The 142,088-nt window shown below is 46.1% G+C and overlaps 8 protein-coding genes across 14 annotated transcripts in view; 5 read left to right on the top strand and 3 right to left on the bottom strand.

Annotated features, from left to right (window-relative positions):
* Positions 1-7,506, bottom strand: part of LOC129859098 (basic helix-loop-helix domain-containing protein USF3-like) — a 16,028-nt gene extending 8,522 nt beyond the window's left edge. Inside the window, exons 1-7 of one of the 3 annotated variants that reach the window (XM_055928471.1) lie at positions 7,024-7,505; positions 6,470-6,525; positions 5,973-6,097; positions 5,860-5,891; positions 5,677-5,759; positions 4,967-5,063; positions 1-4,719 (exon numbers count right to left, since the gene is read on the bottom strand). The exon at positions 1-4,719 is cut by the window's left edge and continues 530 nt beyond it. In XM_055928471.1, coding sequence (XP_055784446.1) covers positions 1-4,719; positions 4,967-5,063; positions 5,677-5,759; positions 5,860-5,891; positions 5,973-6,016 — 4,975 coding nt within the window. In that variant the 5' untranslated portion in view covers positions 6,017-6,097; positions 6,470-6,525; positions 7,024-7,505. Of the gene's footprint in view, positions 4,720-4,966; positions 5,064-5,676; positions 5,760-5,859; positions 5,892-5,972; positions 6,098-6,469; positions 6,526-7,023 lie in introns of all 3 variants that reach the window. The other 2 variants (XR_008760126.1, XM_055928470.1) reach the window with 2 other exon arrangements.
* LOC129859100 (uncharacterized) lies at positions 6,465-9,280 on the top strand. The gene is made up of 2 exons (XM_055928473.1): positions 6,465-6,627; positions 8,476-9,280. Exon 2 carries the CDS (start codon positions 8,521-8,523, stop codon positions 9,268-9,270), a length of 750 nt encoding a protein of 249 aa, XP_055784448.1. The 5' UTR covers positions 6,465-6,627; positions 8,476-8,520; the 3' UTR covers positions 9,271-9,280.
* Positions 9,281-9,649: 369 nt separating this feature from the next.
* On the bottom strand, positions 9,650-22,609 carry LOC129859097 (N-alpha-acetyltransferase 50-like). Of its 2 annotated transcripts, none has more exons than XM_055928469.1 (5): positions 22,418-22,609; positions 12,878-13,011; positions 12,624-12,743; positions 12,274-12,340; positions 9,650-11,322 (listed from the first exon to the last, which is right to left on the bottom strand). In XM_055928469.1, exons 1-5 carry the CDS (start codon positions 22,423-22,425, stop codon positions 11,145-11,147), a joined length of 507 nt encoding a protein of 168 aa, XP_055784444.1. In that variant the 5' UTR covers positions 22,426-22,609; the 3' UTR covers positions 9,650-11,144. The 2 variants fall into 2 exon arrangements, with proteins under 2 accessions (XP_055784444.1, XP_055784443.1); XM_055928468.1 differs by having other exon boundaries at positions 12,878-13,014; positions 22,418-22,608.
* Positions 22,610-23,301: 692 nt separating this feature from the next.
* On the top strand, positions 23,302-38,604 carry LOC129859096 (V-type proton ATPase catalytic subunit A). The gene is made up of 15 exons (XM_055928466.1): positions 23,302-23,411; positions 28,914-29,010; positions 29,295-29,423; positions 30,577-30,791; positions 31,052-31,189; positions 31,274-31,425; positions 31,698-31,860; positions 33,190-33,298; positions 33,425-33,547; positions 33,673-33,787; positions 33,963-34,026; positions 36,807-37,010; positions 37,145-37,239; positions 37,361-37,532; positions 37,825-38,604. The coding sequence occupies exons 2-15, from the start codon at positions 28,929-28,931 to the stop codon at positions 37,915-37,917; spliced, it is 1,854 nt and encodes a 617-aa protein (XP_055784441.1). The 5' UTR covers positions 23,302-23,411; positions 28,914-28,928; the 3' UTR covers positions 37,918-38,604.
* Positions 38,605-40,095: 1,491 nt separating this feature from the next.
* LOC129859095 (protein Aster-C-like) lies at positions 40,096-58,248 on the top strand. The gene is made up of 18 exons (XM_055928465.1): positions 40,096-40,319; positions 41,353-41,465; positions 44,168-44,306; positions 44,480-44,580; positions 44,777-44,872; positions 45,333-45,413; positions 49,167-49,291; positions 49,406-49,565; positions 49,765-49,921; positions 50,062-50,202; positions 50,958-51,076; positions 51,186-51,328; positions 52,203-52,306; positions 55,393-55,569; positions 55,755-55,818; positions 56,003-56,122; positions 56,473-56,578; positions 56,681-58,248. Exons 2-18 carry the CDS (start codon positions 41,373-41,375, stop codon positions 56,744-56,746), a joined length of 1,992 nt encoding a protein of 663 aa, XP_055784440.1. The 5' UTR covers positions 40,096-40,319; positions 41,353-41,372; the 3' UTR covers positions 56,747-58,248.
* A 319-nt stretch (positions 58,249-58,567) lies between these two features.
* Positions 58,568-68,443, top strand: LOC129859092 (palmitoyltransferase ZDHHC23-B-like). Of its 2 annotated transcripts, none has more exons than XM_055928462.1 (5): positions 58,568-58,710; positions 60,053-60,226; positions 60,339-61,031; positions 65,131-65,298; positions 66,772-68,443. In XM_055928462.1, exons 2-5 carry the CDS (start codon positions 60,090-60,092, stop codon positions 67,043-67,045), a joined length of 1,272 nt encoding a protein of 423 aa, XP_055784437.1. In that variant the 5' UTR covers positions 58,568-58,710; positions 60,053-60,089; the 3' UTR covers positions 67,046-68,443. The 2 variants fall into 2 exon arrangements, with proteins under 2 accessions (XP_055784437.1, XP_055784438.1); XM_055928463.1 differs by lacking the exon at positions 58,568-58,710 and adding an exon at positions 58,721-59,116.
* Positions 68,444-69,474: 1,031 nt separating this feature from the next.
* Positions 69,475-114,601, bottom strand: LOC129859094 (coiled-coil domain-containing protein 191-like). Its single transcript, XM_055928464.1, has 18 exons — positions 114,342-114,601; positions 111,504-111,545; positions 111,230-111,365; positions 110,944-111,096; positions 110,616-110,797; positions 110,168-110,391; positions 109,826-109,979; positions 109,536-109,726; positions 108,945-109,197; positions 107,457-107,589; positions 102,514-102,814; positions 100,336-100,427; positions 96,745-96,827; positions 96,423-96,524; positions 91,054-91,197; positions 86,187-86,339; positions 70,666-70,820; positions 69,475-70,387 (listed from the first exon to the last, which is right to left on the bottom strand). The coding sequence occupies exons 1-18, from the start codon at positions 114,414-114,416 to the stop codon at positions 70,219-70,221; spliced, it is 2,742 nt and encodes a 913-aa protein (XP_055784439.1). The 5' UTR covers positions 114,417-114,601; the 3' UTR covers positions 69,475-70,218.
* Positions 114,602-115,175: 574 nt separating this feature from the next.
* LOC129859091 (queuine tRNA-ribosyltransferase accessory subunit 2-like) lies at positions 115,176-134,122 on the top strand. Of its 3 annotated transcripts, none has more exons than XM_055928461.1 (9): positions 115,176-115,251; positions 115,760-115,964; positions 116,039-116,121; positions 117,359-117,435; positions 119,313-119,522; positions 122,569-122,768; positions 126,109-126,260; positions 133,501-133,612; positions 133,769-134,122. In XM_055928461.1, the coding sequence occupies exons 2-9, from the start codon at positions 115,765-115,767 to the stop codon at positions 134,037-134,039; spliced, it is 1,305 nt and encodes a 434-aa protein (XP_055784436.1). In that variant the 5' UTR covers positions 115,176-115,251; positions 115,760-115,764; the 3' UTR covers positions 134,040-134,122. The 3 variants fall into 3 exon arrangements, with proteins under 3 accessions (XP_055784436.1, XP_055784435.1, XP_055784434.1); XM_055928460.1 differs by having other exon boundaries at positions 126,109-126,287; XM_055928459.1 differs by having other exon boundaries at positions 115,181-115,251; positions 115,764-115,964; positions 116,066-116,121; positions 126,109-126,287; positions 133,769-134,120.
* The last annotated feature ends 7,966 nt before the right edge of the window (positions 134,123-142,088 follow it).

Here is a 142,088-nt window from a genome sequence, read left to right as displayed (position 1 = left end):
GGTTCCCCCCGAGGTGTTGGCCTGGCTGGGGTGCACCATGCTGGGGGTGGCCATGGGGCAGGTGGAGCACACCTGGTTGGTTGTGTTCCTGTGTGTGCAGCTGGGGGGTGCAGTGGCTCTCGGTGGGTCGGAGCATTGTATTCATGAAGGTGTTGCCCGAGAACAGGGTACCCACTCCGTCTGGGTTGATCCTGGTCATGATGGATGAGGTGGTAGGGGGTAGCTGGGGTACCATCATCTGGCTGTGGTCCAGGGGTTTGACCTCTATGCGGCCCACGTTAGAGGCCGACGAGCAGGTCTTCTGTCGCTTGTTACTGCTGGACAGTATCACATCATCCTGGGCTGGCCGCTTGGACAAGTCCTTGATGTATCGCGGCTCACCCACCCCCACCTGGGGCCTCATCAGGGGGGAGTACTCGTTCAGCTGGACTGAGCCTGAGAAGGGAGGAAGGACAGGGGTGGAGTTTTGGGAAACATGGGCTGAGTTCCCTGCAGGGGATGGGACTGAGCCCAGCTGCCCAGCCAGACTGAGGGTGCCTGGGTAGGCCTGCTGCTGGCTGGAGCTGGGCCGGATCAGGTTGTTGACGCTGAGGGTGCCGGAAGTACCAGACTGGGCCTGGCTCTGGGGGCGAGAGTGGGACTGGGAGAAGGAGATGTTCTGTGGATGTCTGACTGCGGATGTCTGATCTCCAGCCTGGCCCCTAACAGACACCTGTTTAGCCACTGGAGTCTCCATCTGTTTGGTGAGCTTTGTCTGTTGTCCAGCACCCCTCTCTTTGCTGTTGGAGGCTTGCTGGGACTTGGAGTTGGGTTCCCATGCAGGTGTTGGGGTGTTTGTTGAGGTGGAGTTGTCCACGGTGCAGCCCCCCACCCTCCTCCCGGGACTGTCCTGCTCCAACATAGCCAGGATATCAGCCTGCTCGCTGGCAAAAGTGAACGGTCCAAAATGACCTGGCGAGGAACTGACACTGTGGCCTGTGGGAAGCATAGACGCCACAGAGAAGCTCCTTCCACCACCTGCGCCACCAGACATGAGCGAGTCAGTCTGTCTGTTAGGAGCCGGAGGCTGAGCCATGGGTTCGTGGTCTAGCGCGTACACCTGCTGTGGGAGAGTGTAGTCCATTCTAGAGGGAGCAGCATCACTCCTCACGCTCGCTTTCTCCATCGCTGCGCTGGGGTGGCCCTCTCCCTGAGGTTCCTTCTCCCTGCCTGACACCGCTGTCACTTTCAGCTCAGCAGGATGGGATGGTGTGGAAGTGGGCATGGTCATTTGCTGGGTCGAGGGTCTGTTATAGGGGACCCATTTCCTGTATTCTGATGGCATGGTCATGGGGACTGTTACAGAGGGTGAGGCAAAAGACAGGGCACCGGAGCAGGGGGTTGGAGTGGAGGGGCCCGAAGGAGAAGCCATGGGCTGGGACTGTGTCTGGGTTGTAGGCTGAGACTCCTGGCTGTTGGCTGGCATGGTCTGACCCTGTGATGACGAAGTGAGCTGAGCAGACTGGAGAGACACCACTGGTCTACTTCCTATTGAGTTTACAGTGCTGACTGAGGGTTGACATGCTACTGAAGACATCACACCCGTAGACCTGGTCACCGTGGAACAGGCACCGGTCACCATAGATCTGCTCTGTCTAGAACTGCCATTAGTGCTAGCTGATCTAGTTTGCACAGTGCTGATAGTAGTAGTGACCGGCTGTCTGTTCTGTGTGACTGTAGGTCTGAGGTGAGTGGACATGTCACTAACGGCGACCGCAGGTTGTTGACTCTGAGAAGAAACAGTTGAAGTGACTGTAGGTCTGAGGTGAGTGGAGATGTCACTAACGGCGACCACAGGTTGTTGACTCTGAGAAGAAACAGTTGAACTGGCTGTAGGTCTGAGGTGAGTGGACATGTCACTAACGGCGACCGCAGGTTGTTGACTCTGAGAAGAAACAGTTGAACTGGCTGTAGGTCTGAGGTGAGTGGACATGTCACTAACGGCGACCGCAGGTTGTTGACTCTGAGAAGAAACAGTTGAACTGGCTGTAGGTCTGAGGTGAGTGGACATGTCACTAACGGCGACCGCAGGTTGTTGACTCTGAGAAGAAACAGTTGAACTGGCTGTAGGTCTGAGGTGAGTGGACATGTCACTAACGGCGACCACAGGTTGTTGACTCTGAGAAGAAACAGTTGAAGTGACTGTAGGTTTATCTGCTGCAGAAGTGACAGTAGCTAGACTCACAACACTAGTGATAATGAGTTCACTCTGTGTGGAGCTAATAATAATACTACTACCACTACTAACTGCTGCAGTACACGGTGTGACACTTGTCACAGAGGTTTTACTCTGTGTGGTGCATTCACTGGAGACAGTTGGTCCACTATATGAACTAGTAGTCACACTATTACCTTCTGGAGAGGACAGTGTAGAGTTGATACTAAGCTCAACAGGTCTGGTCTGTGCTGAAGCCTCACTAATACTAACTGTGGGTGTGTTAGCTGTAGTGCTGACAGGGAGTGGCTTTGGCTGAACTGTCACAGCAACAGAGGATGGGATTCCCTGAGGCACAGTGACCTCTTGTTCCAGATGGTCCCCTGTTAAAGCAACTGGCTTCGCTGCGATGGTGACAGGCCGTCCCTGTTTGGGCTCCTTCTTCCTCACTAACTTGGTCCCCTTGGTGGTGGCCCTCTTAGGTCTGGGCACTGAGGCTGTGCCAGGCTGTCTCCACAAGGCCTTCCCTGTACCCATCGCCAGCCCAGGTCTGTGTGGAGTCACACTGGGGATCTGGATCTGCCTGACGGGGGAACTGTGTGGAGCTGCTAAAATGGGGACAGAAGATAACTTCTGCTGTGGCACTATAGAGTAGGATGGTGAGGCTAGGGTTCGCTGGACGTTACTCTGGGTGGAGATGCACGACGGCATGCCCTGTGAGAAGCTCTGGTTGAGACTGCTGAGGGCTTCCAGGGTGTGCAGAGCCATGTTGGTGGTGGGCTCCTCAGCGGTGCTGGGCTCCTCAGCGGTGCTGGGCTGGATCAGCTGGAGACTGCTCTGGCCACCCTTACAGCCTGACTTTGAGGTCTTCATGGGCTGCAGGGCAAACACCTGCCCGTTCACAGTGATGGTCTGAGGGTTCGGCGGAACCGGGGGGGCTTGGGGTGTCTGGGTTTGAGGGACGGGACGTGGTAGAATGTGAACCAACTGTTTACCCCCAACGATCTGTTGCCCAGTGGTGGAAGTTGTGGAGCTGGTAGCGACAATCTGATTGGGTGCTGCCGCAGGCACCATGCCAACCTGAGGGTTCTGAGGAGGTGCAGGTGGAGGCTGATTGGAGGCCTGGATGATGACGATGTGCTGACAAGGCGTCTGATTGGTTAAGTCGTCCCTGACAACCGACTGGGCTGAGCAGGGATTGGCCTGCTGTAGGATGACAACACTCGGGTTGTTAGTGTTCTGGGGAGTCGTTACCCCAGCAACTGCTGTCCCAGTAGGGTTCATTTGCAATACCTGCATGGTCTGAAGGAGGGGCCTAACAGCTGACTGGGGGTGAGCTTGAGCCTGGACCTGAGGAACCATAGCTGGTTGGGGTTGAGTCATGAGGACAGTCTTAGGATGGGAGGGGACTGTTACCTGTTGTTGTACAGCAGGTTGAGGTTGTGACATCATAGTTGAGTGGGCTACCACAGCAGGCTGGGGCATTATGGCTGACTGAGGAAGGACAGTACACTGTGGCTGGGAAGCCACGACTGGCTGGGCCTGGTGCTGGGCCAGGATAGCTGGCCGTAGCTGGGGTTTCCTCTGGATAGAAGGCTGGGCTTGGATATGGCCAGTGATGGTTGTCTGGGGCTGTGTGGGTACCTGTGGCTTCATTTGAATATGAATGGGTTGAACTGATAGTTTAGTGCCCACAATCTGTTGGATACTCTGCTGCCCAGAGGTGCTAGTCTCTGGGGTGGGGAGTGACTGGCAGACTGGTTGCACTGTGTTCCCAGCCAGCTGTAAGGTAGTCCAGGTGGTCTGTGTGCTCCCTGCTGCACTGGCCCCGAGGACGGTTGGGCTGCTGTTGATAGTCGTATAGCTCATAGTCCTGATGGCAGCGTTCTGGGTGGTTATGACCTGGGGAAGGGCTGTAAAGCTGGGGACAGGATGGAGCGAGAGTGGGGTGTCCAGACTGGCTGCAACGGTGATACTAGGGGCTGGGGTGGCAGGCTGGGGCAAGGCTGCAGTGACCGTGGGGAGAGGGCAGATACCCTGGAGGGTGATGTAGGACACAGAGGGGGGTAGTTTGGGGGCTAAAAGTACCTCTTCTACACACTGTTCCACCAGCTTGATGCCAGGTGTAGACACTATAGGGGCTAGGGTTGCCCTAGGGAGGAGCGGAGGGGCAGAGGAAGGGACACTGACGTGCTGAAGAGCCCCGAATAACCTATCCCCTACTGTGATGTCACAAGACGACTGAACATTCCCAGCCTCGACTGGTTGCTTCCCCAGATCGGAAGCTGGACTAGGTTCCTTCCCTGCTGGACAGATCACATTCCCATTGGAGTAGACAATAATTCCTTTGGGGAGCTGGTGAGTGGGCGTTACTTTGGCGACCTTTGCACAGCGCAGCTTTCCCTTCCAGTGGACGGTGGGGTCGTCCAGGAAGTTGATGTCGTGGGCTTTGAGCAACTCAATGTAATGGCCGCTCTCCCTTCGCAGCTCGTCCAGCTGACGCCGCAGCCGTCGGATCTCCTCAACTGCAGAGATTGGAGACAACAAGGATGAGTGGTCGTCAACACAGACTCTCAAACACCTCTATGTAAAATGTACGCAAAAACGCTAAATGGCATATATTATCAGTACCTCACACAGGTAGGTTCAAACACTATGTAGACAGACTGGCACAACTAGACGTGTACGCTCAAACACTGTAAAATGCAAGCAAACAAATAGGAAAATGCACTGTCACACCATACTTATTGTGAAGCACACAAAATATCTCACCTTGTACTCGTTCTCCCCCTTCCAGAAGCATGGCGTCATTTTGTTTCTGCAGCTCACTTATGTAAAGGTAGGCCTGGTCCAGGATCATGTTCTTACTCTAAAGACGAAGGGGATGTCAGCATGGGATTTACATGGATACTGACACAAGACAAACACATACAGCAGGATAGCAACAGGAGCTACAGCCTCAGACCAAAGGATAAATATCACACCTTGAGAAAAGAACCGAGCCCAGCCCGTAAGTTCTATGGTTCGGTGCAAAAACACACAAAGGAGTGTGTGTGTGTGTGGCTGTGTTTACACAGACAGGCCAATTATGATCTGTTTTGCACTAACTGGTCTTTTGACCAATCACATAAGATCTTTTCAGATCAGATATTAAATTTTTTCATTTAACCTATAAATAACTAGACAAGTCAGTTAAGAACAAATTCTTATTTACAATGACGGCATACCCCGGCCAAACCTTTCCCTAACCCTAATGATGCTGGGCCAATTGTGCGCCACCCTATGGGACTCCTGATCACGGCCGGTTGTGATACAAATCAGGATCGAACCGGGGTCTGTAGTGACGCCTCTAGCACTGCGATGCAGTGCCTTAGACCGCTGCAAAGCTCAGGATTTTTAATAGCTGATCTGATTGGTCAATAGACCAATTAGTGAAAAAAATATCAGAATTGGGCTGCCTGTCTAAACGCAGTCTGTGTTACCTGCTTAAGTGCCTGGGAACATGGTAGAAGGTCCCCAATACGGTTAATTCCAGCATTGATCTTCTCTTTTCGCTGTCTCTCAACTTAAGGACAACCAAACAAAACAAACATAACTTAGTGAGTCACTCCCAGGAAATGCTGGGAAATGACAGAAAAAGCCAAACTACAACAACAATATTTCACCTGCATTGTGAGATTCCTTGTTTTTCTTCTTTCTGAAAGAGAAAATGGATAAAGAGGTTAGACAATGTTGTGTGCCTGAAAACTTAAATGCAGAAGAATTTATTTGCCCTTACCGTGGTTTATGGCCAGGAGTCTGGTTCTCTGTCATCTCTGGCATCCTGGCCTACTCTACTGCCTGTATAACAGGCACTGGTCACCACGCTTGCAGGCCTACCATTAAATCCCTTCCCTGGCCGACCTGCAACCCAAACACAAGAGACCAAGGAGTGAGGAGGGATGATGATTAGACAAAACACTTGATTATAAATATGTAACAGATACACACTCATGAATAAGACACGGCTGTTCAGCAACAACAGTCCTCCCAAATGCAAGTAGCCCCATGATGTTAACAACTTATTTGTAAGGTCAGACATGAGCCACACAACAGTTTTGTTATTAAGCATTTATATTGTTGTAATTCTGTGATAATCACCATCTACTAGTTAGCTGTGTTTATTCTGAATAACACTGTGCTGCATCTATTTATCACAACAAGAAGGGACGAGATGCGGAGCGCAGACCCTTGCCAATAAACGGGTCGTTGGAATTAAAGATACTGTGGCCTTACATGTAAACAATGAGCTTAGTCCAACGCTGAGCGAGTCGGTTATCCCAGTTAGCTACCTGAAAATAATGAATTAATATTATCTGACATGCTGTCTTGAATGAAATCTATTGGGGGCAATAGCGGTTATTCTTGGAGAACAAGCGTGATGTTGGCAAAGAGTGAGTTGACCCACAAACATCCCCATTTTGAACCTAACTTACTTGTTAGGTAGTTAACGTTAGCTCATTAGCTAACTAGCACTGCTATCCTGGTGTTAAAGTAGGTTCGCATAAAATAAGTCCTCTTTTGAAGTATGAATTTGAACGACTGAAATAAAACACAATAATCATACTCACATGCACAGTACATGGGATAACAATATCGTGGAAATATAAACACCCACCCTCCTGCTTGCTAGCTAGCAGTGTTAGCTAGCTAGGCTTCACATCAAGCTTACTTGGTGAACAAAATAATGCAATCAAAAGACCACCTGGAAAAATTGGCAAACCACCCCTGTGATTGTCAAATCACTTTTAAATTGGGAAAATTGTTAAATTAATTAGCTAGCAACTTACCTGTACCTTCCCCATTTTGGAATTTAGTTCCTGTCAAAACTTTGGTTTTCCCAGAGAGGAGGAAGAGGCCCAACTCGGCGGAAAATCTGTCTCCCTCCAGCAGGTGGCGTATTTAGTTTTTTTAGAATGGAGGTCAATGAGTGTCTAATTTGCTAAACAAAACAATGAATGTCTTATTTGCTACGTGAGGTTAATTTGATATAATATAATGCTTAAGTTGTTACGATTGTACTGATATAAGTAGGACACGTGACACCCCGGTAACTTTGAGTTGTCTCGAGATGGCTATTCATGACATGAGGCTAGTAGCGCATAGCATCTCTCTCCATTGAATACAGGCGGTTGACGTCAACAACCCTCATCGAATATTCAAAAATAATTACAAATGGGATGGCTGGTCGTTATGCTTCGTTAGAAGAGGGACGCAAAAACGGTCATACCAATCGGCATTGCCGGACAAGAAAGCGTTTTTTTTTTAATTAAAAAGAAGAAAGCAGGTGACCGCAAAACTAAGCCAGCACGATGGTATGCGTTGCTATGGTAATTTCCGTAAACAAATCACTGCTAAACAACATCCGGTAGAAAATAATATGGCACACGTCAAAATTTGAGATATTTGAACTCTGGCTGCAAGTCCCGTCTACGGTGACGGCATTTACCATCGTGCTCTAATTGAAATACGATCCAAACGCAGCATTAGTTACTTTTTCATGTTTTGGCCCAGTCTTTTCATTCTAATCCTTAGACGTTGCTATGCTAAACAAATCATTGGCACGTTAGCTTGCAGCGAATCAATGATGAGACAAGAACTTCAATAAATAATGATTTAATAAATATCCAATACGTCATGGTATGTTGCGGGAGTAGTTTCCCCACAACGCCCTCATCAACCATTTAGCATCCAGGATCCAATCAACTCTCAACCTAACTTAAATCAAGTAGTAAGGAGAAAGAGGCGTAGGTAAACTGAAACTAATTGGAATCAAGAGATTCGGTCTATGATCCAATCAAAATATGTACTGGGTCATACTCCTGAAATGTGATTTGAAAGATTGACGGCTCAAGCAGGATCACTGTACAAACCATTGAAAGTCAGATTTGAGCTTGTTGTACAATAGTGCATTTTTATACTCATGTATTTTTTTAATTTTTGATACTGTGAACCATCAGATCCTCCTCTCCACCCTCTCCGAGCTGGGCATCTCCGGCGCGGCCCACGCTTGGATTGCGTCCTACCTGACAGGTCGCTCCTACCAGGTGGCGTGGCGAGAATCTGTCTCCGCACCACGTGCTCTCACCACTGGTGTCCCCCAGGGCTCTGTTCTAGGCCCTCTCCTATTTTCGCTATACACCAAGTCACTTGGCTCTGTCATATCCTCACATGGTCTCTCCTATCATTGCTATGCAGACGACACACAATTAATCTTCTCCTTTCCCCCCTCTGATAACCAGGTGGTGAATCGCATCTCTGCATGTCTGGCAGACATATCAGTGTGGATGACGGATCACCACCTCAAGCTGAACCTCGGCAAGACGGAGCTGCTCTTCCTCCCGGGGAAGGACTGCCCGTTCCATGATCTCGTCATCACGGTTGACAACTCCATTGTGTCCTCCTCCCAGAGTGCTAAGAACCTTGGCGTGATCCTGGACAACACCCTGTCGTTCTCAACTAACATCAAGGCGGTGACCCGTTTCTGTAGGTTCATGCTCTACAACATTCGCAGAGTACGACCCTGCCTCACGCAGGAAGCGGCGCAGGTCCTAATCCAGGCACTTGTCATCTCCCGTCTGGATTACTGCAACTCGCTGTTGGCTGGGCTCCCTGCCTGTGCCATTAAACCCCTACAACTCATCCAGAACGCCGCAGCCCGTCTGGTGTTCAACTTTCCCAAGTTCTCTCACGTCACCCCGCTCCTCCGCTCTCTCCACTGGCTTCCAGTTGAAGCTCGCATCCGCTACAAGACCATGGTGCTTGCCTACGTAGCTGTGAGGGGAACGGCACCTCCGTACCTTCAGGCTCTGATCAGGCCCTACACCCAAACAAGGGCACTGCGTTCATCCACCTCTGGCCTGCTCGCCTCCCTACCTCTGAGGAAGTACAGTTCCCGCTCAGCCCAGTCAAAACTGTTCGCTGCTCTGGCACCCCAATGGTGGAACAAACTCCCTCACGACGCCAGGTCAGCGGAGTCAATCACCGCCTTCCGGAGACACCCGAAACCCCACCTCTTTAAGGAATACCTAGGATAGGATAAAGTAATCCTTCTAACCCCCCCCCCCCCCCCCCCCTTAAAAGATTTAGATGCACTATTGTAAAGTGGTTGTTCCACTGGATATCATAAGGTGAATGCACCAATTTGTAAGTCGCTCTGGATAAGAGCGTCTGCTAAATGACTTAAATGTAATGTAAATGTAAATGTATTTGGACTTCCTGCTGTAGAGCAAATTGCCCCTCAGGGATAATAAAGATTATCTGAGTATAAGGAGATGATCAACATTCCCTCTGAAATACTCTTGTGCAATATGGACTAGTTTCAAATAGGCTTCTTCATTATGCTGTTTTCAGTCTGCTCCATATCCCAGTCTTGAACGGTTCAGGATATACAAAAAATTCAACATGACCCCACAATGCAAATAGTATTTATTTTATTTAGGTGGTTAAAAAGTCTTACAATATAGAGCTCCAGAAAATATAAAATTCTTCAAATTAAACAAAACATGCTTTTACAACAGTGGAGTGGGGACTACTCTCCCAGCATGCAGTCGGCAAGGTTTCTCCTGGGCTTCTGGTTCTGTTCTGAGGGGCCCACAGAGGAAACTCCCAAACCAACACGCAACCTTCCCACAATGTTGAATAGATGGTCATGAGTGAAGCGCACAGAAAGGTTACTGGAGAAATCTAGTTGACTTGGTAACAACCTCCTACTAAAGGTTAGTCTCGGTACCAGACAGTACTCAGGCTAACTATAAAGTGCCAATCTAAACAGAAGCATCCACAACAAACTCATTCATGCACTCCACCAAGGCAGAGAGCTCTCCATCTTAGCCAGTCAATTGAACTGCTCTAGTCCTGAAATGGAGATACAGTAGATTGTATTTACAATAATTGTGGCACCAGACTGGGTACTGAACCAACCCCCCCTACTGGATGTCTTGTTCCATCTTTGTACTTTGACAAAAACATCATCCTCATCTTAAGACACCAGTTCTATCCTTTGATCTCATACATCTTTGCCCATCTCACACCCTGATCTCTGAGGGTTTCCTGAACTCTCTCACACAGCATCTGTGGCAAGCCCAGGAGAAGCCCTGAGCCAGTTGGTATTTAGAAAAAAGAAGAAAAAAAAGCTGGAGAGAGAATTAAAGATGGGTTGAGAAACAACCATTCAGAAACAAATAGGAGAATCCACTCCCCCAAATCTTCCCACACCTTGAAACTGTTCATCAATCCTCATGCCCATTATATGAGGGCGCTCATTTCTCCTTTCCCCCTCTGGAGTGGCGTCAGAGCTTTGACTTCACGAAGAAGAATTGCATCCCCTATGCAAGTCTCACACTTCGCATATTGCCAGAACAGGAAGTCTCACCCACCAGTAAAAACTTCCCATAAGTCCCTGGACTTGGGTGGTGATGGGCTGGAGTTCAGTGTTATTGAGTCACCATGACGACTCAAAGCATCAATAATGTTGCCAGTTGGGGACTTCCTTCGACAACGATAGTCTCTTACCGTACATTTTTTTCCTATTCAGTTCTATTGTTTTTTTTGTCCAAACACCGAAGATATGTCCTCTTACCTTTATAACCGCTTTTAAAAACTCAAACACAAAAAGTATGATTGGCAAACACAGAACCACCCCCCCAACATTTCTAAACTGTTTTAAGTCAGCAGCTTTTCTGAGCACTTTTGGATTCTGAACCCTTAGTTTAGTTTTTTAAAATCTTTTATTGGGACTCTTTTTTGCAAAATAAAAATGCCATGTGTTTTTTTAAACTTAGATTTTTTGTTTCTCTCTTTTTAACATCCTTTGAAGAAAGTGGTGAATGTGTCGACCCATAGGCATCTGTCACAGTTCTGTTTCTGGGGGAGGCGGGGCACGACGAGCTCTTTCCGGAGGCTGCAGCCCCTACTCGGTCTTCTGCAGCTCTTCCCCAGGGGGCGCACACGGGCTGCGCAGGCTCTTCTGAAGCACGTGGGCATCTGCAGGCTCTATCCTCTTGTAGTAGTTTTTTTTCGTCTCGATGATCTCAAAGCCAAACTTCTGGTAGAAGTCGATGGCCGACTCGTTGCTGATCTGCACGTGACTGTCAGATGAGAGAAAGAATCCAAATCAAATTTTATTTGTCACATGCTTCATAAACAGGTGGACCAACAGTGGAATGCTTAGTTACGGTCCCTTCCCAATAATGCAGAGAGAAATAGAACAATTATACCACAAGGAATAAATACACAATGAGTAATGATAATTACTCATTATAATACACACAGGGTACCAGTACCAAGTCGATGTGCAGGGGTACGGGGTAATTGAGGTAGATATGTACATATTAGGTAGGGGTAAAGTGACTAGGGAACAGGACAAATAATAAGCTGTAGCAGCAGCGTATGTGATGAGTCAAAAGAGTTAGTGCAAAAAGGGTCAACTCAGATAGAAGCGTGTGAATTAGGAGGTAAGGGATGACAAACATTTAACTGACCACCGAGGATACACCTCAATAGCAGGGCTTTTCCTTCATCTGCACTGATGTGAAAACAGAAATGGTGAAAGCAATATGGTGTATATACTATTCCCATACCAGGCAATTGCTTTCACCTGTCCAGTTATTTCACATCAACACAGTGAACATACATGAGAAGAGTCCATTTAGAAATACTGAGATGCACCGTAAAGAGCTTACAGACTAAGCACCAAAGGTAACAGACTTCCATGGGAGTAGGGTGGCAAATCGCAGGCAGTTTTGGTAGCGCCGTGGTTTGTGGTCCTCGCTCCCGCGAGCGGCGCTGCTGGCTTGGCACTCGAGACGCCAAAAGATGACATTAGCTTAAGTCTTAAGCAGCCGCTGCACATAGTTGAACAATGAGCGGAGTTGTCAACCAATTAAACAATGTTTTAATGACAACATTCAAGCTGACAATTGGAAGCGCTGGTCTCTACATATGGTAGGCGGATTCTCTTGTGGTTTGATTGCCGTTTACCGTGGCCCATCTGTAAGCGCCTTACGACGCAGAACACAGATCCTTCATTATAGACTTACAGGTAAATGTTGTCAAAGGTGCCATCCTTCTCGCAGATGTTTAACACATGGTTCAGCATCTTTGTTCCTGGTCACAATACAAGACAGAAGATCAGGAGTTTGACAACATGCAACACCAGTGACTAGCTCTGACTTGGCAGATGGTAAATACATTTCCCTTCAATTTAGTAGCTATGACTGATATGTGGTTGTCCCACCTAGGTAGTTTAAGATTATGTATATAATTTTTTAAATTATATATATATATTTTAAGCATGTAAAAAAACTGCAAACAGTATGAGAGCATACAAGTGAATATGGTGTGAAGCTGGCTATTGTCGATGTACGAAAACAAAAGATCTGCGCCGTACCTATGCCTAACCTGCGGTAGGGCGCTAGGCAGCCCAGTGTCATGATATACAGTCTCTTCTGGTTCTGAGAGTGGTCCACTCTGCAGCACACTGCCCCCACCGCAATGTCATTGAAGTATGCTACAAAACACAGGGGTCAGAGGTATTACACATCAGTGCCATGCAGCATTTTCTCATAACACTCCATAAGTAAACAACCAAAACAAGTGCATCAATATAAGACTACGTCATTGGGCAAGCCCGTCTCGTCTTACCTAGCTTGGCGAGCTCTCCCACTTCGAGCACGTCCTTGTAGAACTTGTCATTGTAGCTGACGGGAAAGATGACCTGGTTGAGGCGTTTCAACTGTTTAATGTTGTGTGGCGTAACGTCCCCCAGCTCTATCCGGCTACTGAAACAAGAGCAGAACGGTCAACCAACTGGGCACACGGGGGGGGTGTCTAACCAAGCAAAATGACACACACAGATACACTAAATGATCAAAAGTATGTGGACACCTGCTTTTCAAATAACTCATTCCAAAATCATGGGCATTAATATAGAGCTGCTATAATAACCTCCACTCTGAGAAGGCTTTCCACTAGATGTTGGAACATTGCTGCAGGGTCTTGCTTCCATTCAGCCACAAGAGCATTAGTGAGGTCGGGCACTATTGTTGAGCGATTAGATCTCGACAAACAGTTTTTGTAGGGACCTCCATTTGTGCACGGGAGCATTGTCATGCTGTCAGAACTGTAGCCACTAAGTTGGAAGCACAGAATCATCTAGAATGTCATTGTATGCTGTAGCGTTAACATTTCCCTTCACTGGAACTAAGGGGCCTAGCCCGAACCATGGAAAATAACCCCACACCATTATTCCTCCTCCACCAAACTTTACAGTTGGCACTATGCATTAAGGCAGGTAGCGTTTTCCTGGCATCTGCCAAACCCGGATTCGGCCACTGACTGGTAGATGGTGAAGTGTGATTCATCACTCCAGACAATGTGTTTTCACTGCTTCAGAGTCCAATGGCGGCGAGTTTTACAATGCTTGGCATTGCACATGGTGATCTTAGGCTTGTGTGTGGCTGCTCGACCATGGAAACCCATTTCAGCTCCTGACGAACAGTTATTGTGCTGACGTGTTTCCAGAGGCTGTTTGGAACACAGTAGTGAGACGATTATAACACGTACCAGCATTCGGCGGTCCCGTTCTGTGAACTTGTGTGGCCTAACATTTCGCAGCTGAGCAGTTATTGCTCCTAGACATTTTCACTTCACAATAACAGCACTTACAGTTGAGCGGGGCAGCTCTAGCAGGGCAGAAATTTGACAAACTGACTTGTTGGAAAGGTAGCATCCTATGACGGTGCCACGTTGAAAGTCACTGAGCTCTTCAGTAAGGTCATTCTACTGCCAATGTTTGTCTATGGAGATCGCATGGCTGTGTGCTCGATGTTATACACCTGTCAGCAGCGGGTGTGGCTGAAATAGCCGAATCCACCAATGTCCACATACTTTTAATGTGGCACTCATATCCACAGTGACTGATCCACAGGTGTGTACACGTACCATGACCAAGGCACAACTCACATTAAGTACTTTGGTAAACACAGATGTCTAACAGTGCCTGAGGACATGATCTGGTCTGCCTTGAGCTCTTCTAGGGAGCTGGCTGGGCAGCCAGTTCTCCTACCACTGTGTGCCACCTGGACCAGCCCAGATGCATTGACAGCTGCCACCTGTCATCCCAAAAGGTTAACAGTGGCATCATGCACACAAGCACTACACCAGACACAAAATCTGCCACCCAAGGCAAAACCCCACATTAATTCAATTGGGATGACTGACATGTTACATGCACTCTTTATGCATGTAAACAGCCTTTCCTGTGTGCCTTGATCATAAAAGATTAGGCATGATGTTTAGGTAAATGTCAATCTCCGGGACTGAGTCTGTTTTCGTGTCTCTTGAGTTTGACCATTTGCCTCCAATTGCATTACTCCTGGGAGCACACAGAGGTATTTATAGGGCGACTCATGTTAAAACCTCTATGCTGACAACAGCTGCTGGTCACGTGTTCGACGGCAGTCAGACAGGCCGGATAGAGTGACAGCAGAGACCTGGCGACGTCGCCAATATTAAAATCTAAGACATCTGCTCTGAGACACCACCATTAGTCTGTACTCCCAGGGGTACAACAAATAAAAATGTGATAATTATTATTACTTATTTTTTTATTATTATTTCCCCCCCCCACATTTCCAAAAAGTACATTTATATTTTTCAACAGGGCTATACATTTGGGTGAGGTTTTTTTCTCACCCGAGTAGCCTCGTTTCACTGCCAAAAATAAAGTTAAACCATCTAGTGTTTAGCGAATAAGTCAAATACAGGTAGACTAGTCAAATAATTAACATCCAATCACAACTCTCTCGCGGGAAACCTTCACTCTTGCGCAGACATTTAGAAACAAAACATGACAATGTGAAAAATAAGCCACAGGAGTTTTTGGGGCGAGAATAAAGACGACTTTCGAAGAGTAAGACATGTACAAAAGCAACAGATATCATTAATAAGGGGCTAGAAGCATCTTTTATATGGCGAGCTACCGAGTGGCTAGGATAGGCAAGCCCCATTCTATTGTGGAGGACTTTATTCTTCCTGCTGCTGATATGGCTGGGACAATGCTGTGGGAAAATGCCAAAAAACTAAACAGACAATGCCTTCATCAAACAACACTGTTTCACGACGCATCAGTGACATGGCAGGAGATGTTTTGAAGCAATTACTTCTTCGCATACAAGCCAGTGAATTCTATGCGTTCCAATTGGATGAGTCAACAGACGTGGCGGGCCTGGCACAGCTCCTGGTATATGTCCGTTATGTTTATGGGGGGTCAATTAAGGAAGACATCCTCTTCTGCAAACCACTGGAAACCAGGACAACATGAGAGGATATTAAGTACTGGACAGCTTTGTGACATCAAATGGACTTTGTTGGTCAAGATATGTTCGTATCTGTACTGATGGCGCAAAAGCCATGACAGGGAGACATAGTGGCGTGGTAACGCGCGTACAAGCAGATGCTCCCGACGCCACTTGGGTACACTGCAGCATCCACCGAGAAACCCTTGCTTTCAAGGAAATGCCTGACAGCTTGAAAGACGTTTTGGACACTACAGTAAAAATGGTTAACTTTGTTAAAGCAAGGCCCCTGAACTCGTGTATTTTCTACATTATGTCAACCAACTCTATAAGGCCATAAGCAAAGAAGGAAATGCTCACACAGAAATGGACCTCCTAGTGTCCGGGGACTTTAATGCAGGCAAGCAAATCAGTTTAACCACATTTTTACCAGTGTCACATGTGCAACCACAAGGGGAAAAAATCCTAGACCACCTTTACGCCACACACAGATGCATACAAAGATCTCTCCCGTCCTCCATTTGGCAAATCTGAGCATAATTCTGTCCTCCTGATTCCTGCTTACAAGCAAAAACTAAAGCAGGAAGTACCAGTGACTCGTTCAATTTGGAAGTGGTCAGATGACGCGGATGCTACACTACAGGACTGTTTGCTAGCACAGACGGGAATATGTTCTGGGAATCATTCAATGGCACGAGGAGTACACCACCCCAGTCACCGGCTTCATCAATAAGTGCATCGACGACGTCATGCCCACAGTGAACATACGTACATAGAGGTTGGCCGATTTCAAGTTTTCATAACAATCGGAATTCTGTATGTTTGGACACCGATTTGGATTTTTTTTTTTTTTTACACCTTTATTTAACTAGGCAAGTCAGTTAAAGGACACGTTCTTTTTTCAATGACGGCCTAGGAACAGTGGGTTAACTGCCTTGTTCAGGGGCAGAACGACAGATTTTTTACCTTGTCAGCTCGGGGGTTCAATCTTATAACCTTACAGTTAACTAGTCCAACGCTCTAACCACCTGCCTCTCATTGCACTCCACGAGGAGCCTACCTGTTACGCGAATGCAGTAAGAAGCCAAGGTAAGTTGCTAGCTAGCATTAAACTTATCTTATAAAAAAAACAATCAATCATAATCACTAGTTAACTACACATGGTTGATGATATGACTAGTTTATCTAGCGTGTCCTGCGTTGCATATAATCGATGCGGTGCGCATTCGCGGAAACAGGACTGTCGTTGCTCCAACGTGTACCTAACCATAAATACAAAGGCCTTTCTTAAAATCAATACAAAGAAGTACAGTGGGGCAAAAAAGTATTTAGTCAGCCACCAATTGTGCAAGTTCTCCCACTTAAAGATTAAAGAGGAATGTAATTTTCATCATAGGTACACTTCAACTATGACAGACAAAATGAGAAAAACAATCCAGAAAATCACATTGTAGGATTTTTTATGAATTTATTTGCAAATTATGGTGGAAAATAAGTATTTGGTCACCTACAAACAAGCAAGATTTCTGGACCTGTAACTTCTTCTTTAAGAGGCTCCTCTGTCCTCCACTCGTTACCTGTATTAATGGCACCTGTTTGAACTTGTTATCAGTATAAAAGACACCTGTCCACAACCTCAAACAGTCACACTCCAAACTCCACTATGGCCAAGACCAAAGAGCTGTCAAAGGACACCAGAAACAAAATTGTAGACCTGCACCAGGCTGGGAAGACTGAATCTGCAATAGGTAAGCAGCTTGGTTTGAAGAAATCAACTGTGGGAGCAATTATTAGGAAATGGAAGACATACAAGACCACTGATAATCTCCCTCGATCTGGGGCTCCACGCAAGTTCTCACCCCGTGGGGTCAAAATGATCACAAGAACGGCGAGCAAAAATCCCAGAACCACACGGGGGGACCTAGTGAATGACCTGCAGAGAGCTGGGACCAAAGTAACAAAGCCTACCATCAGCAAGGGCATTGAAGATGAAACGTGGCTGGGTCTTTCAGCATGACAATGATCCCAAACACACCGCCCGGGCAACGAAGGAGTGGCTTCGTAAGAAGCATTTCAAGGTCCTGGAGTGGCCTAGCCAGTCTCCAGATCTCAACCCCATAGAAAATCTTTGGAGGGAGTTGAAAGTCCGTGTTGGCCAGCAACAGCCCCAAAACATCACTGCTCTAGAAGAGATCTGCATGGAGGAACGGGCCAAAATACCAGCAAGTGTGTGAAAACCTTGTGAAGACTTACAGAAAACGTTTGACCGCTGTCATTGCCAACAAAGGGTATATAACAAAGTATTTAGATAAACTTTTGTTATTGACCAAATACTTATTTTCCACCATAATTTGCAAATAAATTCATAAAAAATCCTACAATGTGATTATCTGGATTTACCCCCCTCATTTTGTCTGTCATAGTTGAAGTGTACCTATGATGAAAATTACAGGCCTCTCATCTTTTTAAGTGGGAGAACTTGCACAATTGGTGGCTGACTAAATACTTTTTTGCCCCACTGTATATATTTTTAAACCTGCATATTTAGCTAAAAGATATCCAGGTTAGCAGGCAATATTAACCAGGTGAAATGGTGTCACTTCTCTTGCGTTCATTGCACGCAGAATCAGGGTATATGCGATAATAATAAACGTTGTGTTTTCAAAATGATAGTATCCGAATTCGACCATATCTTGTGAATAGGGGGGCGCTGTTTTCACCTTGGAAAAAATCGTGCCCAAATTAAACGGCCTCGTACTCTGTTCTAGATCATACAATATGCATATTATTACTACTATTGGATAGAAACCACTCTGAAGTTTCTAAAACGGTTTGAATTATATCTGTGAGTAAAACAGAACTCATTTGGCAGCAAACTTCCATATAGGAAGTGAAAAATCTGAAAACGAGGCTCTGTGTCAGGGCTTGCCTATTCAATTGGCTTTTATTTATCGATATGTATGCACTTCATACGCCTTCCACTAGATGTCAACAGGCAGTAGAAGGTTGAATGGGGTGTCTAGCTTGATGTGAGGCCGAATAAGAGCTTTTGGAGTGGCAGGTCTGGTATTGTCAGTTTTCGACGGCGCGCGGGGGAACTCGACATTGTCTTCTGAAAAGCGTTCGGTATACACGGCGAATTGCTCCGGCTCTGGTTTTATTTGATACATGAGAAAAACATCATAAAGTAGGATTTTTCAACCGAGTTTGATCAGTTTATTCAACGTTTATTGGGACTTTTTCATTCCAGGTGCAAACATTTCTTGGACACGTGAGCTTCACATGGCTAGCCAAAGTTGCTAATTCGACAGAAGAAATGGACATTCTAAAACCAAACAACGATTTATTCTGGAAATAGGACTCCTTGCACAACATTCTGATGGAAGAAAGGTACATTCTGACATTCTGACATTCTGATGCAAGAAAGGTAAGAGAATATTTATGTTATTTCGTATTTTTCTGGTAAATGTTGGCCCCAACAAGGCGGAGAATATGTGAGCGCTGTCTCACAATACTGCATGCTGTATGTTCTACTAAAGTTATTTTTAAAAAATCTAACAGCGGTTGCATTAATGACCAAAGGCTCGTATTTCTGTGTGTAATTATATGTTATAATTAAGTATGATTTGATATTTGATAGAGCAGTCTGACTGAGCGATGGTAGGCAGCAGCAGGCTCATAAGCATTCATTCAAACAGCACTTTGTTGCATTTGCCAGCAGCTCTTCACCGTGCTTCAAGCATTGAGCTGTTTATGACTTCAAGCCTATCAACTCCCGAGATTAGGCTGGTATAACCGATGTGAAATGGCTAGCTAGTTAGCGGGGTGCGCGCTAATAGTGTTTCAAACGTCACTTTCTCTGAGACTTGGAGTAGTTGTTCCCCTTGCTCTGCATGGGTAACTCTGCTTCGAGGGTGGCTGTTGTCGATGTGGTCCTCGGTTGAGCCCAGGTAGGAGCGAGGAGAGGGACGGAAGCTATACGGTTACACTGGCAATACTAAAGTGCCTATAAGAACATCCAATAGTCAAAGGTATATGGAATACAAATGGTAGAGAGAAATAGTCCTATAAATACTATATTAACTACAACCTAAAACCTCTTACCTTGGAATATTGAAGTCTCATGTTAAAAGGAACCACCAGCTTTCATATGTTCTCATGTTCTGAGCAAGGAACTTAAACGTTGGCTTTTTTACATGGCACATATTTCACTTTTACCTTCTTCTCCAACACTATGTTTTTGCATTATTTAAACCAAATTGAACATGTTTCATTATTCATTTGAAGCTAAATTGATTTTTTATTGAAAAATGATATTAAGTTAAAATAAGTGCTCATTCACTATTGTTGTAATTGTCATTATTACAAATAAAATAAAAATCGGCCGATGAATCGGTATCGGCTTTTCCGGGTCCTCCAATAATCGGTATCAGCGTTGAAAAATCATAATCGGTCAACCTCTAGTACATATCCCAACCAGAAGCCATGGATTACAGGCAACATCTGCATCGAGTTAAAGGCTAGAGCTGCCGCTTTCAAGGAGCGGGAGACTAATCCGGACGCTTACAAGAAATCCCGCTATGCCCTCTGACAAACCATCAAACAAGCAAAGCGTCAATACAGAATTAAGATTGAATCCTACTACACCGGAAAACTATTACGGACTACAAAGGGAAACCCAGAGCTGCCCAGTGACGCGAGCCTACCAGACGAGCTAAATGCCTTTTATGCTCGTTTCGAGGCAAGCAACACTGAAGCATGCACGAGAGCACCAGCTGTTCTGGTTGACACTCTCGGTAGCCGATATGAGCAAGACCTTTAAACAGGCCAACATTCACAAAGCCGCTGGGCCAGACGGATTACCTGGACGTGTACTCAAAGCATGTGGGGACCAACTGTCAAGTGTCTTCACTGACATTTTCAACCTCTCCCTGACAGAGTCTGTAATACCTACACGTTTCAAGCAGACCATCATAGTCCCTGTGCCCAAGGAAGCAAAGGCAACCTGCCTCAATGATTACCCACCCATAACACTCACGTCAGTAGCCATGAAGTGCTTTGAAAGGCTGGTCATGGCTCACAACAGCATCCTCTCGGACACCCTGGACCCACTCCAATTCGCATACCGCCCAACAGATCCACAGATGACGCAATCTCAATCAAACACCACACTGCCCTTTCCAACCTGGACAAAAGGAACACCTATGTGAGAATGGTGTTCATTGACTACAGCTCAGCGTTCAACACCATAGTGCCCACGAAGCTCATCACTAAGCTAAGGACTCTGGGACTAAACACTTCCCTCTGCAACTGGATCCTGGACTTCCTGACGGACCACCCCCAGGTAGTAAGAGTAGGCAACAACCCGTCTGCCACGCTGATCCTTAACATTGGGGCCCCTCAGGGTGGGAATTAGTCCCCTCCTGTATTCCCTGTTCACCCACGACTGCGTGGCCAAACTGGACTCAAACACCATCATTAGGTTTGCTGACGACACAACAGTGGTAGGCCTTATCATTGACAACGATGAGACGGCCTATAGAGAGGTCAGAGAACTGGCAGTATGGTGCCAGGACAATAACCCCTCCCTCAATGTGAGCAAGACAAAGGAGCTGATTGTGGACTATAGGAAAAGGAGGGCTGAACAGGCCCCCATTAACATCGACAGGGCTGTAGTGGAGCGGGTCGAGAGTTTCAAGTTCCTTGGTGTCCACATCACCAAAGAACTATCATGGTCCAAACATACCAAGACAGTCGTGAAGAGGGCACGACAAAACATTTGACCCCTCAGGAGACTGAAAAGATTTGGCATGGGTCCCCAGATCCTCAAAAGGTTAATTAAGGGCGTGTAAGTACGCATTTCACGGTAAGGTCTATACTTGTTGTATTTGGCACGTGACAAATAAAGTTTGATTTGACTAGTCAGGATCGAAGGAAAGATGAACAGAGCAAAGTACAGAGACCCTCAAGAAAACCTTCTCCAGAGTGCCCAGGACCTCAGACCCCTTGAGTTTTTCCACATTTTGTTACATTACAGCCTCATTGTTACATTTTGCCTCATCAACAAAAAAACAACATAATCCATTTTAGAATAAGGCTGTAATGTAACAAAATGTGGAAAAACTCAAGGGATCGGGAAATACTTTCTGAAAGCACAGTATAATACGAATAAGTACAGAATAATACAAAATGTTCAGAGCAGGTTGTGGTTTATGGTTCATGCTCACGCCCCAAACAGTAGTTGAATCGAAATACACCCTTTAACAGAAACCAGTAATACTAGCCAATGGCTAAATATGATTGTCAAAATTGACTGACCAACGTCAGCATGCTAATAGGTAGTACTGTTACAGTTTTAATCTAATTTGTTCCAAGTTAAATTAGCTAGCGTTAGCTACCTAGCCGCTAGCTAAGTAAAGTAGCTAACATTAGCTAACGTAGCTAGTTGAACAAGCTTGGAGTTGAGTGGCGTAAAGTAGCCTAGTAATTAACTATAGTTACGTCAAAGTAGAGCGGACTTCAGACGTTTCGAAATCCAGCTAACGTTAGTTAGCTAGCTAGCTACACGAACTAACAGGCATGTTACAAACTTATCCGACTTTTTGTTCAAAGTTTAATTCGATGGGAAATGCACGAGCTACTAGACACACTTAGCAGGTTACATATGTTATTTGCTAACTAGTTAACCAATTAGATACTGTGTCTAATAACTGGTAAAGAGAAAATCACTGTGGTGTTATTTTACTTAACCGTGCAAACGATTTAGCTAGCTAACGTTAGCATTGCAGCCACCTCTCCCGCCCCCCGTTGAAAAAAAAAAAAAAAGACAAGAAAAAACTTTAGTCGTGCTAGGAACACAGACATCTCTTTTAATGGCTTTACTCACCCTTTCATTGTAAACGACTGTTATTCTTTAGTTTCGACGTGGTTGAAGTTCTGAGTAGTTTACAGTTCGGGAATTTTGACAGAGTTGGTGTTTCCTCCTGTCGTACCCTCCACATGTATGTTGCTAACTGTTAGCTTAGCTACCGCACACCTCCACTGTCAACTCTGACCCCGCATGCGCAGAACGTCTCTTCTTCGGTGGGGTTTATTGGCGGTTGGCATCCAACGTTATGGTGCATTACCGCCACCTACTGTACTGGAGTGTGGGCCAGAGACAGGGAGAACCTAAAGAAACAACATATTGGAGACTATGTCTAATGACATTCTACTAAACATAGTCTTTAAACAAATTTCCTGTATCCCCTTTTCCCTCGTAATAGATCTCAGCCTCTCTCTTTCCCTCTGATACTGACTCTGTTTCCTGCCAATAATCACACTTTCCTGTTGGATGTTTTCCTATCACAATAAGGTCGTATTCAAATGGCTGTGTCCCACCCTTAATTTTGTAAAAAAATAGCCTCCTCTCTTCTGTCCTTTCCTGCCGTTCTCCCCTCCTCGACTTTCCTCTGTACTTGAAATAAATGCCCGCCCTTAGTATCTCTATTCCACTGCTTCTGCCGTCTCGGCACCATCACTGTCAATATCAGGCTTTTTGCCTCTGCCCTGCTCATTGAAACTACAACATCAACATCCCCATACCCATCCGTCTAATCGCAGAATGTCACTGTACGTTCATATTTTTTTATCCAGTTATTTTTATTATATGGGTTGAGCAAATTACCTAAATATTTCTGTTGAATAAAAAAACTAGTTCTGTTTTTGAAATATTGAAACAAATATTGAAACGGAGTGAGCAGTTGCAGTGTTGTGAGTCCCGAGTCTCGCGATCTGCAAAACTCGGATTGAATGAAGTCAGCTGATCATTTGCTGTCGTATCGCAACTCACGTCTTCCCTAGGCAGAGGATCAAGACGCTGGACCGTTTAATTTCTGAAGGTAGCTATGCCGTTTTATTATCATCAAATTAGATTAAATGCAATGTCTATATTATGTGATTTTTCATAATTCTTTCGAAATGCATCAAAATGGCACAGCCAGCGATTTTGACAGATGACCTAGGCTTAAATAATACGGTCGTTTATCAAATGATTTTGATAATTGGAACATACTGTAACGACCCTGGGTTACAATACATTTAAATGCATTCATGGTCTTGGTTTTTCATTAAAATATAGGCCTATTTGAATAAAAAAGTACAAGGATTTTTATCACCATCAAATTGCAACGCTGGCAATGCGGCTTCTCAAATGTCAGTTGTTGTTGCGTAAACATCGTGCCTCACGTTATGTATATGTCTCTCAATGTGTTTTTTTTTATAGCAACAAGTTATGTTATTTTCTGTTACATGGCCATGGATAGATTCGATCATGTAAAAAAAAAATGATGTCGACGCTACAGCGCATTGGTGGTCATGTGATTATGTTGACAAGACACCTTTGGCAATGTAGCCCTTGATCGGGGCTCTCGGTTCCATTACATTACACATAAGAGTCATTGGACTAAAACGTCATCTGTTAAGAGCCGTGACGCTTGGTCTGAACATTAACACGCATTGCTTGCCGTACGGTTTTGGAAACCTAAGAACCTTATATTTCATATCGGCGAGAAATAATTGTAAAAAAACGAAATGTTATTGATGTATTGATATACACCTTTTTTTTATAGGGTTCCCACAATATTTCCGTATTACAATGCTTGTTTATGGAAAACATGGAAGACCGAGTGGACTTTTTGTGCTAATTAGCTATCCTCTGAACACATGTGTAAACGGAAGACCGACACCACAAACATGTTGTCACAAAAAAATAAAAATAATACAGTAGGCTGCAACTGTTAAAACCGGTTATAACAGTGCACAGTCAGTTTGTATTTTTCGTTTGTGAAATTATTTTGATATAAATGTAGAGGGATTTATATTTCTTGAACCGCACCGCAATTGAGAATCGATGCACGTTTTAGATGGATTATTTGGCCGTTTTGGCTTCCAGAGCCAATTCACCTATAAACAGAACATGTAAAGTCATTGGATTATAAGCATTAACGTTACGCTCCTTTAGTCCATTATTGGGCTACTTTAATCTCAGCTGACTGACCAGCAGACTTTGGGGCAATGCACCTGAGATAAGAGGGAGACTAGTAGCCCTACTACAAATGTTATCAACTCAAAATACATGCAGAGAGTGGTATTGTAAATCAAAGAAAAATCACATATTATTCTCAAGCGGCCCTATTCCGTTGGTTTGTCCCTGGTGACATAGGCTAGTGTGACAGTGGCACATGAGGATGATTCTGTTTGACTACGGAAGAGGAAGAATCATTCAATGCATTTAGCACAAGCACGTTAGGACCCTGTGCACCTGTCACAGCCCCACCACATCCTCACTTGGATGTTGAATTTATCATCAGAAGTGTCTGCTTATAGGGTAGGGCCTGTTTGGGTGAATCTCAATCATGTTAGTTAACATCCTCTTCCCTTCTCCTTCATCTGCACTGATCTGAGAAGTAAGGATAGGTTAAATCACTGTCTCCCAAATGGTGTCCTTGGGACCCCAAGGGGTGCACGTTTTGGTTTTTGCACTAACACTACACAGCTGTTTCAAATGGTCAAAGCTTGATGATTAGTTGATTATTTGAATCAGCTGTGTAGTGCTATGGCGAAAATCAAAAGGTGTGTCCTGAGGACTGAGTTTAGGAAACCCTAAGTTAAAGCAATATTGTGAAATCCCATCGATTTTCTTTCACCTCTATAGTGCAGTGTCTAGTGAAGGACACAAGACAAGGAAGGGGAAAGGAATTCCAGGTGACTACCTCATGAAGCTGGTTGAGAGAATGTCAAGTGTGTGCAAAGCTGTCATCAAGGGTGGCTACTTTGAAGAATCTCAAATATAAAATATATTTTGATTTGTTTAATATTTTTGGTTACTACATGATTCCATATGTGTTATTTCATAGTTTTGATGTCTTCACTATTATTCTACAATGAAGAAAATAGTAACAACAAAGAAAAACCCTGGAATGAGAAGGTGTCCAAACTTTTGACTGGTTGTGTATATTTTTTAAAGTTTTGGGTCAAAAAAGACTGTAAAATCACAAGGAATTCAGCAAAAAAATAGTTTAATTTCGAAAATGTTACCAAGTATTGCCACATGTAAACAAGGAGACATATATGTGATCGTGTCTCAATGTAATCAACGTATTAAATTATTTATATTTTCAAATGGTACCTCTTTTTGGGCAAACTTGTGGTCAATTTGCAGTGTACAAATTATTCAAATTATGTTCTACCCCTGCACTAGAACCTCGGCCTGTACTGTAGGCCTTCTTACTCTCTTCAGTGCTTGCCTTCCTGATTCTGCCCTTCAGAATCACTGGCGGCCAGGGGAAGGGTGGTTGTTGGTGAATGTGTGAATCCATTGTCAATTTGGGATGCACTTACTTAGTAAATTAGCACTATTTCATGACATTTGAAAACTTGGAACAGGAAGTTAAATGTGAGCCGTTGGGTTTACAGGATTATGCAACACCTTGCAACCAGCACTCACTCTAGTTTCATTATGAGACAGATTATGCTGAATGGGACATTATTTTATTAGGCTAAAGCTCCTTTGTTTGGTCACTGGTTACCCTCACTGGAGAGACATTGCTGAGTATGGATCGTTTACATTGTAACACTGCAGTGCTCAGTGAGTGTATCCTTGATTAACGGATCATTTACATTGTAACACTGCAGTGCTCAGTGAGTGTATCCTTGATTAACGGATTCCATACGTCACATGACTGGTGTCATATGATGTGGCAGAGTCCATAGAAACTTGATGCATGTCTGGGTTTTACCCTCTGACTGTACTTCCACAACTGTTAGTGTGGAAGTACATTTTCCCCCAATAAAGGTAGGGACTTTGGGGAGAGTAAACTGATCCCTGATCTGTTTTTAAGGGCAACTTCAGCCTGCATCGTACCATAGATTGCTGAGCTTGGTAGGTGGCTGCCCTGAGGCCTGGCAGTATGCTCGCTGTTGTGTCAAGGGATATGGATTTAATCCTCTAGCTTTTTAAATACCAGTGTTGTGAATCACTGTGTCTGAATCTCATACAATTCACAAAGACACTAATTTAGTTGACTTCCCAATCCTACCTCACACTAGGATTTTCCACTTCCTCAAACGGCCCATATAACTCAGCCAGCCATGTCTCCACAGTCATGTGACGCCTCATGCATATATTCCACCCTATGAGTCTCTAATATCGCAATGGAAATTATTAAATTCTGTCCAAGTGTGTGTCTGTCAGTGTGTGTATACATGCATTTATGTATGTATGTATGTCTGTCCTGTTTTACAGTAAGTATTTTGCACCTGATAGGATCCAGAGGGAATAAAACATTCAAGAGAAAGGGAAGAATTGAGCACTTGATAAAGAAAGTATGCTTTTGCATTGTTTTAAATGTCTTAAGAATGGAGGTACAAATGCCATGTAAGCTAAGCTTGGCAACGGATGCCACATCATTAGGTCTGTATCCTGCTGCTCCAGACTAGATCTGTTGAGGGGGGCTGCTGTATTTCTACACAGATAACATAGCCAGTCTAGCATGGAGGGAAAGGCCCTATCAGTGGAAAGGACAAAAGGGCACTGAAGCAGGGATGGTGTTTGTGTGTCTACAGACAGAGTGGGTGATGAGGGGTTGTTGTTAAACCCATGCAGTATAGATTCAGCAGCACCATAACGTTAGCCACTGTAGTGTTAGCCCCCCCCCCCCCCCCCCCCCCAGAGAGAGAGAGATGCCGAGTCGTGATGTTGGGCTCTAGTCGCTGGGATATCACCATGGTCACGGTTCGGAAAAGGGGTGATATTGTCATGGTAACAGAACAGAGGGACAGTGATCTGTGTGTACAGACTGTTTCCCGATAGTGTGCTATATGTTTGCGAGTCCCTCTCACCATTGCAGAAAGCTTACTTTTTAAGCCTATGTGTGGGAGGGAATTAGTCTGTGTGTAATCATCATGTAGTAATTGTCTTACTCTGTTAGTGTGTGTATGTTTTTAGTGTTGGAGAGGGTTAACAAGCTGCTTTGAACAGATTCAGAATGGATAGGTGGGTGGATTTTGAGTTGGATGAGAAACCCATTGACCTTCTAATGACTGGGTCAATAGTGTCCCAGCCAGGACTATAACTCACTATGGTCTGGGATGCAGTCAGCTATAACACGAATCAATACAGCTGTATATACGGTGAGCTCCATACTGGGACAGTAACCACGTTTCATCCATAGTTTTTTTTATGCAAGTAAAGTCATACCATAACAAAATAAAATAAATCGTAACAGCTGTGATGGAAACAGGTAGTTTCGGTACAATTTTTATTAACGCCAACAGACTTTGTTTGTTCGAGATGGTGAGGTCTTTTTGTGTCTGTAAAATGTATTATTTGGGACATGGAGGTGGAAACTACTTTATGTGCCAGACGTATAGAGTTACACAGAGGCTGGGTCCTGTTATTGATATAATAACCATCATATCGAAGTCAATTTGGAGTCACTCGGAAAACTATGCAGTTTATTAGGCTACAGATGAAATAAGTTATGATTCATTTCACAGGGTGGTGAAAGTGCACGGTAATGAGCTTGATGCTCCTTTCCAATGAATATCGAGGGTCTTATTCTGGTGACATGATGATCTATGCTTGACTGCCGTTTGACAAATAGAAATCCATAATAATCTCATCATGTAGACTAGACAACCCTCACAGCCTACCCGCACTGTATCTATGAGCTGTTGGCTAGAGCACAGGTACCAAGAACAGAGTGGACACATTTACTATTTAACACAACAGTTTTTGTGACAAAACTATCACTAGAGTTGAAAAATGCGATGGAAACACATTGAACTTTAGATTTTTATTTGATACATGAAAACCTAAGCGAAAAAGTACATTTTGTGTGCACTACGTCATCACGCACTGATTTTATCTGCAAGAAGTCAATTTGGTGGAAATATACCGCTGGTGGGAAAATGCGCATGTTTTCTTTATGCGGATTCTATCATATTCCCATAAATCTGTCGCCAATTGGATGGAAACCTAGCTAGTGACAAATGTTTTGTCTCTGTACTACAGCACTTTGGATTTTAAATGACACAATGACTATGAGTTTAAAATGCAGACTGTCAGCTTTAATTTGAGGGTATTTTCATCCATGTCAGTGAACCATTTAGAAAATGTATTTGTTTTCAATAAACATTGGAGACTAAATATAGTTTACATGTTGTGAACAATCTAAGCCAAACCGGGTGTTTTTCCCCGTAGTTGTGCACACAATGGTTTTGTTGCTGAACAACCAACCCGTCAGTGGTGCTCTGTGGACTGTGCACCACTCTTTCTCTCTTCTCGCTCCCTTTATCACGGTCATTCACACACTCACTCCATTCTTCTTTGTTTCTCTCAGATCTAGCCTGCCAGGATGGACCTGTCCAAGCTGCCTAAGATCTGGGATGAGGAGAAAGAGAGCGAGTTTGGATACGTCCATGGAGTCTCCGGCCCAGGTCACTATCTCACATACACATTCACCTATGTCTCATGTGCCTCTGTTTAGGCTCGAAAGGTTTTAGGCTAGCTGAAGAAGGGATGCTTTGGTAATAGCCTCCACTATGCCTAGTCAAATAAAGGTAAAAAAAAAAAAAAAAAACTATCCCTCTGGTAGGGAGATAGGAGGCTTGACTTGGCACTAATCTGTTTACTCCAATCTGGCGTGGAGTTTGGACTAGAGATCGTCTCTCTTGCATGGTGTGTGACCTCTGACCTGTGTTGTCCCCTGGCTGTGCTGCAGTGGTGACGGCCACTGCCATGGCGGGAGCGGCCATGTATGAGCTGGTGAGAGTGGGCCACAGTGAGCTGGTGGGAGAGATCATCAGGCTGGAGGGAGACATGGCCACCATCCAGGTTTACGAGGAGACATGTATCCTAACGGGTTATACTGTTACTGCACCTGACTGGTTGTATCCCAAATGGCATCCTATTCCCTACATAGGGCACTACTTTTGACCAGAGAAATAAGGGCCCTGGTTAAAAGAAGTGCACTGTAAAGTTAATAGCGGTTTCATTTGGGATGCAAGCTTTACTGTACCTGACTGTCAGTGTTCTCCTGGTACATACAGTGCTATGCCTGTGTGTACATGACTGCACCTGTCTGTTAGGGGTTGGAACCAAAAATAATTTTCCAATTGTTTTTTTTCTGAACAGAACCATCATTTTTTCCCGTTCTGACCAGCAAAATACATTTCTGAATCAGTTAGAACCAAAACAAAAGTACCGGTTTACATCATTCCTTCCTTTACTGTGATAGAAAATTAACAAATTAGCCTCCTTCTATGCGCCTATATCTGTACAGCAGACAAGGCCTAGCCATCTATCTGACATAAAGAAATGCGTGTCGTATCATGCTGAGAGAGAGAGATTTTGCATATCTTACACATCGAAACACAAATAGTTTTTTTAAAGGACATTAATGTGGCTCATTTGGCCAATATCCCTTGTTAATTGATGGTGCTGGCTGCGCCAGGTTCAATCTGAATGCATATGGATGTTTTTTTTCTAATTTTCCTAATGGAAACTCTGGCACACATACGGGCAAAAATCTTCTAGTGGGTAGACACTGGAATAAGTTTGAGGGTGAGGGCTTTGCAGTGGTGCTTTACAGCGTGTTTAGTGGGACAGAAGAAAAAAATACCCGGAATGTAAAAAAACATTATTAACCGGTTCCCATGATTATAAAATAACAGTTCTGTTCCCGGAACATTATAGATCACTTTCATTCGCAGTTCTGATTCTGTTCCTCCAAATATTTGGTTATTTTCGGGTTTGGTTCCCTGAACCGGTTCCAACTGCCATGGTGTGTGTGTGTGTGTGTGTATACACACTTACTATATATTTATACAATCACCTTAGTGTTCATTACTGAACACATTTTTACGGTACATACACACTCAGTCTTCTACACCATAGCGACCTCTTGATAACACTCACAGACACATGAAAAAAAGACTGAAATCTACTGAAACACACACACACACACACACACACTGTGAATGTGTTCCTGAGCATTGTCACAGCGGGTGTATCCGTTGGGGACCCGGTGCTGCGGACAGGGAAGCCTCTGTCAGTGGAGCTGGGCCCAGGCATCATGGGCTCCATCTTCGACGGTATCCAGCGCCCCCTGAAGGACATCAACGACCTAACACAGAGCATCTACATCCCCCGTGGAGTCAATATCGGAGCCCTCAACCGAGACCTGAAATGGGAGTTCTCCCCCGTCAAGAGCTTACGGGTGGGTGTGTCCTACTACTCTGAGGAAAGTGCTTGCATGGTTTACTCGATGTGCTACACTATCCACAATTTCAAGTGTCCTTAGACCACATACTGAACTGTACATTTAAAGCTAGAATCCTTAATTGAAACAATAACAAAGCGGTAACCCCACCTCTGTTTTGGGAGTAAGATGAGCAATGGGCCTGGAGAATTTTCTAGCTTTCATGTTAAAGTTTGAATTGATAATCATTAACCCCTTATCTCCCCCCTCTCTCTTAGGTGGGCAGTCACATCACAGGGGGTGATATCTATGGGATGGTGTTTGAGAACTCCCTCATCAAGCACAAGATCATGCTGCCCCCGAGGAACAGAGGAACCGTCACCTATGTGGCTCCCCCCGGAAACTATGACGTCTCGGTTAGTTCCACCACCCAACCTTGTCTAAATCCATAGTAATACATGTGGGGTCATTTATGTATTAAGACTGTGTGTGTGTTTCAGGATGTGGTGTTGGAGCTGGAGTTTGAGGGTATGAAGGAAAAGTTCACCATGGTCCAAGTCTGGCCAGTGCGACAGATTCGTCCGGTCACAGAGAAGCTACCCGCCAATCACCCACTGCTGACTGGACAGAGAGTACTGGACGCCCTCTTCCCGTGAGTCCCCTTTCTCTTACCCCACTTTTCCATCTATCCTTCCTTCACCTTTCTCCATCTCGCTGTCTCTGCTTCAGGGAATCCCTCTCTTAGCATTCTCCCATTTCCCCTCTTTTCTTAAAAACACTATCAGAATGTCTTTCTGTCCATCTGTCTTCAATGTTCTGCTACAAGGAAACTGAATTAGAATGTTTTATCTGAATCTGCCAATATACTCAACCTCTGCTTCCATCTCCCTGCCCCCGGTCTGTTCTGTCTGTCTCTGTGTCCAGGTGTGTCCAGGGAGGAACCACAGCCATCCCCGGAGCCTTTGGCTGTGGTAAAACTGTCATCTCCCAGTCCCTGTCAAAGTACTCCAACAGCGATGTCATCGTCTACGTAGGCTGCGGGGAGCGAGGGAACGAGATGTCAGAAGTTCTGCGAGATTTCCCCGAGGTGGGTGGTGTCACAGTTAATTCGGAAAGTATTCAGAGCAACTTGACTTTTTCCACATTTTGTTACGTTACAGCCTTACTCTAAAATGGATGAAATTGCTTTTTTAGCTAGCTAGCTTAGCTAGCTAAGTAAACAACAACAGCTAATCAGCTAAGTCAACGACAACAGGTAAAATGGCGATGAATGGGCAGAGAGGGTCAGTTAACTACACACAGGGCCTGAGTTCGGGGCTAGGGCCGACAGATAAACAAAGGTAAACAAAGTGGAGTACCGTGATAAATGAACAGTCCAGCAGGCATCAGCTCTGTAACCAAGTGATCATAGGGTGCCAAGTGTCCTCCAGACGTGACGCTTGGCATTTAGGCCAAAGAGTTCAATCTTTGTTTCATCAGACCAGAGAATCTTGTTTCTCATGGTCTGAGAGTCCTTTAGATGCCTTTTGGCAAACTCCAAGCGGGCTGTCATGTGCCTTTTACTGAGGAATGGCTTCCGTCTGGCCAATCTACCATAAAGGCCTAATTGGTGGACTGCTGCAGAGATAGTTGTACATCTGGAAGTTTCTTCCATCTCCTCTGAGGAACCCTAGAACTCTGTCAGTGACCATTCGGTTCTTGGTCACCTCCCTGACCAAGGCACTTCTCCCCTGATTGCTCAGTTTGGCCGGGCGGCCAGCTCTTGAAAGAGTCTTGGTGGTTCCAAACTTCTTCCATTTTTAAGAATGATGGAGGCCACTGTGTTCTTGGGGACCTTCAATGCTGCAGAAATGTTTTTGGTACCCTACTCCAGATCTGTGCTTCGATACAATTCTGTCTTGGAGTGCTACGGACAATTCCTTTGACCTCATGGCTTGGTTTTTGCTCTGAAATGCACTTTAAACTGTGGGATCTTATATAGACAGGTGTGTGTGCCTTTCCAAATCATGTCCAATCAATTGAATTTACCACAGGTGGACTCCAATCAAGTTGTATAAACATCTCAAGGATGATCAATGGAAACAGGATGCACCTGAGCTCAATTTCGAGTCTCAGAGCAAAGGGTCTGAATAGTTATGTAAATATGGTATTTATTTTAATTAGATTTTTCTATAAATTTGTAAACATTCTAAAAAACAGTTTTTGCTTTGTCATTGTGGGGTGTTGTGTGTAGATTGATGAGGAAAAACATTAATTTAATCAATTTTAGAATAAGGCTGTAAAGTAACAAAATGTGGAAAAGGTCAAAGGGTCTGAATACTTTCCGAACGCACTGAATGTCATTAGATTATCATGATCATCATCATTAGCGTTAGCCTTTTTCTTATTGAAGTGTGAAAGTGTGTCTGTCTAATAGCTGACCATGGAGGTGGATGGGAAGACTGAGAGCATCATGAAGAGAACAGCGCTGGTGGCCAACACCTCCAACATGCCTGTGGCTGCTAGAGAGGCCTCTATCTACACAGGTAGGAACCAATCACAGGGCCCAGAGCATAACACAGCAAACCTCCCAGCCAATGACAGGGCTGAGACCACAACATGGAGCACACCCCCTAACCAATTACCTACTTGTCCTCTGTGTGTGTCTGCAGGGATTACGCTATCTGAGTACTTCAGGGACATGGGCTACAATGTTAGCATGATGGCTGACTCCACCTCTCGATGGGCCGAGGCTCTCAGGGAGATCTCTGGTCGACTGGCTGAGATGCCCGCTGGTGAGTGGCTGCTGGTAACACCCAAAATACAAAATAGTTGCTTTTTTAATGCAATGTTTTAGGACATCTTCTAGGGCTAGTGGGGGGAATTTGGACATATCAAGTAAGGCCTGTTTTGTCCACAGACAGTGGTTACCCAGCCTACTTGGGTGCCCGTCTGGCGTCATTCTACGAGCGTGCCGGCAGGGTGAAGTGTCTTGGCAACCCAGAGAGAGAGGGCAGCGTCAGCATTGTGGGGGCGTGAGTACAGTTACATCTCTTCACCACATGGGGGAGCCCTTGTTCCTCCTCTCAGCTCTCCAGTAGACCTCAGAAACCTGCCAACACAATCTAGCTATGCTGGAATAGGCAGAAGTGGAGTGCTTCTTCTAACGTTATAACCACATGTTACCAATGTTCTGTTTCATTTCCACAGTGTGTCTCCCCCAGGTGGTGACTTCTCTGATCCTGTGACATCAGCTACCCTGGGTATCGTGCAGGTAACTGTGGATACAGCTGGTTTCTGTCTGGCTCTGATAGAACCCACTTATTTATTTTAATTTTATATAACCTTTATTTAACTAGGCAAGTCAGTTAAGAACACATTCTTATTTACAATGACGGCCTACCGAAAGGCAAAAGGCCTCCTGCGGGGACGGGGGCCTGGGGTTAAAAATAACAAATAAATATAATATAAATATAGGACAAAACACACATCACAACAAGATAGACAACACTACATAGAGTCCTAAGACAACAACATAGCAAGGCAGCAACACATGACAACACAGCATGGTAGCAACACAACATAACAACAACATGGTAGCAACACAACAAGGTATAGGCACAAAACATGGTACAAAGGGCAAGAAGGTAGAGACAATAATACATCACACAAAGCAGCCACAGCTGTCAGTAAGAGTTTCCATGATTGAGTCTGAATGAAGAGATGGAGATAAAACTGTCCCGTTTGAGTGTTTGTTGCAGCTCGTTCCAGTCGCTAGCTGCAGAGAACTGAAAAGAAGAGCGACCCAGGGATGTGTGTGCTTTGGGGACCTTTATCAGAATGTGACTGGCAGAACGGGTGTTGTATGTGGAGGATGAGGGCTGCAGTAGATATCTCAGATAGGGGAGGAGTGAGGCCTAAGAGGTTTTTATAAATAGGCATCAACCAGTGGGTCTTGTGATGGGTATACAGAGATGACCAGTTTACAGAGGAGTATAAAGTGCAGTAATGTGTCCTCAAAGGAGCGTTGGTAGCAAATCTGATGGCCTAACGGTAAAGAACATCTAGCCACTCGAGAGCACCCTTACCTCGAGAGCACCCTTAAATTATGTCTCCGTAATCTAGCATGGGTAGGATGGTCATCTGAATCAGGGTTAGTTTGGCAGCTGGGATGAAAGAGGAGCGATTACGATAGAGGAAACCAAGTCTAGATTTAACTTTAGCCTGCAGCTTTGATATGTGCTGAGAGAAGGACAGTGCATCATCTAGCCATACTTCCAAGTACTTGTATGAGGTGACTACCTCAAGATCTAAGCCCTCAGAGGTAGTAATCACACCTGTGGGAGGAGGGTCATTCTATGCAAGCTGAGTATAAGACTATCATCTGCATATAAATGGATGGGACATTCCTACTGCCTGAGCTATGTTGATGTAAATTCAGAAGAGCGTGGGGCCTAGGATCGAGCCTTGGGGTACTCCCTTGGTGACAGGCAGTGGCTGAGACAGCAGATTTTCTGACTTTATACACTGTACTCTTTGAGAGAGATAGTTAGCAAACCAGCCCAAAGACCCCAATACTCCTTACCGGTCCACAAGAATGGAATGGTCTACCGTATCAAAAGCTTTGGCCAAGTCGATAAAAATAGCAGCACAATATTGCTTAGAATCAAGGGCAATGGTGACATCATTTAGGACCTTTAAGGTTGCAGTGACACATCCATAACCTGAGTGGAAACCAGATTGCATACCAGAGAGAATACTATAGACATCAAGAAAGCCAGTCAGTTGATTATTGACAGGTTTTTTCCAACACTTTTGATAAACAGGGCAAAATAGAAATTAGCCTATAACAGTTAGGATCAGCTTGATCACCCCCTTTAAATAAAGGACGAACCGTGGCTGCCTTCTAAGTAATGGGAACCTCCCCAGAAAGGAGAGACAGGCTTGGCGATGATAGGGGCAGCAACCTTAAAGAAGAAAGGGTCTAAACCATCTGACCCATATGTTTTTTGGGGGTCAAGTTTAAGGAGCTCCTTTAGCACTTCGAACACCTCGAACTCAGCCTGCAGGGAGAAACTTTGTAGCGAGGCAGGGGGAAAAAAAGGGAGAAGCATCGGGGATAGTCGCATTAGAAGGGGTGGGAGATGAGGAAATGTTGGACGGGCAAGGAGGTATGGCTGAGTCAAATAGGAATCCTGACTTCAGGAAGTGGTGCTTTAAAAATCTCAGCCATGTGCTTCTTGTCAGTAACAACCACATCATCAACATTAAGGGACATGGGCAGCTGTGAGGAGGATTTATTCTTCGTTTTCCAGAACATGGTCTACCTTTCTGGATAGCCTGAGTGCACTTATTTCTAATTTGCCTGAACGAGAGCCAGTCAGCCTGAGTATGCGTGTGCCGAGCGTTTCGCCAAATGCAATTCTTGAGGTGGAGTAACACTGCCAGATCACGGTCGAACCAGGGGCTGAACCTGTTTTTAATTCAAATTTTCTTTATGGGGGCTTGTTTGTTAACAATACCACTGAAAATATCAAAAAAGAAGGTCCAAGCGTCTTCGACAGAGGGGATCAAGCTGATTCTAGACCATTTTACAGAGGCCTGTTCATGAAGGAAGGCTTGCTCATTAAAGTTTTTTACCAAGTGTCAATGAGAAATCAGGACAGGTCGTTTCACTGAGCAGCCATTACGAACACAGGCTGTAAAACAGTGATCATTAAGGTCATTACACTCATCCATATGAAGCAAAGAAATAAAGACAAGCTTTTGGGACTCAATTATCAATCCTTGGGTACGCTCCTGATGCTGATGCCTGTCAGATCTTACAACGCCTAGATAGGTATTTTACATATCAGCTAACCACATCATATGTTATAGCAATCTGTCAGTCTGACAATCAATGATGTGGCACGCAACCATTGGTTGATTCATGCAACGTCTGAGCAGGGGAATGCAACTCTTCATCCTCTTTTTCCCTCCCTCTCTCCCTGCCTTCATCCTCTCTGCCCACTCACTCTTTCTCTCTCTCTCTCCCTCTATCCTTCCCTCTCTCAGGTGTTCTGGGGTCTGGATAAGAAGCTGGCCCAGAGGAAGCACTTCCCGTCAGTCAACTGGCTGATCAGCTACAGTAAGTACACGCGGGCGTTAGACGAGTACTATGACAAGCACTTCCCTGAGTTCGTCCCGCTGCGCACCAAGGCCAAGGAGATCCTGCAGGAGGAGGAGGACCTGGCTGAGATCGTACAGCTGGTCGGCAAGGTGAGGGGGAACTGAGGGGAGGGGGAAGAAAGAAGGCGGGACAATATTGGGCTGCATCTCTATAGTCTGAGGTTATATCTCCATGTCTCCTCTGCTTCATAATATTGAGATTGTCCTGGTTGTCATGGTGACAGGCATCGCTGGCCGAAACTGATAAGATCACCCTGGAGGTGGCCAAGCTCCTCAAGGATGACTTCCTGCAACAGAATGGTTACACCCCCTACGACAGGTAAAACACTCACTCACTCAAACGCACTTACTCTCACTGACCTACTCATATATTTCTGAGTAATATTGAAAGATTGACTGTGAAGTCATTCCAACTGTAACTCTCTGACCTCTCCCTGCAGGTTTTGTCCTTTCTATAAGACGGTAGGCATCCTGTCCAACATCATAGCGTTCTACGACATGGCAAGGCACGCGGTGGAGACCACGGCTCAGAGCGACAACAAGATCACCTGGTCCATGATCCGAGAACACCTGGGAGAGATCCTCTACAGACTCAGCTCCATGAAGTTCAAGGTACATCTGCTGTCTGACTGTTTCTCGTTTGTCTTTCTCTCTGTGTGTGAGTGTGTTCCCTGTATTGCTCTTTGTGTATTTCTATGCTGTCTATGAGTGTTTCTCTTACTATTTGTCTGTATCACGATCTCTTTGTGTGTCTGTGTAACTCTATATGTCTGGCCTGTTTCAGGACCCAGCCTCTGTAACTCTATATGTCTGGCCTGTTTCAGGACCCAGCCTCTGTAACTCTATATGTCTGGCCTGTTTCAGGACCCAGCCTCTGTAACTCTATATGTCTGGCCTGTTTCAGGACCCAGTGAAGGAGGGAGAGGCCAAGATCAAGTCTGACTACGCCCAGCTGCTGGAGGACATGCAGAACTCCTTCCGCAGCTTGGAGGACTGAGCCTTCACCATGGGCCTTTCACCCCTCACCTGTGACCCCAGGGACAGTGCATGTCTGTCGCACCCCCCCCCCCCCCGCGCCCCCGCCCCTCTCTCTCTCTGCAGCCACTTCCACTGCAGCCTCACATTCCACTGCCTTGTGTTTACACCCAACCTCCTGCCATCAGTTTACTCAACGTGTGAATGTGTATGGGCAAAAAGAGAACAAAATGTACTGTATTCTTGTATTCTGTTTCCTCACAGATTCTAAATCCCCCAGTGTATTTGCCCCAACATGGTCGAAGATCTGCCCCAACACCTTAATGTGTGTATGTTTACATGTCTGTGTGTGGGACCCCTGCATTGCCCCTCCCTCCCCCCTGTTTGTTTTGGACATGGTCTCTGGCCCTAGCTGTGTACCTGAAGACTTCAGTTGATGTAATTATCGTTCATTAGCACTCTATCTGTATAGAATATTGATGAAGATTAACATCAAATACTTAATAAGCAGAGTGACTCTATTTGTTGCAGGTGTCTGGACATGGACAACGTGTGGGCTAGTTTTTGTTCATATTTAGTGATTTATGCTGTGTAGTCTTGTGTACTTGCTGTATGTGTGTGTGTGTGAGAGAGAGGTGGGCTCTCTCGCCCTGTCCTTTCTACTGCTCATGGGGACAAGTCCCAAAGAATAAAAGGCAACCAAACAAAATGGTGGGTATTTTTTCTGTGTTTTTCAGTAATGTCAGTCTTCTCTGCATGTTCTGTGAGTGTAATCAACAGGTTGCTACAAGTGTATGTACTGTACTAACAATAGTAGTGAACATACAGGTGATCATGTTAATAAGTGTGTATATATATACCACAGGAGGTTGGTGGCATCTTTTTAAGGGGAGGATGGGCTCGTGGTAATGGCTGGCGTGGAATGGTATCAAATACAGCAAACACATGGTTTCCATGTGTTTACCATTCCATTCGCTCCGTTCCAGCCATTGTTGTGAGCTGTCCTCCCCTCACCAGCCCCCATTGGTATACGCAGTCACGTATGAGTGGGTGTGTGAGAATGACAAAATAATAATTCTGGTGCTGCTGGTTGGACTAGCCTTGCTACGTGTCTCTAATTCCTATGTGGAATCTGTGGCACTCCGCCCTTCAGTTTTGTCTATGAATGTGCTTAGTGGAAGAGGAGTGTTTGTCAGACACAACTAGTGAAACTACACACATACATTCCTCTCCTCGACTAGTTTGTGACTGCAGTAATTATATGAAGTATGTAGCTAGATAGTTTTGATTAGTTACTGAGCTGTGATGTTTTTGCAGTACAGCTGCACTGAACAAAAATCATTTGATGCACAATTTTTTTTGTTCATGTGATGATCTCCCCTAAAAAAATATCCTTATTTTAAAAAATCCTTTGGGGGCTCATGCAGGTGATGAAGGCACAGCCTTAGGTCGGGCAGGTACAATAAATCATATTCTCAGCATTTGCCTGTTAAAAATATAAAAGCTTGATGTATTGCATCCTGTGCCTGCCAATTAACATTCTTTGAAATGGGAGTAGAGAGCTGATTTGGTAATGCACCTCTAGAACAAGATCTTTGAGGTTGGAACAGAACAAAGAATGATGTCTCTTTTTAGACCTGTTTGACAGCCATCAGTTAAAGTATGCAAATGGTAATGAGCAAAGCATGACCATGGTGACAACTCCTTCATTGTATTTTCCTCTATGGGCTGGGTCAGGTGAAAAGTTAATGCTACGTTCATAACCACGTGGGAAGGTGTAGATTACCAGTTGTGAAGTCATAAATAGAAGTTAGATGCATTCACATGCGTTGAACTCGTTGAGAAGTGCTGATTGACAAATGGCAAACATTACCAATAAACTAAAAGTACAGCTATCATGCTTGTGAACAAATTATTGTGTCCAAAACCATTAGTAGATTGCTTTTTATAAGTCATATTTTGCTGCATTTAACTGCTGTAAATGCTGTAATCCAGGTAATTTCCTTAGTAGGTGACGTTAGAGTTCAACATGTGGACGAAGTCGGAGCTCATGGATAAGAGATTAGTTTCCCACTAGTAATTACCAGTTGGATGGCCGTTCAAATGATTTTTTCCCATCGTACTCGAATGTGGTAAATAGCACCTCCCACTTGGTTATGAACGCAGCATCCATTCACTCGTCTCACCTGTTATCAGGTGGATGGGCTTGCAGCACATATAGGTTATTTATGACGCCACACATTTATTTAAGGAACCTACCGGTGCACATTGCTGAAGGAAAGGCCTGAGTTAGTTTTGCATGAATGACACATGTCAAACGGAGCCGGTGGTGACATGCTTACAGAAATCTGTGTCTTCACAAAGCTTCATCCCGGACTCACATAGGACTCCGTGCAGAAGATAAAGATCTCGTGTCATTTCCAGGTAGGTTATGAATGTGCACCGTCTTTTACCTGCTTATCACTGATGTTGTATCCCACAGGAGATCGGATATGTGCCGCGTTCAAAACATTTTTTTTTTTTTTAAACGAGCTCTGACTGGGAAAAAATGTTTTGACTGTCATCCAACTCTCTATTCCAAGTCGTTAACTCTTGTATTGAAAGCAGCTATGGTGATGGATGATGAGGAATTTGACAACTGGTCTGATGCGATCACGCACTATTGCCACGTTCATGTGTTAGTCGAACTAAGAAAACTCGGACATTTCCTACTGGTTAACTGGTTGAACGCGGCACGTGTATAACTACAACCAGTTAGCAAGTCGGAAATTTCCGAGTATATCGAGTTTCCTAGTCCCGACTACCACCCAAACGTGGCATGTAGGCCCGTATGCCAACGTAATTTGGCACAGTGGACGAGCAAAGACGCATCTCCCTTTACGCATTGCTTAGATATCATACAATCTTGTTAATCACTTGAGATTCGCACCGCTAAAATGTTTGCTCTTCATGTGCAGTCTTTTGCCACTGCGAACAAAATTGAAATAACAAGTTTGCTTGAGAGAGCAGAATATAAATATGTATTCAAAGTGCTATTTCTGGTGGGATTACTGATCAGAATGTATCAATTCATTGAACTATTGATATTAAATAATCTCACAACATTTCACATTCAGCCACTTTGGTTTTAGGAATCTAGGTGAACTGCAATGTTTCTCCTGGGTGACAGGCAGGGCAGGATAAACCAGTTTTGTTGTGCCTCTTTCTTTGTGCTCTCACTCTCTCGTCAGAAAAGTGGGTTAAGCGAGAGTCCTGCATAGGATATCAATTCCATCCTCATACCTCTTAGCATGGTCTGCAAAGTTTGACCATCTTCAGTGGAGACCAGCCATGAACAAACAAATCCCTTTATAGCAGCAGGATGTCCAGTCCAGTAGTCCTGCTATACTATACTGACATGGACTGCTGGAATTATCTTGTGTGCTAAAGCTACTAGGCCTCTATCTCTACTACCCAGTCAGCGGAACAGTGGATCTGATGGACCAGGTGTCCCGGTCAGGGGTGGGCACTGATGTCACAGACGAGACAGCCTCTATGGGGGAATACAGGTGGAGCTCTGAGGATCATGAGGTAAGATACAGGGAACCCTTCTGTTTACCTGTCTATGACTATCATTCATGCACTTACCCCTACATAGTATACACAGGAGGTTGGTGGCACCTTAATTGGGGAGAACAGGCTTGTGGTAATGACTGGAGTGTAATGGTATCAAAAACACCAAACGCATGGTTTCCAGGTGTTTGATGCCATTCCCTTTGCTCCGTTCCGGCCATTATTATGAGTCGTTCTCCCCTCAGCAGCCTCCTGTGATAGTATAACATGCCATGAAGCCTGCCTACTCCCCACTCATACACACATCAAACCATCAACTGTTCCTGCCCTCTAGTGGACAAGACCATTCTGACTATTCGCCAATGCGTTACGTAGACATATCATTACATTAGCTATTGACTTGATGTACTAGTGACAGAACTACATGGGGCGACAGGTAGCCTAGTGGTTAGTGTTAGACTAGTAACCGAAAGGTTGCTGGATCGAATCCTCGAGCTGAAAAGATAAAAATCTGTCATTCTGCCCCTGAACACGGCAGTTAACCCACAGTTCCCCCCCAGTAGGCCGTCATTGTAAATAAGAATGTTCTTAACTGACCTGCCTAGTTAAATAAACTACATGTAGTTCAACTAGTAATCTAGGTAGTGTTTTCAGTGGTTCTTTACTTTGTTTCGCCATGTAGTGGTGTAACTAAGTATTGGAACTAGACTAGTGAAGTAGGCAATTTCCTTTTTTGGGCATCAGGCCTGCTTAATTCTCACTTCAAACATCCTTTTTGTGTTTAATAGGCTGAATGACACATTGTCAATGTACGGTGCTGTCCGAAAGTATTCAGACCCCTTGACTTTTTCCACATTTTGTGCCTTATTCTAAAATGAATTAAATAGTCCCCCCCCCCCCCCCCCCCTCAATCTACACCCCATAATGACAAAGCAAAAATAGGTTTTTAGAAATGTTGGCAAATGTATTACAAATAAAACTTATATCAGATTTACATAAGAATGCAGACCCTTTACTCAGTACTTTGTTGAAACACCTTTGGCAACGATTACAGCCTTGAGTCTTCTTGGGTATGACGCTAAAAGCTTGGCACACCTATATTTGGGGAGTTTCTCACATTCGTCTCTGCAGATCCTCTCAAGCTCTGTCAGGTTGGATGAGGAGCGTTGCTGCACAGCTATTTTCAGGTCTCTCCAGAGATGTTTGATCTGGTTCAAGTCCGGGCTCTGGCTAGACAACTCAAGGACATTGAGAGACTTGTCCCGAAGCCACTCCTGCATTGTCTTGGCTTTGTGCTTAGGGTCGTTGTCCTGTTGGAAGGTGTACCTTTGCCCCAGTCTGAGGTCCTGAGCTCTCTGGAGCAGGTTATCAAGGATCTCTCTGTACTTTGCTTCGTTCATCTTTGCCTCGATTCTGACTACTCTCCCAGTCCCTGACACTGAAAAACATCCCCACAGCATGATGCTACCATCACCATGCTTCACCATGGGGATGGTGCCAGGTTTCCTCCAAACAAGCCTCTGGCATTTAGGCCAAAGAGTTCAATCTTTGTTTCATCAGACCAGATAATCTTGTTATAATGTTGTTAATCATGGTCTAAGACTCCTTTAGGTGCCTTTTGGCAAACTCCAAGTGGGCTGTCATGTACCTTTTTACTGAGGAATGGCTTCCGTCTGGCCACTACCATAAAGGTCTGATTGGTGGAGTGCTGCAGAGATGGTTGTCCTTCTGGAAGTTTCTTCTATCTCCACAGAGGAACTCTAGAGCTGTCAGTCACTATATTGTTCTTGGTCACATCCCTGACCAAGGCCCTTCTCCCCTGATTGCTCAGCTTGGCAGGGAGGCCAGCTCTAGGAAGAGTCTTGGTGGTTCCAAACTTCTTCCATTTAAGAATGATGGAGGCCACTGTGTTCTTGGGGACCTTCAATGCTGCAGAAGTTTTTGGTACCCTTGGTTTTTGCTCTGACATGCACTGTCAACTGTGGGACCTTTTATATAGACAGACAGGTGTGTGCCTTTCCAAATCATGTCCAATCAATTACATTTACTACAGGTGGACTCTAATCAAGTTGTATAAACATCTCAAGGATGATCAATGGAAACGGGATGCACCTGAGCTCAAATTCAAGTAACATAGCAAAGGGTCTGAATACTTATGTAAATGAAGGCATTTCTGTTTATGATTTAATACATTTGCTAAATTTTCAAAAACTTTTCACTTTTTTTTTTAAGTGTAATCCATTTTAGAATAGGGCTGTAACAATGTGGAAAAAGTCAAGGGGTCTGAATACTTTCCGAAGACACTGTATAACCCCAAACAGATCTGCTCTTGCAATTTGTAGTCTATGACATTTCAGATTTGCATATTATAATTTCTCAGGAAGTAGTTTGGATGTAGTGAACTACTTTTTCATAGGGGTAGCTTTAGTGTAGCGTAACTTATTTTGGTGTGAAGTAATTGCTTGGTAATAGATATTTTCAGAGTAGCTTCCCCAACACTGACAATGTACAAAACTTGTGGGGTGATATTGTTTTTCAGCTGCATTAGTGTTCAGTTCTTGGCCTTCTCTGTATTTACTGAATAGCGAGAGCATATTGACCAATTGTCAGATTAATATATTATATATACTGAATTCAAGAGGTTCAGCCAGCATGACCTCTGTAGTATAGTAATTAGTATTCAAATGAGCTTTGATGTGATTCTAATGTTATTTCTGCAGCCTGTTAATCAGAGATCCAACCCTCAGGGCCAGTGTCTGGCCGTCCCCCAAGCCCTGCCTGCCCCCACCTACAAACAGAGGGTTGAGGAGTTCAGGAAGCTGTTCAGAGAACTGCCTGAGTCAGAGAGACTCATCGTAGGTGAGTTGTGTGTGAGAGAAAGAGAAGCCAGAAACGGCTCCCCTATCACCATCTCTCAAAAACCAAACATATCGGCACCTCTCTCACCAGACTTCCTATATACAGCTTACCTGCATATACCAGCACACCTGTACCTTACCTGTCTCTCGCTGCGTCCCGTGTATTTTCCCCAGACTACACCTGTGCCCTCCAGAGAGACATTCTACTGCAGGGACGCCTCTACCTGTCGGAGAACTGGCTCTGTTTCTATAGCAATGTGTTTTGGGGGACCAAGGTGAGCTCACACATGAGGGAAAGGAAAAATAAAGGCACAGTTTTCTATTTAGGGGATGAATTAAATTGGATAATGATATATCATAAATATGTGTATATATTGCATTATTCTAGTCGTGTTAAGGATGTGATCAGTGTGCTCTGGAATCGTAGATAGCCTAGACTCTGAGGGACATCACTGTGCTCTGTGGTCGTAGATAGTCTTGACTCTGAGAGACATCAAGGCCATGTACAGAGAGAAGACCGCACGGCTGATTCCCAACGCCATTCAGATCTGCACAGACTCGGAGAAGGTACAGTCACTCAAACACCACCTGGGTTCTGTTCAATATCCCTGGACAGTTGCACTAACGCCTTGGACCAGAGCTAAGAGACCCTGTGCTTTTCATTGTTTAACCCATCAAGCAACTTTTCATGCTCAAGAGTACAGCTGCAGCACTGACAAAATAACATGCTACTTACCCCTTCTGTCTATCCTCAATGCAAACCAATAGACGGTTATCACTGCAATAATATTAAAGCAAAACTCCACACAAAAAGTATATTGTAGTACTATATCCCCAAACATTTTGACATGCAAAACATTTTGGGACTAATATTTTTGGGGGGAATCATATGATGCAAAATGCATCATACCGGCTGTATTTCTGTATTTTATTTCAGTAGTTGTATAACTTGATTGCTGATATGAAAAACAGCCAGTTTTGGGGTGGACTTTTAATTTGAACTGAAGCGTCTGTCTCTTCCCTACAGTTGTTCTTCACTTCCTTCTCAGCAAGAGAGAAGAGTTACCAGGGAGTGTTCCGGATGTGGCAGAACACGCTGATGGACAAGGTGAGGCACAGATCAGCTGACAGTGACCTCATATAACCTCACTTCACTCACTGGGGATGCATCCCAAATGGCACCCTATTCCCTATAAAGTGCACTACTTTTAACCCGGGCCCTGTGCCATATTCAGGACGGACCCTGGGTGTAAAGTACTGTTGGCTATGGCAGGTCCACGGTTCTGTGTATGTCGAAACACCATCGGCTGTCCTGTCCAGATAGAGCAGGGTGTGGATATGGATTGAGAGCTGTCAAAAACACTGGAAATGGGACACCCAGAATGTCCCCTCCTTTCAACACTGGGCCATCTACCACACCCAGTTACACACTGCCCCCCCTCCCCCTCCCTCTTCCAACACTGTTCTCACCATGGTTTTGGTTGTCTCGACAGCAAGCATTTCTATGGCAAGGGCATTTCTATAAGTAGGAGTTATGTTAAGCACAGATCTAGGATCATCTTCCCCTCACTCAATCCTACCCTTGATAACAAAGTAAAAATCCTGTAATAAGTTAAACTGACCTTGGCTCTGTGTTTAAAAGGCAACGTGTTCCCTGTAATCACCTATGGAATGGCATTGATCCAGTGACATGAAGAAAGTCAATGACTAGAGAACCCTGCAACATGGACACTATCTGGTTATCATAGCTCCATGCAACTTATCTGGAGTCCTATTTAGTATGCAAGGCTTTTGTGACTTTACCCTGGCAGACTGCTCTTATCTAATCAATCCTGAGTACACACCATGCTCCTCGGACTGGCCCCATGCCCCTAACATTCGGTTGTTATGTAGTATACAAGGGGAATAGAATGGCATTTTTTTTTATAATGTACTGTCTCTTTTGATAGCAAAGTGGGGCTAAAACATTCTAGCACCTAGAATGAATGCAACCTCTATGGCCAACTAGTGCAATACCCAGAAGACTGTGGACCAAGGGAATTAAGCTGTGCAAACAACTCCACAATAACACTAGTGTGGCTCGGGAGTTGGCGAATGACGGTAAAGTTCAATGACCCCTCAAGGTGTGGCTAGGAAGGTTTATTTGCTTAAGACAGAACCTGCCCCCGGGAAAGATCTGTCTTTTCATTACCTATCCATTCTACAGGGCGGTCGTTCGCTTTACGCCCCAAAAAGGCTATTCATCAACCAATCTGATTTTCGTTGTCACTAAACCAGAGTTTTGGCATTCAGTAGAGGCTACCTATCTCTGTATCAATGGGTGGAGCGCTCGTGTTCCAATTGTCGGGCTGAGGGCGCTAGGACTTCCTGATTGTTTGGTGACAGCGTACAGGTTATTACAGTTCAGTCTAGAGACCAGAACAGAGTAAAATAGCGACAGAGAGGTAAGTAAAACATCTTTTAAAATTGTTATTTTGACTTGATTGGTAACAAGTGACTGATTATTCATCTAAATGATGATCAGGTGTGCGTAATTTGGATTGAAGAAACTAGTTCTATATGGGGCTTGCTTGAATGGATTCTGTTGCATGGGCAGGGCTGGATTTGGGGTCCCGGGGCACCTACTTTATGCATTTTTTTTTTTTTAAGCTAATTATCTGCAAATCTACATATTTTCTCATGGCTTATGACGTTTTTTATATGCTATCTGGGGGGCCTCTGACCTCCAGGGCAGGTGCCCTGCGTGCCTGTTCGTAAATCTGGCCCTGTTTGTAGGAAATCAATCATAAAAAAATGTTTTTTTGAACAATTGAACAAACTCAAAATACATTTCTAATCTACATTTACTTATTATTCTCCCTCCATATAGTTTAAAAAATATACTTTGTGTTTGTCATAGTGTCTATAAACAATCTACACTCAGCAAAAAAAAAAAACGTCCTCTCACTGTCAACTGCATTTTCAGCAAATTTAACGTGTAAATATTTGTATGAACATAACAAAATTCAACAACTGAGACAAACTGAACAAGTTCCACAGACATGTAACTAACAGAACTGAATAATGTGTCCCTGAACAAAGGGAGGGGGGTCAAAAGTAACAGTCAGTATCTGGTGTGGCCACCAGCTGCATTAAGTACTGCAGTGCATCTCCTCCTCATGGACTGCACCAGATTTGCCAGTTCTTGCTGTGAGATGTTACCCCACTCTTCCACCAAGGCACCTGTAAGTTCCCAGACATTTCTGGGGGGAATGGCCCTAGCCATCACCCTCCGATCCAACAGGTCCCAGACGTGCTCAATGGGATTGAGATTCGGGCTCTTCGCTGGCCATGGCAGAACACTGACATTCCTATCTTGCAGGAAATCACGCACAGAACGAGCAGTATGGCTGGTGGAATTGTCATGCTGGAGGGTCATGTCAGGATGAGCCTGCAGGAAGGGTACCACATGAGGGAGGAGGATGTCTTCCCTGTAACGCACAGCGTTGAGATTGCCTGCAATGACAACATGCTCAGTTCGATAATGCTGTGACACACTTCCCCAGAGAACGACGGACCCTCCACCTCCAAATCGATCCCGCTCCAGAGTACAGGCCTCGGTTTAACACTCATTCCTTCGACGATAAATGTGAATCTGACCATCACCCCTGGTGAGACAAAACCACGACTCGTCAGTGAAGAGCACTTTTTACCAGTCCTGTCTGGTCCAGCGACGGTGAGTTTGTGCCCATAGGCGACGTTGTTGCCGGTGATGTAAGGCAGGTCCTCACCAGACAACAGGCCTACAAGCCCTCAGTCCAATCTCTCTCACCCTATTGCGGACAGTCTGAACACTGATGGAGGGATTGTGCGTTCCTAGTGCAACTCGGGCAGTTATTGTTGCCATCCAAGACCTGTCCCGCAGGTGTGATGTTCGGATGTACCGATCCTGTGCAGGTGTTGTTACACGTGGTCTGCCACGGCGAGGACGATCTGCTGTCCGTCCTGTCTCCCTGTAACGCTGTCTTAGGCATCTCACAGTACGGACATTGCAATTTATTGCCACATCTGCAGTCCTCATGCCTCCTTGCAGCATGCCTAAGGCACATTCACGCAGATTAGCAGGGACCCTGGGCATCTTTCTTTTGGTGTTTTTCAGAGTTAGTAGAAAGGCCTCTTTAGTGTCCTAAGTTTTCATAACTGTGACCTTAATTGCCTACCGTCTGTAAGCTGTTAGTGTCTTAACGACCGTTCCACAGGTGCATGTTCATTAATTGTTTATGGTTCATTGAACAAGCATGGGAAACAGTGTTTAATCCCTTTACAATGAAGATCTGTGAAGTTTATTCGGATTTTTACGAAATATCTTTGAAAGACAGGGTCCTGAAAAAGGGACGTTTCTTTTTTTGCTGAGTTTATTTTGTAGCTGTTAGTTAATTGTAGCCTATAGCTATTGACTAAGCAAGGTAGCAGCCATCGTCTTTCCGTCAGTTCTTTATATAATTGTTTGCATTTCTTAAGCGCTAATCTAGTGAGGTGCTTTTTGTTATCTTGTGCTTTTTGTTATCGTGTGACATCAGTGTGTAGCAGGTTAGGGCTGCTTTGTTTGGTTGAAACTAAGACTGGAGGTGATGGGAGATTCATGCACAGGTGGAAAATGGTTATCATGTTGGAGTAAGCCAGACAGAGGAATTAATCCTCATGATTTTGACTATTGAGCTCTTGCAAGCTATAGCCTACAAGCAGCTGATGGATGATGGAACTGTGTACACCAAAATCAGTTGCTTTTCCATGATACCAAAAATCTAATCAAACCCCACTGTTTGATGTGTGCCAACATCTGTTCCTCCCAATGAAACCCTCTGTCCTCTCTCTCTCCTAGCCATTGACTAGTCTGGAGCTGTGGCTGGTGGTCAAGCAGCACTATGGAAATGACCTGGGCCTGAGCCATGAAGAAATGGAGAGTCTACAGGGATCAGCAGAATCAACCACGCAGACACACACCAGGTGAGGACTAGCAGGACTCTTAATCTATCTTATCTATCAATCTGGTGCTGCATGGTGAACAGCATGCATTCACCTACATCTGTCTGACACATTTCCCCATCTGGTCCCTGGCAGCCTGACCATGAGGCCCGGTGGAGAGGACTCTGGGAGGCTGGAGAGGCCGTCTACTCTGCGCCTCCAGCCAGGGGATCAGGGCTCCTTTGACCCCAACACGCCCCAGGGAGAGGACTTACCCTCACCCCTTGGACAGAGCACCGCCAATTTGAGGGATGCGGTACGACACCTGACATGTTAATGTCACAAAAGGCTTGGATGATATTAAGTGATCTCTGTAGAGGCATACTGTCTCCATATTGTTTCTTCATTGTCTGAGTTGAAGTGAAGGATGAGTCCCATTGATGGCATACATGTACATAGCAAGGCTTCCATAGCCAGAGCGACAGAAAGAGTGACATTGTGTTTGTGTCCTACAGGATGATGCTCACAGCACCTCGTCTCAGTGCACTCCTGACCCATCCCTGGACCGCTCTGCCCCGGAGAGGGTCTCCAAGCGCTCAGAGCTCTCTCTGGACCTTAACACTAACCTGGACCACTTCTCTGAACAGAGCGGCTCGGAGAGCGCAGAGGAGGGTGAGTGATTCCCAAATGTGTTTGTTAAATGCATGCATCCTTAGAGTATGTGTTTGTGTGATGCTATTGACACCATCTTAGATGTGTTTTCAGAGGCATTCCTCAGATCATGTTAACCCCTCTCCCTGTGTCTCTTACAGAGGAGAGGGTGTGTGTCTCCGAGCAGCAGGGCAGGCTCTATGTGAACAAGGTCTTCAACATCAGCGCAGAGAAGATGTTTGAGCTGCTCTTTACCGACTCCCACTTCATACAAAGATTCATGAACGCCAGGAAGATCACCAGTGAGTCATCACCCCATCCACCCTCAACACTCCCTGTTATGTCACAGACCTCAACACTCCCTGTTATAAGCCACAGTCCTCGGCTTGTGATGAGTAATCAATCTTTTGAATGTGAATGACAGAGAGTTGTTGTCATTTCTAAATTGGGGATGTGCACAATGAGGGGCCACAGTGGCTCCCGGGTCTGCATATAGTACTCACACATGCAGTCAGAGCCTTTTGGGGGCCCTAAGTGAACATTTGTAGGGAGGGCCCCTCAGCCTTACTAAGCAATGGGGAAGGGGCGGAGAGAAAAATGTGCAGTTTTACAGAAGGTTTGCTGCAGTTCTACACAGTTTGCCATGGGGCAGAGATACACGTTACAGTTTTAAATATATCTGAGTGAGAGTGACTAACAAAATTTAATGGGCCCCCCCAGTCAGTTATTTGTCCATGATTGCTAGAAGTTTAGATTGGTAAATTAGTCTAGACAATCTCTAAAATGTTAGCTGGCTAGACGACTGACATAAGAGAAACTGCTGATGCACAACCAAATGTAGAAATTTAGTTGAGACCCCGACTGAGTTTTTTGGGGGGAGGAGATTGATCCGCAGGCCTACAAAAGGGGGGGGGGGGGGGGCGCATGTGCCCATCCCTGGTCTAAATTATGTGTTTGTGCAATAATGTGTGAAATAATTCAGGCCTTTCCATCTCAGTGCAGTACCAAATAGAATAATAGGTGTGTGTTTTGTTAACCTATGTGTGATTGTCTTTAGATGCCAGCTTTGCCCCGTGGCAGAGTGAAGCGTCAGGCGCCATGAAGAGGAGTCTCAACTACACCATCGCCATCACCAACCCTCTGGTGGGCAAGTTCTCCACTGCCACAGAGAACCAGGTGAGCCTAGGTCTGCAGTGTGTGTGTGTGTGTGTTTCTAGTAGTGTGTGTGTGTGGGTTGTCTTTTGAGTAGTGTGTTTTCGAGAGTGTAAGTCTGTTGTCCTGTCAGATCCTGTACAAGGAATCCAGGGAGGGTCAGTACTACCTCGTCGACGCGGAAGTCTATACACACGACGTACCATACCACGACTACTTCTACACTCAGAACCTCTACTGTATCATCCGCCACTCCAAACACAAGTGTCGACTCAGGTGAGCAGCAGTGACAACACACCCTTCAGACATTTAATATTTGCTCTGTTTACTTTAGTGTAAAGACTTTCAGGGTATTGGGGTTGAGTTTCTCATTATGGTCAGTCTCTTTGTTCAGTGCAAAGGTGCCTTTACATGTTTCCCACTGTGCACAGATGTCGGTTCAACCGACTTTCACTGAACTGATGTGAAAACAAGGTTCATTCAACCAGTGTGTGCCCAGTGGGTTTTGTGTGTCAAAGACCAATATCCTTTAGGAAAGGTAAATTCACTTCCACATTTTGCTGGCCTATGTACTGTTGGTTCTCTCTTCTCGCTGGTAGCTATTGGTCAATCTGAATCAGTTCCTGATTACAGAGAAAGAAAATGAGCAGTGTTTGGTACTTGAGAGTTTGTGGTGACTAATTACCCATGTAACAGATTCAATTACAACTAGAGTTGATGTGCTGATGTTGTGTTCAGGGTGTACACTGATGTTGTGTGTTCAGGGTGTACACTGATGTTGTGTGTTCAGGGTGTACACTGATGTTGTGTGTTCAGGGTGTACACTGATGTGTTGTGTGTTCAGGGTGTACACTGATGTTGTGTGTTCAGGGTGTACACTGATGTGTTGTGTGTTCAGGGTGTACACTGATGTGTTGTGTGTTCAGGGTGTACACTGATGTGTTGTGTGTTCAGGGTGTACACTGATGTGTTGTGTGTTCAGGGTGTACACTGATGTGTTGTGTGTTCAGGGTGTACACTGATGTGTTGTGTGTTCAGGGTGTACACTGATGTGTTGTGTGTTCAGGGTGTACACTGATGTGTTGTGTGTTCAGGGTGTACACTGATGTGTTGTGTGTTCAGGGTGTACACTGATGTGTTGTGTGTTCAGGGTGTACACTGATGTGAAGTACAAGAAGCAGCCGTGGGGGCTGGTCAAGTCCTTCATTACCAAGAACTCCTGGAGTGGCCTGGAGGACTACTTCAGACACCTGGGTGAGTAGCAGCCCTGGAGATCTCTTCTTTCTCCCACGCCATCTTTCAGAATCTCTCTCTCCTTCTCGCTTGGCTAATCTCTGAGTGTATCTTCCTCTGAGAGCGTGTCTTTCTGCCTTTCCATGTCATGTCCTGCAACACAAATTCAAAAAAGTTCTGGGACACCGTAAAGTCCATGGAGAATAAGAACACCTCCTCCCAGCTTCCAACCGCTCTGAAGATAGGAAACACTGTCACCACCGACAAATCCACTATAATTGAGAATTTCAATAAGCATTTTTCTACGGCTGGCCATGCTTTCCACCTGGCTACCCCTACCCCGGACAACAGCACTGCCCTCCCCTCTGCTACTCGCCCAAGCCTTCCCCATTTCTCTTTCTCCCAAATACAGTCAGCTGATGTTCTTAATGAGCTGCAAAATCTGGACCCTTACAAATCAGCCGGGCTAGATAATCTGGACCCTTTCTTTCTAAAACTATCTGCTGAAATTGTTGCCACCCCTATTACTAGCCTCTTCAACCTCTCTTTCGTGTCGTCTGAGATCCCCAAAGATTGGAAAGCAGCTGCGGTTATCCCCCTCTTCAAAGGGGGGGACACCCTTGACCCTAACTGCTACAGACCTATATCTATCCTACCCTGCCTTTCTAAGGTCTTCGAAAGCCAAGTCAACAAACAGATTACCGACCATTTCGAATCACACCACACCTTCTCCGCTATGCAATCTGGTTTCAGAGCTGGTCATGGGTGCACCTCAGCCACGCTCAAGGTCATAAACGATATCGTAACCGCCATCGATAGGAAACAATACTGTGCAGCCGTATTCATTGACCTGGCCAAGGCTTTTGACTCTGTCAATCACCACATCCTCATTGGCAGACTCGACAGCCTTGGTTTCTCTAATGATTGCCTCGCCTGGTTCACCAACTACTTCTCTGATAGAGTTCAGTGTGTCAAATCGGAGGGTCTGTTGTCCGGGCCTCTGGCAGTCTCTATGGGGGTGCCACAGGGTTCAATTCTTGGACCGACTCTCTTCTCTGTTTACATCAATGAAGTCGCTCTTGCTGCTGGTGATTCTCTGATCCACCTCTACGCAGACGACACTATTCTGTATACTTCTGGCCCTTCTTTTGACACTGTGTTAACAACCCTCCAGGCGAGCTTCAATGCCATACAACTCTCCTTCCGTGGCCTCCAACTGCTCTTAAATACAAGTAAAACCAAATGCATGCTCTTCAACCGATCGCTGCCTGCTCCTGCCCGCCTGTCCAACATCACTACTTTGGACGGCTCTGACTTAGAATATGTGGACAACTACAAATACCTAGGTGTCTGGTTAGACTGTAAACTCTCCTTCCAGACCCACATCAAACATCTCCAATCCAAAGTCAAATCTAGAATTGGCTTCCTATTCCGCAACAAAGCATCCTTTACTCATGCTGCCAAACATACCCTTGTAAAACTGACCATCCTACCAATCCTCGACTTCGGTGATGTCATTTACAAAATAGCCTCCAAAACCCTACTCAATAAATTGGATGCAGTCTATCACAGTGCCATCCGTTTTGTCACAAAAGCCCCATATACCACCCACCACTGCGACCTGTACACTCTCGTTGGCTGGCCCTCGCTTCATACTCGTCGCCAAACCCACTGGCTCCAGGTCATCTACAAGACCCTGCTAGGTAAAGTCCCCCCTTATCTCAGCTCGCTGGTCACCATAGCAGCACCTACCTGTAGCACGCGCTCCAGCAGGTATATCTCTCTAGTCACCCCCAAAACCAATTCCTCCTTTGGACGCCTCTCCTTCCAGTTCTCTGCTGCCAATGACTGGAACGAACTACAAAAATCTCTGAAACTGGAAACACCTATCTCCCTCACTAGCTTTAAGCACCAGCTGTCAGAGCAGCTCATAGATTACTGCACCTGTACATAACCCATCTACAATTTAGCCCAAACAACTACCTCTTTACCTACTGTATTTATTAATTTATTTTGCTCCTTTGCACCCCATTATTTCTGTCTCTACTTTGCACTTTCTTCCAATGCAAACCAACCATTCCAGTGTTTTTTTTTTTAGTTTTTTTTTTACTTGCTGTGTTGTACTCACTTCGCCTCCATGGCCTTTTTATATTTTTATTTATTTATACATATATCTGTTTGCCTTCACCTCCCTTATCTCACCTCACTTGCTCACATTGTATATAGACTTATTTTTTTTTCACTGTATTATTGACTATATGTTTGTTTTTACTCCATGTGTAACTATGTGTTGTTGTATGTGTCGAACTGCTTTGCTTTATCTTGGCCAGGTCGCAATTGTAAATGAGAACGTGTTCTCAATTTGCCTACCTGGTTAAATAAAGGTTAAATAAAATTAAAAAAATAAAAAATGTCTACTCCTCTCTCTGGTGCTCGTTGTCGCCAGTTTACTCATTATTACGAACACTTGTCACCTTCGTTAAGCACACCTGCGCCTCATGAGACTCACCTGGACTCATCACCTTCCTGATTACCTCCCCTATATCTATCACTCCCTTTGGTTCTTTCCTCAGGCGTTATTGTTTGTTTCATGTTTGTACGCTACTCGTGTTTCTTGTTTTGTTCATTAAATTCACTCCCTGTACTTGCTTACCGATTTGTTAGTGTACGCGTGACACTACACTTTCTCCAATGAGTCTCTGCCTGTGAGTGTGTTGGGTTGGCCATAATAGACTCCTGCTTTAAGTATGTTGCTGCTTCACTGGTTTCTGTCCATCACCCGCTCTCCTATACTGTATAACGACCCGTCACCCGCTCTCCTATACTGTATAACGACCCGTCACCCGCTCTCCTATACTGTATAACGACCTGTCTCCGTCACCCGCTCCAGTCTCATCAGAGTAGATCTGAATCAAAGCCCTGCACTCACTAACAGTCCAACTCGCCTCATGAGAAGTCAATTAGAACCCCCCCCACCCCCACCTCCCCACAGATTGCACGGGAGTCCTCTCTACATAACCATTACCACCTCTGTTAGTCATTTATCCACCCCCTTCTTTCAAGGCATTTAACCTGACTTTTCCTTTCACCCTATAATGTCATCACAGAATCGGAGCTGATGGAAGAGGAGGCGGTGCTGAACCAGGGAGGCGGAGACGCCGGTAAGACAATTGGCGGGCTGCGTCACCGGCGGAGGAGGACATTCAGTCGGACACTACAGGAGCACCTGAACCCCAGCAACCAGTACAGGCCCGACCTAGATCCTCACAGAGAGGGCAACACGGGTACATGTTCTTCTGTTATTTAGCCCTGGACAACCATCTTCTGCACACATGGATAACATTACATATACTATACAAACAATCAGTAATCAATCACATGACATGATCACCTACAAAATGCACAGTCATCCGTCTTCCTTTCAAGCTGTGTCTCCTGTAATGACTTCCTGTCCCCGGTTGTGTGTCAGATCCCATGGATATGAAGGGTCCACAGTGGAACGTCTCTACCATCGTAGCTGGGATGAGCATCATGTAAGTCAACACTCAAAGCGCATCACTGTAAATCAGCATGCAACCATTCTATTGTCTGAGTACATTCTGCTCCATGAGCTCAAATAGTACTTAGGTGTGTGTGTATTTGCAGTATATTAGCCAGGTGTTTGTTGAACTCAAATAATCAGAAACCTTACTGCCTCCTCTCTCTTGCTCTTCCCAGTATGCTGATCCTAACAGTACTGAACCTGGGTCTGTTCTTTAAGCTGTGGGCCATGGAGGACGTGGTCACACGCATGTACCTGAGCACCAAGAACCGCCTCCGGGAGAGGACCGAGAGCAGGTAGGCTGCTGCACACTGAGTGAAAGCCGACGCTTACTTCTCTCTGGGGGGCTGTGGCCTTGTTCCAAGACTTAGGTGGGAGAGACTGAAGGGACATTTCTGACCAGCATCCCATTGACAGCCTGACTAGCCAAAATCTATAACCTAACCTTAAGCAAACCCCTAGCCCTAATCTAATTTGAACAAATTAAATATTGGTTTGGTCAGCCACATCCCCTTAGTTTTACCTGACTTGGAAGCATCCTTTCCTTCTCCATTCCTTGGTGTAATCACTGCTCTGCCGATTGGGTTGGTGTGAGCTATGTTGAGGAATTCTCTCTCTCTCCTGTTGTCTTTATCCGTCTCCTCAGTTTTGCCCCAGACTTCAGCCCCGGACCGGCCCCTCCACACAGGACCAGAGAGGAGACTCTGCTGCTGAAAGCTGTTCTACAGGACTCCATCAACCTACTGGAGCAGGTGAGTCAGATGACCAGCGGTGTCAGTGTCACAGCCTCCCAGATGACCCCAGCAGGTGTATCTGGACGGTCATTGACCGTTTTCTTCCTCTTTTCTCTACAGCTCCGCTGCTCTCTATTGGTGCTTCAGCAGAACTTTGTAACCAATAGGACAGCAACGCCTCAGTGACGCTGTCACACCTTGTGATCTCACTACGCCCTATGAACCCTGGGGTCGTAAAGGCTACAGGGATGCGCCTCAGAGGACTCACTCTCCCAAGCAGGGGTGTTGCTATAGGGACTACCCACACACTGACTACTTGTTACTAAGAGCAACAACGGTACAAGTCCCAGGGCCATTGATAGTGTGTTACTAGGTGGATGAATGTTTTTAAAGTTCAACTGTTGGTCCTGCGCTGTGGAGGAAGAGAATGGTTCCCAACCATCATCAACACTGTTGGACGTAGGTTTATGTGAGGTTCTATTGTCTGTTGGGTTAGGGAGTACTTTATTCTTCCTTAATGTTCTGGAGTTACGGTGATTAAGTTGAAGTTCTTCTGGACTACTGTATGTTCCATGCAGTTCCAGCATGCCTCACTGTGTACCCCTTCCATTGCCAAGCTAATCACAGCAGATGAGCCAATGATGTTGTAGAAATTAATCCCAATGTAAGATTTTTACTTTTTGCACAGGTGCCTTGTGTACTTTTTAAGTTTTTTAGATTTATTTAGAATACATTTTTTTAAATTAGAAAATACTTTGAATGTAATTTATTAATAATATTTGGATGGCTGTGGGTTTCTGCTCGTGTAAATGTGAATAATTATGCTGTTTTGGATTGACAGATGACACATTTTAAAAAGAAACAACTCTTTGGGTGGTTTTGCAGCTGGTTTGTAAATATACAGCAGAGCTCAATATCAGTGTTGTATTTAGAAGGGTGCAATGTTCTGAACACTGTAGATAGAAATGCCTTCTATAAAGCTGTCATGAATCCTTATTCTACATGATGGAGAAGCATGTTTGTTCTACATAATATAGTTCTATCTGAACCTTCTGTAATGTTGCACCCCACTGAACACACGCCCAGGTGAACTTTCTCAGGACTAATTGGTTAGAGCTAAAATATATACATAATAATACTGATTGCATTTAGTTAATTACGTTAAAATCCTGATGACAGTTCCATATACAGTAAGCTAAATTAAGAGGGTTAGTGAATGTTCTGTAATTCATATTCATTCCACATGATGGTAAAACAAACCCATTCAGGAAGCCACGTCACGCAAACACTGCACTGCTTATGTGTACACCCACTATAAGAGTGTGAGCAGCACAAGTTGGGTCAGTGGATTCTGAGTTGAATCCACACTAGTGCCTTGTTTTTGATTGTTAATCACTATTTACATTTTCTCCAGCAAATACCACTTGTTGTGTGTGGTGGTAAAACGTCATATTGTATGTAAAACCCATCCTTGTTCTATAAATGCACAGGAATCTTCCATAGTTTTGTTTGATGTTTACATTACATTAGTGTAAACTATGATTTGTGAATAGTTTAAAAGGGTACACACTAACATTTGTTTTCCACACTATCCATATATGAAGTTGAATTACGTTGGCTATTTTGCACATTTGTAAGACAAAGATGTAATGTATTGATGCTTTGAATAAAGAAACCATATTTCTCCACATATTATTGTTAATGTGGGGTGGGGGTATGGCATGCTAAAAGCACTGACTGTACAATGAGCATAACCCATCTTTCTACCTTTATCCTAATTCTCTGGGGAGGGTACATAACAGGATTTACTAACCACATTTGTGGTTAAGAGTGCGTTAGGGGTTACTTAACTTTGTTTAAATACCACCATGCATTTGTGCTGGCAGTCTTAAGGTGGGCGGTTCGTTAGTGTTGGTCTCTTAGGACCAGGTTTGGGACCACGCCTCTGGGGAGGGTACATAACAGCATTTACTAACCACATTTGTGAGTAAGAGTGCTTGATGCACATTGGTAAAAGTTCACCTACGGAAAGGGTTACCCCCTCTATTGACGTCAGAAGTCTGAGGGAGAAAGACACTTGCCGCGCCGCTCTGTAAACAGGAGGAGAGGCAAGCTTGCCTGATACGATTACACCAGCGACGGAGGAGGAGGTATATTTGAAGACCTCACTTTCTAAATACAAAACATACCATTGGAGATGAGCAGCCTTTTTAAATGGTTAAATGGAGCGACTATAGGGTTCCGGTGCTTTCCGTGGCACAATAGTATCGCGCGGTCTGGGATAGGCTATGGAATTACTTTTATGTCGGAAGGGAGACGACAGATACTGTACCTTGTTGGATTGACAACACTGTTGGGCAGGTAGCCTAAATCAGGTGCATTTCTAGTACATTCAGTTGAACATGTTTAGGCATGTGCGGTTGCGAACACAGTTGTCCGTGGCCAGTCGGACATTTCCGCGACAGTTCAGTAAGCAGTTTCTAATGTAGCCCAGCCTACAGTTTTTGTAAGGAAGTAGCCCATATGATTCGTTTTCAGCAAACTACACGAATACTGGTAGGTTATGCTATTTCCCATTACACGTGACATGTTTGTAGTTAACGATAGGGTTATTGTAGTTAACGATAGGGTTATTGTAGTTAACGATAGGGTTAAGTATAGAGTCAACTGGTAACCGCTAATCTTTACGTATGTAACGATACTTCGTATCAACTTTCAAGACGGTGACATTTTATCCAGGACTTTAGTGTTAAGGCAGATGCTACAGCATTCAGATAGGCTACATTCGATTGGAGAGTCACTATTCCCTGGGTTAACTGAGGGGGGAGGGAAACATGGGCTTAATTTTCTATGAAATTTTTAACAATTGAGGGCCAATTCCCTTGGCCCGCGAATGCCACGGCGGATGTGACATTTGATACGCACAAGTCTTCACGGACTGGCTGGCAGAAACACCAGTCTGTCGCCCCGCTGTCGAGCCCATATCGGTAGCAGTGACCTCTGCGTAAAAGCGCATTGGAGACCACCGAGAAACGAGTCATTCCCGTCTCCGGTTCAGATTTTCAATGACAGCCAATGCCACAGAGTTAATACGGAAGCCCCCTACAAGTTCCTCTCGCCTCCCTCATTTGCAAGACATCTCAGAGATATATACTAATGGTGGCTGTTTGTAGGCACAAAATCCGCCATGGTTCGTTGGACAACAGAGCCGCGGGAAGTAGGGGTCCTGCCCCCTGAAAAACTGCACTGGGCCTTTACTAGTTCTGTATTAGTGAACCATATAGCTGTCTGTAGTGCAGTCAAAATTATTTGTCAGTATTCAGCCATGATTACTACAAGTTTAGATAGTCTAGCCAGCTAACTACCAATCTAGAAATTATTCACCAGTCCCTGCCACACATTTATCTATCTGCACCTCCATGAGAATAGGACACGCACGAACACACCACTCTCTCTCATCTCCATCCCTTCCTGCTGGCTTGTTCCCCACAGGAGACTGATCACTTTCCAGGCTCACTGGCTGTCCGTCATGAAGAAGCGAGCCAATAAGGCGTTGGAGCCGGATGAGCCTCTGTGCTGCTGTGAGTTTGTGGACCATCAGGGGGAGCGGAGCCATGTGGCAGCCTGCTGCTGTGACTGTGAGGACCTGGACGATGCCTGTGACAGGTGAGGGAGGGGCTTACCCATCTACGGCCAGTTACCTTCACACTCTTAGCTAATGGTTCTTCATCCAGTTTGGTATCACATCAGAAAGTGAATGTCTGCTTCTCTCCCTCAGATGGTTGAAAAAAGAGCCCCAGAAGGCCAACTCACTGTCCCATCTGGTTACTGTGATGACCGACCGCCTCCGTGTTCCCTGGTTCTGGGGCGGAGCCCGGCGTGTCGACCTATCGGTGCTCCCCCCGCTGCTCCTACTTCCTGTCCTCCTACACGTCGCAGCCCTTCACTTCCTGTTGGGTATAGTTGTTCTGACTGCTCTACCGGTCCTGGTTCTATGGTACTACTACGTCACCCACCGCAAGAAGGGCCGGACCCTGTTCTTCCTCAGCCTGGTCCTGTTCTCCCTGGGCTACATGTACTACCTCTTCCTCACCGAGATCTTCCTCAGGGGGGGTTTAGGGCTGACCCAGTTGGGCACAGTGACCCTGGGGGTGGCCCTGACTCTGGCCGCCCTATTCCACACCAAGAGAGAACCTCGCTACGTATGGCCACACCCGGCTGACGTCCACAGCACAGTGACCTATCACAGCCCTCCACCGGACAGAGACCCCGGCCACAACGGGGTCGGGCAGGAAGTAATGCTAGCCAATCGGGGTAGTGGGTCAGAGCAGCAGGGCCAGGGGGTGGAGCAGATGGATAGTGGGCGGAGCAGGAACTGGTGCTCTGTGTGCAGGGTTTTGCGGCCCCCCAGGGCGGGACACTGCAGGATCTGTGACATCTGTGTCCTGAGGCTGGACCACCACTGTGTCTGGTGGGTCCCATTAAAACACCTCTGTCTGCCTGGACACACAGGAGGCTCGTCTGTCAATTATTACACAGCCACGTCAAAGCAATGTCTCCGCAGTGTCATGCCAGAGCTAAGAAGCAATGTCTCAGCAATTATCAGTGACATTCTCTTGTCTCTGTCATCAGCCATAGGCCTGTGTGTCTGAGAAACTCACTGATCTGTAACACACACACACAATCGTGCAAAAATAATAACCTTCAAACTAGAGGTCGACCGATTATGATTTTTCAACGCAGATACCGATTATTGGAGGACCAAAAAAAGCCGATACCGATTACTCGGACGATTTCTTTTATTTATTTGTAATAATGACAATTACAACAAAACTGAATGAACACTTATTTTAACTTAATATAATACATCAATAAATCAATTTAGCCTCAAATAAATAATGAAACATGTTCAATTTGGTTTAAATAATGCAAAAACAAAGTGTTGGAGAAGAAAGTAAAAGTGCAATATGTGCCATGTAAAAAAGCTAACGTTTAAGTTCCTTGCTCAGAACATGAGAACATATGAAAGCTGGTGGTTCCTTTTAACATGAGTCTTCAATATTCCCAGGTAAGAAGTTTTAGGTTGTATAGTTATTATAGGAATTATAAGACTATTTCTCTATACGATTTGTATTTCATATACCTTTGACTATTGGATGTTCTTATAGGCACTTTAGTATTGCCAGTGTAACAGTATAGCTTCCATCCCTCTCCTCGCTCCTACCTGGGCTCGAACCAGGAACACATCGACAACAGCCACCCTCAAAGCAGCGTTACCCATGCAGAGCAAGGGGAACAATTACTCCAAGTCTCAGAGCGAGTGATGTTTGAAACGCTATTAGCGCGCACCCCGCTAACTAGCTAGCCATTTAACATCGGTTACACCAGCCTAATCTCGGGAGTTGATAGGCTTGAAGTCATAAACAGCTCAATGCTTGAAGCATTGCGAAGAGCTGCTGACAAATGCAAGAAAGTGCTGTTTGAATGAATGCTTGCGAGCCTACTGGTGCTTACCATCGCTCAGTCAGACTGCTCTATCAAATCATAGACTTAATTATAAACATAATAACACAGAAATACGAGCCTTTCATTAATATGGTTAAATCCGGACACTATCATTTCGAAAACAAAACGTTTATTCTTTCAATAAAATACGGAACCGTTCCGTATTTTATCTAACGGGGGCTATCCCTAAGTCTAAATATTGCTGTTACATTGTACAACCTTCAATGGTATGTCATAATTATGTATAATTCTGGCAAATTAATTACGGTCTTTGTTAGGAATAAATGGACTTCACACAGTTCGCAACGAGCCAGGCGGCCCAAACTGCTGCATATACCCTGACTGCTTGCACGGAACGCAAGAGAAGTGACACAATTTCCCTAATTATAAGAAATTCATGTTAGCAGGCAATATTAACTAAATATGCAGGTTTAAAAATATATACTTTTGTATTGATTTTAAAGAAAGGCATTGATATTTATGGATAGGTTTGGTGCAACGACAGTGCTAAATCATCACCCGTTTGGCGAAGTAGGCTGTGATTCGATGACAAATTAATCAGGCACCGCATCGATTATATGCAACGCAGGACACGCTAGATAAACTGGTAATATCATCAACCATGTGTAGTTAACTAGTGATTATGTGAAGATTGATTGTTTTTTATAAGTTTAATGCTAGCTAGTGTAACGGATGTGAAATGGCTAGCTAGTTAGCGGGTACGCGCTAGTAGCGTTTCAATCAGTTACGTCACTTGCTCTGAAACCTAGATGTAGTGTTGCCCCTTGCTTAGCAAGGGCCGCGGCTTTTGTGGAGCGATGGGTAACGACGCTTTGTGGGTGTCAGTTGTTGATGTGTGCAGAGGGTCCCTGGTTCGTGCCCGTGTCGGGGCGAGGGGACGGTTTAAAGTTATACTGTTACACTAGCAACTTACCTTGGCTTCTTGCTGCCCTCGCGTAACAGGTACTCAGCCTGCCACGCAGGCTCCTTGTGGAGTGCAATGTAAGGCAGGTGGTTAGAGCATTGGACTTGTAACCGGAAGGTTGCAAAAACGAATCCCCGAGCTGACAAGGTAAAAATCTGTCATTCTGCCCCTGAACAAGGTAGTTAACCCACCATTCCTAGGCCGTCATTGAAAATAAGAATGTGTTCTTAACTGACTTGCCTAGTTAAATAAAGGTGTAAAAAATATTTTTTTGCCAAATCGGTGTCCAAAAATACAGATTTCCAATTGTTATGAAAACTTGAAATCGGCCCTAATTAATCGGCCATTCCGATTAATCGGTCGACCTCTACTTCAAACCCTTTAGACTTGTGTGTGTTTGGTGTAATCATGGGTTCTAAGTACATCTTACAGTTGAAGTTGGAAGTTTACATACACCTTCGCCAAATACATTTAAACTGTTTTTCACAATTCCTGACATTTAATCCGATTAAAAATTCCCTGTCTTAGGTCAGTTAGGATCACCACTTTATTTTAAGAATGTGAAAATGTCAGAATTTTATTTCATCTTTATTTTCTTTCATCACATTCCCAGTGGGTCAGAAGTTTACACACTCAATTAGTATTTGGTAGCATTGCCTTTAAATTGTTTAACTTGGGTCAAACGTTTCAGGTAGCCTTCCACAAGCTTCCCACAATAAATTGGGTGAATTTTGGCCCATTCCTCCTGACAGAGCTGGTGTAACTGAGTCAGGTTTGTAGGCCTCCATGCTCACACACACTTTTTCAGTTCTGCCCACAAATTTTCGATAGGATTGAGGTCAGGGCTTTGTGATACCTTGACTTTGTTGTCCTTAAGCCATTTTGACAACCTTGGAAGTTTGCTTGAGGTCATTGTCCATTTGGAAGACCCATTTGCAACCAAGCTTTAACTTCCTGACTGATGTCTTGAGATGTTGCTTCAATATATCCACATAATTTCCCTCCCTCATGATGCCATCTATTTTGTGAAGTGCACCAGTCCCTCCTGCAGCAAAGCACCCCCACAACATGATTCTGCCACCCCTGTGCTTCATGGTGGGGATGGTGTTCTTCGGCTTGCAAGCATCCCCCTTTTTCCTCCAAACATAACGATGGTCATTATGGCCAAACAGTTATATTTTTGTTTCATCAGACCAGAGGACATTTCTCAAAAAAGTACGATCTTTGTCCCCATGTGCAGTTGCAAACAGTAGTCTGGCTTTTTTATGGCGGTTTTGGAACAGTGGCTTCTTCCTTGCTGAGCGGCCTTTCAGGTTATGTCGATATAGGACTCGTTTTACTGTGGATATAGATACTTTTGTACCTGTTTCCTCCTGCATCTTCACAAGGTACTTTGCTTTTGTTCTGCGATTGATTTGCACTTTTTGCACCAAAGTACGTTCATCTCTAGGAGACAGAAGGCGTCTCCTTCATGAGCGGTATGAAGGCTGCATGGTCCCATGGTGTTTATACTTGCGTACTATTGTTTGTACAGATGAACGTGGTACCTTCAGGTGTTTGTAAATTGCTCCTAGGAATGAACCAGACTTTTTTTTTTGTCTTGACTGATTTCTTTTGATTTTCCCATGATGTCAAGCAAAGAGGCACTGAGTTTGAATGTAGGCCTTGAAATACAGGTACACCTCCAATTGACTCAAATTATGTCAATTAGCCTATCAGAAGCTTCTAAAGCCATGACATAATTTTCTGGAATTTTCCAAGCTGTTTAAAGGCCCAGGCAACTTTGTGTATGTAAACTTCTGACCCACTGGAATTGTGATACAGTGAATTATAAGTGAAATAATCTGTCTGTAAACAATTGTTGAAAAAATGACTTGTGTCATGCACAAAGTAGATGTCCTAACTGACTTACGATAGTTTGTTAACAAGAAATTTGTGGAGTGGTTGAAACACGAGTTTTAATGACTCCAACCTCAGTGTATGTAAACTTCTGACTTCAACTGTACATTATATTCATTTAGCACCAGGTGCTCTCATCCAAATTACAGTCAGCGCTGTACTGTGTGTGGTGTAATTCAATGATCTTAGTACAGTGAATTGGCTGTCTGTGTCTGTGTGTGTCATGTCACCACTGTGGTAGGATAAACAGCTGTGTGGGCCAGTCCAATCACCGCAGCTTCCTGTTGACACTCCTCCTCTTCCTGTTGACCTCTCTGTATGGGATCAGTCTGGTGCTGCGCAGCGTGTGTCCTCAACAGAACCTTGTCACCGCTCTGGTCTACTGCCCTGGCGTCTACAACCAGCACAGGTAACACACACCATACATAATGCACACACACAAACTATTACATGCTGACCGGACCACAAGCATGCATGTTGATTTTGTCCAGTCACACCAGACGCGATCAGGACACGCAGGTTGAAATATCAAAACAAACTCTGAACCAATTATATTACTTTGGGGACAGGTCAAAAAGCATTAAACATTTATGGCAATTTAGCAAGCTAGCTTGCTGTTGCGAGCTCATTTGTCCTGGGACACACATTGGGTTGCTATTGTACCTGAAATGCACAAGGTCCTCTACTCTGACAATTAATCCACAGATAAAAGGGTAAAAGTTAGTTTCTAGTAATATCTCCTTCAGGCTTCTTCTTCTTTGGACTTTATATGGCGGTTGGCAACCAATGTTAGGTGCATTACCACTACCAGCTGGAGTGTGGACCTCAGTTCATCTTTCAATCACCCACGTGGATATATGCTCCTAAAAAAACAATGAGGAGATGGGAGAGGCGGGACTTGCAGCGCAACCAAATTCTAGAACCAAGTTCTATTTTAGCGCCTGGCTACGTGGACGCTCGTAAACTTGCGCAAGCAGTGTGGGTGCAATGATTGAATACCATGTATGTGTACATTTATTCTGCATCACATGCGACGCGAGCGGTGTGGTCAGCATGTTAGGCATTAGAGGCTAAAATAAGCCTGTGAAATGAGGTGGTGTAGATCAAAAGTGTTCTAAAATGCCCACTGGCACCAGGGCCGTAACCAGGGTTTTAGTGAGGTCGAGGAGGGGGTTGAAAGTTGAAGCTCATTTACTGGATATCTTTACGATTTAAACACTTTAAAATGCTATTTGGAGAACAGCAAACACAAGCAAAAATGACCCCAACCATTATCACCTTGGCTGCTGTAGGCTCATTCACCACAGTCGAACATAACGAACAAACCACTGTTCGTAATTCCAATCCTGTTAACAAGTGGTTTTTATTTGCATCAAAGCAGTATTTTATATTATCTGGGACACTTAAAGCTGTGATGTTTTGGAATAATTGGATATTTATAGGGGGAATATAGGTTGATTGAAGTTTCTATAAGACACTTCATCATCATATTTCCCCTACCTGCCCTACTACTGACCCAGATTTACAGAGCAGTTACTGTGGCTCAGCATGGCTTTGTTGTGTAAGGGTGAATGTGTGTGTGTGTGTGTTTTGTTGTGATGTGTGTAGTGTAACTGCCATTTTGTCTCCCACTCAGCACTGTAATAAATGTTATGTTGCTCAGATTTGTATTTGTATAGCCCCTTCCCTACCCCATGGGTGTTTGTAGATCTGTAGAAACCAGATAGGTGGAATCTGTGTATTAAAGCTCCTCTTAGCCCATTGTTAACACATATCTGGTTTTCAAAAATAGAGGGTTTGGGCTAGGGGCTAGAGAAGGTTTTCAGGAATGTATGAGTCATGTCCTCCATTCAGTGTGTGTGTGTGTGTGTGTGTGTTGCAGTTCAGCGCTGTGTTTCACCTGTGCGTGGTATAGCTGCATAGTGACTGGCGGACTACTACACCTGCTGGTCCAGCAGCTCATCAATGTCAGCTACAATGTGACGGAGCGAGAGGCGCGCACCGCTCTCCGAGACAAGACTGCCCACAGTCTCTACTGGGGCCTTGTCGTTGACACAGGAGTCTACTCACATGGTTTCCGTGGCAACTGGGCAGAGTTCCTGACCATGGGAGAAGGCCCGGACGCCCCCTGGCCCAGCATCACTGACCTGGTGTAGCTGGCCTTGGGAGAAGGCCCGGATGTCCCTTGGCCCAGCTGACCTTGGGAGAAGGCCCGTGCGCCCCCTGGCCCAGCTAAACTTGGGAGAAGGCCCGGACACCTCCTGGCCCAGCCTCACTGACCTGGTGTGCGTTCATCAAGGAAAATAGTTTGCGAACATTGGCTAATGTTAGCTAACATATTCCATTTGTTTTATGTTAGCCACGACCATTCGCTAACATTAGCTAATAGTCGGAGAAGGTAGTGTGCGGTGAACGTAAGTGTCGGTTTCAGGTCTTAACTGCCGCTAAAAAGAATCAAGTGGCCATGTAGATGTAACAGTATAACTTTAAACCGTCCCCTCGCCCCGACACGGGCGCGAACCAGGGACCCTCTGCACACATCAACAACGGTTGCCCACGAAGCATCGCTACCCATCGCTCCACAAAGGCCGCGGCCCTTGCAGAGCAAGGGGAAACCCTACTTAAGTCTCAGAGCAAGTGACGTAACTGATTGAAATGCTACTAGCGCGTACCCGCTAACTAGCTAGCCATTTCACATCCGTTACATAGACTTTCTACTATATTTAGTAGGAGTAGCTAAGTCATTTTTTGTTTGAATACAGTTGCTAAAAAGCTACAGTAATCCTGACAAAAAGTAGCTGGTTGAAGTTTCACTGTAACATTTTGGAATATTTATTCAACTCAAATTGTTACTCTGGCAACATGTTCACCGCAAACAGAAGCTTTGTTGAACTCTCCTCTGGTGTAGCTGAGCTGCTCAACACCATAATGGCATCGTTGCATGCTGACCACATCGCTCGTGCGCATGTTGATTTTGTCTACCCACACCAGATGCGATCAGGACAGGAGGTTGAAATATCAAGTAATCGCTCCCCCAGTTTTCTTCTCTGGACTTTATATGGTGGTTGGCAACCAACTTCAAGGTGCGTTACCACTACCGCTGGATCTCAGTTCATCTTTCAGTCACCCAGTGGGTATATGCTCCTAAAAACCAATGAGGAGGTGGGATTCATCAAGCGTCACAAATAGAACCAAGTTCTATTTTAGCGCCTGGCTACGCGTACGCTCGTGAGCAGTGTGGGTGCGATGATTGAATAATATGTATGTGTACATTAATTTTGCGACACGAGCGGTGTGGTCAGCATGTTTGTTTCCTACAGATCTAGAGTCATCTCTTACCCTCATACAATCTGACTTTAACCGTTAGGGAGAAGTACATAACACTGACCGTAGATCAGCCTGGGGGGGGGGGGCAACTTCACCCTACTCTGTGATATAGAGGCGTCACTACAGACGCTGAAGGCCGGCTGTATCACAACCGGCCATGATCGAGAGTCCCATAGGGCGGCGCACAATTGGCATACCGTTGTAAATAAGAATTTGTTCTTAACTGACTTGCCTGGTTAAATAAATAAAAATAAATATGGACAAGAGTTGGAGGATGTGGCTGCTGTACTATCTTTCACCACCAGATGGCAGCATATCTCCACACCTCAGACTGTAAAGACATCTCCCTCTCCTGTTTATCAGTCTTCTACCATGTCTGTCTGTATGTCCCTTCCCTATCTATTATGTCTTTCTGTCCTCCCCAGTCTGTCTTTCTGTGGAGGCCGAGCCAGTCTGAAATCACAAGCCTTTGTTAAGGTGTCACAGTGATCGGTTCTGTTGTGAAGTAGCACCCCCCACAATACCGTCCCTGAACTGAACCATAGGCTACAATAACACACAACCACTTCTGTTAACTTTACTGACTGACAGCCTCAATCAAATCTCACCATCTCTACCTCTCTCTCTCTCTCTCCCTGACCTTTTCTCCCATTCTAGTGCTGCAATTGCTCCATGCACCTTTCATCCATCTCTATCTCTCCATCGATCTGTCTCACGCTCCCTCTCTCTCTTCATTTTCCTCGCGCAATCTCTTTCCAGGGTCCTTCTACCATCCTCTCTCTCCCTCCTCAGTTGAAGTGCCTTTGATGGGAGATGTGACCAAAATAAAACGAAGCCCTAGACTAGACGTTCCTTTCAACACTGATTAACACTCCTCGAGAAAGGAACAGCTGTTGTCACTATATGTTATTTTTATGTGCAACTGTTCCTGTGAGCTTCAGAAGGAAACATAGGTTATGGGTATTTATCAAGCAGCATCGTGTTGATACGTCTCTGTAGACTGAGGCTGGTCAGGATCATTGGTGTTGATACGTCTCTGTAGACTGAGGCTGGTCAGGATCATTAGTGTTGATACGTCTCTGTAGACTGAGGCTGGTCAGGATCATTGGTGTTGATACGTCTCTGTAGACTGAGGCTGGTCAGGATCATTAGTGTTGATACGTCTCTGTAGACTGAGGCTGGTCAGGATCATTAGTGTTGATACGTCTCTGTAGACTGAGGCTGGTCAGGATCATTAGTGTTGATACGTCTCTGTAGACTGAGGCTGGTCAGGATCATTGGTGTTGATACGTCTCTGTAGACTGAGGCTGGTCAGGATCATTAGTGTTGATACGTCTCTGTAGACTGAGGCTGGTCAGGATCATTAGTGTTGCATTAAACATCACATCACATCACATTAAACATTTTTAGTCATTTGCTTACAGAAGCAATTAGGATAAAGTACCTTGCTCAAGGGAACATTGGTTTTTCACCTAGTCAGCACAGGGATTCAAACCAGCAACCTTTCAGTTACTGGCCCAAAGCCCTTTTACATGTTCTGGCTCAGCTGAAAGCACCATGCTCTACCAACTGAGCTACACAGGACTTCAGAGAATAAAACAACAAAAGCACAGAGATGGGAGAACAACTTCGACAGACTACCCACAGTGAGACTCGTTTATGGTGATATGAATAACATAATGCTTTTTATTTTGTATGGCTTCAAGCTGCTGTCAAACTGCATCAAACTGTGACTTCAAAAATATTAAATAACCTGAATTTTAAATGAGTCATTGCTGTTACAACCGTTTCCAAACTGTCTTTATTAAAAGTTGTCTCCACCTTTCTCAGGTAATGAAGGTAGACCAACAGCTGGTATGTGTGATTGTTACAGCAGCAACTTAATCATCTGCTTTGGGTCCTATCCACTGATTTATCCTCTATGCAAGTATTCTCTGTCTGTCTGCCTGCCTGAGTGTACTGTACGCATGTGTATGTCTACTGTACGTGTGTGTCCTGTGGGTCACAGAGGGCCTGGTTCCCAGGTACAGTCCAGAGGAGAAGAGCGGAAGTCAGGGAGGACCTCTGCCACTCGGCGTCTCAGCTGCTCCCTCCTGGTCTCCCTCTCTCTCTCCTCACGCAGCCACCCCGGATACCGTCTCCAGGCTTGGAAACAGCTTCGCACCGCCCGCCTGGGACAAGGACGGAGAGGAGAGAAGCCAAGAGGGACAGACATGCACACACACGACAGAGAGGGGACAGAGAGAAGCAAACAGAACAACTTAGAAATACCTTACAACAACAAGCGATTATACAGTCATACAGTCAGGTCCTACACATGGAGCATGCCTGCATCTTACCCAGCAGGATCAGGTGGCTAGGACAGGTGTCATGTTTCTAGGACAGGTGTCATGTTTCTAGGACAGGTGTTATTGCTAAAGGCAGTAAAGGCCAAGGTAAACACACCCACCTGGTACTGTGTTCCTGAGCCTGCTGCTCCCGATCCCAATCTGCCATCCTCTCCTGGGTCGCGTGATCTAGCAGTCCAATCAGAGCCCTCTTCAGAGTATGTGTGCGCCAGAACCGCTCGGCCCGCCCCTCCAGAACCATGCAGTGATCCTTCAGCTGAGCCAGAACATGTAAAACAGAACGGGTCAGGGCTGGATAAGGGGTCAGGGCTGGATAGCGGATCAGGGCTGGATAGCGGGGTCAGGGGTGGATAACGGGTCAGGGGTGGATAGCAGGTCAGGGCTGGGTCAGGGGTGGATAACGGGTCAGGGGTGGATAGCGGGTCAGGGCTGGGTCAGGGGTAGATAAGGGGTCAGGGGTGGATAGCGGGTCAGGGCTGGGTCAGGGGTAGATAAGGGGTCAGGGGTGGATAGCGGGTCAGGGGTGGATAGCGGGTCAGGGCTGGATAAGGGGTCAGGAGTGGATAACGGGTCAGGGGTGGATAGCGGGTCAGGAGTGGATAACGGGTCAGGGCTGGATAGCGGGTCAGGGCTGGATAAGGGGTCAGGGCTGGATAGCGGATCAGGGCTGGATAGCGGGGTCAGGGGTGGATAGCAGGTCAGGGGTGGATAACGGGTCAGGGCTGGGTCAGGGGTAGATAATGGGTCAGGGGTGGATAAGGGGTCAGGGGTGGATAAGGGGTCAGGGGTGGATAAGGGTCAGGGCTGGATAAGGGGTCAGGGGTGGATAACGGGTCAGGGGTGGATAGCAGGGCTGGGTCAGGGGTCAGGGCTGGGTCAGGGGTGGATAAGGGGTCACGGCTGGATAGCGGGTCAGGTCTGGATACAGTACACAGGAATGTCCATATCAATAGGGACTGATATACCAAAGACTGCCCACCGCATCACTATTAAACTGGGAACAGTATTAAAATGAATTAATGTTCGAAAAATTACAGAGTGGCCATTTGTATGCCTCAGTCTCTATTTGTGTGACTTCAACCTCCCGACGTCTGGCTTCAATTAATTTATTTCCACCTGTTTCTTTCCCCTCCTTGCCTCTTTTGACCTCACCCTTTCCCAATTCCCTCAAACTCACAAAGCAGGCAATATGCTTGACCACATCTATACTAGAGGCTGTTTGCCTACTACTCTCATGGAAACACCCCTCCCCTCTACCTTCTCTTCTTCTGTATCTGCTGCTAAAGCCACTTTCTATCACTCTAAATGTAAAGCTTCTGCCTCCAACCCTAGGAAACTCTTTTCCACCTTCTCCCTCCTTAATCGTCCACCCCTCCCCCTCCCTCTCTGCAGCTGACCACTTTGAAAAGAAGGTTGATGACATCCGCTCGTCATTCACTCAGCCTATTGACTCCACTGGTCCCACTCATTCACTCAGCCTATTGACTCCACTGGTCCCACTCATTCACACAGCCTGTTGACTCCACTGGTCCCACTCATTCACTCAGCCTGTTGAGTCCACTGGTCCCACTCATTCACTCAGCCTATTGACTCCACTGGTCCCACTCATTCACTCAGCCTGTTGACTCCACTGGTCCCACTCATTCACTCAGCCTGTTGACTCCACTGGTCCCACTCATTCACTCAGCCTGTTGACTCCACTGGTCCCACTCATTCACACAGCCTATTGAGTCCACTGGTCCCACTCATTCACTCAGCCTATTGAGTCCACTGGTCCCACTCATTCACTCAGCCTGTTGAGTCCACTGGTCCCACTCATTCACTCAGCCTGTTGAGTCCACTGGTCCCACTCATTCACTCAGCCTGTTGAGTCCACTGGTCCCACTCCCTCACTCAGCCTGTTGACTCCACTGGTCCCACTCATTCACTCAGCCTGTTGACTCCACTGGTCCCACTCATTCATTCAGCCTATTGACTCCACTGGTTCCACTCATTCACTCAGCCTATTGAGTCCACTGGTCCCACTCATTCACTCAGCCTGTTGAGTCCACTGGTCCCACTCATTCACTCAGCCTGTTGAGTCCACTGGTCCCACTCATTCACTCAGCCTGTTGACTCCACTGGTCCCACTCATTCACTCAGCCTGTTGACTCCACTGGTCCCACTCATTCACTCAGCCTGTTGACTCCACTGGTCCCACTCATTCACTCAGCCTATTGAGTCAACTGGTCCCACTCATTCACACAGCCTGTTGACTCCACTGGTCCCACTCATTCACTCAGCCTATTGAGTCCACTGGTCCCACTCATTCACACAGCCTGTTGACTCCACTGGTCCCACTCATTCACACAGCCTGTTGACTCCACTGTTCCCACTCATTCACTCAGCCTGTTGACTCCACTGGTCCCACTCATTCACTCAGCCTGTTGAGTCCACTGGTCCCACTCATTCACTCAGCCTGTTGACTCCACTGGTCCCACTTATTCACTCAGCCTATTGACTCCACTGGTTCCACTCATTCACTCAGCCTATTGAGTCCACTGGTCCCACTCATTCACTCAGCCTGTTGACTCCACTGGTCCCACTCATTCACTCAGCCTGTTGACTCCACTGGTCCCACTCATTCACTCAGCCTGTTGACTCCACTGGTCCCACTCATTCACTCAGCCTGATGACTCCACTGGTCCCACTCATTCACTCAGCCTGTTGACTCCACTGGTCCCACTCATTCACTCAGCCTGTTGAGTCCACTGGTCCCACTCATTCACTCAGCCTATTGACTCCACTGGTCCCACTCATTCACTCAGCCTGTTGAGTCCACTGGTCCCACTCATTCACTCAGCCTGTTGACTCCACTGGTCCCACTCATTCACACAGCCTATTGAGTCCACTGGTCCCACTCATTCACTCAGCCTATTGAGTCCACTGGTCCCACTCATTCACTCAGCCTGTTGAGTCCACTGGTCCCACTCATTCACTCAGCCTGTTGAGTCCACTGGTCCCACTCATTCACTCAGCCTGTTGAGTCCACTGGTCCCACTCCCTCACTCAGCCTGTTGACTCCACTGGTCCCACTCATTCACTCAGCCTGTTGACTCCACTGGTCCCACTCATTCATTCAGCCTATTGACTCCACTGGTTCCACTCATTCACTCAGCCTATTGAGTCCACTGGTCCCACTCATTCACTCAGCCTGTTGAGTCCACTGGTCCCACTCATTCACTCAGCCTGTTGAGTCCACTGGTCCCACTCATTCACTCAGCCTGTTGACTCCACTGGTCCCACTCATTCACTCAGCCTGTTGACTCCACTGGTCCCACTCATTCACTCTGCCTGTTGACTCCACTGGTCCCACTCATTCACTCAGCCTATTGAGTCAACTGGTCCCACTCATTCACACAGCCTGTTGACTCCACTGGTCCCACTCATTCACTCAGCCTATTGAGTCCACTGGTCCCACTCATTCACACAGCCTGTTGACTCCACTGGTCCCACTCATTCACACAGCCTGTTGACTCCACTGTTCCCACTCATTCACTCAGCCTGTTGACTCCACTGGTCCCACTCATTCACTCAGCCTGTTGAGTCCACTGGTCCCACTCATTCACTCAGCCTGTTGACTCCACTGGTCCCACTTATTCACTCAGCCTATTGACTCCACTGGTTCCACTCATTCACTCAGCCTATTGAGTCCACTGGTCCCACTCATTCACTCAGCCTGTTGAGTCCACTGGTCCCACTCATTCACTCAGCCTGTTGACTCCACTGGTCCCACTCATTCACTCAGCCTGTTGACTCCACTGGTCCCACTCATTCACTCAGCCTGTTGACTCCACTGGTCCCACTCATTCACTCAGCCTGTTGACTCCACTGGTCCCACTCATTCACTCAGCCTGTTGACTCCACTGGTCCCACTCATTCACTCAGCCTATTGAGTCCACTGGTCCCACTCATTCACACAGCCTGTTGACTCCACTGGTCCCACTCATTCACTCAGCCTGTTGACTCCACTGGTCCCACTCATTCACTCAGCCTATTGACTCCACTGGTCCCACTCATTCACTCAGCCTGTTGAGTCCACTGGTCCCACTCATTCACTCAGCCTGTTGAGTCCACTGGTCCCACTCATTCACTCAGCCTGTTGAGTCCACTGGTCCCACTCATTCACTCAGCCTGTTGACTCCACTGGTCCCACTCATTCACTCAGCCTGTTGACTCCACTGGTCCCACTCATTCACACAGCCTGTTGACTCCACTGGTCCCACTCATTCACACAGCCTGTTGACTCCACTGGTCCCACTCATTCACTCAGCCTGTTGACTCCACTGGTCCCACTCATTCACTCAGCCTGTTGACTCCACTGGTCCCACTCATTCACTCAGCCTGTTGACTCCACTGGTCCCACTCATTCACTCAGCCTGTTGACTCCACTGGTCCCACTCATTCACTCAGCCTGTTGACTCCACTGGTCCCACTCATTCACTCAGCCTGTTGACTCCACTGGTCCCACTCATTCACTCAGCCTGTTGACTCCACTGGTCCCACTCATTCACTCAGCCTGTTGACTCCACTGGTCCCACTCATTCACACAGCCTGTTGACTCCACTGGTCCCACTCATTCACACAGCCTGTTGACTCCACTGGTCCCACTCATTCACACAGCCTGTTGACTCCACTGGTCCCACTCATTCACTCAGCCTGTTGACTCCACTGGTCCCACTCATTCACTCAGCCTGTTGACTCCACTGGTCCCACTCATTCACTCAGCCTGTTGACTCCACTGGTCCCACTCATTCACTCAGCCTGTTGACTCCACTGGTCCCACTCATTCACTCAGCCTGTTGACTCCACTGGTCCCACTCATTCACACAGCCTGTTGACTCCACTGGTCCCACTCATTCACACAGCCTGTTGACTCCACTGGTCCCACTCATTCACTCAGCCTGTTGACTCCACTGGTCCCACTCATTCACTCAGCCTGTTGACTCCACTGGTCCCACTCATTCACTCAGCCTGTTGACTCCACTGGTCCCACTCATTCACTCAGCCTGTTGACTCCACTGGTCCCACTCATTCACTCAGCCTGTTGACTCCACTGGTCCCACTCATTCACTCAGCCTGTTGACTCCACTGGTCCCACTCATTCACTCAGCCTGTTGACTCCACTGGTCCCACTCATTCACACAGCCTGTTGACTCCACTGGTCCCACTCATTCACACAGCCTGTTGACTCCACTGGTCCCACTCATTCACACAGCCTGTTGACTCCACTGGTCCCACTCATTCACTCAGCCTGTTGACTCCACTGGTCCCACTCATTCACTCAGCCTGTTGACTCCACTGGTCCCACTCATTCACTCAGCCTGTTGACTCCACTGGTCCCACTCATTCACTCAGCCTGTTGACTCCACTGGTCCCACTCATTCACTCAGCCTGTTGACTCCACTGGTCCCACTCATTCACACAGCCTGTTGACTCCACTGGTCCCACTCATTCACTCAGCCTGTTGACTCCACTGGTCCCACTCATTCACTCAGCCTGTTGACTCCACTGGTCCCACTCATTCACTCAGCCTATTGACTCCACTGGTCCCACTCATTCACTCAGCCTGTTGACTCCACTGGTCCCACTCATTCACTCAGCCTGTTGACTCCACTGTTCCCACTCATTCACTCAGCCTGTTGACTCCACTGGTCCCACTCATTCACTCAGCCTATTGAGTCCACTGGTCCCACTCATTCACACAGCCTGTTGACTCCACTGGTCCCACTCATTCACTCAGCCTGTTGAGTCCACTGGTCCCACTCATTCACACAGCCTGTTGACTCCACTGGTCCCACTCATTCACTCAGCCTGTTGACTCCACTGGTCCCACTCATTCACACAGCCTGTTGACTCCACTGGTCCCACTCATTCACACAGCCTGTTGACTCCACTGGTCCCACTCATTCACTCAGCTTGTTGACTCCACTGGTCCCACTCATTCACTCAGCCTGTTGAGTCCACTGGTCCCACTTATTCACTCAGCCTGTTGACTCCACTGGTCCCACTTATTCACTCAGCCTATTGACTCCACTGGTCCCACTCATTCACTCAGCCTATTGAGTCCACTGGTCCCATTCATTCACTCAGCCTGTTGAGTCCACTGGTCCCACTCATTCACTCAGCCTGTTGACTCCACTGGTCCCACTCATTCACTCAGCCTGTTGACTCCACTGGTCCCACTCATTCACTCAGCCTGTTGACTCCACTGGTCCCACTCATTCACTCAGCCTGTTGACTCCACTGGTCCCACTCATTCACGCAGCCTGTTGACTCCACTGGTCCCACTCATTCACTCAGCCTATTGAGTCCACTGGTCCCACTCATTCACACAGCCTGTTGACTCCACTGGTCCCACTCATTCACACAGCCTGTTGACTCCACTGGTCCCACTCATTCACTCAGCCTATTGACTCCACTGGTCCCACTCATTCACTCAGCCTGTTGAGTCCACTGGTCCCACTCATTCACTCAGCCTGTTGAGTCCACTGGTCCCACTCATTCACTCAGCCTGTTGACTCCACTGGTCCCACTCATTCACTCAGCCTGTTGACTCCACTGGTCCCACTCATTCACTCAGCCTGTTGACTCCACTGGTCCCACTCATTCACACAGCCTGTTGACTCCACTGGTCCCACTCATTCACTCAGCCTATTGAGTCCACTGGTCCCACTCATTCACTCAGCCTTTTGAGTCCACTGGTCCCACTCATTCACTCAGCCTGTTGAGTCCACTGGTCCCACTCATTCACTCAGCCTGTTGAGTCCACTGGTCCCACTCATTCACTCAGCCTGTTGACTCCACTGGTCCCACTCATTCACTCAGCCTGTTGACTCCACTGGTCCCACTCATTCACTCAGCCTATTGAGTCCACTGGTCCCACTCATTCACACAGCCTGTTGACTCCACTGGTCCCACTCATTCACTCAGCCTATTGAGTCCACTGGTCCCACTCATTCACACAGCCTGTTGACTCCACTGGTCCCACTCATTCACTCAGCCTATTGACTCCACTGGTCCCACTCATTCACTCAGCCTGTTGAGTCCACTGGTCCCACTCATTCACTCAGCCTGTTGAGTCCACTGGTCCCACTCATTCACTCAGCCTGTTGACTCCACTGGTCCCACTCATTCACTCAGCCTGTTGACTCCACTGGTCCCACTCATTCACTCAGCCTGTTGACTCCACTGGTCCCACTCATTCACACAGCCTGTTGACTCCACTGGTCCCACTCATTCACACAGCCTGTTGACTCCACTGGTCCCACTCATTCACTCAGCCTGTTGACTCCACTGGTCCCACTCATTCACTCAGCCTGTTGAGTCCACTGGTCCCACTTATTCACTCAGCCTGTTGACTCCACTGGTCCCACTTATTCACTCAGCCTATTGACTCCACTGGTTCCACTCATTCACTCAGCCTATTGAGTCCACTGGTCCCACTCATTCACTCAGCCTGTTGAGTCCACTGGTCCCACTCATTCACTCAGCCTGTTGACTCCCCTGGTCCCACTCATTCACTCAGCCTGTTGACTCCACTGGTCCCACTCATTCACTCAGCCTGTTGACTCCACTGGTCCCACTCATTCACTCAGCCTGTTGACTCCACTGGTCCCACTCATTCACTCAGCCTGTTGACTCCACTGGTCCCACTCATTCACTCAGCCTATTGAGTCCACTGGTCCCAGTCATTCACACAGCCTGTTGACTCCACTGGTCCCACTCATTCACTCAGCCTATTGACTCCACTGGTCCCACTCATTCACTCAGCCTGTTGAGTCCACTGGTCCCACTCATTCACTCAGCCTGTTGAGTCCACTGGTCCCACTCATTCACTCAGCCTGTTGACTCCACTGGTCCCACTCATTCACTCAGCCTGTTGACTCCACTGGTCCCACTCATTCACTCAGCCTGTTGACTCCACTGGTCCCACTCATTCACTCAGCCTGTTGACTCCACTGGTCCCACTCATTCACTCAGCCTGTTGACTCCACTGGTCCCACTCATTCACTCAGCCTGTTGACTCCACTGGTCCCACTCATTCACTCAGCCTGTTGACTCCACTGGTCCCACTCATTCACACAGCCTGTTGACTCCACTGGTCCCACTCATTCACACAGCCTGTTGACTCCACTGGTCCCACTCATTCACACAGCCTGTTGACTCCACTGGTCCCACTCATTCACTCAGCCTGTTGACTCCACTGGTCCCACTCATTCACTCAGCCTGTTGACTCCACTGGTCCCACTCATTCACTCAGCCTATTGAGTCCACTGGTCCCACTCATTCACACAGCCTGTTGACTCCACTGGTCCCACTCATTCACTCAGCCTATTGAGTCCACTGGTCCCACTCATTCACACAGCCTGTTGACTCCACTGGTCCCACTCATTCACTCAGCCTATTGACTCCACTGGTCCCACTCATTCACTCAGCCTGTTGAGTCCACTGGTCCCACTCATTCACTCAGCCTGTTGAGTCCACTGGTCCCACTCATTCACTCAGCCTGTTGACTCCACTGGTCCCACTCATTCACTCAGCCTGTTGACTCCACTGGTCCCACTCATTCACTCAGCCTGTTGACTCCACTGGTCCCACTCATTCACACAGCCTGTTGACTCCACTGGTCCCACTCATTCACACAGCCTGTTGACTCCACTGGTCCCACTCATTCACTCAGCCTGTTGACTCCACTGGTCCCACTCATTCACTCAGCCTATTGAGTCCACTGGTCCCACTCATTCACTCAGCCTTTTGAGTCCACTGGTCCCACTCATTCACTCAGCCTGTTGAGTCCACTGGTCCCACTCATTCACTCAGCCTGTTGAGTCCACTGGTCCCACTCATTCACTCAGCCTGTTGACTCCACTGGTCCCACTCATTCACTCAGCCTGTTGACTCCACTGGTCCCACTCATTCACTCAGCCTATTGAGTCCACTGGTCCCACTCATTCACACAGCCTGTTGACTCCACTGGTCCCACTCATTCACTCAGCCTATTGAGTCCACTGGTCCCACTCATTCACACAGCCTGTTGACTCCACTGGTCCCACTCATTCACTCAGCCTATTGACTCCACTGGTCCCACTCATTCACTCAGCCTGTTGAGTCCACTGGTCCCACTCATTCACTCAGCCTGTTGAGTCCACTGGTCCCACTCATTCACTCAGCCTGTTGACTCCACTGGTCCCACTCATTCACTCAGCCTGTTGACTCCACTGGTCCCACTCATTCACTCAGCCTGTTGACTCCACTGGTCCCACTCATTCACACAGCCTGTTGACTCCACTGGTCCCACTCATTCACACAGCCTGTTGACTCCACTGGTCCCACTCATTCACTCAGCCTGTTGACTCCACTGGTCCCACTCATTCACTCAGCCTGTTGAGTCCACTGGTCCCACTTATTCACTCAGCCTGTTGACTCCACTGGTCCCACTTATTCACTCAGCCTATTGACTCCACTGGTTCCACTCATTCACTCAGCCTATTGAGTCCACTGGTCCCACTCATTCACTCAGCCTGTTGAGTCCACTGGTCCCACTCATTCACTCAGCCTGTTGAGTCCACTGGTCCCACTCATTCACTCAGCCTGTTGACTCCACTGGTCCCACTCATTCACTCAGCCTGTTGAGTCCACTGGTCCCACTCATTCACTCAGCCTGTTGAGTCCACTGGTCCCACTCCCTCACTCAGCCTGTTGACTCCACTGGTCCCACTCATTCACTCAGCCTGTTGACTCCACTGGTCCCACTCATTCATTCAGCCTATTGACTCCACTGGTTCCACTCATTCACTCAGCCTATTGAGTCCACTGGTCCCACTCATTCACTCAGCCTTTTGAGTCCACTGGTCCCACTCATTCACTCAGCCTGTTGAGTCCACTGGTCCCACTCATTCACTCAGCCTGTTGAGTCCACTGGTCCCACTCATTCACTCAGCCTGTTGACTCCACTGGTCCCACTCATTCACTCAGCCTGTTGACTCCACTGGTCCCACTCATTCACTCAGCCTATTGAGTCCACTGGTCCCACTCATTCACACAGCCTGTTGACTCCACTGGTCCCACTCATTCACTCAGCCTATTGAGTCCACTGGTCCCACTCATTCACACAGCCTGTTGACTCCACTGGTCCCACTCATTCACTCAGCCTGTTGACTCCACTGGTCCCACTCATTCACTCAGCCTGTTGAGTCCACTGGTCCCACTCATTCACTCAGCCTGTTGAGTCCACTGGTCCCACTCATTCACTCAGCCTGTTGACTCCACTGGTCCCACTCATTCACTCAGCCTGTTGACTCCACTGGTCCCACTCATTCACTCAGCCTGTTGACTCCACTGGTCCCACTCATTCACACAGCCTGTTGACTCCACTGGTCCCACTCATTCACACAGCCTGTTGACTCCACTGGTCCCACTCATTCACTCAGCCTGTTGACTCCACTGGTCCCACTCATTCACTCAGCCTGTTGAGTCCACTGGTCCCACTTATTCACTCAGCCTGTTGACTCCACTGGTCCCACTTATTCACTCAGCCTATTGACTCCACTGGTTCCACTCATTCACTCAGCCTATTGAGTCCACTGGTCCCACTCATTCACTCAGCCTGTTGAGTCCACTGGTCCCACTCATTCACTCAGCCTGTTGACTCCCCTGGTCCCACTCATTCACTCAGCCTGTTGACTCCACTGGTCCCACTCATTCACTCAGCCTGTTGACTCCACTGGTCCCACTCATTCACTCAGCCTGTTGACTCCACTGGTCCCACTCATTCACTCAGCCTGTTGACTCCACTGGTCCCACTCATTCACTCAGCCTATTGAGTCCACTGGTCCCACTCATTCACACAGCCTGTTGACTCCACTGGTCCCACTCATTCACTCAGCCTATTGACTCCACTGGTCCCACTCATTCACTCAGCCTGTTGAGTCCACTGGTCCCACTCATTCACTCAGCCTGTTGAGTCCACTGGTCCCACTCATTCACTCAGCCTGTTGACTCCACTGGTCCCACTCATTCACTCAGCCTGTTGACTCCACTGGTCCCACTCATTCACTCAGCCTGTTGACTCCACTGGTCCCACTCATTCACTCAGCCTGTTGACTCCACTGGTCCCACTCATTCACTCAGCCTGTTGACTCCACTGGTCCCACTCATTCACTCAGCCTGTTGACTCCACTGGTCCCACTCATTCACACAGCCTGTTGACTCCACTGGTCCCACTCATTCACACAGCCTGTTGACTCCACTGGTCCCACTCATTCACACAGCCTGTTGACTCCACTGGTCCCACTCATTCACTCAGCCTGTTGACTCCACTGGTCCCACTCATTCACTCAGCCTGTTGACTCCACTGGTCCCACTCATTCACTCAGCCTATTGAGTCCACTGGTCCCACTCATTCACACAGCCTGTTGACTCCACTGGTCCCACTCATTCACTCAGCCTATTGAGTCCACTGGTCCCACTCATTCACACAGCCTGTTGACTCCACTGGTCCCACTCATTCACTCAGCCTATTGACTCCACTGGTCCCACTCATTCACTCAGCCTGTTGAGTCCACTGGTCCCACTCATTCACTCAGCCTGTTGAGTCCACTGGTCCCACTCATTCACTCAGCCTGTTGACTCCACTGGTCCCACTCATTCACTCAGCCTGTTGACTCCACTGGTCCCACTCATTCACTCAGCCTGTTGACTCCACTGGTCCCACTCATTCACACAGCCTGTTGACTCCACTGGTCCCACTCATTCACACAGCCTGTTGACTCCACTGGTCCCACTCATTCACACAGCCTGTTGACTCCACTGGTCCCACTCATTCACTCAGCCTGTTGACTCCACTGGTCCCACTCATTCACTCAGCCTATTGAGTCCACTGGTCCCACTCATTCACTCAGCCTTTTGAGTCCACTGGTCCCACTCATTCACTCAGCCTGTTGAGTCCACTGGTCCCACTCATTCACTCAGCCTGTTGAGTCCACTGGTCCCACTCATTCACTCAGCCTGTTGACTCCACTGGTCCCACTCATTCACTCAGCCTGTTGACTCCACTGGTCCCACTCATTCACTCAGCCTATTGAGTCCACTGGTCCCACTCATTCACTCAGCCTATTGAGTCCACTGGTCCCACTCATTCACACAGCCTGTTGACTCCACTGGTCCCACTCATTCACTCAGCCTATTGAGTCCACTGGTCCCACTCATTCACACAGCCTGTTGACTCCACTGGTCCCACTCATTCACTCAGCCTATTGACTCCACTGGTCCCACTCATTCACTCAGCCTGTTGAGTCCACTGGTCCCACTCATTCACTCAGCCTGTTGAGTCCACTGGTCCCACTCATTCACTCAGCCTGTTGACTCCACTGGTCCCACTCATTCACTCAGCCTGTTGACTCCACTGGTCCCACTCATTCACTCAGCCTGTTGACTCCACTGGTCCCACTCATTCACACAGCCTGTTGACTCCACTGGTCCCACTCATTCACACAGCCTGTTGACTCCACTGGTCCCACTCATTCACTCAGCCTGTTGACTCCACTGGTCCCACTCATTCACTCAGCCTGTTGAGTCCACTGGTCCCACTTATTCACTCAGCCTGTTGACTCCACTGGTCCCACTTATTCACTCAGCCTATTGACTCCACTGGTTCCACTCATTCACTCAGCCTATTGAGTCCACTGGTCCCACTCATTCACTCAGCCTGTTGAGTCCACTGGTCCCACTCATTCACTCAGCCTGTTGACTCCCCTGGTCCCACTCATTCACTCAGCCTGTTGACTCCACTGGTCCCACTCATTCACTCAGCCTGTTGACTCCACTGGTCCCACTCATTCACTCAGCCTGTTGACTCCACTGGTCCCACTCATTCACTCAGCCTGTTGACTCCACTGGTCCCACTCATTCACTCAGCCTATTGAGTCCACTGGTCCCACTCATTCACACAGCCTGTTGACTCCACTGGTCCCACTCATTCACTCAGCCTATTGACTCCACTGGTCCCACTCATTCACTCAGCCTGTTGAGTCCACTGGTCCCACTCATTCACTCAGCCTGTTGAGTCCACTGGTCCCACTCATTCACTCAGCCTGTTGAGTCCACTGGTCCCACTCATTCACTCAGCCTGTTGACTCCACTGGTCCCACTCATTCACTCAGCCTGTTGACTCCACTGGTCCCACTTATTCACTCAGCCTGTTGACTCCACTGGTCCCACTCATTCACTCAGCCTGTTGACTCCACTGGTCCCACTCATTCACTCAGCCTGTTGACTCCACTGGTCCCACTCATTCACTCAGCCTGTTGACTCCACTGGTCCCACTCATTCACACAGCCTGTTGACTCCACTGGTCCCACTCATTCACACAGCCTGTTGACTCCACTGGTCCCACTCATTCACACAGCCTGTTGACTCCACTGGTCCCACTCATTCACACAGCCTGTTGACTCCACTGGTCCCACTCATTCACTCAGCCTGTTGACTCCACTGGTCCCACTCATTCACTCAGCCTGTTGACTCCACTGGTCCCACTCAATCACTCAGCCTGTTGACTCCACTGGTCCCACTCATTCACTCAGCCTGTTGACTCCACTGGTCCCACTCACACAGAACTACCCTACGCCTTGACCTCTTTCTCTCCTTGCTCTCCAGATGAAATCCTGTGACTAGCGAGGTCCGGCCGTCTGACATGCCTGCTCGACCCCATCCCCTCCGCCCTTCTCCAGACCATCTCTGGAGATCTTCAAGACCGGTTTCTCAACCGAGACTCCTCTTCTCTGTGTCATGGAGGCCATCCGCTCTGCCAAAGCTGCCTCTCTCTCCTCTGTTTTCATCCTCCTAGATCTATCCGCTGCCTTTGACCCTCTGAACCATCAGATCCTCCTCTCCACCTTCTCACAACTGGGCATCTCAGGCTCTGCATCCTACCTGGCAGGCCGTTCCTACCAGATGACGTGGAGAGGATCTGTGTCTGCACCACGTACTCTCACTACTGGTGTCCCCCAGGGCTCGGTTCTAGACCCTCTCCTCTTCTCTTTACACCAAGTCACTAGGCACTGTCATATCCTCACATTGTATCTCCTATCAATGTTATGCGGATGACACTCAACTACTTTTCTCCTTCACTAAAATTAACTTTTTGGTCAACCAGCCAATGTTTCTAAAACAAATGTATTACTAGTAAGAAGTAATGGGGTATTGCTTAATCATTAGGTGAGACAAATGTTCAGCTGCCACTTTAAGGGATGGGCCATTACCGTGGTAACTTGGTCACTTGTTTGTCTGTGATGAAAAAATCTCAGACTGCGACGTCTTCCTAGCAGCAGACAGTTGCCACAGACTCAAACTAACATTGAACAACCTAGCGTGTGAATAGAACAGTCACACTTTAGTAGCCTTTCAGGTCAATTGGACCAACTTCTACATGTGGGTTTTGGGTTGAAAAAAACTGTTCCCAAATTCTCTGTAACCACCCACCAAAATGGCTGGTGAAATAGACATTCTTACCCACCAATGACAAACTACCCGCATTTGGCGGGTGTTCATTTCCCACCTTGCTTCTGACACTCATCTCTGCGTGCCTGGCAGATATCTCGGCATGGATGGCGGCTCATCACCTAAAACGCAACGGAGCTGCTCTTCCTCCCGGGGAAGGCCTGCCTGCTCCAAGACCTCTCCATCACGGTTGACAACTCTACAGGGTCCCTCTGCCAAAGTGCAAAGAACCTTGGTGTGACCCTGGACAACACCCTGTTGTTCTCTGCAAACATCAATGCAGTGACTCGCTCCTGCAGGTTCATGCTCTACAACATCCGTAGAGTACGACCCTACATCACACAGGAAGCGGCGCCAGTCCTAATCCAGGCACTTGTCATCTCCCATCTGGACTACTGCAACTCTGTGTAGGCTGGGCTCCTCGCTTGTGCCATTAAACCCCTGCAAAACACTGCAGCACACCTAGTGTTCAACCTTCCCAAGTTCTCTCATGTCACCCCGCTCCTCCGCACACTCCACTGGCTTCTAGTTGAAGCTCGCATCCACTACAAGACCATGGTGCTTACCTACGGGAACAGCAAGAAAACCTGCTCCCCCCTACCTTCAGGATATGCTCAAACCCTACACCCCAACCCGAGTACTCCGTTCTGCCACATCTGGTCTCTTGGCCTTCCCACCCCTACGGGAGGGCAGCTCCTGCTAAGCCCAGTCCAAGCTCTTCTCTGTTCTGGCACCCCAATGGTGGAACAAGCTTCCCCCTGAATTTAGGACAGCAGAGTCCCTGCCCATCTTCATAAAACATCTGAAAGACTACCTCTCAAAGAGTATCTTAAATAATCCCACTGCACCCCCCTGAAAACCCACCCAAGAAACTTCCGTAAACTAACACTCACACCTGACTCTCTTCCCCCTTACTAGTTCCGACTTTGTTGATAGCTACGTTATTGAGGAAACATTTACTTACTATGACTGAAATGTGGTTTTCCGACCTAGCTACTTAAGATGAATGCACTCACTGTAAGTCGCTCTGGATAAGCGCGTCTGCTAAATGATGTGTGTGTGTATATGGTGTTCATACACTCACCCTTTTCCAGTTGCCCAGGCTCCTCCGTAGCAGGATGTGTTGATGCAGTTGGTCGGCAGAGGCCCATTTCTGAGCCAGGGACTCGCCTGCTACCTGCTGCCAGGACAGTGTGCACCGTCTCAGGAGAGACTGCCTGTGATGAGCCCTGGCCAGCTGGAAGGGAATGAAAAGAATACTGCGTATGCATGCACACCTATTCACAGGTAACCAACAACGGCATGGTACAAAAGGATAAGGAACCTGCATGCCTTTGAGGCTGACATGTTGAACATATATTGAGAAATTGACAGTACAATTTGACATTTATTTCCAACTCATGGTCTTTAAAGAAGATAGGACTTCGACCACTGGTAAATAAAGAGAATAGAGCTGTTGGGAATCGAGGTAAGTTGTTGGGAGTCCAGGTAAACCAGTAGCAGAATAGAACATGGGATATTGAACGAGCTGTTCAGCTGCTCAAGGTTGTATACAGTAAATTGGAACTGAACATGTTGCTGAGCACAGGATTCTGCTTAGGGGAGGACATCTCATAATAATGGCCAGAACGGAGTGAATGGAATGGCATCAAGTACATGTAAACTATGTGTTTAATACCATTCCACCTATTCCGCTCCAGCCATTACCACGAGCCTGTCCCCCCTAATTAAGGTGCCACCAACCTCCTGTACAGCTGAGGTGTTACACCATCCATCTTAATGTCACTTGCCCATCAATCATTCTTCTCCTCCAACCTCTCTTCCTGTACCCCTCTCCTCTGGCCTCTCTCTCTCTTCCTGTACCCCTCTCCTCTGGCCTCTCTCTCTCTTCCTGTACCCCTCTCCTCTGGCCTCTCTCTCTCTTCCTGTACCCCTCTCCTCTGGCCTCTCTCTCTCTTCCTGTACCCCTCTCCTCTGGCCTCTCTCTCTCTTCCTGTACCCCTCTCCTCTGGCCTCTCTCTCTCTTCCTGTACCCCTCTCCTCTGGCCTCTCTCTCTCTTCCTGTACCCCTCTCCTCTGGCCTCTCTCTCTCTTCCTGTACCCCTCTCCTCTGGCCTCTCTCTCTCTTCCTGTACCCCTCTCCTCTGGCCTCTCTCTCTCTTCCTGTACCCCTCTCCTCTGGCCTCTTTCCATCTCTCTGCCAGTTAAATTTGTCCAACTGGTTCTAACAAACAGGTAGTCAAGCAGGTGCTCATAGCAACAGCATACTGTAAACATAATTCCAGCTCTGAGCGTGATGTCTGAAATTAGGGTGTATGTGCATTTCGTTTAAGATTTTGTTATTGTGTGTGTGTGTGTGTGTGTGTGCGCCATATTTCCATTGGGAATTATCTGAGGGTTTGTTGGTATCTGAATCACACCTTTAAAACCTGTAGTTGTTTAGGGAAATAGTATCCTATATCTGTGTGTGTATTTGAGTGCAGCTGTGAATACATGAGTGTGTATTTGGGTGCAGCTGTGAATACATGAGTGTGTATTTGAGTGCAGCTGTGAATACGAGTGTGTATTTGAGTGTAGCTGTGAATACATCAAAGGACTGTCACCAGACGAGGCCCTTCAGCGCATCCCCAGGAATGACAAGACCTTTCTGGTGGGTGACTTCAATGCTAGGATGGGACAGAACAACAGGATATGGAGTGCTGGGTAGGCATGGTGTTGGCCAGCTCAATGAGAACGGCATGACACTGCTAACTATGTGCCGAGCATGATCTCATCATCCCTAACACCTCGTTCCAGCAGAAGAACAAATATAAAACATCATGGATGCACCCACGCTCCAAACACTGGCACCTGACGTTCTGACACTAATGACGTCCTGCTGACATGTACCATGAGGGCTGCAGAATACTGGACAGATCACCGTATGACACTGATAATACGTTCCCCCCACAACACCTGCAGTAAGAGGCATCTGCACTGTACCCGGCTTGAGAAATCTGCAGAAATGGACGAGTTCCATCACTGTCTCGCTGAAAGGCCTCTTCTGAGCTGAAAGGCTGAGGGAGACTGAGCCTCTTCTGAGCTGAAAGGCTAGGGGAGAATGAGCCTCTTCTGCGCTGAAAGGCTGAGGGAGACTGAGCCTCTTCTGCGCTGAAAGGCTGAGGGAGACTGAGCCTCTTCTGCGCTGAAAGGCTGAGGGAGACGGAGCCTCTTCTGAGCTCAGAGGTCCCCATGGACCAGAAGTGGGCAGCTTCAACAGCCATTCGCCAGCAATGGTAAGCATCACACAAGGAAGTGCAAACACTCTTGTGTGCTCTGCAGAACAAAGGGTGGACAAATAAGGCACAGGAAATCCAAATTTATGCCGACAAAAATGACATGCACAATCTCTACAACTCAGCTAAAGCTATCAATGGTTCTAGAAGTTGCTCCATCACCCCCTGAAAACATGGTCTGACTCTCTTGAAGGACCAAAACCAGATCCTGTTGAGGTCGGCTGACCATTTTGAAGCACTACTTAACCAGCGCTCTCCAACAGACCACTCCATCCTGGAAGAACTGCCTGTCCATCCACCCATTTCAAAACCTCAACCATTTGCCAACCTTCCAAGAGGTGTTATCAGCTATCCGTTCCCTCAAGAACAACAAGACTCCTGGTGCTGACAGCATCCCAGCAGAGCTACTTAAGAAGGGAGGTTACTTCTAGACAAGAACGCTACACCAGTACATCACTGAGGTTTGGGACCGGGAGATCGTCCCCCAACAGTAGCAGGATGCCAACATTGTGTCACCATTTATAAGAACAAGGGTGACAAGTCCATCTGTGGCAACAGCCCGGATATATCCCTTCTGGCTGTTGCCGGCAAGGTCCTGGCCAAGGTGATGCTTCACAGGCTGGTGAACAACATCACAGAGGATCTGCTGCCAGAGTCACAATGCAGCTTCAGAAATAACAGGAGCACGGTCGGCACGGCAACTCCAGGAGAAGTGCCGTGAACAACATCAGGAGCTTTTCATGGCCTTTGTCGACCTCTAAGGCCCTCGACACTGAGCAGGGAACTACTATGTGACATTCTACTCAGATTTGACTGTCCAGACACATATGTCAACATCCTTTGCCAGTTCCATGATGGGATGATGGCTCGGGTGGCTGTAGGAGGGCAGGAGTCAGTGCCCTTTGGAGCACGCATTGATGTGTGGCAGGGGTGCGTGCTGGCACCTGTACTCTTTAACATCTTCCTCCTATGTGTCACCCAGCTTCTCTACAAGGAACTTGAGGACAGCAGCGGGGTTAAAGTGGACTTCAGGCTGGATGGAAACCTGTTCAACATCAGGAGGCTTCAAGCAATCATCAAGATCTCGACGGATCAGGTTCTTGAGCTGCAGTATGCTGATGACTGCTCGTGGCCCACTCTCCGGAAGACCTTCAGTTCATCCGGCTGTGAGGGTCTATAGCAGGATGAGACTGTCTATCAACACCACCAAGACAGAGGTGGTCTGCCAGTGGAGATACAGCTCTCAGCCACCATTCCGGTCTTCACCATTGAACACAGATCACTGGCAATAGTCCCGTCCTCTCGGATGACTGCATTATCGACACCGAAATCCAAAATGGGATCAAGCCAGCCTCAGCTGCCTTTCGTGAAACTCAGATGCAGGGGCGGCAGGTAGCCTAGTGGTTAGAGCGTTGGACTAGTAACCGAAAGGTTGCAAGATCTCATCCCTGAGCTGACAAGGTAAAAATCTGTCATTCTGCCCCTGAACAGGCCTCTGCACACATCAACAACAGTCACCCACGAAGCATCGTTACCCATCGCTCCACAAAAGCCGCGGCCCACCGCTAACTAGCTAGCCATTTCACATCCGTTACATAGGGGGGACAGCTACATCTTGGCCGGCAATCTGTAGGGGGGGGGGGGCAGCTACATCTGTGGGGGAGCCAGCTACATCTTGGCCGGCGATCTGTAGGGGGGGCCAGCTACACCTTGGCCGGCGATCTGTAGGGGGGGCAGCTACATCTTGGCCGGCGGTCTGTAGGGGGGGCCAGCTACATCTTGGCCGGCGATCTGTAGGGGGGGGGCAGCTACATCTTGGCCGGACTGAGCTACAGACTGAGACATACAGCCATGCCTGTCCCCACCAACACAGACTGAGACATACAGACTGAGACATACAGCCATGCCTGTCCCCGCCAACACAGACTGAGACATACAGCCATGCCTGTCCCCACAAACACAGACTGAGACATACAGCCATGCCTGTCCCTGCAAACACAGACTGAGACATACAGACTGAGACATACAGCCATGCCTGTCCCCGCAAACACAGACTGAGACATACAGCCATGCCTGTCCCCGCCAACACAGACTGAGACATACAGCCATGCCTGTCCCCGCAAACACAGACTGAGACATACAGCCATGCCTGTCCCCGCAAACACAGACTGAGACATACAGCCATGCCTGTCCCTGCAAACACAGACTGAGACATACAGACTGAGACATACAGCCATGCCTGTCCCCGCAAACACAGACTGAGACATACAGCCATGCCTGTCCCCGCCAACACAGACTGAGACATACAGCCATGCCTGTCCCCACCAACACAGACTGAGACCTACTGCCATGCCTGTCCCGGCCAACACAGACTGAGACCTACTACCATGCCTGTCCCGGCCAACAGACTGCACATGCCCCACCTGCAATAAAGTTTGTGGATCTCAGATTGGACTCTACACCCACCAAAGAATTCACTGTTAACTCTGAAATGGAAGTCATCATCGGATACGATGGACTCCCATAAGCGAATACAATATGGTGTCTGCTGTGTTTGATTGGCTGCCCTGAGCTATGTGACTCTAGGGGAGAGTGTGTGAGTGTGTGTTTAGTCTCTCTGTGCAGACCCTGCATGGGGCCAGTTGATTGGTCGAGGCCGACAGCGCCAGTGATTACCTGAGTGTTGGCTTGGCTCTGGGCAACTAGGCGTTTCCATGGCTCCAGGCCTCGCCGTAGTAAAAGAGTTTTGTGGTAGTGTTGCTGGGCCTGGGTCTGGAGCTGCTGGTCTCGCTCCAACCTCCATTGTTTCTCCTGCTCCCTCTGAATACACACACACAGAGGTACTTACTGTGTTAATGTGTAGCTGCTTTATGCGACCAGGTGGCGAATCGCATCTCTGCATGTCTGGCAGACATATCAGTGTGGATGACGGATCACCACCTCAAGCTGAACCTCGGCAAGACGGAGCTGCTCTTCCTCCCGGGGAAGGACTGCCCGTTCCATGATCTCGCCATCACGGTTGACAACTCCATTGTGTCCTCCTCCCAGAGCGCTAAGAACCTTGGCGTGATCCTGGACAACACCCTGTCGTTCTCAACTAACATCAAGGCGGTGGCCCGTTCCTGTAGGTTCATGCTCTACAACATCCGCAGAGTACGACCCTGCCTCACACAGGAAGCGGCGCAGGTCCTAATCCAGGCACTTGTCATCTCCCGTCTGGATTACTGCAACTCGCTGTTGGCTGGGCTCCCTGCCTGTGCCATCAAACCCCTACAACTCATCCAGAACGCCGCAGCCCGTCTGGTGTTCAACCTTCCCAAGTTCTCTCACGTCACCCCGCTCCTCCGCTCTCTCCACTGGCTTCCAGTTGAAGCTCGCATCCGCTACAAGACCATGGTGCTTGCCTACGGAGCTGTGAGGGGAACGGCACCTCAGTACCTTCAGGCTCTGATCAGGCCCTACACCCAAACAAGGGCACTGCGTTCATCCACCTCTGGCCTGCTCGCCTCCCTACCACTGAGGAAGTACAGTTCCCGCTCAGCCCAATCAAAACTGTTCGCTGCTCTGGCACCCCAATGGTGGAACAAACTCCCTCACGACGCCAGGACAGCGGAGTCAATCACCACCTTCCGGAGACACCTGAAACCCCACCTCTTCAAGGAATACCTAGGATAGGATAAAGCAATCCTTCTGCCCCCCCCCCCCCCCTTAAAAGATGTAGATGCACTATTGTAAAGTGGCTGTTCCACTGGATGTCATTAGGTGAATGCACCAATTTGTAAGTCGCTCTGGATAAGAGCGTCTGCTAAATGACTTAAATGTAAATGTAAATGTAAATGCACACATGGTTCTGTTATGTTTGTGATTAAGCTGCTAGTATCAGAGCTAGGAACCACATTTTCAAGAGCTTCTAAATGTCTAGTTAGATCTAACCACCAAGCTGTGTCAGTGTGATGTAAGGCCAACATTATCACACACAGCATTGACCAACCATTGCATCATTGCTTTGAACAGCTACCATCAAAACATCACTACAGATCTCAGAGAATAAAAATGGAATGTTCAGTGTGTTTCCATCGCATTTTCAACTCTAGCGATAGTTTTGTCACAAAAACTGTTGCGTTAAATAGTAAATGTGTCCACTCTGCTCTTGGTACCTGTGCTCTAGCCAACAGCTACAGATACAGTGTGGGTAGGCTGTGAGGGTTGTCTAGTCTACATGATGAAATTATTATGGATTTCTATTTGTCAAACGGCAGTCAAGCATAGATCATCATGTCACCAGAATAAAGAGCACATCAAGCTCTCCACCATGCACTTTCACCATTTTAATTGATTTAATCTGTAGCCTAATAAACTGTTTGGTTTTCAGAGTTGTAGTGGGAGGACCACGCACCACATCATTGTGTGACTCAATATTTCCGCATTAAGGCGTTCCCGCCGCCATTTCTCGCATAATGATTTTTACCAACACACAGATCCCACCATCTTTCTGTCTGAATTTACAACAATGTACTGAAACTTCCTGTTTCATCACAGCTGTTGTGATTTTTTTTATACGTTATGACTTGCATAAAAGCTGTGGATGGAAATGTGGTTACTGTCACATTTCTTTTGTCTTAGTATGGCTTTGTTTCTGGAAAAAAAGAAATTTTCCTTGACAGAATAATTATTCTCATCTGACTGTGCATTTGACAGTTATTACTTTCACCACTAGAGGGCAATCGGATGATTTCTGTGGCTCTGTACTCCCAAAGTTGTTGACTGTTTTTGTGCTTGCCAGTTTTCTGGCAGTTCTCAGTGGTTAGCAACCAAACATTAAACATCAAACAATTCTTGGTATCCTCGTAAATAATAAATTTTAAAAAAATAATAATAATAATTTAGACCCGGTGTTAATTTGCTCAAATATGTGCCGTTGCAACGGCTATTAAAAGGGACAAACGTTTAAGTTTAACGGTATATTATGTTAATATTATTTATTGCATACGTATTAATGACATCTGTGTGTATATATACAGTGGGGAGAAGAAGTATTTGATACACTGCCGATTTTGTAGGTTTTCCTACTTACAAAGCATGTAGAGGTCTGTAATTTTTATCATAGGTACACTTCAACTGTGAGAGACGGAATCCTAAAATCCAGAAAATCACATTGTAGTATTTTTAAGTAATTAATTTGCATGTTATTGCATGACATAAGTATTTGATACATCAGAAAAGCAGAACTTAATATTTGGTACAGAAACCTTTGTTTGCAATTACAGAGATCATATGTTTCCTGTAGTTCTTGACCAGGTTTGCACACTCTGCAGCAGGGATTTTGGCCCACTCCTCCATACAGACCTTCTTCAGATCCTTCAGGTTTCGGGGCTGTCGCTGGGCAATACGGACTTTTAGCTCCCTCCAAAGATTTTCTATTGGGTTCAGGTCTGGAGACTGGCTAGGCCACTCCAGGACCTTGAGATGCTTCTTACGGAGCCATTCCTTAGTTGCCCTGGCTGTGTGTTTCGGGTCGACCCAGCCACGACCCATCTTCAATGCTCTTACTGAGGGAAGGTTTTTTTTTTTTTTTTATTGTTTTTTTTAGAATTTTACCCCATTTTCTCCACAATTTCGTGGTATCCAATTGTTAGTAGTTACTATCTTGTCTCATCGCTACAACTCCCGTACGGGCTCGGGAGAGACAAAGGTCGAAAGCCATGCGTCCTCCGAAACACAGCCCAACCAAGCCGCACTGCTTCTTAACACAGCGCACATCCAACCCGGAAGCCAGCTGCACCAATGTGTCGGAGGAAACACCGTACACCTGGCGACCGTGTCAGCGTGCACTGCGCCTGGCCCGCCACAGGAGTCGCTAGTGCACGATGAGACAAGGATATCCCTGCCGGCCAAACCCTCCCTAACCCGGACGACGCTAGGCCAATTGTGCGTCGCCCCATGGACCTCCCAGTCGCGGCCGGCTGCGACAGAGCCTGGGCTCGAACCCAGAGTCTCTGGTGGCACAGCTAGCACTGCGATGCAGTGCCTTAGACCACAGCGCCACCCGGGAGGCCGGAAGGAGGTTGTTGGCCAAGATCTCGCGATACATGGCCCCATCCATCCTCCCCTCAATATGGTGCAGTCGTCCTGTCCCCTTTGCAGAAAAGCATCCCCAAAGAATGTTTCCACCTCCATGCTTCACGGTTGGGATAGTGTTCTTGGGGTTGTACTCACCCTTCTTCTTCCTCCAAACACAGCGAGTGGAGTTTAGACCAAAAAGCTATTTTTGTCTCATCAGACCACATGACCTTCTCCCATTCCTCCTCTGGATCATCCAGATGGTCATTGGCAAACTTCAGACGGGCCTGGACATGCGCTGGCTTGAGCAGGGGGACCTTGCGTGCGCTGCAGGATTTTAATCCATGACGGCGTAGTGTGTTACTAATTTTTTCTTTGTTTTCTTTGAGACTGTGGTCCCAGCTCTCTTCAGGTCATTGACCAAGTCCTGCCGTGTAGTTCTGGGCTGATCCCTCACCTTCCTCATGATCATTGATGCCCCACGAGGTGAGATCTTGCATGGAGCCCCAGACCGAGGGTGATTGACGTTCATCTTGAACTTCTCCCATTTTCTAATAATTGCGCCAACAGTTGTTGCCTTCTCACCAAGCTGCTTGCCCATTGTCCTGTAGCCCATCCCAGCCTTGTGCAGGTCTACAATTTTATCCCTGATGTCCTTACACAGCTCTCTGGTCTTGGCCATTGTGGAGAGGTTGGAGTCTGTTTGATTGAGTGTGTGGACAGGTGTCTTTTATACAGGTAACAAGTTCAAACAGGTGCAGTTAATACAGGTAATGAGTGGAGAACAGGAGGGCTTCTTAAAGAAGAACTAACAGGTCTGTGAGAGCCGGAATTCTTACTGGTTGGTAGGTGATCAAATACTTATGTCATGCAATAAAATGCAAATTAATTACTTAAAAATCATACAATGTGATTTTCTGGATTTTTGTTTTAGATTCCGTCTCTCACAGTTGAAGTGTACCTATGATAAAAATTACAGACCTCTACATGCTTTGTAAGTAGGAAAAGCTGCATAATCGGCAGTGTATCAAATACTTGTTCTCCCCACTGTATATACTGAACAAAAATATAAAATGCAATCATTACTCATGATATTACTGAGGAAATCAGTCAATTGAAATCAATTCATTAGGCCCTAATCTTTGGATTTCACATGACTAGGTAAACCAGACCCACCCATTGGGGAGCTATGCCCAGCAAATCAGAATGAGGTTTTTCCCCACAAAAGGGTTTTATTACAGACAGAAATACTCCTCAGTTTCATCAGCTGTCTGGGTGGCTGGCCCCATACGATCCCGAAAGTGAAGAAGCTGGATGTGGAGGTCCTGGGCTGGTGTGGTTACACGTGGTCGGTGGTTGTGAGGCCGTTTAGACGTACTGCCAAATTCTCTAAAACGATGTTGGAGGCAGCTTATGGTAGAGAAATTAACATTAAATTATCTGGCAACAACTCTGGTGGACATTCCTGTAGTCAGCATGTCAATTGCACGCTCCCTCAAAACTTGAGACATCTGTGTCATTGTGTGACAAAACTGCACATTTTAGAGTGGCCTTTTATTGTCCCCAGCACAAGGTGCACCTGTGTAATGATTATGCTGTTTAATCAGCTTCTTGATATACCATACCTGTCAGGTGGATGGATTATGTTGGCAAAGGAGAAATGCTCACTAACAGGGATGTAAACACATTTGTGCACAACATTTTAGAGAAAAGCTTTTTGGGACCTTTTATTTCAGCTCATGAAACATGGGACCAACCCTTTAGATTTATGCATTTATATTTTTGTTCAGTATGTGTTTCTGTACTGTCCCTGTGATGGCAAGAAATAATATCTGGGTCCGAATGTATCAAGCGTCACAAAGTAGGAGTGCTGATCTAGGATCTAAAGTCCTAAATACACTCAGTGAAGTGGAAGCTTTTTTTCAAATACGCCTTTCAACTTGAAAGTTGTCCCCAGTACAGTTCCACTGTAAACATTGCGTCACCTCTCTCTCTTGTCTCTTCTCCTCCCTCCTCCTTTCCACTGCTCTACGTTTCTCATCCTCCTCCTCCCTCTGCCTCTCCTTCACTGCTGTTTTCAGCTGGGCCTGAGAAGAGAAGAAAGTTTAATGTAATGCTTCCTAGCACACTATCACACTTCCCCAGACTCTCTCCAGTGGACCGCACACACACTCCCCTGCAAACAGTTGAATTGTCCCCAATAACTTTATATATACTTCAATAGCCTCTCTAATTCCCAGCCTCTATTGACCTATCTGAACAACACCAAACTATTCCATATCCCCCACTGGCCTAAACATTTCTCACCAGCCTCTCCTCCTCCTTCTTTCTCTTCAGCTCCTCCACCTCCCTCCTGCGCTCCGCTCGCTGACGAGCACGTTCCTCCATGGCTGAGAAGGGGAGAGAGAGAGAGAGAGACCAATAGGAGAACCTTTTTGGTTCCAGGTAGAACTATTTTGGGTTGCATATACTGTAGAACCCTCTTTGGAAAGGGTCCTACCCTCTTTTTGGTTCTAGATAGCCCATTTTCTTCTAATGATGTACATACAGTGCATTCGGAAAGTATTCAGACCCCATGACTTTTTCCACATTTTATTACGCCTTATTGATTAAATAATTTTTCCCTCATCAATCTACACATGGTACCCCATAATGACAAAGCGAAAACAGGTTTTTAGAAATGTCTGCACATTTAAAAAAAAACAAAAAAAAACAGATACCTTATTTACATAAGTATTCAGACCCTTTGCTATGAGACTCGAAATTGAGCTCAGGTGCATCCTGTTTCCATTGATCATCCTTGAGATGTTTCTACAAATCAATTGGAGTCCACCTGTGGTAAATTAAATTAATTGGAAAGGCACACATCTGTCTATATAAGGCCCCACAGTTGACAGTGCATGTCAGAGAAAAAACCAAGCCATGAGGTTGAAGGAATTGCCTGTAGAGCTGTGAGACAGGATTGTGTTGAGGCACAGATTGGGGAAGGGTACCACAACATTTCTGCAGCATTGAAAGTCCCCAAGAACACACCGGCCTCCTTCCATTTAAGAATTAGGAAGTTTGGAACCACCAGACTCTTCCTAGACCTGGCCGCCCGGTCAAACTGAGCAATCAGGGGACAAGGGCCTTGGTCAGGGAGGTGACCAAGAACCCGTTGGTCACTCTGACAGACCTACAGAGTTCCTCTGTGGAGATGGGAGAACCGTCCAGAATGACAACTATTTCTGCAGCACTCCACCAATCAGGCCTTTATTGTAGAGTGGCCAGACGGAAGCCACTCCTCAGTTAAAAGCACATGACAGCCCGCTTGGAGTTTGCCAAAAGGCACCTAAAGACTCTCAGGCCATGAGAAACAAGATTCTCTGGTCTGATGAAACCAAAATTGAAATATTTGGCCTAAATGACATGCGTCACATCTGGAGGAAACCTGGCACCATCCCTATGGTGAAGCATGGTGGAGGCAGCTTCATACTGTGGGAATGTTTTTCAGCGACAGGAAGACTAGTCAGGTTCAAGGGAAAGATACAGAGAGAAAGTACAGAGAGATCCTTGATGAAAACCTGCTCCAGAGCGCTCAGGACCTCAGACTGGGGCGAAGGTTCACCTTTTAACAGGCCAACAAACCTAAGCACACAGCCAAGACAATGCAGGAGTGGCTTCGGGACAAGTCTCTGAATATCTTTGAGTGGCCCAGACTTGAACCCGATCTAACATCTTTGGAGAGACCTGAAAATAGCTGACCAGTGACGCTCCCCGTCCAACCTGACAGAGCTTGAGAGGATCTGCAGAGAAGAATGGAGAAACTCCCCAAATACAGGTGTGCCAAGCTTTTAGCATCATACCAAAGAAGACTCGAGACTGAAATCGCTGCCAAAGGTGCTTCAACAAAGTACTAAGTAAAGGGTCTGAATACTTACAGTATCAGTGAAAAGTTTGGACACACCTACTCATTCAAGGGTTTTTCCTACATTGTAGAATAATAGTGAAGACATCAAAACTATGAAATAACACATGGAATCATGTAGTAACCAAAATATATTTTATATTTTAGATCCTTCAAGACTGTTGGAAAAGCATTCTAGGTGATGCTGGTTGAGAGAATGCCAGGAGTACAAAGCTGCCATCAAGGCAAATGGTGGCTACTTTGAAGAATCTCAAATGTAAAATATATTTAGATTTGTTTACTACATGATTCCATGTGTGTTAATTCATAGTTTCTATGTTGTCACTATTATTCTACAATGTAGAAAATAGTAAAAATAAATAAAAACCCTGGAATGAGTAGGTGTGTCAACTTTTGACTGGTACAGTTTTGTATTTTTAAGAAATTTGCAAAAATGTCTAAACCTGTTTTTGCTTTTTCATTATGGGGCATTGTGTGTAGAGTGAGAGGGGATTTAATATATATATATATTTTTTTTTAGAATAAGGCTGTAACGTAATAAAATGTGGGAAAAGTCAAGGGGTTTGAATACTTTCCGAATGCACTGTTCATTTGTGGTGTATTGTTCCAAAGGAGAATGTGTGTTTGACAGAGCGAGAGAGAGTGTGTGTGTGAGAGAGTATCTACAGGCCTTGCCACGGCCCTTCTATTCCTATATATAGGAAACTTCAGCCAAACAGAGTAACAGAGACTCTTTATTCCTCCATGTACGCTAGCTACAGCTCTATACATCTACGGCTCTATACATCTACGGCACTATACATCTACGGCCCTATACATCTACGGCTCTATACATCTACGTCTCTATACATCTACGGCTCTATACATCTACGGCTCTATACATCTACGGCTCTATACATCTACGGCACTATACATCTACGGCTCTATACATCTACGGCTCTATACATCTACGGCTCTATACATCTACGCTCTACGGCTCTATACATCTACGGCTCTATACATCTACGGCTCTATACATCTACGGCTCTATACATCTACGGCTCTATACATCTACGGCACTATACATCTACGGCACTATACATCTACGACTCTATACATCTACGGCACTATACATCTACGGCACTATACATCTACGGCTCTATACATCTACGGCACTATACATCTACGGCACTATACATCTACGGCTCTATACATCTACGTCTCTATACATCTACGGCTCTATACATCTACGGCTCTATACATCTACGGCTCTATACATCTACGGCTCTATACATCTACGGCTCTATACATCTACGGCTCTATACATCTACGGCACTATACATCTACGGCACTATACATCTACGACTCTATACATCTACGGCACTATACATCTACGACTCTATACATCTACGGCTCTATACATCTACGGCTCTATACATCTACGGCTCTATACATCTACGGCTCTATACATCTACGGCTCTATACATCTACGGCACTATACATCTACGGCACTATACATCTACGACTCTATACATCTACGGCTCTATACATCTACGGCTCTATACATCTACGGCACTATACATCTACGGCTCTATAAATCTACGACTCTATACATCTACGGCACTATACATCCACGCTCTACGGCTCTATACATCTACGGCACTATACATCTACGCTCTACGGCTCTATACATCTACGGCACTATACATCTACGCTCTACGGCTCTATACATCTACGGCACTATACATCTACGCTCTACGGCTCTATACATCTACAGCTCTATACATCTACGGCTCTATACATCTACAGCTCTATACATCTACGGCTCTATACATCTACGGCTCTATACATCTACGGCTCTATACATCCGACTCACGGACATGAAATACATTATATCCTCTTACCTATTATTCTCCACGACAACATAGTCAGACCATTGTGTGATCAACCATCTGGAAGCGATTTCTGTGTGTGTGAGAGAGCTTAACATGGAGGTGAATGTGCTGACTGACCCATGACGGTGGGATGACGACAGGGCTGACGGACAGCTGGTTTCCTGGAGGCCGAGGAACGGCCATCGTTCCCCAGAGCGACTCTTCCAGCCCTGAAACACATGAAATATTCACTCTCTAATATAGATCTACTCTATTCCCAATTTACCAGACTGACCCAACCAGCCCTGCACACAGGGGGCATTCTAAGCACTTGTTTTTGTTTGCAGGGAGGGTACAAGAAGAGGGTATCTCCTGTTTTATCTGAATGGTAGTGAGGAGGACTTCCATGTTCTTATCAATCAATTAACTTTTAATTAGTGAACCCTTCAGAAGACATGTTCTCACGCCTGGAGTAATATGCAGGGGGCAGAACATGTTTATTACCATAGTAAATCTAATTTTTTACCATAAAAAATCACGTTTATAGTAAATCACGTTTATTACCATAGTAAATCACATTTATTACCATAGTAAATCTCGAATTAGCCTGAGTTTTATTCTCAAGGGGAAGTGCTGTATTGTTTTAATAAAATTAATCTTCTGCGTATCCTCTGCTGATGACTTAATTAATGTGAGAATTACCGCAAACGAGTTCCATGTGTAACTAAATGTTTTATACTCCTACACTTGAGTGTTCGGTAGTATAATATAAATCACAACTACCCAAGCCTACCCAAGCCTACAGGATAATGTCTCGTCTTTAGACGACGTGAGCACAATGTCAAAGCCTTTTACAGCTTTCAAAACGAGAACGCTTAGCTGCCTACTTCAAGTAGCGGAGGAGTGTCCACAAGTCATGAGCTTTCGTACCAATTCATGTTCGTTGCATACTAAATGTTGATCTACCAATGCGAGTGCTGCTGAACCCCTTGGGTCCTATGACCTCTGACTGAAATCAGCCACTTTTAACCACAATCACGTCATTCCGTCCAAGTGGAACTGTCATTTCTAGTCAGTCCCGCATTGGTATCATTTGGCTTGGGTCTTGAGGTTTAAGTAGACTTCCGAGGAGTCCTGTGATGGAGCCTTGCACACGCATGAATTTTAAGCCAGAGCCCTACCCAAGCCCACGACATTCAGGCCCAAACCTACCCAAGCCTGCGACATACAGGCCCTAACCTACCCAAGCCCGCGACATTCAGGCCCCAACCTACCCAAGCCCACGACATTCAGGCCCTAACCTACCCAAGCCCACGACATTCAGGCCCTAACCTACCCAAGCCCACGACATTCAGGCCCTAACCTACCCAAGCCCACGACATTCAGGCCCTAACCTACCCAAGCCCGCGACATTCAGGCCCTAACCTACCCAAGCCCGCGACATTCAGGCCCTAACCTACCCAAGCCCACGACATTCAGGCCCTAACCTACCCAAGCCCACGACATTCAGGCCCTAACCTAGCCAAGCCCGCGACATTCAGGCGCCTAACCTACCCAAGCCCACGACATTCAGGCCCTAACCTACCCAGGCCCGCGACATACAGGCCCTAATCCAACCCAGGCCCGCGACATACAGGCCCTAACCTACCCAAGCCCGCGACATTCAGGCCCTAACCTACCCAAGCCTGCGACATTCAGGCCCTAACCTACCCAAGCCCACGACATTCAGGCCCTAACCTACCCAGGCCCGCGACATTTAAGCCCTATTCTACCCAGGCCAGATTGCTTCTGCCAAATGTAAAGCCCGGTCCTGCCCAAAATCAGAAATAACTTTATAACTAAATCCATTAGCTACTCCGCTCTGTCTGTCACTCGCTCCCTGCACGCTGCTTGCTCTGTATCCACTCTGCTCATGGTGGCTCTGAGTGGGTGAGTATCCATAGCAACGGCTCCGCTTGGTTTGCTCTGCTCATTGATGAGACATGAGAGAGCAGTAAGTTACTTTTCATCACACTAAACTTTGTGAAATAATCTCTCCTGTCTTATATTTACCGAGGTTGAAGCACTTGTGACACCATGTTATGATCTTAGTCAGATAAGACTAGCAGGAGCAAATGGCTCAGCTTCAAAATATTCGTGATCAATTTAGTGATACTCGAGCCCTACCTGTACCCTAGTTATTGATGTAAAAACAGGCCATACACAGCCCTAGCCTGATGTATAACGTCGGGCTAAGGTCAGACACACCCCACAATGGCAACCTGTGTGCCTCTTCTCCTCACCTGGGTTCCCATGGTAATGTGAAGAGGGACCAACCTGGGTTCTTTGGGGTCAGAGGTCATCCCTCTGGGCCTTGGGGATGCTGGGACAGCGATCTGGGCGGCTGTCTGGGCTTCCTGCCTCAGTCCCATCATGCTTTGCTCCTCCTGCAGGCGTGCGATCTGCTCCTGTTGCTCCTCGAGGAGCCTCCTCTGCTCTGCAATGGTCTGCTGCTGGCTGGCATGGCGATGCTCGAACCGGCCCCCACACACCACTGCTCTATGAGACCGGGGGGCAGCACCTACACTGCCGTCCCCATCGCCCACCTCGCCCCTCTCCCGTGCTCGCCTCAGCTCGCCTATTGAGTAGAATATAACTTTATCATCCATTGTGAAATGAGGCCCATTTTTAACCCTTTGTGGAAGTAGAAATCTAATCACTGATATATATTTAAAGTTTCCCCTTTTCACCAATATATATTTTAACTACCTTGGTCGGAACACTGGAACAGAACTAAAAAAGTGGTTCTGTTCAGAACAAATTATTGGACAATCGTTTCGGTTCCAACCGCTGCTTGATAGAACTAGAGGATAGACAAGTTGCCCTTAACTAAAATGTACAGTTCTTCAACAGAAGTTTACATACACCTTAGCCAAATACATTTAAACTCAGTTTTTCACAATTCCTGACATCTAGTAAAAATTCCCTGTCTTAGGTCAGTTAGGATCACCACTTTATTTTAAGAATGTCAGAATAATAGTAGAGAGAATGATTTATTTCAGCTTTTATTTATTTCACCACATTCTAGTGGGTCAGAAGTTTACATACACTCAATTGCCTTCCACAAGCTTCCCATAATAAGTTGGGTGAATTTTGGCCCATTCCTCCTGACAGAGCTGGTGTAACCGAGTCAGGTTTGTAGGCCTCCTTGCTCGCACACGCCTTTTCAGTTCTGCCCACACATTTTCTATGGGATTGAGGTCAGGGCTTTGTGATGGCCAGTCCAATACCTTGACTTTGTTGTCCTTAAGTCATTTTGCCACAACTTTGGAAGTATGCTTGGGTTCATTGTCCATTTGGAAGACCCATTTGCGACCAAGCTTTAACTTCCTGACTGATGTCTTGAGATGTTGCTTCAATATATCCACATAATTTTCCTTTTTTTATTTCACCTTTATTTAACCAGGTAGGCTAGTTGAGAACAAGTTCTCATTTGCAACTGCGACCTGGCCAAGATAAAGCAATGCAGTGTGACACAAACAACACAGAGTTACACATGGAATAAACAAACATACAGTCAATAATACAATAGAAAAAGTCGATATACATTGTGTGCAAATGAGGTAGGATAAGGAAGGGAAGGCAATAAATAGGCCATAGTGGCGAAATAATGACAAAATAGCAATTAAACACGGAAGTGATAGATGTGCAGAAGATGAGTGTGCAAGTAGAGATACTGGGGTGCAAAGGAGCAAAATAAATAACAGTATGGGGATGAGATAGTTGGATGGGCTATTTACAGATGGGCTATGTACAGGTGCAGTGATCTGTGAGCTGTTATGACAGTTGGTGCTTAAAGTTAGTGAGGGAGATATGAGTTTCCAGCTTCAGTAATTTTTGCAGTTCGTTCCAGTCATTGGCAGCAGAGAACTGTAAGGAAAGGCGGCCAAAGGAGGAATTGGCTTTGGGGGTGACCAGTACTTGCTGGAGCGCGTGCTACGGGTGGGTGCTGCTATGGTGACCAGTGAGCTGAGATAAGGCGGGGCTTTACCTAGCAAAGACTTATAGATGACCTTGAGCCAGTGGGTTTGGCGACGAATATGAAGCGAGGGCCAGCCGACGGGAGCATACAGGTCGAAGTGGTGGGTAGTATATGAGGCTTTGGTGACAAAACGGATGGCACTGTGATAGACTGCATCGAATTTGCTGAGTGTTGGAGTGTTGGAGGCTATTTTGTAAATTACATTGCCGAAGTCGAGGATCGTTAGGATAGTTTTACGAGGGTATGTTTGGCAGCATGAGTGAAGGATGCTTTGTTGCAAAATAGGAAGTCGATTCTATATTTAATTTTGGATTGGAGATGCTTAATGTGAGTCTGGAAGAAGAGTTTACAGTCTAGCCAGACACCTAGGTATTTGTAGTTGTCCACATATTCTAAGTCAGAACCGTCCAGAGTAGTGATGCTGGAAGGGCGGGCAGGTGTCGGCAGCGATCGGTTGAAGAGCATGCATTTAGTTTTACTTGCATTTAAGAGCAGTTGGAGGCCACGGAAGGAGAGTTGTATGGTGTTGAAGCTCATCTGGAGGTTAGTTAACAGTGTCCAAAGAAGGGCCAGAAGTATACAGAATGGTGTCGTCTGCGTAGAGGTGGATCAGAGAATCACCAGCAGCAAGAGCGACATCATTGATGTATACAGAGAAGAAAGTCGGCCCGAGAATTAAACCCTGTGGCACCCCCATAGAGACTGCCAGAGGCCCGGACAACAGGCCCTCCGATTTGACACACTGAACTCTATCAGAGAAGTAGCTGGTGAACCAGGCGAGGCAGTCATTTGAGAAACCAAGGCTGTTGAGTCTGCCGATAAGAATGTGGTGATTGACAGAGTCGAAAGCCTTGGCCAGGTCGATGAATACGGCTGCACAGTATTGTCTCTTATCGATGGCGGTTATGATATTGTTTAGGACCTTGAGCGTGGCTGAGGTGAACCCATGACCAGCTCAGAAACCAGATTGCATAGCGGAGAAGGTACAGTGGGTTTCAAAATGGTCGGTGATCTGTTTAACTTGGCTTTCGAAGACTTTAGAAAGGCAGAGTAGGATAGATATAGGTCTGTAGCAGTTTGGGTCTAGAGTGTCTCCCGCTTTGAAGAGGGGGAGGACCACAGCATTTTGGGGATCTCAGACGATACGAAAGAGAGGTTGAACAGGCTAGTAATAGGGTTGCAACAATTTAAGCAGATAATTGTAGAGAGGATCCAGATTGTCTAGCCCGGCTGATAGGGGTCTAGATTTTGCAGCTCTTTCAGAACATCAGCTATCTGGATTTGGGTGAAGGAGAAATGGGGGAGGCTTGGGCAAGTTGCTGTGGGGGGTGCAGGGCTGTTGCCCGGGGTAGGGGTAGCCAGGTGGAAAGCATGGCCAGCTGTATAAAAAATGCTTATTGAAATTCTCAATTATCGCAGATTTATCAGTGGTGACAGTGTTTCCTAGCCTCAGTGCAGTGGGCAGCTGGGAGGAGGTGCTCTTATTCTCCATGGACTTTACAGTGTCTCAGAACTTTTTGGAGTTTGTTCTACAGGATGCAAATTTCTGTTTAAAAAAGCAAGCCTTTGCTTTCCTAACTGCCTGTGTATATTGGTTCCTAAATTCCCTGAAATTTGGCCTGCTGGAGGTCATTTTGCAGGGCGCTGGCAGTGCACCTCCTTGCACAAAGGCGGAGGTAGCGGTCCTGCTGCTGGGTTGTTGCCCTCCAACGGCCTCCTCCACGTCTCCTGATGTACTGGCCTGTCTCCTGGTAGCGCCTCCATGCTCTGGACACTACGCTGGCAGACACAGCAAACCTTTTTGCCACAGCTCGCATTGATGTGCCATCCTGGATGAACTGCACTACCTGAGCCACTTGTGTGGGTTGTAGACTCCGTCTCATGCTACCACTAGAGTGAGAGCACCGCCAGCATTCAAAAGTGACCAAAACATCAGCCAGGAAGCATAGGAACTGAGATATGGTCTGTGGTCACCACCTGCAGAATCACTCCTTTTTTGGGGGTGTCTTGCTAATTGCCTATAATTTCCACCTTTTGTCTATCCCATTTGCACAACAGCATGTGAAATTTATTGTCAATCAGTGTTGCTTCCTAAGTGGACAGTTTGATTTCACAGAAGTGTGATTGACTTGGAGTTACATTGTGTTGTTTAAGTGTTCCCTTTATTTTTTTGAGCAGTGTATTTTGTGAAGTGCACCAGTCCCTCCTGCAGCAAAGCACCCCCACAACATTATGCTGCCACCCCTGTGCTTCACGGTGGGGATGGTGTTCTTTGGCTTGCAAGCCTCCCCCTTTTTCCTCCAAACATAACGATGGTCATTATGGGCAAACAGTTCTATTTTTGTTTCATCAGACCAGAAGACTTTTCTCCAAAAGGTATGATCTTTGTCCCCATGTGCAGTTGCAAACCTTGTCTGGCTTTTTTCTGGATGTTTTGGAGCAGTGGCTTCTTCCTTGCTGAACTGCCTTTCAGGTTATGTCGATATAGGACTCGTTTTACTGTGGATATAGATTTTGTACCTGTTTCCTCAAGCATCTTCACAAGGTCCTTTGCTGTTGTTCTGGGATTGATTTGCACTTTTCGCACCAAAATACGTTAATCTCTAGGAGACGGAACGCATCTCCTTCCTGAGCGGTATACAGGCTACGTGGTCCCATGGTGTTTATACTTGCATACTATTGTTTGCACAGATGAACGTGGTACCTTCAAGCGTTTGGAAATTGCTTCCAAGGATGAACCAGACTTGTGGAGGTCTACAAAAAAATGTCTGAGGTCTTGGCTGATTTCTTTTGATTTTCCCATGATGTCAAGCAAAGGGGCACTGAGTTTGAAGGTAGGCCTTGAAATACATCCACAGGTACACCTCCAATTGACACAAATTATGTCAATTAGCCTATCAGAAGCTTCTAAAGCCATGACATAATTTTCTGGAATTTTCCAAGCTGTTTATAGGCACAGTCAACTTAGTGTATGTAAACTTCTGACCCACTGGAATTGTGATACAGTGAGTAAGTTAAATAATCTGTCTGTAAACAATTGTTGGAAAAATGACTTGTGTCATGCGCAAAGTAGATGTCCTAACCGACTTGCCAAAACTTCAGTTTGTTAAATAGACATTTGTGGAGTGGTTGAAAAACAAGTGTTAATGACTCCAATCTAAGTGTATGTAAACTTCCGACTTCAACTGTAGGTAGGAGTTTCCCCTAATATATTTAAACATTAACTTTGATCACTCACCTGCACTCAGCGCCGCGTTACGCCGTGTCACCTGCCAGGGGAGGGTGTGCAGGACCACAGCCCCCAGCTGTCCGTCCCCTTGACAGGCAGGAGAGGGGGTGGGGCCAGCAGGTCGTGACCCTGGCTGACCTTTCTGCAGAGACAGGAATTGTGAAGTGTACGGGTCACATGGAAATAGGGGAAATGGAATGAAGTGTATCATAAAAAAATACAAATACTGTTTTTCTTGGGAAAAACAATCTCAATTGACATTGAAACAACTCAAACTAAATTAAAACTGTATAGAAATGATAATGACCTACATTTATAGTCTCTTCTAACAGTCATCTAACAAATGCTTGACAGTCAGGGAGCATAGAAAATTCCAACAGTGATAGATATGGGACTAATTTTAAGACATTTTGATGGCAAGGAAATATTATAACCAATTTTAAGTGCGGCCCTCTGTACCTCAGTGAAGACCAAATGTGGCATGCAAAATTAGTTTGACACTTCCTCTCTCCCTCAAGCTCTGTTCCACTATTCAATATCTCCTTTTTGTCAGTCACTTCCTCTCTCTCTCTCTCTGAGGAGAAAGCAAACCTTGCAGTGTTGTGAATATTTCATCAACTCCCAGAGAGAAAAGTACGGGCCAACTCATGCGAGGAGAGGAACTCTTAAACAGAACTTGTTTATTCAGTAGATACTGATATTTATTTATTTATTTATTTTATTTTACCAGGTAAGTTGACTGAGTACACGTTCTCATTTGCAGCAACGACCTGGGGAATAGTTACAGGGGAGAGGAGGGGGATGAATGAGCCAATTGTAAACTGGGGATTATTAGGTGACCATGATGGTTTGAGGGCCAGATTGGGAATTTAGCCAGGACACCGGGGTTAACACCCCTACTCTTACGATAAGTGCCATGGGATCCTTAATGACCTCAGAGAGTCAGGACACCCGTTTAACGTCCCATCCGAAAGACGGCACCCTACACAGGGCAGTGTCCCCAATCACTGCCCTGGGGCATTGGGATATTTTTTAGACCAGAGGAAAGAGTGCCTCCTACTGGCCCTCCAACACCACTTCCAGCAGCATCTGGTCTCCCATCCAGGGACTGACCAGGACCAACCCTGCTTAGCTTCAGAAGCAAGCCAGCAGTGGTATGCAGGGTGGTATGCTGCTGGCAATAGACTAATGCATGACTTTCACCAAATGAATACAAAAGCACATTTTATTGCCTTGCAGATTCATTTTACCATTGCAGAATTAAGCTATCGCTAATATTTAATTCATGACTACAGATCGTTACCACCTTCGGGCTTCTGTCTGTACTGTGATACGCTCCAGCAAATGTGTATCCAATTGGCAGACACAACACTGTGTGTGTGTGTGTGTGTGTGAGTCTGAATCTGTTATTTTATCTGTGTCCTCCTACGTAGCTATGCCTATACTTTGTTTGTGTTTAACTTTCCTCAGTGGGAGGGCTCTATAAGTGTCACTCACCAGTTCTACGGTTTCTGATTGGTCAGAAGGCTCAGGTAGGGCAGTGATTGGCTCAGGAGTATGTGTTTCCTCCATCATCTTGAGTTTCCCAGTTGCCACGGCATTAATCAGGGCGGCCATCTTGCGCCGCGTCTCTTGCTGCTGTGACAACAGCTCCCGGCGTTCTCTCTCCGCCCGACACCACAGCCGCCAATCACTCAGGCATCGTCTTAGCAAACGCCTCCGGTCACTCACCATCGCCACCTGGCAGTGTCTGAGGGATTACGCACTATTAGAGACAAAACACCTGGTGTGACTGTGATGAGTTTGAGGGCCAGATTTGCTAATCATCTTCACCAGGTGTTTACAGGCACCTGTTTACTTGGCAAGGCAAAACAAATTACCTGATTTAAAACTGTCTAGGTTTTCTTCCTCAATGTTCAGAAGTCAGATTCTGTGTTAATATTAAATTCAGCCTGCGCGCCAGTTACGTATAGTTTTCACTTTTTTAACCAAAGTGCGAAACATAAAACTTCACCCTCCCAGAACACCAAGCAAGCTAAATAAAGTATGCAGATTGTAATGTTGGGACAGACTCCATTCTGTGCTTACCTTTTCTGGGTCCGTAACTCCTCCTCTGTTCTCTCCGCTTCCCGCTGCTCTCGCCCTGCCCACACCAGCGCCCGCCAGTCTCGCCACGCCCTCAGCTGTCTCCTCCAATCACAGAGCGCCGCCGCCTTGCCCATCTGCAACCTCCTCTCCAACAGCACTGAGTACCAGCCAGAGAAGTGCCTCTGCAGACACTGAAACACACACCAATGTGTTGTTCAGATGCTGTGAACACTAAGCACACACCACCAACAGAAATCTGTCCTTCCCCTCCACACAAGTATTCTACTAACCTTAAGGTTGTGCATCTGAACCCTGACCTCTGCTTGCTGTAGTCTGAGTGGTCTCTCAGTGTCATGTTGTTTCTGTGCAGTAGAGAATGAAGGGCCTGGCTGGAGTACCAGTGAGCTCTTAGCTGCCGTCTTCCTGGCGATCCTCTCCCTCTCCCTGTGGGGGAGACACCCAGACACAGTCAGCCCTACAGGGCCCTGACCTAGCTCCAAACAGATTGGCTTATTTTAGAGACCCAGCATTCTGAATAAGAGCTCATTGCATGGGCGTGATGCAGGTGATTGTAGAGTGTGGAAGTAAATGCGTGGTTTTGTTTGTCTTGCTGTTTCCAGAGGTTACTGTACATTTGCCTGGCTAGTTGCTCCAGGTTCCTCCTCTCCTCCGTCTCGCGGCGCAGTCGCACCATCTCCTGCTGCACCATCTCCTCCTGCCTGCGTGCCTCCTGCCTCCTCCACCTCTCCTCCTCCTGCTCCCTCCTCTGCGCCTCCTCCCTGGCCTGCCTCCGCGCCACCCTTTCCCTGTGCAACCTCTCCCGCTCCGCGTCCCGCCGTGCACGGTTCTCACGTACCTGGAATGAGAAAAATGGAAGAATTAGACGTGGATGATGTCATAAGTTCACACCTTCTGCTCTCTTTTAAGTCCAGCTGTTGTAGTAAACAGTTTAATTCACTTCCATTCACTGGGACTTCCATTTGGCTCCCAATGCAGATACTACAGTGTTTTCAACTTTGTCAAAAATCTTGGGAATCCTGAGACTGTCCAATCCTGCGTAACGTCTCTCTGGTTCTGTACCTGTCGATGACGTGCCTCCATGGTGAGGCTCGGGTCCCTCCTCATCCTCCTATCTCGCTCTTCAGAGTCTAGTGCCAGATCCTCCACTATCCCAGAATCCACCACTTCCCGCTCCATGAGGTCTTGAAGGAAGTTGTTAACCGCTGAGCTCTCCTCTTCCTCAGCCAGGTGGAAATACAGGTCTGAGAAAGAAATGGAGGGTGTACTGTATAACATATGGTCCTTATGGACCCACTGACTGTGGTATGATGTATTAACTGAACCCTATATTGTCAAATGGAAGTTAAGAGATAAATGTATGTTGTTGTGTAGGTTACTGTCTCTGTACCATCAAAGTTGCTGTAGTCCAGGGAGACAGGCTGGGCAGGTGGCATTGCTTCTGGACTGTTCTTCTCGGGGGAGACAATCACATCCTCCTCTTCCTCCATCTCCAGTTCCAGACGCAACTTGCTGTTCATCCAATCACTAAGAAGAGCCTGAGCTACAGGAAAAAAAGAGTCACAAAAAAGGTGTGTGTGGTGTGTGGTGTGTGTGTGTGTGTGTGTGTGTGTGTGTGTGTGTGTGTGTGTGTGTGTGTGTGTGTGTGTGTGTGTGTGTGTGTGTGTGTGTCCTACCTTCCCCGTATGCTTGGTCATGATCCAGCAGCTGCTCTGTGCTGTGTAGTGCCATTGACTGACTGCTTATCACTGAATGGGGCTTCTTCAGGGAAAAAACTTCACTCACTGCATTGTCTGAGGCCATTTCCACTGTCTGGGGACACAAAAGCACACCTCATGAATACATATGGTCTTATAGACAGATATCGCAGAATAATATCCTCTGCACACAAACAGTCCATCTCTGGTTTCAGGAGGTAAAGATGGACAAAGTGAAAGAAAGAGTTCTCACCTTCATCCATTGGTTGATCTCCCCATTATTGAGCTGCACCTGCTATTGTAGAAAATGAGACTTATTTCTCATGACAAGAGCAGGAGCTCAGACAGTTTCACAGACAGTGATAGTGGTTAACCGGTGGATGTAAAACAAAGAGAGCCCAGCCAATGCCTAATGTCTGAGGATTATTTCAGATTTATTTCCTATAGCAGTTTTTTTTTCTCCTCTTCTAAGAGTGATTCAAGTATCCCTGTGTCACCCTGAGCACCACCAGAGGATCTCTGTTTCATGACTGTCCACAAGAATCCAAACAGGTCAGATCAGGTTTGCAGTGAATAACTTCAATCAGACCCCCTCTCACCCGTAGAGAGGAAGGAAAGAATTAGTGCGGATTAACAAATCACGTCCTGTTGTAAATCAAGGGAGAAGATCCAGGCCTGTGCTCTCCAAATTCACCAAAGGAATGTGGTTTGTCTCAACAGACTTTTTGCTCTCTGAAACTCTAACACATTCAAAAGCAACTACTGGAACAATATTTATAACGTGTAACGTGGAGAATGGTCAGAGGCGATCAAAAGAAGACTCATTTTGTGATGTCATAAAAAATGTTATAAAGGAAATACTGTAACTTGGAAAGTATACCGACTACATATACGAAGTGTCCATACTCTGCGTTGCGCATGTAATATGAAAAATGATGAAAGTGTTTTTGTTAAGAGAGGGATGTGATGTGAGAAGCTATAAGAGATAATTGTTTTCCATAACTTTGCACAGTGAGTAATCACCGCCCCGGAGTGAGGTCAGAGAGCGTGTCAGCCTGCCGGGACCGCTCTTCGAGCAAACGGTATAAATGATGGGTTAAGGAAAAAACACATTTGACCAGAAAAGTGTGAAGAGGCAGCGGCACGTTTAAAACGGTTTGAACTTTGAATCTCAACACGAGGTGGAGACGATAAAATCACCTCCCGGACAATTACTGGTACGGCTGTCCTAAGTAAAGTATCTTCGAAAGCGAATTTAAGTAGGACCATCCTGTTACTCTGCTCAAACCATCATATTACGCTACTCTCATCAAACCACTGGGGAACCATTGATACGGGTGGCTAGCCTATCTTCAAAGAAGCATATTCAAGAGCGAATGGAAGGAAAATGAACTCTATAGTTCTGATCAGTACTACACGACAAGTCACTGGATAACGGACAACTACAAAGAAGGACAACAGTAGAAGACTTGTTGGAACCATTTCGGACAATCAGAGCCTTACAGGCATGCCGCGAAAAGGCTCAACCCCCTTTCCAAGGAGATCTCCGGCGAACCCAGGCATTTCACGTAAATACATTCATGATTTCTTACTTAAAGCGGGCGGCGGTTCGTGTGCAAAGTATATGGTTACTGTAGGTGAAAATAGTCTCTGAATGTACCAATGTTAAGTGTCTCTGTCCCTCTCTCTTCATCTCTTCTTTAACAAGCAGCCATGTTGCCGTCATTCCGTTAGGGACCTGTTTTCAGCATATTAAGTCTTCAGTCAATAACCGGTGCTCGGATTTTTGCAGATGCAAGGAGGTTACGACTGTTCAGAATGGGGATATGATACGAGGTTATGATTAATAAGTTGACTGTTTATAGAGATGATAGGTAAAGATCTTTGAGTTTAATTCGGGAGATGGTAACTCTTTAAAGAATCGCTCTCGTGGTGCCCCAGATCCTAATGAGTTAATTGTTACATTATTAATTTAATCGGGTAAAAATTAAACATAGTTAATTAGCTAAATAACAGTCTTCAGATTCATGTTAATTAAAGTCAAGTCACAACATAAAAAAGGCCATTTAAACTGTAAGGGCTTCTTCAGCCTTCTCCAGTCACTGGGATGTATAAATCCATACATTCTGAAGCCCCACTTTATTTCTAAAGATAGCTTTGAGGGCACTTTCATTATGGTTTACCCATCTCGATCGGTTTCTTCCAGTAAGGAAATGTCTGAGAGATGAAGACAGAAAATATGATACAGTTGAATATATTTAAAGGTCCAACACAGCTGTTTTTATCTCAATATTAAATAATTTCTGGGTAACAATTAAGTACCTTGCTGTGATTGTTTTCAATTAAAATGGTAAAAATACAATAAAAAAATTGATTCTTAGCAAAGAGCAATTTCTCAAGTAAGAATTTAGCTTGGACTGTCTGAGTGCAGAGGGGAACATTGAAAATAAGCTGTTAATGGCGGAGAGGCTTGGAACTCTCTTATTGGTCTATTAACTAATTTGCCACCTGGTGATGTCACCACGCAGGCCAAAACGCCATCCCAACAAAACAGGCTGAAATTTCAGGCGGTCTTTTTAAACAGCTCTTACACTAAAATGGCATTAGCATAATTGTAGCCTGCAGGCTGACTTCGGTTGTCTGGCTTTCAGGTTAAGAAGCGCTGGTGTTAAGAAGCGCGGTGTGGCGGGTCATGTTTCGGAGGACGCATGACTTGACCTTCGCGTCTACCGAGCCCGTTGGGGAATTGCAGTGATGAGACAAGATCGTAATTGGATCGCAATTGGATATCACGAAAAAAGTGGAGTAAAATACAACAACAAAAATGTAATAAAGGCAAATCATGTTTTTGACTGCACCAGGCCTTTGAAAGTTTTGTTTGCAGTCATGCAGTTTTTGATCATGCATTGAAAGATCAGTTCGAGGTAATCAATTAATGATTTTTGCATCACTTTAAGTTTAGTTGACACTCAACAATATTTTACTTCTTTACCTCATACCTGTCAAAAATAGCAAATTAAACTGTAAACTTCTCACTCACCCAGACACACACACAGTGCACACATACAGTATATTGACAATAACACCGTACCTTATCTGCAGTGGGTTTTTTAGTCTTAGTAACTCTTTTCCAGCGAAAAATATCAGGGTTATGTGGGTATGCCATTTCTGACGCCAAATTAGCTGCCACTTATTACCTAATTAATACAGAGGAATACAATTTTACTTGGTGCATAATTTATATTAACTACTCATAGCACTAGCTACGCTTACAGCAAAAAAAATACTTAGTTAGAAGTCTAATTTTGCACTGAAATATGTATCTGAAGCTAGCTCCATGCTGTTCTGCTGTTTGCTAGAGCGCTGAAAATAGAACGAGATGTCTTGGTAATGTAGTCAATAGCCACGTTTCTCAAACGCACTGTTTGCTTGACAGTGGCATTAGTAAACTACAAGTCCCATTCCAACCTTTTTTCAACAGAAGCGTCCCTTTGGTAACTATAGTAACTTTGGATCCCTCCCCAAATGTTGAACGTTTGGCTGTGTTGTAAAAATAGACCCCAAATCAACCTCGATTGAATTTGCAAAAGTCCACACAGCATTATCATAGTCCCACAGAAAGGGTTTGCAGATGTTATAATGTATGCACACACTGTTTATTCAACAGCAAATTAGGTTTTGTAATGAGAGCTCTGCAAGTTGTCACTAGTTACCACAGCCACAAAGTCAAAATATCGTACACATTTATGTAAACTAAGATGTGCTTTTTAGTCTTAATTTAAGGTTAGGTTTAGGCATACGGTTAGGGGCAGCAACAGATTTGAATAAGATAAATTGTACAAATAGGCGAGCTTCAACCATAATTATGAATGGGGGTTTGTTAAATAGTGACGACCCTCTCTCTGCAAGCTCCGAAAATGATGACGTATAATGGAAGTGACTGGAGTGCGTGCGCCGTTCATAACTCCGCGACGTGTAGTTTTCACGTGCTTTGGTTCCTGGTAAGCGAAAGATGCTTAATGTTCAATTACTATGTTTTGAAAATATCAAAACGTTACTTTATCCTGTTGAGCTTTGTCTAGGTTTTCGAAAATCAGACAAATGTAAACATTTATTATGCTGGACTATTAAAAATGCCACTGAATTTAGCTACAGTAGTGATAGCGATTGCTAACAACATCGTCAAGCTAGCCAGTTGTTTTCCCATTTTGGCCATAGTATGTATGGACAAACATTTAAACCGTAAACATCTGTCAATTACTGGCATCATCTGTTTCTATTATGTTCTATTATATGCTTATAATATGCCTTTCTACTTGCACCACAAATGTCAATACTCCATCTTTCACACTTGCGTGTTAGAGGGCATCAAATCTGTGATGCATTGTGGGTATATTTTGACTGACTGATCTACAAATAATGAGTAGTAGATCAGTCAGTCGATATCAAACAAGCCCACTCTCTTTCATCATCTGTCATCATCCCCCTTGTTTTGCTCCTGTGTGTCAGGCAGGATGAAGTTGGAGCTGTCCCTGGTGGTGCAGGGCTGTCGGCTAGGTGTGTTGACGGGACTGGGCAGGGCAGGACAGCACTCCCTAGAGGTGCCGGGGTGCCTGCTGTACACCCGCTGCGGCACCGTGCCACACCTCACCCAGGACACTTTGCACACACTGAACAACCTGCCCTCTGTCACACAGCTCACCCTGAACACACTGTGAGAGCCTCTTCCATTAGCACACTCTTTCCCTGTCTCTCTCTAACACACACACATCAAAATAGTATTTCAAGTACTTGCTTTGTGTGTACTTCCTTTAGAGCGGAACACCAGGAAGTATTGGAGGAGTTCAAGGAGGGAGTCAGGAAGTTTGCAGGTTGGCACTGACTATTCTTGTTGATATTATGCCTCACTACGGGTGGATATAATTTGTGGAACGTTGCAACAGGAATCTGTTCCAAAAACTTGGTAAAGTACAAGGTTGCCAACAAACAACGCATACAAAGTAGCATGCTCAATTCACCTAGCTAACTAGCTGCCGAATAGGCATCAATTCAATAAGGTAGCTTATTCTTAGTGTTTGTCCATAGGCTACCAGAGTGAGGACAGACATTTTTCGGAATAAACAAGGTGAGTGAAAAACTTAATGAAATAGCCCACGCCCTACCCGGTATCTTATTCTGCCGCTATACAACTTTGTATGCGTTGTTTGTTGGCAACCTTGTAATTTAAGAAGTTTGTGTAACAGATTCCTGTTTGAACGTTCCACAAATTATACCCACCAACTCACTACATCTACTGTCCGCTCTACACTGACTGTGCCATTGCAGTAGGAAAGTCGAACATGTCATGCATTCATATGCTTAGAGCATATCCAATTAGACATGCTTTACTGAGTGACCACACATTAAGGAAAGTAAGTGAAAGTGTCTTTAGTTTTTAACATGAACACATGTACAGAACTTTCTATACATTTTGTCTCAGCTTAACTAGAAAGCAGTTGACATAAAGAGAAAAGTACATCACTTCGTTGCTGAATATTTGAATGGAAGAGGCAGAAGTGCATTGTTGAAAAGCACAATCGGCCTTAGCCCTTTCTTAGAGCTCCGAATGTATGCTTCATAAGTCCCGAATAGCTTTGAAACAGCCCTCATGTAGGAAAGTCAAAAGTCATCACTCTTTAACAGAGATGGCTGGCTGTAGTGTGGCACCACTAAGCTGTTTCCTGCCCCTGGGCAAGCCAAGTTGAAATGAGAAAATATAATTAGCGTCCCAGCACTTGTTCACACGCAGGAAATTATTACATTGTGTCTTGAGGCAGGGAGGGAGCAACCTGATTGGGTAATTAAAAGTGATCGTGCCACCGCCTGCAAGTGCTTATTGCTTTTGTTTAGGTTCTGGTTTTGTCACCTTCTGATCTTCTCTCACAGCTGGCCTCTGATAAGGCCACGCCTCCTCTCTTGCATGGCTTCCAGTGTGTATTTAACAGAATTAAATAACTATCTGACATTACCAACAAATCTATGTATCTGCCTCCTGCTGCTGTGTAGACTATTAGTCGATGCGTCTTTTACTCATGCTACTGGACCGGCTGTGCGGTTTACCTTTCACAGGTCTTCATGACACAGTGTTGTACTGCTCCCTCCACGACCCTGCTACCTCATGCCCCCCAGGTCACATCACCAACAAGGTCAGAGGTCATGTTTGAGGTTCTACTTATCCAGCAAAAATGATATTTTAGACTAAGCATTGGTGTCTGTCTAAATGCTTTACATTTCTGGGAGTTAAGTGTTATTGTGTGTGTGTAGTCGTATGTGTCAGAGTTGACACTAACAACATAGATTGTTATAACTACAGTGCATTTGGAAAGTATTCAGACCCCTTAACTTTTTCCAAATTGTTACATTACAGCCATATTTTAAAATGTATTACATTTTGTTTCTCATAAATCTACCCCACAATGACAAAGCAATAACTTTGATTTTTTAAATGTTTGCAAATTTATAAAAAATTAAACAGGAAAAATGTAATTTACGTAAGTATTGAGACCCTTTACTCAGTACTTTGTTGAAGCACCTTTGGCAGCGATTACAGCCTCAAGTCTTCTTGGGTATGACGCTACAAGCTTGGCACACCTGTATTTGTGTAGTTTCTCCCAGTCTTCTGCAGATCTTCTCAAGCTCTGTCCAGTTGGATGGGGAGTGTCATTACACAGCTATTTTCAGGTCTCTCCAGACCTTGTGGGCCACACAAGGACATTCAGAGACTTATCCCGAAGCCACTCCTGCGTTGTCTTTTCTGTGTGCTTACAGTTGTTGTCCTGTTGGAAGGTGAACCGTCACCCAAGTCTGAGGTCCTGAGCTCTCTAGAGCAGGTTTTCATCAAGGATCTCTCTGTACTTTGCTCCGTTCATCTTTGCCTCGATCCTGACTAGTCTCCCAGTCCCTGCCACTGAAAAACATCCCCACTGCATGATGCTGCCACCATGATTCACTGTAGGGATGGCGTCTGGTTTCCTCCAGATGTGACGCTTGGCATTCAGGCCAAAGAGTTTAAACTTTGTTTCATCAGACCAGAGAATCTTGTTTCTCATGGTCTAAGACTCCTTTAGGTGCCTTTTGGCAAACTCCAAGTGGGCCTTTTACTGAGGAGTGGCTTCTGTCTGGCCACTCTACCACAAAGGCCTGATTGGTGGAGTGCTGCAGAGATGGTTATCCTTCTGGAAGGTTCTTCCATCTCCATACAGGAACTCTGGAGCTCTGTCAGAGTGACCATTGGGTTCTTGGTCACCTCCCTGACCAAGACCCTTCTCCCCCGATTGCTCAGTTTGGCCGGGCGGCCAGCTCTTGGAAGAGTCTGGTAATTCCAAACTTATTCCATTTAAGAATGAGGGAGGCCGGTGTGTTCTTGGGTACCTTCAATGCTGCAGAAATGTTTTTGGTACCCTTCCCCAGAACTGTGCCTCGACACAATCCTGTCTCGGAGCTCTACGGAGAATTCCTTCCACCTCATGGCTTGGTTTTTGCTCTGTCATGCACTATCAACTGTGGGACCTTATATCGACAGGTGAGTGCCTTTCTAAATCATGTCCAATCAATTGAATTTACCACAGGTGGACTCCAAGTTGTAGATACATCTCAAGGATGATCAATAGTAACAGGATGCACCTGAGCTCAATTTTGAGTCTCATAGCAAAGGGTCTGATTACTTATGAAAATAAGGTGTTATTAATTTGTAATACATTTGCAAAATCCATTTTAAAATAAGGCTGTAATGTAACAAAATGTGGAAAAAGTCAAGGTGTCTGAATACTTTCCAAAAGCACTGTATATCAAGATAGTTTTGGGAATAGAAAACCGTATTAAGATCAAATGTTTTATCGGTGAGAAAATGTGCAGAATGTCGGCCAAAACCCTTCTCATTCCATCTTCTCCCACTGCCGGCCACTGTGCTTCCTTTCATCTCCATATTTGCTACTGAGAGGAAACGCCAAGAGGATGAATTACATCCGGTGAACTATCTGGCTCGTTATTCTATCTGCGCTAACACTGTCTGTGTTTGTTCCAGACGGTGTCTGTGTGGGGTAGTGGCGGTCGTATTGAGCTGACGGTTGCGAAGTTCATGGCTCTTCAGAAGGCTGTCCAGCCAGACCTGTACCAGAGCATGGCAGACGGAGAGACTTGGCAGATCAACACTTCTCGCAAGAGGGTCCGCAAGTCAGTGGACCGCACCCTGGCCCACCTGGATGAGTGTCTGCTGCTCCACCACAAAACACAGGTCTGTCTGGGACTGGTGCTGCTGGAGCCTCACACAAGGCCATGATGATGCTCCCAGTATTAGAGGAATTCAATTAAAAGCTTCACTTACATTTATAAGTATACTGTACAGACACGGGCTACTTTTACTGTCAAGATATCTCTGTCTCTCTCTCACCCTTTCCAGTGTGTTTACGGTCATGAAAATCCTGGAAAAGTCATGGAATTTTAATATAAAATCCGAAAAAGTTTAGGAAAAGTCATAGAATTAATTACATTTCTGTTTAATGTAATTTATTTATTCACAGTTATATATTTTAACTGTCAAATAAACATATCAGCCAGGTTCGAAATGACAAAGTGTGTTTGTTTGTGTGAGACGAGTGGGCTCTTGCTCAAGGAGAGAGAGACAGTTGGACAATTCAGCAGCAGCAGGTAGCAGGCCTATAAAATGTGATAGAGAACAGACTAACTAGGTAGGTAGACAATTCAAAACATACAGTTGGAAGTTTACATACACTTAGGTTGGAGTCATTAAAACTTGTTTTTCAACCACTCCACAAATTTCTTGTTAACCTAACCGACTTGCCAAAACTAGTTTGTTATCTACTTTGTGCACGACACAAGTAATTTTTCCAACAATTGTTTACAGACAGATTATTTCACTTATAATTCACTGTATCACAATTCCAGTGGGTCAGAAGTTTACACACACTAAGTTGACTGTGCCTTTAAACAGCTTGGAAAATTCCAGAAAATTAAAATCAAAAGAAATCAGCCAAGACCTCAGGAAAAGAATTGTGGACCTCCATAAGTCTGGTTCATCCTTGGGAACAATTTCCAAACGCTTGAAGGTACCACGTTCACCTGTACAAACAATAGTACACAAGTATAAACACCATGGGACCACACAGCCGTCATACCGCTCAGGAAGGAGACGGGTTCTGTCTCCTAGAGATGAATGTACTTTGGTGCGAAAAGTGCAAATCAATCCCAGAACAACAGCAAAGGACCTTGTGAAGATGCTGGAGGAAACGGGTACAAAAGTATCTATATTCACAGTAAAATGAGTCCTATATCGACATAACCTGAAAGGCCGCTCAGCAAGGAAGAAGCCACTGCTCCAAAACTGCCATTAAAAAACCCAGACACGGTTTGCAACTGCACATGGGGACAAAGATTGCAGTTTTTGGAGAAATGTCCTCTGGTCTGATGAAACAAAAATAGAACTGTTTGACAATAATGACCATCGTTATGTTTGGAGGAAAAAGGGGGAGGCTTGCAAGCCCGGAGAACACCATCCCAACCGTGAAGCACAGGGGTGGCAGCATCATGTTGTGGGGGTGTTTTGCTGCAGGAGGGACTGGTGCACTTCACAAAATAGATGGCATCATGATGCAGGAAAATGATGTGGATATATTGAAGCAACATCTCAAGACATCAGTCAGGAAGTTAAAGCTTGGTTGCAAATGGGTCTTCCAAATGGACAATGACCCCAAGCATACTTCCAAAGTTGTGTCAAAATGCTTAAGGACAACAAAGTCAAGGTATTGGAGTGGACATCACAAAGCCCTGACCTCAATCCTATAGAAAATGTGTGGGCAGAATTGAAAAGGCGTGTGCGAGCAAGGAGTCCTACAAACCCGACTCCGTTACACCAGCTCTGTCAGGAGGAATGGACCAAATTCACCCAACTTATTGTGGAAAGCTTGTGGAAGGCTACCTGAAACGTTTGACCCAAGTTAAACAATTTAAAGGCAATGCTACCAAATACTAATTGAGTGTATGTAAACTTCTGACCCACTGGGAATGTGATGAAAGAAATAAAAGCTGAAATAAATAATTCTCTCTACTATTATTCTGACATTTTCACATTCTTAAAACAAAGTGGTAATCCTAACTGACCTAAAACAGGGATTTTTTACTAGGATTAAATGTCAGGAATTGTGACAAACTGAGTTTAAATGTATTTGGCTAAGGTGTATGTAAACTTCCGACTTCAACTGTATTTTGTACCCGCTAGTTAACCGTTAAGCTATACATGTTCACTGACACTTGTGAATAAGGCCATACCGTCGTGTGTGTTTTGTCCAATATTTTTATTTTATTTTTAATCCCCCAGCCCCACAGGAAGGCTTTTGGTAGGCCATCATTGTAAAAAAATATATATATATATAATTATTTGTTTTACTGACTTGCCTAGTTAAATAAAACTAAATGCAAAGTTGATTTACTTTTTTGAACTAATTATTTGATTCATTTCAACAATAATTTTTTCATGAAACGAACAATTCACTTTGCCATTTTAGTTGGGGTTCGGTTGAATCACGTTGAATTGAATCATGTGAATCAGAATAATTTGAATCAGGAACATTTCATTTTTGGAAGATTTGTGAGATGTACCATTTTATTTTGGATTATGTGGATCTTATTTTGTAGATACCTCCAGTTGATTTGTGCATCCAGTTTGAGGCATTGTAACTCAATAGATGCTAGTCAGCCTGCAAAGTAAACACTTCTAAGTTAGCTAAATAGGACTGAAGAAAATGTGTGGATTCTTTATCTATAATATATTGAATGAGTGACTTACTTAAAGGCATAAAATGTATTTGGTTGCAATGTTTTACATCAAGGGTGGTCAACCATCCTCCAGGAGAGCTAATGGGTGTACAGGCTTTTATTATTGTCCTCCTCTAGCAAACTACATTTTAGAAGTAAGCTGCTCAACCGACCCTGATAAACTGTCTGACGTGTTTGAGCAGGGCTTGATCAGAAGCCTGCACACCCAGTAGCTCTCCAGTCTGAGGGTTGACCACATGTTTTATACAGTTGCCTAACAGGTATTCTACTTTGTGGGAGGTGCCTTGCTCAGAGACAGGAGATGGTACATGGAATCAGAGAGCAGCCTCCCAGTGTTGATACCACATTACGCTTACTATTTTAGACCTTCTGTACATAGAGAGGCGGCCAATTGTTGGTCATGGAAATCTGGTTAAAAGTCATGGAGAAGTCATACAATTCCATCTGTCAAAATGTGTATGAACCCTGTCTTTCTCTGTGGTCTCCAGGAGCTGAGTGGGGTGGAGGTGTTGGGGGTGGTGGAGGGAGGAGATGTGCTGGAGGAGAGGGTGCGGTCGGCCAGGGAGACGGCCAAGCGGCCAGTAGGAGGATTCTGTCTGGACGGGCTCCATACTGCAGCCATGGAGACACACCTCCGGACCCAGCTCATCACTGCCGTCATCAAGGAGCTGCCTGAGGACAAACCCAGGTGTGTGTGTGGTCCACCCTTAAACAAATGTTCGTCTTATAAAGGCTATATAGCATACAAAAACTCTTCATAGGCACTACATGGATGCATCACAGACCCCTTTCTGTGTTAGAAAATATTGTTTCACAAGGGCAATGTGCAGAAGTTGATGGCAGAACACATGGGAGTTCTTAATAGTTCATATTTATTTGCTTCTGAGTGTATTTCACACTACTTTTGGATTATAATTGGATTTTAAAGCTTGCATGAATGTCCTGTTTAATATAATGTTTGCGTCATCATCGCAAATCAACTGAATTATACTTAAAAACCCATTTGCTAGCTTTTGTTACAGCCAATGTCAATGAGCGTTAGCATTCTAGCTAACAAATGCTGCATCCAAAATAGTTATTTTGCAAAGAACAACCAAATATAATCTTAGCTAATGTTCAAGCAATAATCAAAACATTTTAATCGTGTGAGAACCCCAAAAAGTTATTTTGTTTAGAAGTAATACAAACGTAAATCTGTTGAATGGGCGCAGATGGCGATTGCTCCCTCACTGCAGCCAAGAGTTGCTCGCATCTGTGCGTGACATCAGTGTGTCGTGTACTGGAAAGGGGTCTATAAGCTTGTGACATAACAGCTCCCTCTGTAGGGGGCATTGGCAGGAATGACATATCCCACTATGTTTTGTCTATTATGACTAAACTGTCAAAACAGAACGATGTGCTCTTTGTCAGCACATTGTGTGTGTGCTGCAGCTCTGCCCTCTCCCACTCTCTCTCTCCCATTGTGTGTGTGTGTGCTGCAGCTCTGCCTCAGGCAGCTGCTCTCTCCCACTCTCTCTCTCCCTCCTCTCGGCTGCTTCACGGCAGTAAAAGTTAGTTGGTAAATCTATCAATATCTCTCAGAGGAAAAACTGAGGCTGCCTTTAAAAAAGTATCTGAATATGTTGCTAATCGCTTTCAGAGGGAAGAAAAGTTGCTGGCAGGAGTCTGAAATGTCACAATGACATATATCAAAGCTACAGAGTTGGCAACCCTTCCCATTAACGCTTCATACGCTCTAGCTAGCGAAGTCTAGCCTAAAATCAGGTTTAAGTGCCCCTCCACACCAGCTCCAGTTGGCAGCTTTTCCCCTTCTTACTCACCCTGTCTACACCTACACTCCCATAAACCCTAAATATGAATGCACCTTCATCCCACTCTCTCTCCTTCCCTGACTCACTCCTCCTCCCCTTACAGCACCAATTATTTGTGTTTCTCTTTCCCTCACTCCACCCCCCAAAGCAGGATGCTCTTCAAAAACAATCCATACCTCCTTTAACACTTTTTAATTATCTCCCTCTCCACTCCTCTCGGTCTCTTCTCTCCTCTGTTCCAGTCTGTCTATTCCCTCTCTCTACTCCTCTTTGTCTCTCATCTGCAGTCTGGCTCTTCTCTCTCGCCACTCAGACTGATTTTAGAATGTACAGCAGGGACCAGGTGAGGGGAGAGGACTGACTGACTGACCAATTAATGGCTATAATTGAGTGATCATGTGACACCTGTGAAAACCAGGGGTTGTAAACGGTTCAGGTAACAGAACCGAAAAATAAATACATTTTTAGAGTAACAGAATCAGAACCAGGAAGAAAAGTAATCTATATTGTGCAGTGTGTGTTTAGGCTACCTGCCCCTCCCCCCGTCGAAGCTTAGGCCAAGGTAGCCTACTCACGTTACAAGTGTGATTCCAAAATTAGGGAGAAATGTTTAATTAGAGAAGAATGGAGGAACTTTTTCCATGCTAGTTACGGATGCTATAGTTATCACGTTTCACATTGAATTTATTAACTACGAAAAGGTAAGACGTGTTTTTAATTATTGTGCAACTCTGCACACACAAGCTTGTTAGCTAGCCTGTCCCAACACTAAGCCAAGTCTCTGCAGTGTAAAGACATTCAAAGTTCTTTCATAGAAGCCGCTCCTTCCTAGGTATATTTCTGTGGGGCTAGTTCAGATAATGCATGTCATAACAATGCCCTCCTCCACCCTCTCTCGCCCTCTCCCCACCCTCAAAATTTCAGTCGTATCTCGCGCCCTGTACTTGTCTGTCCATAGTGCATGCAAACAACTATAGCCTAGGCAGCCGATAGCGCCCATGCATCGGCTGCCTAGACTAAAAAACTATAACTCGCCCGCTTATAGCAAGCTGCTCTGTCCGCACTGATTGGTGAAGTAATTTAAGGTCGAGCTAATGTAAAACATTTTTTTACAGAAACCAACAAAGCAACGATATAACCGTTACTGGTTCTGGACTTTATTTTGCAGGTCGGAACAGTGGAACGGAACTTAACGAACTAAAAGTTTGGAAAAATAATTTCAGTTCCAACCCCTGGTGAAAACACCGCGACCCCCACCCCACCACCCATATTATACACTTATTAAATCCAACCCCGCACACACTCAACCCTAAAACCCCCTAGTGGACTGCTGTTACTCTTACAGTGGGAGACTAAGAGGAAGACGGACACCCCTCCCTCTATCCTTCCATCACTCTGCGCTCATAATGCTCACTCAGAATCTCCAGGAAACCATGGCAACCCCTGCCATCCCTTCTGGGAGCCATGGCAACCCCGTTCCCACTCTTCTTCCAGCCACACTGGGAACACTGGTCTGGCTAGAGAGTAGACTCCCCACTGAAATCAGCCTGCTTCCCAGTGCCCCGGTGCTGGGGAGACCTCTGTCCTATTCCTCCTTGCCCTGGAGGTGAGGGAGCTGACTGGGGCTCTGGGGTGGAGAAGGAGTAGTGGAGAGAGACAGTGGTGCTGCAGGTCGTATCAGAGACCCCCAGACACTCCCTTTGGGCTGTACTACGTTTCCTTAATGAAAAGAGGCTCCATCGGGCCTGTGCTGGGTCAGCCTGCCCCTGAGTTGTGGTGGTGCTGGGATATCCACTCCCTCCCTCTGGCCACCATTATGGGATGGTAAATTAGTTTGACCCTGGAAACTCGAGGCAGTGGAGTAGACAGAGTGAGGGTGCAAAGTGAGTTATTTTGAGACCGAGGTGGTTTAGTGGGGAATGGGTTTCAGGAGGATGGGGGGATGCAATCTGTTTTTTTCTGTCTGCTATGAGCATGCATGTGTTCTGTGTATGGATGTTCAGTTTTTGTATTGATTTTGGTGTGTGTGTGTGTGTGTGTGTGTGTGTGTGTGTGTGAGGGAGAGATGCTGCATCTGTAGTGCTTCAGGGATAACACTGATAGAAAAGAGAGATGGGTAAGAGTTTCTTTCAGTTTGTCTGATAATTCAATCATTGATCAACAGTGTAATACGTTTCTGTCTGTTTGCCCGCCTGCCTCTCTCTTTCTGTCTGTCAGGCTGCTGCAGGGTGTGGGGCGGCCAGACGAGGTGCTGGCGTGCGTGGAGGTGGGAGTGGACCTGTTTGAGAGCTTCTTCCCCTTCCAGGTGACAGAGCGAGGCTGTGCTCTCACCTTCCCTTTCAACATCACCACTGACCCAGAGGCAGCAGGTACAGGTGTACAGGCACCCCCAACAGGTCTGTGTGTTCCATAAGCGCCAAATAGCTGACTACTAACCCTTATCTGGCCTGCTACTTGAATGACTTAAACAAATGGGGGTGCATCAGATGCCACCCAATTCAATTATTTTCATTCTGCTGCCTACTTGTGATGTTTTGAGAACACATTAACAGCTGTGATGCAGTACTGTCAGAACCATAGACCCGCTCCACACTGACAGGTGTGATACAGTGCTGTCAGAACCATGGACCCGCTCCACACTGACAGGTGTGATACAGTACTGTCAGAACCATGGACCACTGACAGCTGTGATGCAGTACTGTCAGAACCATAGACCACTGACGGGTGTGATGCAGTACTGTCAGAACCATAGACCACTGACAGCTGTGATAAAGTGCGGTCAGAACCATGGACCACTGACAGGTGTGATACAGTACTGTCAGAACCATTGACCCGCTCCACATTGACAGGTGTGATGCAGTGCTGTCAGAACCATGGACCACTGACAGGTGTGATGCAGTACTGTCAGAACCATAGACCACTGACAGGTGTGATGCAGTACTGTCAGAACCATAGACCACTGACAGGTGTGATACAGTACTGTCACAACCATAGACCACTGACAGGTGTGATACAGTACTGTCAGAACCATAGACCACTGACAGGTGTGATGCAGTACTGTCAGAACCATAGACCACTGACAGGTGTGATGCAGTACTGTCAGAACCATAGACCACTGACAGGTGTGATACAGTACTGTCAGAACCATAGACCACTGACAGGTGTGATACAGTACTGTCAGAACCATAGACCACTGACAGGTGTGATGCAGTACTGTCAGAACCATAGACCACTGACAGGTGTGATACAGTACTGTCAGAACCATAGACCACTGACAGGTGTGATACAGTACTGTCAGAACCATAGACCACTGACAGGTGTGATACAGTACTGTCAGAACCATAGACCACTGACAGGTGTGATACAGTACTGTCAGAACCATAGACCACTGACAGGTGTGATACAGTACTGTCAGAACCATAGACCACTGACAGGTGTGATGCAGTACTGTCAGAACCATAGACCACTGACAGGTGTGATACAGTACTGTCAGAACCATAGACCACTGACAGGTGTGATACAGTACTGTCAGAACCATAGACCACTGACAGGTGTGATACAGTATGCAGCACATCCAAGATGGCAGCACAATCCAAGATGGCAGCATGTCAAGTCGTTTGTTTGTGACTAGTACATTTTAACCTACTAATAATCTATTTATTTATGGTTGCGTAACTTCGTTGTTGCGTAGTGCAAACTATTTTATTTTTGCTGGTGTAAAGATCACGGGTCCTCCTCAACTCGGAACTTCATTACTTGAAGTTTACCAAAGTAACCCTATCTCTGGCTGGCCTGAGTTCCTCGTTCGTCCGCGGAGTGTCTTGTCCAAGCTGCTCCTTGCTCTTCGCCTGGCTGTCAGTGGCAGCTCAACCCGTTCTCTCTATCGCCCTCAACACCCAATCTACTCACACGCGCAAACACTCACATTGACTCACATACACGCTGTCCCTCTCTCCACTTTCCTTCGTTGGCCTCTTGTTTTTTGGTCAGAGAAAATGACAATTTACGTGGTATTGCTTTGTGCACTGACTTTACTGAACTCTGGAGAAAACGAACATTGTCGCAGGGTGAGTACATCTGACAATGTACTCTCGCGTCCATTAGACATTTTGTCTGCAGGAACTCGCTCTTTTTCACTCGGTCCACTCGTCCAAGTGCCGATGCATTTGTGGCATGATGTGAACAGTACGAATTTGTGTCACTACCGAAGTCTAATGGTTTTAAATGACTGTTTTGTATTGTCTGGAAACTCACTTGTAGAATTCGCTTGCAGTAGGTCTCTTAAAAAAGAGAAGCCGTGTAAGGTTATTAAACAGAGGTGCCTAGTTATTCTTCTGTTATTGATATCAGGTAACGTGCAACCTAATCCTGGCCCTGATATGCAATGTCTCCAAACCCCCTCTGATTTTAAATCAAGATCTGGTTTTGGTATTTTTCATTTAAATGTACGCAACCTGTTGTCAAAAATTGATGGGGTTAGGATTTGGGCTAAATCAACTGATGCTGATGTAATTGTGTTTTCTGAAACCTGGCTCAGCAAGTCTATTTTTGATAAGGATATTTGTATCAGTGGTTACAATGTTTATCGCACTGATCGGGTTAAGAAAGGTGGGGGTGTGGCTATATATGTAAAATCTAAATTCCATGTAAGTGTGGCAAAGTCTGAAGCTATTTGTAAACAGTTGGAACTTCGTGCTTTGAATATTGAGGTTTCAAAGGGCCTCTCTATAACTGTGATTGGCTGTTATAGACCCCCCTCTGCTCTTGGTGATGCATTTTCTTCTTTGACGCACCTTATGTCTAAACTTCTTTACAGTGAAATGATCTTGATTGGTGATCTCAACTGGTGTTGGTTAAAGCCGGTGTCTGATGATTTAAAAATGTTTTGTAATTCTATGAATCTTACCCAGTTGATTAATTCACCCACTCGCCCAAATCTTAAATGCCCTGATAAATCAACCCTGATTGATTTGATATTGACAAATGTTCCACGTAAATATTCTGCGGTTGGTGTTTTTTGTAATGATTTAAGTGACCATTGTGCTGTTGTTGCTGTTAGAAATACTAAGGTTCCTAAGACAAATCCACGTTTTATTCGTAAGAGAAATTTGAAGTGTTTTAATGAGCAGGCTTTCTTTCATGATTTGTTTTATTTTGACTGGAGCAAGATTGAGCTTATCCCTGATGTGGAAACTGCCTGGATATTCTTTCATGATGGTTTTTTCCAAATAGTAAACAAACATGCCCCATTCCGCAGGTTCAGGGTTAAAGGGCGGGATAATCCATGGTTTTCTTCTGAGCTGTCTTGTATTATTCACGACCGTAATCTAGCCTGGGCTAAAGCAAGGAAATCATGTTCTGATGCTGATTGGCTTATTTTTAGGCAGTTAAGAAACAAGTGTTATTTTATTCTCAGGAAGGCCAAGTCTGAATATTTTATGTCTGTTACCACTGATAACCTGAATGACCCTAGAAAGTTTTGGAATGCTATTAAGTCTATGTCTGGTAACAGTAATGTTAATGAATTACCGTCATGTGTTTTGAAGGACTCTGTTGCTATATATGACAAAACTGAAATGCTGAATTGTTTCAATGAGCACTTTGTATCATCTGGTAGGCTGTTTGATTCAGTGTCCTCTGTCTCTGTACAACCCTGTGTGGATGAACCAGTGTCCTCTGTCTCTGTACAACCCTGTGTGGATGAACCAGTGTCCTCTGTCTCTGTACAACCCTGTGTGGATGAACCAGTATGATGTGTGATGCAGTACTGTCAGAACCATAGACCACTGACAGGTGTGATACAGTACTGTCAGAACCATGGGCCCGCTCCACATTGACAGGTGTGATACAGTGCTGTCAGAACCATGGACCACTGACAGGTTTGATGCAGTACTGTCAGAACCATAGACCACTGACAGGTGTGATGCAGTACTGTCAGAACCATGCACCACTGACAGGTGTGATGCAGTACTGTCAGAACCATAGACCACTGACCGGTGTGATGCTGTACTGTCAGAACCATAGACCACTGACAGGTGTGATGCAGTACTGTCAGAACCATAGACCACTGATAGGTGTGATACAGTGTTGTCAGAACCATGGACCCGCTCCACACTGACAGGTGTGATGCAGTACTGTCAGAACCATGGACCTGCTCCATTCAACCCCTTTCACTACCTTGTTTTGCTACAGTGGTTACAGCTCTGAAACACTGGATAGGTGTCGTGATGAAGGAGAAACATCCTCTGGGCCTGGTTGTAGGTCTGCCTAAGCCTGTAGCATTATATTGTTACACCTATCCGGACCTTTCAGAACCCGTGTCGGACTCGTCGTGTGTGTGTGTGATGGTGTCAGTGACTAACGTGACAGACAGTGTTTTGTTAAAATTATGTCTGTGACGTTAGGTTGATTTGTGTGGGATTGATACTAATCCCAGTACGCTCGTTGCGTTGATTTGAAAATGTACAGTGCCTTGCGAAGTATTCACCCCCTTTGGCATTTTTCTTATTTTGTTTCCTTACAACCAGGAATTAAAATAGATTTTAGGGGGGTTTGTATCATTTGATTTACACAACATGCCTACCACTTTGAAGATGCAAAATATTTTTTATTATGAAACAAACAAGAAATATATATATATTTTTTAAATTAAACTTGAGTGCATCTATTCACCCCCCCCCCCAAAGTCAATACTTTGTAGAGCCACCTTTTTTGCAGCAATTACAGCTGAAAGTCTCTTGAGGTATGTCTCTATAAGCTTGGAACATCTAGCCACTGGATTTTTTGTCCCTTCTTCAAGGCAAAACTGCTCCAGCTCCTTCAAGTTGGATGGGTTCTGCTGAGGTACAGCAATCGAAGTCATAACACAGGTTCTCAATTGGATTGAGGTCTGGGATTTGACTAGGCCATTTCAAGACATTTAAATGTTTCCCCTTAAACCACTCAAGTGTTGTTTTAGCAGTATGCTTTGGGTCATTGTTCTGCTGGATGGTGAACCTCTGTCCCAGCTTAAATATCTGGAAGACAAACAGGTTTCCCTCAAGAATTTCCCTGTATTCAGCGCCATCCATCATTCTTTCAATTCTGACCCGTTTCCCAGTCCCTGCCGATGAAAAACATCCCCACAGCATGATGCTGCCACGAACACCGTGGGGATTGTGTTTGTCGGGTGATGAGAGGTGTTGGGTTTGCGCCAGAAATAGCGTTTTCCTTGATGGCCAAAAAGCTTAATTTTAGTCTCATCTGACCAGAGTACCTTCTTCCATATGTTTGGGGAGTCTCCCATATGCCTTTCAGTGAACACTCAGTGTTTGCTTATTTTTTTCTTTAAGCAATGGCATTTTTCTGGCCACTCTTCTGTAAAGCACAGCTCTGTGGAGTGTATGGCGTAAAGTGGTCCTATGTACAGATACTCCAATCTCCGCAGTGGAGGTTTACAACTCCTTCAGTGTTATCTTTGGTCTCTTTGTTGTATCTCTGATTAATGCCCTCCTCGCCTGGTCGGTGAGTTTTGGTGGGCGGACCTCTCTTGGCAGGTTTGTTGTGGTGCTATATTCTTTCCATTTTTTAATAAGGGTTTTAATGGTGCTCTGTGGGATGTTCAAAGTTTCTGATATTTTTTTGTAACCCAACCCTGATCTGTACTTCTCCACAACTTTGTCTCTGACCTGTTTGGAGAGCTCCTTGGTCTTCATGGTGCCGCTTGCTTGGTGGTGTCCCTTGCTTAGTGATGTTGCAGACTCTGGGGCCTTTCAGAACAGGTGTATATATTCTGTGATGTGACACTTAAATAAAGTCCACCTGTGTGCAATCTAACTAATTATGTGACTTCTGAAGATAATTGGTTGCACCAGATCTTATTTAGGGGCTTCATAGCAAAGGGGGTGAATACATATGCACACACCACTTTTCCATGTTTTATTTTTTTGCATTTCACTTCACCAATTTGTACTATTTCGTGTATATCCATTACATGAAATCCAAATAATAATCCATTTAAATTACAGGTTATAATGCAACAAAATAGGAAAAATGACAACGAGGATTAATACTTTTGCAAGGCACTGTACATGATTAAACATTACAGTGGGCTCTCATGGGCGAAGGCTGTGATCACGCTGTTGAAGATAATTGATGTTAATCAGTATGATGAGGAGGATGATGAAGTTAAGTCATGGGGCGTTGGGGTTTCCCCTCACCGCAGGGAGTCCAGCAGAGTCCAGCAGTCTCTAATTCACTCAGATCCTTCTGCCACTGTAGACAGATCTCTCTGTTGAAGAGAGGCTTCTTTGGCTTAACATCATGAATTAATGAACTAACTTTGTTCCCAACCAGCTTCCAGTTCAATACCACTGGGAATTATGGCAGCAAAGACCAGCGAGTGTTTTTGTGTGTGTGTGTGTGTGTGTGTGTTTTTTAAATTACTGTGTGAATATGATAAAGTGTCTTTCTTTATAATTGCGTCCCTTGCTGTGTGTGTGAACAAGATAGAGACGTGTGTGTGTTTGCGGGGATAAGACGCCGTATGCGTTTTCTAGCCCTCGGTTAAATCAAATAAATGAGTGGAGATACAAACCCAACAGGTCAGATGGTGAAATTAAATCAATGAACAATGTCACTGTTACCCCAGTAAACTGATTACATCACGCCCAGCCGTTAATCTCTGATAAAGGAAAAGAAAACAATATGATTGAAGCCTCCCGTGGGATTTTCCCTTTGAGAACTGTAAAAGTTTTTATATCAGGCCAAAGTAACAGATTCAGAAGTTGAGGATCAGACCGATTTAAGTATCAGATAGCACTAATCGATTCTGCACGGGGGAGTGTAACGAGGTTCACTGGAGGTGAGTGTTAGGACAGGACTGGGGCCCACCAGCGAATGAGGAGACAGCATCCAAATCCCCCCTCAGCTAATTAGAGGGCTCTGTGGGGAGGTGGTGTCACAGCCCTCACCCCAATCTTCCTCTTCTCTGGCACCACAGGCCCTCGTCTTACAACCTGCCATCCTTGCCCTCTCTCTCATTCTCGCTATCCTCCCTTTCTCTTCAGATCACTCCCTCTATTCTCCATCCCTCCATCCCTTTTTTCCCCTCTCCTGCCATCTGTCTAACTCATCTTCCCTCTCTTTACTATCATTCCCTCCTGACCTGACTTGTCTCTCTCTCCTCTCCATTTTTCACCTCCCCGTCCTGTTGTTCTCTCCACTCTTGTTTTCACCTTTAACTCTCTCTCTCTGTCACACTGACTGGATCATTCTGTTTGCCCTTCAGTTGACCTCAGCTGCTCTCTCTAGATGGAAGTGTCTGATAACAATTTAATGAAGCTGTTGGGTGAGGAATTTCCCTTGTGTGGGGGGGATGCTTTTGTGGGTGAATGTGGGTTTTGGTGGACGGGGCCTTGAATTCAGCAAATACTGGTATTCCTTTGTGGGAAAGGAGAAGATCGTGAAATTGCAACACAATGGGCCATAATTGGTTTAGGATGTATGGTTTTAGGACATGATCGGACTGCTATGGACTTTGGAATGTGTGGGTTTGGTAAATGGATCAGATTGGTGTAGTTGAATGGGTGTAGCCAAAGGGATTGATTTGATTTGTGTGTATTTTGGCAGTTGTGGAGTTGGACAAGTCCGAAGCTGCTGTAGGTCAGAAGAATGGAACTGATAATCCCCAAGAAGACCAAACCAAGATGACTCCTTTTGAGATCAACCTGAAAGATACGAGGTTTGTGTGCATTAGTGTTTGTGCCAGTTGGTGTGTGCACGTGTGCCTCTGTCCCTCTCACTCTATTCTAAGGAATGTGTGTGTGTTCCTGTTTCATCTGTGTGTGTGTGTCACTCTGGGTGTGTGTCTGTGTGTGTGTGACCCTCTGCTCTCCAGGTACAGAGACGACTTCAGTCCCCTGGTGGAGGGGTGTGGCTGCTACTGCTGCAGGAACCACCAGAGGGCGTACCTACACCACCTGCTGGTGACCAATGAGCTGCTGGCTGGAGTACTGCTCATGCTCCACAACACGGCCCACTACTGCGCCTTCTTCACCGCCATCAGGGGGGCGCTAGCCAGCGACAAGCTGGACCACCTCAAGAAAAGAGTACTAGAAGGACAAGGCATGGGGATGAGCGGGGAGGGTGCTGGGGAGAAGGACGGATAGGTTTGTTGGAGAGGTAAGGGTGGGGCAGGGAGGAGGCTGGGGAGAAGGATGGATAGGTTTGTTGGAGAGGTAAGGGTGGGACAGGGAGGAGGGTGGGGAGAAGGATGGAGAGGTGAGGGTGGGGAGAAGGATGGAGAGGTAAGGGTGGGACAGGGAGGAGGGTGGGGAGAAGGATGGAGAGGTAAGGGTGGGGCAGGGAGGAGGCTGGGGAGAAGGATGGATAGGTTTGTTGGAGAGGTACGGGTGGGGCAGGGAGGGGGCTGGGGAGAAGGATGGAGAGGTAAGGGTGGGGCAGGGAGGGGGCTGGGGAGAAGGATGGATAGGTTTGTTGGAGAGGTAAGGGTGGGACATGGAGGAGGCTGGGGAGAAGGATGGATAGGTTTGTTGGAGAGGTACGGGTGGGGCAGGGAGGAGGCTGGGGAGAAGGATGGATAGGTTTGTTGGAGAGGTAAGGGTGGGGCAGGGAGGGGGCTGGGGAGAAGGATGGATAGGTTTGTTGGAGAGGTAAGGGTGGGACAGGGAGGGGGCAGGGGAGAAGGTGGGAGGAATGGAGGGAGTGATCCAGGTGAAAGTGTTGGGAGACCTTTTCTCCTTCCTTGAGGAGAATCTGTGAGTTTGAAAGGTGGCTAGATGAAGGCAAAGTTTCTGTTTAATTGCACTCACCTACCCAGTCATGTCAGATCAGTGATTACTTTCAGGCAGTCAGGATGCATTTGGGGGACTCCAATGAGAAATTGGCTTTGCAGCGGGCGGCAGTCATCCATAAAAACTAAAAATAGGCATCTCAACAAATAAAAAAGATATGACGAGAGGGAGCAAGAGGACCAGGTGAAATGGGTGTGGAGGGCCAGTGGAAAGTGGGCAGGTGGGCCAGGTGGCAGGCCAGTGGAAAGGGGGCAGGAGGACTAGGTGAAGGGGTATGGAGGGCCAGTGGAAAGGTGGCAGGAGGACCAGGTGGAGGACCAGTGGAAAGGGGGCAGGTGGAGGGCCAGTGGAAAGTGGGCAGGTGGCGGGCCAGTGGAAAGGGGGCAGGTGGAGGGCCAGTGGAAAGGGGGCAGGTGGAGGGCCAGTGGAAAGGGGGCAGGTGGCAGGTCAGTGGAAAGGGGGCAGGAGGACCAGGTGGCAGATCAGTGGAAAGTGTGCAGGAGGACCAGGTGGCAGATCAGTGGAAAGGGGGCAGGAGGACCAGGTGAAGGGCCAGTGGAAATGGGGCAGTGCAGATGCAAAGTTTGGTAACAGAATGACGGCTCAAACAGCACAAACTGTCGTTATGTTACCAAACTTTACATCTGCACTGTTCTTCAAGTAAATTTCATTTTGTAAAATGTTCTGTGGAAATTGTTGAAAGTAGTCCTTGTGCAGACCTGTATCATTAGTTTAACTTTGCAATCATTGTTTTTTGTTTGACATACATTTTATACATCGGTCTCGATGTGACTGTGGAGTTGTCCTTCTATAAACACCTCTGATGCTGTCAGCATCATTGCCTATTGCTTTATTTATCAATTTTTCATTTAGCTCCCTCTTTTTCTGTAATATTTTTCGCACCCAATCAAGTATCTGATGAAAACTGGGATAGTTTTTTCCCACGTCTAATAAATGTAATTGTGCTTTAAACCTGATGGTTTTATTAATTCATTTTCCGTATGCAAACACACACACACACACACTGTATAAAAGTGACTGATGCATCCTGTACCCTGGTATACAGCCGTGGAGAATGATTGGTTGTCGGGGCAACGTCCATGAGGAATACACTATTTGGTGTATTATACAGGGCCTTCAGAAAGTATTTAGACCCCTTTACTTTTTCTACATTTTGTTACGCTACAGCCTTATTCTAAAATGTATTAAATAAAAATAAATCCTCAATCTACACACAATACTCCATAATGACAAAGCGAAAAGAGGTTAAGACATTTTTGCAAATGTATTAAAAATAACAGAAATACCTTATTTACATAAGTATTCAGACCCTTTATGAGACTTAAAATTGAGCTCAGGTGCATCCTGTTTCCATTGATCATCCTTGAGATGATTCTACAACTTGATTGGAGTCCACCTGTGGTAAATTCAATTGATTGGACATGATTTGAAAAGGCACACACCTGTCTATAAGATCCTACAGTTGAAAGTGCATGTCAGAACAAAAAGTTTGGAACCACCAAGACTCATCCTAGAGCTTGGCCGCCCGGCCAAACTGAGAAATTGGGGGAGAAGGGTCTTGGTCAGGGAGGTGACCAAGAACCTGATGGTCACTCTGACAGAGCTCTAGAGTTCCTCTGTGAAGATGGGAGAACCTTCCAGAAGGACAACCATCTCTGCAGCACTCTACCAATCAGGCCTTTATTGTAGAGTGGCCAGACGGAATCCACTCCTCAGTAAAAGACACATGCCAGCCCACTTGAAGTTTGCCGAAAGGCCCCTAAAGACTCTTAGACCATGAGAAACAAGATTCTCTGGTCTGATGAAACCAAGATTGAACTTTTTGGCCTGAATGCCAAGCGTCTTGTTTGGAGGAAACCTGGCACCATCCCTACGGTGAAGCATGGTGGTGGCAGCATCATGCTGTGGGGATGTTTTTCAGCAGCAGAGACTGGGAGACTAGTCAGGATCAGATTATATTATAATACTTTTATTGCATCAAATGGTTGTTTTTATTCGGCGCATGTGACTAATAGAATTAGATTTGTTTTATGCAACAGAATAAGGGGTTGTTAGAACGCTCATCTGTGTGTGTGTTCTGAGGATGGGCCTCTGGAAGATCTACCATGTCTTTGGTGATACCGCATTCTAGAGCATGAGTTAATGTTTCTGTTCTATGCGGTACCAGGGAGAGATGGCTCCAGTATGGAGTTGGGGGGCCAGACGCTGGTCTCTACACAATGAGTTCTCATGTTTTTACAGCAGATAATATTCATTCACTGCAGACAGTATCTTTCATTCAAATCTTAACCTTGTTACCCATTCCATACATCTGTTGTGTGTCATGTAGACTGGAGGATGGACTTTGCTATAAAATGCTGTGGCCTAAACCAGCTGGTTGAGTTCTCAGTGATCACCACCAGGGGTGATTACCGACCACCTCCATTACTGCACTAATTAAATAGTAGAGTTTGATTGTTTTGAAGAAATCTTAAGTCCCTCTCCTTTTGATTACAATAATTCCACCACAAGGTTCACCGTCCAACAGGACAACGACCCTAAGTACACAGCCAAGACAACGCAGGAGTGGCTTCGGTACAAGTCTCTGAATGTCCTTGTGTGGCCAAACCAGAGCACGGACTTGAACTCGATCGAACATGTCTGGAGAGACCTGAAAATAGCTGTGCAGCGACGCACCCCATCCAACCTGACAGAGCTTGAGAGGATCTGCAGAGAAGAATGGGAGAAACTCCCCAAATGCAGGTGTGCCAAGCTTGTAGCGTCATACCCAAGAAGACTCGATGCAGTAATCGTAGCCAAAGGTGCTTCAACCAAGTTAAAGGGTCTGGATAATTACGTAAATGTGTTTTGACTTGTTTTTTTTAAATAAATGAGCAAACATTTTTAAACTGCTTTTTCTTTGTCATTATGGGGTGTTGTGTGTAGATTGAGGGGGGGGAAACAATTTTAATACATTTTAGAATAAGGCTGTAACATACCTACATGTGGAAAAAGTCAAGGGGTCTGAATACTTTCCGAATGCACTTATATTATATACACTGCTCAAAAAAATGAAGGGAACACTTAAACAACACAATGTAACTCCAAGTCAATCACACTTCTGTGAAATCAAACTGTCCACTTAGGAAGCAACACTGATTGACAATAAATTTCACATGCTGTTGTGCAAATGGAATAGACTAAAAGTGGAAATTATAGGCAATTAGCAAGACACCCCCAATAAATGAGTGGTTCTGCAGGTGGTGACCACAGACCACTTCTCAGTTCCTATGCTTCCTGGCTGATGTTTTGGTCACTTTTGAATGCTGGCGGTGCTTTCACTCTAGTGGTAGCATGAGACGGAGTCTACAACCCACACAAGTGGCTCAGGTAGTGCAGCTCATCCAGGATGGCACATCAATGCGAGCTGTGGCAAGAAGGTTTGCTGTGTCTGTCAGCGTAGTGTCCAGAGCATGGAGGCGCTACCAGGAGACAGGCCAGTACATCAGGAGACGTGGAGGAGGGCAACAACCCAGCAGCAGGACCGCTACCTCCGCCTTTGTGCAAGGAGGAGCACTGCCAGAGCCCTGCAAAATGACCTCCAGCAGGCCACAAATGTGCATTTGTGGCGAATTTGCCAATCTTGGTGTTCTCTGGCAAATGCCAAACGTCCTGCACGGTGTTGGGCTGTAAGCACAACCCCCACCTGTGGACGTCGGGCCCTCATACCACCCTCATGAAGTCTGTTTCTGACCGTTTGAGCTGACACATGCACATTTGTGGCCTGCTGGAGGTCATTTTGCTTTCAAAAGTGACCAAAACATCAGCCAGCAAGCATAGGAACTGAGAAGTGGTCTGTGGTCACCACCTGCAGAACCACTCCTTTATTGGGGGTGTCTTGCTAATTGCCTATAATTTCCACCTTTTGTCTATTCCATTTGCACAACAGCATGTGAAATTTATTGTCAATCAGTGTTGCTTCCTAAGTGGACAGTTTGATTTCACAGAAGTGTGATTGACTTGGAGTTACATTGTGTTGTTTAAGTGTTCCCTTTATTTTTTTGAGCAGTGTATATACTTATATACACATTGATACGCTCCCTACATGCATACATATGCGCTAGTGTTTGTCAGTGGTTATGTTCCCCAGAGGTTTGGTTGAGGTTAACAGGAGGTTTTAGTTGTCAGCTCCTGCTGAGAACAGATCAACATATGGCAGCCGGTCACCACGGCAGTTTGGGATGGAGGCAATACCGGAGTCTTTTGAAGGATTGTGACTGTAATTGACTGCGGGGTGGGTGGAATTATTGTGAGAGCATTGGTGTGTTGTGTGTGCACGTGTGACTGAGTTTTTGTGTGTGTGACAGGTGAGCGTGTGTGTGAGTGATTGAGCATTAATGCAGGTGGGCACGTGCGAGTTTGAGTTCTGGTGTGAATGTGTGTAGGCATGCATGCGTGTGTTCATGGGTATTAAGAAAGGTTTTAGAGAGTGTGTGTGCCCTGCTGTGGTGGTGTGATTGACAGCGGGCAGTATTTGAACAAAGCACACAATCCTAATTGCTCCTGTAAGTTGCTCTGGATAACAGCTTCTAAAAAATATTAAAATTTTTACAATTTACATTTGAAAGGGGTCCGTGAGTGGCACACACGCAGCAGGTAGGCCCCACAGCCTGCTTGAACTTATTACACCGACAGACTTCAGCAGATATTTTAAAGTTTCTCCACAACTTTTCTGTGTGATGTCTCACATCGGTCCTGGACACACGCCAGCCAGATTGCTATGGACATCAATGGCAGCTACCCACTGGCCCCCCTCTTTAACCTGCTCTCTCTCTGCCAGCTATCTGCTGCCTGTTTCACAGAGCCAGGGAGGTGGTGTGTAACAAGGACTGATGCCGTGGGGGGTTTAGTTACACAATGTGGTGTTTAATAAGGATTAAGGCCGTGCTGGATTCAGTTACACAAGGTGGTGTTTAATAACGATTAAGGCCGTGGGGGGGTTTAGTTACACGAGGTGGTGTTTAAAAAGGATTAAGGCCGTGGGGGGGTTCAGTTACATGAGGTGGTGTTTAAAATGGATTAAGGCCGTGGGGAGGTTTAGTTACACGAGGTGGTGTTTTATAAGGATTAAGGCCGTGGGGGGGTTCAGTTACACGAGGTAGTGTTTAATAACGATTAAGGCCGTGGGGGGGTTCAGTTACACGAGGTGGTGTTTTATAAGGATTAAGGCCGTGGGGGGGTTCAGTTACACGAGGTGGTGTTTAATAAGGATTAAGGCCGTGGGGGGGTTTAGTTACACGAGGTGGTGTTTTATAAGGATTAAGGCCGTGGGGGGGTTCAGTTACACGAGGTGGTGTTTAATAAGGATTAAGGCCGTGGGGGGGGGGTTCAGTTACACGAGGTGGTGTTTTATAAGGATTAAGGCCGTGGGGGGGGGGGGGGGTTTAGTTACACGAGGTGGTGTTTAATAAGGATTAAGGCCGTGGGGGTGGGGGTTAGTTACACGAGGTGGTGTTTAATAAGGATTAAGGCCGTGGGGGGGTTCAGTTACACGAGGTGGTGTTTAATAAGGATTAAGGCCGTGGGGGGGTTTAGTTACACGAGGTGGTGTTTAAAAAGGATTAAGGCCGTGGGGGGGTTCAGTTACACGAGGTGGTGTTTTATAAGGATTAAGGCCGTGGGGGGGGGGGGGGGGGGGGTTTAGTTACACGAGGTGGTGTTTAATAAGGATTAAGGCCGTGGGGGGGTTTAGTTACACGAGGTGGTGTTTCATAAGGATTAAGGCCGTGGGGGGGGGTTAGTTACACGAGGTGGTGTTTAATAAGGATTAAGGCCGTGGGGGGGTTCAGTTACACGAGGTGGTGTTTAATAAGGATTAAGGCCGTGGGGGGGTTTAGTTACACGAGGTGGTGTTTAAAAAGGATTAAGGCCGTGGGGGGGGTTCAGTTACACGAGGTGGTGTTTAAAAAGGATTAAGGCCGTGGGGGGGTTTAGTTACACGAGGTGGTGTTTAAAAAGGATTAAGGCCGTGGGGGGGTTCAGTTACACGAGGTGGTGTTTTATAAGGATTAAGGTTGTGGGGGGGTTTAGTTACACGAGGTGGGGTTTTATAAGGATTAAGGCCGTGGGGGGGTTCAGTTACACGAGGTGGTGTTTTATAAGGATTAAGGCCGTGGGGGGGTTCAGTTACACGAGGTGGTGTTTAATAAGGATTAAGGCCGTGGGGGGGTTTAGTTACACGAGGTGGTGTTTAATAAGGATTAAGGCCGTGGGGGGGTTCAGTTACACGAGGTGGTGTTTAATAAGGATTAAGGCCGTGGGGGGGTTCAATTACACGAGGTGGTGTTTTATAAGGTTTAAGGCCGTGGGGGGGGGGGGGGGGGTTGTTCAGTTACACGAGGTGGTGTTTAAAAAGGATTAAGGCCGTGGGGGGGGTTTAGTTACACGAGGTGGTGTTTTAAAAGGATTAAGGCCGTGGGGGGGGGGGGTTCAGTTACATGAGGTGGTGTTTTATAAGGGTTAAGGCCGTGGGGGGGTTTAGTTACACGAGGTGGTATTTTATAAGGATTAAGGCCGTGGGGGGGGTTCAGTTACACGAGGTGGTGTTTTATAAGGATTAAGGCCGTGTGGGGGTTCAGTTACACGAGGTGGTGTTTAATAAGGATTAAGGCCGTGGGGGGGTTTAGTTACACGAGGTGGTGTTTAATAAGGATTAAGGCCGTGGGGGGGTTCAGTTACACGAGGTGGTGTTTAATAAGGATTAAGGCCGTGGGGGGGTTCAATTACACGAGGTGGTGTTTTATAAGGATTAAGGCCGTGGGGGGGTTCAGTTACACGAGGTGGTGTTTAAAAAGGATTAAGGCCGTGGGGGTTCAGTTACACAAGGTGGTGTTTTATAAGGATTAAGGCCGTGGGGGGGTTCAGTTACACGAGGTGGTGTTTAATAAGGATTAAGGCCGTGGGGGGGGTTTAGTTACACGAGGTGGTGTTTAAAAAGGATTAAGGCCGTGGGGGGTTCAGTTACACGAGGTGGTGTTTAAAAAGGATTAAGGCCGTGGGGGGGGGGGGGGGTTGTTCAGTTACACGAGGTGGTGTTTAAAAAGGATTAAGGCCGTGGGGGGGTTTAGTTACACGAGGTGGTGTTTTAAAAGGATTAAGGCGTGGGGGGGGGGTTCAGTTACATGAGGTGGTGTTTTATAAGGGTTAAGGCCGTGGGGGGGTTTAGTTACACGAGGTGGTATTTTATAAGGATTAAGGCCGTGGGGGGGGTTCAGTTACACGAGGTGGTGTTTAATAAGTATTAAGGCCGTGGGGGGGGGTTTAGTTACACAAGGTGGTATTTTATAAGGATTAAGGCCGTGGGGGTTTTCAGTTACACGAGGTGGTGTTTTATAAGGGTTAAGG

This window comes from Salvelinus fontinalis, chromosome 7 (assembly GCF_029448725.1).
Source record: "Salvelinus fontinalis isolate EN_2023a chromosome 7, ASM2944872v1, whole genome shotgun sequence".
Lineage (NCBI taxonomy): Eukaryota > Metazoa > Chordata > Actinopteri > Salmoniformes > Salmonidae > Salvelinus > Salvelinus fontinalis.
The sequence above is the reverse complement of the archived record's forward strand: the minus strand, read 5'-3'. Positions and strand labels throughout refer to the sequence as shown.

What these genes read in the sequence shown, in the direction of transcription:
- LOC129859100 (XM_055928473.1), top strand. Translation starts at nt 8,521, where the DNA reads ATGACGGATCACCACCTCAAGCTGAACCTCGGCAAGACGGAGCTGCTC.
- LOC129859097 (XM_055928468.1), bottom strand. An exon ending in CTACCGCAGGTTAGGCATAG is followed by an intron (nt 12,341 to 12,623) that starts GTACGGCGCAGA and finishes TATTGTGACCAG; the next exon opens with GAACAAAGATGCTGAACCAT. An exon ending in ACCTTTGACAACATTTACCT is followed by an intron (nt 11,323 to 12,273) that starts GTAAGTCTATAA and finishes CTCATCTGACAG; the next exon opens with TCACGTGCAGATCAGCAACG.
- LOC129859096 (XM_055928466.1), top strand. Translation starts at nt 28,929, where the DNA reads ATGGACCTGTCCAAGCTGCCTAAGATCTGGGATGAGGAGAAAGAGAGC. An exon ending in CCATGGAGTCTCCGGCCCAG is followed by an intron (nt 29,011 to 29,294) that starts GTCACTATCTCA and finishes GCTGTGCTGCAG; the next exon opens with TGGTGACGGCCACTGCCATG. An exon ending in AGAGGCCTCTATCTACACAG is followed by an intron (nt 33,299 to 33,424) that starts GTAGGAACCAAT and finishes GTGTGTCTGCAG; the next exon opens with GGATTACGCTATCTGAGTAC.
- LOC129859095 (XM_055928465.1), top strand. Translation starts at nt 41,373, where the DNA reads ATGGACCAGGTGTCCCGGTCAGGGGTGGGCACTGATGTCACAGACGAG. An exon ending in GAACGCCAGGAAGATCACCA is followed by an intron (nt 50,203 to 50,957) that starts GTGAGTCATCAC and finishes GATTGTCTTTAG; the next exon opens with ATGCCAGCTTTGCCCCGTGG. An exon ending in TCACAGAGAGGGCAACACGG is followed by an intron (nt 55,570 to 55,754) that starts GTACATGTTCTT and finishes GTTGTGTGTCAG; the next exon opens with ATCCCATGGATATGAAGGGT.
- LOC129859092 (XM_055928462.1), top strand. Translation starts at nt 60,090, where the DNA reads ATGAAGAAGCGAGCCAATAAGGCGTTGGAGCCGGATGAGCCTCTGTGC. An exon ending in CTGGACGATGCCTGTGACAG is followed by an intron (nt 60,227 to 60,338) that starts GTGAGGGAGGGG and finishes TCTCTCCCTCAG; the next exon opens with ATGGTTGAAAAAAGAGCCCC. An exon ending in GGCGTCTACAACCAGCACAG is followed by an intron (nt 65,299 to 66,771) that starts GTAACACACACC and finishes TGTGTGTTGCAG; the next exon opens with TTCAGCGCTGTGTTTCACCT.
- LOC129859094 (XM_055928464.1), bottom strand. Translation starts at nt 114,416, where the DNA reads ATGGCATACCCACATAACCCTGATATTTTTCGCTGGAAAAGAGTTACT. An exon ending in AGATCAACCAATGGATGAAG is followed by an intron (nt 111,366 to 111,503) that starts GTGAGAACTCTT and finishes TTGTGTCCCCAG; the next exon opens with ACAGTGGAAATGGCCTCAGA. An exon ending in TCGTCATCCCACCGTCATGG is followed by an intron (nt 96,828 to 100,335) that starts GTCAGTCAGCAC and finishes TCCCCTTCTCAG; the next exon opens with CCATGGAGGAACGTGCTCGT.
- LOC129859091 (XM_055928459.1), top strand. Translation starts at nt 115,181, where the DNA reads ATGGAAGTGACTGGAGTGCGTGCGCCGTTCATAACTCCGCGACGTGTA. An exon ending in CAGCTCACCCTGAACACACT is followed by an intron (nt 115,965 to 116,065) that starts GTGAGAGCCTCT and finishes TACTTCCTTTAG; the next exon opens with AGCGGAACACCAGGAAGTAT. An exon ending in GGGAGTCAGGAAGTTTGCAG is followed by an intron (nt 116,122 to 117,358) that starts GTTGGCACTGAC and finishes TACCTTTCACAG; the next exon opens with GTCTTCATGACACAGTGTTG.